The 122,130-nt window shown below is 28.0% G+C and overlaps 9 protein-coding genes and 1 non-coding gene across 10 annotated transcripts; 5 read left to right on the top strand and 5 right to left on the bottom strand.

Annotated features, from left to right (window-relative positions):
• Positions 1–8,445: 8,445 nt before the first annotated feature.
• LOC113553260 (protein CWC15 homolog) lies at positions 8,446–10,394 on the bottom strand. Its single transcript, XM_026956490.1, has 4 exons — positions 10,097–10,394; positions 9,905–10,015; positions 9,676–9,838; positions 8,446–8,791 (listed from the first exon to the last, which is right to left on the bottom strand). The coding sequence occupies exons 1-4, from the start codon at positions 10,225–10,227 to the stop codon at positions 8,546–8,548; spliced, it is 651 nt and encodes a 216-aa protein (XP_026812291.1). The 5' UTR covers positions 10,228–10,394; the 3' UTR covers positions 8,446–8,545.
• Positions 10,395–12,458: 2,064 nt separating this feature from the next.
• On the top strand, positions 12,459–12,598 carry LOC113555334. Its single transcript, XR_003405358.1, has one exon. It is a non-coding gene; the product is annotated as a U4 spliceosomal RNA (small nuclear RNA).
• A 1,374-nt stretch (positions 12,599–13,972) lies between these two features.
• Positions 13,973–18,050, bottom strand: LOC113555074 (26S proteasome regulatory subunit 4). Its single transcript, XM_026959393.1, has 8 exons — positions 17,889–18,050; positions 17,630–17,780; positions 17,443–17,567; positions 16,772–16,957; positions 16,400–16,714; positions 16,118–16,315; positions 15,136–15,345; positions 13,973–14,309 (listed from the first exon to the last, which is right to left on the bottom strand). Exons 1-8 carry the CDS (start codon positions 17,889–17,891, stop codon positions 14,175–14,177), a joined length of 1,323 nt encoding a protein of 440 aa, XP_026815194.1. The 5' UTR covers positions 17,892–18,050; the 3' UTR covers positions 13,973–14,174.
• Positions 18,051–21,004: 2,954 nt separating this feature from the next.
• On the bottom strand, positions 21,005–25,163 carry LOC113553511 (cytosolic non-specific dipeptidase-like). The gene is made up of 9 exons (XM_026956877.1): positions 24,853–25,163; positions 24,579–24,753; positions 24,228–24,500; positions 23,933–24,162; positions 23,651–23,846; positions 23,370–23,591; positions 21,987–22,139; positions 21,660–21,761; positions 21,005–21,348 (listed from the first exon to the last, which is right to left on the bottom strand). Exons 1-9 carry the CDS (start codon positions 24,909–24,911, stop codon positions 21,292–21,294), a joined length of 1,467 nt encoding a protein of 488 aa, XP_026812678.1. The 5' UTR covers positions 24,912–25,163; the 3' UTR covers positions 21,005–21,291.
• Positions 25,164–25,418: 255 nt separating this feature from the next.
• LOC113553512 (cytosolic non-specific dipeptidase-like) lies at positions 25,419–32,088 on the top strand. Its single transcript, XM_026956878.1, has 10 exons — positions 25,419–25,556; positions 26,548–26,686; positions 27,040–27,214; positions 27,581–27,853; positions 27,942–28,171; positions 28,503–28,698; positions 28,765–28,986; positions 30,296–30,445; positions 31,730–31,831; positions 31,985–32,088. Exons 2-10 carry the CDS (start codon positions 26,652–26,654, stop codon positions 32,033–32,035), a joined length of 1,434 nt encoding a protein of 477 aa, XP_026812679.1. The 5' UTR covers positions 25,419–25,556; positions 26,548–26,651; the 3' UTR covers positions 32,036–32,088.
• A 4,167-nt stretch (positions 32,089–36,255) lies between these two features.
• Positions 36,256–38,211, top strand: LOC113553515 (gustatory receptor for sugar taste 64f-like). The gene is made up of 2 exons (XM_026956883.1): positions 36,256–36,438; positions 37,993–38,211. Exons 1-2 carry the CDS (start codon positions 36,256–36,258, stop codon positions 38,149–38,151), a joined length of 342 nt encoding a protein of 113 aa, XP_026812684.1. The 3' UTR covers positions 38,152–38,211.
• Positions 38,212–38,582: 371 nt separating this feature from the next.
• Positions 38,583–44,083, bottom strand: LOC113553513 (alpha-L-fucosidase). The gene is made up of 9 exons (XM_026956879.1): positions 43,513–44,083; positions 41,789–41,930; positions 41,281–41,387; positions 41,023–41,183; positions 40,655–40,856; positions 40,094–40,234; positions 39,751–39,916; positions 39,538–39,676; positions 38,583–39,395 (listed from the first exon to the last, which is right to left on the bottom strand). The coding sequence occupies exons 1-9, from the start codon at positions 43,754–43,756 to the stop codon at positions 39,294–39,296; spliced, it is 1,404 nt and encodes a 467-aa protein (XP_026812680.1). The 5' UTR covers positions 43,757–44,083; the 3' UTR covers positions 38,583–39,293.
• A 6,181-nt stretch (positions 44,084–50,264) lies between these two features.
• Positions 50,265–52,812, top strand: LOC113553514. The gene is made up of 7 exons (XM_026956882.1): positions 50,265–50,400; positions 50,463–50,708; positions 50,780–50,901; positions 51,103–51,214; positions 51,506–51,618; positions 52,406–52,597; positions 52,662–52,812. Exons 2-7 carry the CDS (start codon positions 50,582–50,584, stop codon positions 52,782–52,784), a joined length of 789 nt encoding a protein of 262 aa, XP_026812683.1. The 5' UTR covers positions 50,265–50,400; positions 50,463–50,581; the 3' UTR covers positions 52,785–52,812.
• Positions 52,813–64,041: 11,229 nt separating this feature from the next.
• Positions 64,042–100,265, bottom strand: LOC113551717 (protein yippee-like 1). Its single transcript, XM_026954131.1, has 5 exons — positions 99,993–100,265; positions 80,212–80,377; positions 66,133–66,176; positions 65,797–65,905; positions 64,042–64,847 (listed from the first exon to the last, which is right to left on the bottom strand). The coding sequence occupies exons 2-5, from the start codon at positions 80,311–80,313 to the stop codon at positions 64,743–64,745; spliced, it is 360 nt and encodes a 119-aa protein (XP_026809932.1). The 5' UTR covers positions 80,314–80,377; positions 99,993–100,265; the 3' UTR covers positions 64,042–64,742.
• A 5,599-nt stretch (positions 100,266–105,864) lies between these two features.
• Positions 105,865–106,514, top strand: LOC113552592 (protein GVQW3-like). The gene is made up of 2 exons (XM_026955445.1): positions 105,865–106,296; positions 106,357–106,514. The coding sequence occupies exons 1-2, from the start codon at positions 106,050–106,052 to the stop codon at positions 106,512–106,514; spliced, it is 405 nt and encodes a 134-aa protein (XP_026811246.1). The 5' UTR covers positions 105,865–106,049.
• Positions 106,515–122,130: the final 15,616 nt, after the last annotated feature.

Raw genomic sequence — 122,130 nt, 5'->3', positions numbered from 1 at the left:
TGGTATATTACATTTACAGTAATCTTTCTAGATACATGTTTCCAAATAATATGTACTTTTCTTTAATGTGTTATTCCTTGGATTTTCACTATTTTTGTTTGGAAAAGTACCACAACAAATATGTACAAAAATCTATTTTTAAAAGTACTTATATCTGATAGTCATATTAAGGGCTGCAAAAAAATAACAATGTTATTTCGTGTGAAAAAAAAATATTGTCTAGCTTAATGATGAGGTATTTTATCATTTATCATTATTATCATTATCGTCTATTCATCTATATAGGTGAAAAAGACCCATGAATATTTTTAGCAATAGATATATCACTTCGCATATCGTATATCGCAAGGGTGGGTAATAATACGAATAGCTTCGTGGGCCACAATACCACATGTATAAATACAATGATACTTACTACTTAGAGTCAAAATACTAATTGATACATTTTATATAATTTGATAATTTTTTATAAACGTAAAAATTGTATACCTAAAAAATGCTAATTCATAATAATAAAATAATATAATTATTAATAATAATAATAATATTTAACAATAATCGTCGGTACGTTAATAATGTATTCCATACGCATTTATTCATACAGCTAAGTTTTAAAGTTGCGATTGGTTAAACTTCGTAATATTCTATAATAAACTCTATTTTTTTAAATTTATTCTTCAACTGGATTTAGCATACACCTAAATTTACCGAGAAACTTTTTTTTACGTACTAATTTTGGGTTGAATCCACATGCACCCCATGAAAGTATAGAGATGGGAGCACAGCCAATTTATTTGGTAAATTGTACGGTTAGAAGCTAGTTGACATAAATTGTATTGGGTAAATTTTTTCCGACAAAAGTTTTGGAATCATCGTTTAGTAGATAATTATTATTATTTTAAATCTTAAACTTAAGTATAAAAAATGTATTTACTGTACACTATAGTTACTAAATAAATACAATCTTGTTGATTTCAAATTCATTAGTTGACATCAATAATAGTTTATAAAATGGCGAACCGAGATAAATTATAATTTTAATATGATCAAAATTAAGCCTTGTATTATTTCCTTTCATTAGGTAGTATTATAATTTTTGTATACTGCTAATTATTTATTGTTCATTGTCAAGCTAACTAATAAACTAATCAATGATGTTCCCACAAAATTTGTTGAGAGTATACTCGCGCCTCGGCACAATTTTAACAACGCAATTGAAAACTTTATGAAGGTGATAAAAAAAAAATTTCCATCTACCATAATATGACGTATTTGAGTATTTCCAAAATAATAATTATGAGATTTAAATAAATTTTATCTATTCAGTGTAATGACGTCGTCACCAAAACATTGGATATGCAGTTCTACAATAATTATTATTGCCGAAATTACCAGTGAATTATTTATTATGTTTTCGTCAATTCCATTCCACGTCAAACAATGAACACGGTCATAGTACATAATTTTCACCAACGGGAAATAACAGTTATTCAGTTTTTAATAGATATAATATATATACCTAACCTTACTATAAAAAAATAGTTATTTTTTTTTCGCAAATTCATTAAGAATATATTATATAGAATACCCATGATTTTACAAACATTTTGAGAGTATACTGCTATTGAGTTATGCGGCCATATGGAGTATACTCAATGGAAACACCGCTGAAACTAATAAATTAATCATTAAATCCATATAATATTATAATCTAAGCACAAAAATAAAAATATACGTATATACAATAAGACATATAATAAAATTAACGATTTTCAATTCTGAAATAAAAGTATTTTCTAACATCTGTTCCATAAAAATTGTTCAAACTCAATGTACAAATTATTAATTAGCAAGGCTCGGGACTTATAGCACTTAAAATCTTTAAAGTGAGCGTTTAAAAACATCATTATAAGCACTCAAATAAGTATTTAGAAAACTTAAATTTGAGCAGAAATATTTAATCAAAAAAAAAAAACTTTCTTTTTACATGATAAAGTACTAGACATAATTTGTAACTGCGCTAAAAATAATAAAATTAACGACTATGAAAAATATCGAAACAAAATGATAAGGAAAAGTTTCTAACTAAAAAATCAAAAATAAATCTTTGTATTATAAAAAAATCAAACTTCACTTTCGAGACATTTTGCCTTATTGTTCATAGATTTTCCGAGGGATTTTCTCAAAATCCATAAAAAATAGAAAAACTGGTCAAAAAAGCAAAAACCAGCACTTTCAAATTTCATCGTTGAACGTGTTATATATATGACATACACTTTCATAGCACTCTGCTACATTTTAAGTCAATCCACAAAAATAAGCAAATGCTTTAAGTCCCGAGCCCTGTTAATTAGTAAACAATAATATTTTTAATTTAATAATATGATAATGTTCAAAACAAAATAAATATATAAAAATCATAATTAATGTAATTTTTCGTTCCAGTATCAAAATATTTAAATCAAGTAGGTAATACAAATATAAAAATCATATCTTAAGATAATCAGTTTTTGGAAATTTAAAACAAAATTATTATAATAACGAGTAATTAAATATAAACATTTTATAAAATCAATATGTTATTATTGTTTAAGAACTTAAAACCAGCAAAAATATAACGCAGTAGGTTATACGTATTATTTTTTACTACAACAGTGAATTCACAACGAAAACCCGATATTCCAGCAATTCGTTGCGCTATCTGATGGTAATACTACGTGAAAATTGACTACTAGAAAATTATATTAAGTGATGGCTTTTTTTTGGGGGGGAGGGGGGTGTTTTTGAAAATCGGTTATAGAAAAGTTTTAGTCGTCATGTTAAGAATATAATAATATAGTAAATCTATACACATAAAATATATAAAAATGTATAATAATGTTTTATTATATGTATTGAAAAAATAAATGATATACATATTATGATTAAAAATCAATTAGTGTAGATCGAGTGACGAGTGTTTGGTACACTCAAAACCGTATATCGTTTCGCCCGACGAAATGTATGAGTCAACCTCGTGTGTTATTGGCGGCGCATCGGTTACGTTATGAATACCCGCGGGCTGCGGTCCGTCAAAGTCACTATCACCACCGGACGACGCATCACATCGAAATCGCTGTGCTTATTATCATTGTTATCAATGACGTATTGACGTTAATATCACATATAGTCCGTGACCCGACGTCGGTGATGTCACCGCAGTATTTTGATTCACAATAAATGTACATATCGTCACCATCGCGGCTACAGTCGGCATATTTATGTATATATGGATCTCGTTCGGTGCCGCCGTGTCACTGCAATTACACATTGTCACTACATTCAAAGACACGTTGACTGTTCCCGCAGTCCATGTGTCACACGAGACGTTTTTTTCTCTTTTACTTTTACAATATGTTGTCGAGACGTCTCCGACGCAAAACACCGTTTGCAATTTTGATCGGCTGCTTTATCGGTCGCCGTACTAATTTTATGCGTCTTCGACAGTCAGCCTCCACCGCTTCGTGGCAACCCGCTCGACGTCAGACGCTTTAGTACGTTTTTAATGTTTTCGTCGTTGTTGTCCGGCTTCTTCGCCGGCTGTTCCGTCGCCGCCCGGCAACTTTTATACCGTTTGTCGTTATCACACCTCTGCACGCGCGATGCTGCAGTACATCGTCGCTCTAACACTATACCGTTATCCGTGACGTTTCGTGTCCATCGGCCAGTCGGTCGCATTGTAACGTAACACGGTCAACTGTCGATCTCTCGTAAATCAGTAACGATTGCTATGGCTGGCTACCGATGCCGTCATTAATAAGGCAGCGCCGCTGTCCGCTTACCGGTACAGCCACCGTGTCGCCGTCGGGCCGCGTGATTGCAAAAGGCGGGTGCCGTACACAGGGGGGGGGAATGGGTCTAACGCGTCCATAACCGAGCATACGACACCCGTGAGCTCGTCAGATCGCGGGATGCCGGAAAACGCGCGTTGGTGACTTGTCGCCACACTCCGTGCCCCCTCTTTCTCTCTGTCGTCCTATCCGACGGCTTCAACTAAGAACTGCGATTTTACGTACGCCGTCGGTTCATCGACTGCTGTATCTTTAATGCACGAAATCATTGTATTGCGATGATGACAATATACGATTACCGACGATTTCATTGACGTTGGCTGATTCGTAGACTGCAGCCGTTTACTCTTGTGTGGTGTTTGACGTTTGAACTCTGAATTGCGAATGAACTAAATTCTGGTTTCGTCCGATGCCGTGCCCTCCAGACGACGAGTACGACGTTTTTTGTATTACTGGCCAGCTATAGCGCGGTGTTCATTATTCTTAACGGCCACTAGACACTAGATAATATTAGAAATTAACGCCTTTTCCATTTCCTATAGACGATTCTATAGAATATTATGTTTTAATATCTTAACGAGGATTTGTATGATTTTGTACTCGCTTTATACTTTTAAGAGGGGGTCTTTTTTATATTTAATTTTTCTTCTTTCAACTCAAGTCTACAGACATATTTTTTCAACGAAACTAGGTGATTTGAAAAAAAAATAGTGTTCGATTCAATGACTAGAAATCGTCATCATTTACAATGAACTATAATAATATAATATTATACTAGCAGCAGCAAGCTGCTCGTCTTCTCATTGACCGCGACGGTTGCACCTTGCACGTCTATACGCGATTTAAACACATTTTGTGTTACAACAATAAATACTTATCTATGGTCACAACACTCACAAATACTAAGACTACATCCAAGGTTTATAGATTATACAGGTTGTCTCATTTAGCAATTATGGAATTTTAGGAGTGGGAAAAGCCACACCACGACGTCACCCGAAGTAAAAACTGTTTCGTTATTACCATGTAACACGTGTAAAATGAACACGATGTTTAACTATGCCCAGGCTTCAATATTAATTTTTTAAATTTGAAAATAATTTAGTATAAGATCACAACTTGATACATTTTATGAATTATAATTTTTTTTAAATAATATTAATTGTATTAAATTTTAAAATAAATAATAACATATTGTAGTGCATTTTTTTAATACAAAAATAAATCCACTAAATATCAACAACAACAAATAATTACACACATTATGTATATACATTTCTATTTGACTACTTAATTAAGTAATATTAAGTAATAACTATATAATAGTCAAACATTTAGTTCAGTTCAAATAGTTGAATAATAATTTTGGATCGACAAAAACAATTAAGTACAGGAGTAGCTGCTTATAATTGCATGTAACTATAACTATAGATGTCTAGATACAATTTGTAAAATTTAAAAAAATAGTTAAATATATTATTATATGAGTGTTATTAAAACCTGTCCAAAAAAATAACGATAAATAATGAATAGTTACACGTGTGCTTATTATTAAGTAATAAAATACATTATTCAACAATAATACATCAATATTTAATAATAAGCAGTAAATCAGTAATGTATAATAAAAAATTATAGCGTAAAAAAATAAAAACCATACATTCACATGCATTCTTAATACGCCGTCGTAAATTTTATACTTTGGGTGACGTCAGTAGACAGGGAATGGGCGGGGTGACGAATTATTGAGGGGACTATGAGGCTACCTGTTTAATCCATCTGATCAAAAACACTCCGTGTAAAAACATCGCCACGTAAAAAAAATCACTTAAATTAGAAAAGTTGTGATATCAAAAATTGGCTGAGTGATTTCATAAATTCATTAATATAGAAGTATTTTACTGTTCGTTACACAGGGTGCGTTAAATACGAACAGTAAAATACTTCTAAATTAATGAATTTATGAAATCACTCAGCCAATTTTTGATATCACAACTTTTCTAATTTAAGTGATTTTTTTTTACTTGGCGATGTTTTTACACGGAGTGTTTTTCATGAGGTATCACTCATTTTTTTAATCGCGACTTTGGATATAGTTAATGAGACAAAGGAGAACTTTTCGTTTAAAATTTACACTCGTACATAAAAGACGAAATCGACTTGAGCCCGTTGCGTTGCATGGAGTGGGAAATTCGGGCGGCCAGATATTTTGACGTTGTGCCGAGACGACCGATTACGCAACGAGTGATTGCAACCGACGCGTGGAAGGGGAAAAATGGGCGGCCAGTACATACAAGCACGTACATGGTAGAATTGTTGAAAAAAATAGCGTTTTGCTAAATAATTATGCCAATACTTTGCATATAACTGAAGCCGAAATACTCCGACAAACTTGACATTTTCACGGAATCATCTACACACCGATCCGAGATATTCGTGAAAGTTTCAAGTCGGTTGGTTCATCAGTTTAGGCTACAGGGTAGTCGACACGATTTCCGTAAAATAACTTCGGTTGAATACAAGTTGGGGTTCTCTCACGTGATAATACACCGTCGTCGCGCGCTCGTTTCCCGTTTTTCACTTAGCCCTCCGCGACAGTTGACAGAAAGCTCATTGCCCACGAACACACGGTTGGCCACCGACTGATAAAGGCGCGTGACGTCGCGACGAGTGATCAACGCCGAACGAGTCGGTTAGGTTCGGTGCGTGGGCCGCCGTAAGAACTGACGGCCCGTACTAGAGAAATTAAAAGATCAACGGCCTCGCCATCGCTGGCGGACCGTCATTCAGTTAACCGGTTCGGGTGCGAACGATGTTCATTTGTGATGGACACGGCGACGTGAACCCGACAGAACCCACGTTGATTGAGTCGCATGAATCGACGTGACGCGGTACAGTCGGCGTCCTGGGACACGGATCTGCCACGGGCAGAGTTCCGGCGTCGTGGGACCAGCGGTTGTTCGACGGACAGCCAGCACAGGGATCCGTTCCTACGGCGTCGCGCGCGACCGTCCGACGGGGACCGATGGCCGATCGCCCGACAGCGAGCCGGCGCGGACGTTTCTGTCGGCGTGTGGATCACGCGCACTCCACCAGATGGTACTACCGTCGGCTCCCGCGATAGTCCTGCGAAACTGCGACTCGTGAACCGTCCTAGGCGTCCTCACACCGCACTCGACAATATTAATGATGATCGTGATATTGAATGTCTCGTGCAGCGGCGTGTTGACATTTTGTTGTTGTTTTTAAAATTTTATGTTAATTTTATTGTTAAAATACAATAATTCTTATGAATATTTATTTACCTAATTAAAAAAGGGTACAAATTCTTCGACATTTGTAAATGGTTACCAAATAAATTTAACTTTGATGTTTTGCGTACTTAACTTCTATGAACAGATAGTCATGTAATAAATCTTGGTTTTAAGCTCAGAAGTTCTTTAGAATCCAACATTCATATTGATGTATTATATTGAAAGCATTTAAAAATTAAAATTTCTCAGGTTTATTATACAATTAGTTGAACAATCTAACATGAAAACTGAATTAAAAATTTAAGACTTTGTTGTATGTCTTTAAAACAGTTTAAGAATACAGTTTAATCATTTCAGAGCCATATTATAATGCTAATGGTTCTCTTCAACTTGAGAGACCAACGTACACTAATGTGTATTTGAAATTTGCTAGTTTTATTGTAGATATCCTGTCTTTTTAACAGTTACGCTCCTATTATGATTCATAAATTATCTTACTATAGTCTATTTTTAACAGACCATACAAGGATGTTAGCTATGACATTTCTAAAAGGCCTAAATCTAACAATATACTCACATTGTCTTACATTTCATTAACTATAAACAGTATTTCCCCAATGTTTATCTTATTCATTATGTTCTTTGATGTTCACCATTTTAAAATAAATTATATGCAAAATGAACCAATGATACACTTAAAGTTTATAAGTAATGCAGACAAATTACTCTGCTTTTGTTTAACATTTGTCATTTTTAAGGAACACACAGCATTTAAATTATAAAAACACTACTGATCAGTGTTGTCCCTGCAGTCTTATAAACATACAGCACAGCAAATTGTATCAAGTTATTTATTATTTACTTTAATAGTGAATTTACCTATGATTAAACATAAGACAAAATAATATGTTAATAAACATTATTCATGATCTATTGATCTCTAATTGGTTTTTCACAATATTTTTATTTTTATGCGAGATATGAGTATTTTTATACTTCAATATTGTGAAAAACCAACAAGAAATTATAAATATTCTAACTTTAGGTTTGATTTAAAGTAGATAAAAACAAAATTAATATCACCCGACTCCAATTTACTAAGCTATGTGTTGAAAAACAACATAAGCAGGTATGGAGTTCTCTTAAATATGCAGATTACAGTACTGTGAAAAAAAATGGTAATGAATTTTAAATAATTAAATAATGTTTAGAAAATATGAAATAATTTAAATTAGGTACAAACAACTTATAAAATAAAATCATTTACAATCACTCTAAAAATTTTAGCTAATTAAAATGCTTCCTCAAAATTGTATATAAAAGTATAATTGAAATAATTATGACTTAAAATAACCAATTAATTATTGTACATATTATAATTTTATTTTAACAAAAAACGTATTTGTATATTATAATTAACCTAAATTTTTATTTAATACCAATTAAAAAACATTATCAGAATTATTTTATATATTTATCCATAAACTTTCTATGAAAATCAGAACGAATGCAATCATTTATAAATGTAGTGTTCTTTTCTGGTTCTGTGCGAGCACAATTTTTAAATACCACATCGTCATTCCAACGTCTCTTGACTTTTTGGTTAACTTTGGGTACTGCTGATCCTCCTCCATAGGTTAGTAACGGATTTCCTTGAAGAATATTCTGGATTCTAATCTGTTCCTCAGCTTCACGTTTATCTGCTTCCTATTAAAAAAAATGAAAAAAAAATATAATATTTTATTATTTTACCATATTGCTTAGTTTAGAACTATTTAATTTTCATTACTATTATTTTTATCACATTGTATAGTTTTAAAAAATAATATAATAAAGGGAAAGGGCAATTCAACAGACTTTTTAGATTGTAATATTAAGTCTAAAATAAGAAAACTAAACTCTATTTACTAAAAGTATTGCCCAAAAGAGTCCCTCAATTCTTATATTAATTCCATAGACTACTAACCACCCGGGTGATGAATCTGTTACTAAATGTAGTAATAATGTAAGAAAGAAAGAATTATTTATATATGTGTTAATTAATAATAAAAAAGCATTTATTATGCAATGTTTTAAACTAGAACCTATTGAACATTTTGTAACTTGTAAAATTTTGCATTCATATTGGTATACTTATTGCTTACGTACACTTACTAATTAAACTTAACAATCTATTATTTATTTTTAAAACAATATGTCAATATTGCATAATAATATGGTTTATTGATATAGTGAAACTTAATTATTTACATATTTATAATAAAATTTTAATGAAGTATTAATAGTATTCAATAATTATTCTGTTCATGGGTTTGCCACCATAATATCCTCATAGTTATATATTAGAATGATTTTGTTCTTAAAATTACCAATCAGTTTTATTTTTAAAGTGGAAATGTAAAACTTTTAAATCAATAACCAACATAAACACTAATGATCTAAAAATATATATTTTTGTCTTTAAAATAATGAATATTTTATTTATAAGAAATCGTTCTAGTAGATTCAAAGAGTTATTCAAATTAATTTTTTTTTTTACTATTAAAACATTCAAAATAAATATTAAATACTAATATACTAAGACATGTTACCATACGAGCTTCTTCAGCCATTCTTTCTTTTTTAATTTTTTGTAATTCTAACATTAGTTCTTCAGCATCATCTTCACTATCATCATCATCTGAAGCATCCAAATCTAACGGATCGTCAACATCCAATGTTGCAATTGGAACATGTTCAGGACGTATTTTCTTCCTGAAATAAAATCAATTTAGTCGATAGAAGTTTAAACATTAGTTATATCTTAAATGTTGCACTTACACTGGAGGTTCACCTCCTATCGCTTTAGTAGCAACACTTTTTTCTTTTTCTTCGAGTACTTTGGCAAAATCTTGTTTCTGAAGTTCTTCAGTTGTGCCCTGTCCCGGTTCTCTACACAAAACAACAATATTACACATTATAAAGGGTTGCTTCATTATAGTTACTAACGGTTGAACGCTAAACGCGAAATACCTGTATTTTAATTTTGTATGCGACGGTAAATCCCTGCTGGAATACTGCACAGACAAGGCACTAAGATCGTTTTCTCCACGGCCCTGTCCACCACGGGCTGGTTCAAACGTCGGTCGGGCAGCAGTCGTCATGTTTTATTGTCAATGAACACCAAAAAAAGTCGTAAAAATATGCTACAACGATTTTGTTCGAGTTCGTACGCGAATACACGATTTGGAAACACAATAGTAAAACGGCAGAAACAAAACACTAATTATTACAAATATACTGTACAGTACGAAGCGTATCTCAAAATGTAACAAAATGAGATTAATAATATTGATTATACAAGTGCTTTTAAGGATTTTTTTCTATAACTTTTTTGTCAGTCTCGTGGTTACACTGTAAATCAATAAAATGATAACACCATCCATCTAATACACAGAATAAATGAAAATCTAGATTTCCTTTATTCTATGTTTAAACCATGAACATTGGAGTAATGACATCGATACAGATAAAAGTTCATCCGTCAGAGTACGCTGCCAAACACTAGTCATACTCTTGTAACATTTTAGAAGCATAAGAATTTTTGTGGTGTTTTGTGATCAGTTGGTGTAGGAAGATCCGTTAGCATGCCATGGAAATTTTAGCAAAAAACGCCTTTTTACCGATCAATTAAATTTTCCTTATGCTTTTTTCATCATTTCATCGTTAAATTCACACGTAATTATGTGTATAAATTGTTAAATCATACACATTTCAAAATGTAAATTAATAAAATGCCGTTTGGAAGATAAAATAAAAATATTACTTTCAAAGCAGAATTATTTTTCTCTCATTTACAATATACGCCCCTCGCATAGGCACACTTCGCCATACCATTGCTACGCCACTGTCTAATTTTATCTTAAATTATAAAACGAAATCAAATATAATTTAAAGTGCAGGTTAGTTTTAATAAAAACAATAAAAATGTACATATTAAAAAGGTATTATCATACAATTGTTATTGTATATTGTACGTATATTATTGATTATTTGAAATAATAAGTGTATCTAAAAGATTAGGAACTTAAATTTAATTGCTTCTAATATTTAATTTTACTCTATAATAATATTATTTATTATTTTATTAATTGTATCCCTTTAAATTTTTTAGATTGAATCATCAGCTATTTCAGTTTCAAAATATTTTATTAAACTGGTTTCAGCAAAATGTTTTTCACACAAAATCTATAACTGACCTCAAATTTTGATCTGATCTTAGAATTACCATTGTGCTAAAACTTTAGATCCAGTAATATGTGTAACATATTTTATTATATATTATATATATAACATTATTATTATATTACAATTTACAAGTACGAGATACCTGGTATACATTTATATAGTGTAACTGTGTAAGTCGTAAGTGTAAACAAAACATTAATCGCAAGTGTGTCACAATACAATTTAGATAAAATCATAATGAACCTAATTCTATAGAAGTATAAGTATAACACATTTAATTTATTAAATTGTATAAATTTACAATGTTATGTTGCGAATTCCCATTACCTTGTTAATAGACCTGATCCCTGACGGTACAAAACAATTTCATGGTAGATTTAACGAGACAAATTAAAAAAAATTCAAACATTTATTTTGATAAAATCATGTGCTGTAACTAACGTTTATTAATAATTAATTATAAAAGAGTTTTAGATATATCTAATATTAACTAAAACCACGAAATGTCCTATGCACTTGTGTAAAATGAGTATGTCTAGTGTCTAATACTCTGTAGCGCGCTCTGGTAGAAGCTACAAATCAAATTCGAGACCGTGTTTTTTCGGTCGTCGGCTGTGATCAGTGTCCGTCACTCCTAATCACAGAATAATAATGTTCATGATCTAAACCTTGTATCAACATGACGTATATTTTGATTATCTCGAAAAACAACAATAACTGAGATACTCACTGTTGCAGTATAAGCAACGCTTAAACGTCTTAAATCCTAAAATAGTTGTACAACATAGTATAGACGTGTGTTGTAATCGACGGTCTTGGTTTTGGATCGTCTGGAGAGCCGACGCCAACATCGAAAACGTTCATCGCGGCGTTGCCATTTTTAGACACTAGAGCGCGCTAAACGCACAACCGCATTTCGATCGTCCACCAGCTTCTCGCGAAACGGTATTAGTATGCCCGCATCGAGCTTTCACCGGCCCCCATCTCGAAGGGTTTTTGTCCAAAAGTCGAGGTCGGCTACGCGAACTGCTCGGACGATGACTAGACGCTTAAAAACACGGTCACTGTGAACAGTGCTTACTGAACGTCTACACGTCGGTTACGGCTACGGAACCGCATAAAAAGGTCTCGAACCGAAGGAATCGTCAGCTTTGCGCAGTGGCGATATCGTAACCAATGAGGTTCATCCGAGGTGCGATTATTGCTAGTTGAAAACTTTAACCAATACCCCGCCATGTGGACATGAAACACTGTCCGCGTAGGCAATTTTTGTAGGCCCTGACGGGCTCATATCACTTGAACGATACTTATCTCCAATTAAACCATACCCGTACGTCTTATACGTCTCTAGTCCCCACTTCTTCAACGCCCATTAATGATGTTGGACGTCCCGATAGTGTTCGTCGCTCTGTCACCGTACGTCTTAAGATCTTTGATCTTGTCCATCCATATTAATTATTATATTTAAATTCTCACTTATAATGATGAATTTGCATTGTTTGTTCGTTCATCTACCGACTCGATTTTTAACCGCACTACACTGATTATGAACTCTCTGCATTGGTATTTAGTACGGCGAAGTGTCAAATTGTTATCAATAGAAAGTGGATATAATTTTATTTAAAGTCGTTGTCGTTTTTATTATTTAACATGTTTATATAATTAGCTAAAACTGTTTAAGTGCGAATACGAATTAAGACTATTGAAGACCCGATGTGAAATTTAAATATATATATATATTATATGTACATAATTAGATATTCATTTTCATAGAAAATCGAATATATTTCATCTACAGATCTCTTGTACTTATTGTTTTACAATTTACTATGATAAGGATTAATTATTTTATTTTTTTGAAATATTACATGTTTCTTATATTTATTTTATATGATGAAAGTAGTAGTGTAGTACTCTAAAAAAAAACCTAAGGTTCATAAAGATCCGAGGCCCTCTAATAACGGAGGCTGTAGTTGCCTATCGTACACACTTCTCATTACAGCGATGACAATATTATAACATTGATGACGTAAATGGGGGAAGGTAACATAATAGTTAATAATACTTATGTTTAAATAATATAAACATTAAGGTAAAAGTGTAAAACTTCGAGAAATACTAATTTCAATGAGAAAAATACTATAAAACATAAGTACCTATTTTGAATTGTATTTTTAACTTGAATAAACCCACCTGTGTTTCAACTATTATTTTACAATTCAGAGATTTAGGTTAACACTTATCATTTTTCAACAACTGTATTTTTTTATGTAACTGTTTATGAATTTCAAATTTCGAGTAAGCCTTGAATTTGATTTAAGATATTTAAGATGTCTTATACCGTAGCCTTGAATCATGAAAAGATTATCCTAAAAAATATCATCTATAACTTTTATAATAGGTAATTTTAATCTTAGATTACTCTAAAATCATCAAAAACGTTTTTATGTAAATGTTTTCTATGTATTTAAGGTATGGATCAGAAAAAAAACAAATATTATGCTGACACGTTTTAAACGCAATTATTATTATTCTATTTAATACACATCTCATATTAGTAAATAATTATTAAAATAGACTGCTGTTTACTAATTAGTATGTTTATTAACAATTTATGTTGGAATGTGGACCTATAATAGTATGATGTAAAAAATTAACATGTAGTATTAATTTTGCATTTATTATTTTAATATCTTTTGAAAAATTTAGAAAACACGAAAATATGTATTAATATAATTAGGTAATGAAGTAAGGTTTGATTTTAAGTCTTATAGACATAAAAAAAAAAAATATTTTCAATGTTACAAATATAATCTTATAATATTTTCAGTATAACAAATAAAATCCTTCAATATAAATAGTATTAAAGATATAATCCTTCAGGCGTGCCTTCTTTCTTACGGTATAAGACACTCTCTTTAGACTTCTTGAAATCTTCATTGGTTACTTTCATACGACGTTCACGAAGAGCCATTAAACCAGCTTCAGTACAAATAGCCTAAAATTCAAAATAATGGGATTAATTATAATTGATTAATATAGGGTGAATAGTATATAAAATTAAAAATGTATAAAAAAAAACAAAAAATAAATAACTTAAAATTATAATGATAAAAAATATAATTTATTTTTTAATATTATGAAAAATGTTAATAATTTTTGAAATAAGGAGTGGAGTTCATGATAAAAGAATCACCTTGTATTAAAAACTTATTATTCATAATATACTATAAATACAACTCTAAAAATTGTTTATACTGTTTATCAAATGAGAATAAAAACGCTGTTATTAAATAAATAAATATTAATTATGTAATTTGTTACATAATGACCACAACTTGGAAAAACATTGTTTAACCACCCACCAGGGCTTATATTCTATAACCAATCTGCACTCTACAGAGTACATACTTATTGTTAACAATAAAATTATAAGTGATAAATGACTTGTTTTATACACGTTTTTATTTACTTATGTCTTATTTTATAAATTAACACCCAAAGGTTTATGTGAGTAAATAAATAGTAAATAGTGTTTAAATAATACACATTATGTATTTATATAAGAATATAATAATATTGAATAATTAGATATGATATATAACAAGTGTTATAGATTAAAATTAATATTATAGGTTATTGTTAACACAAAAGAAGATACAGGTATGATTAGAAGAAATAAATATAATCAGGGTCATAGATATAGATCAGTCTTCCTAACTCCTATTATGCATTTGTATGACATTGTATTGCATATTATTTCAAAAAGTATTTGATATCATGCTAACACCAATAATTAAAATGATGAATAAACATATAGTTACTTTGATATCAGCACCAGAAAGATCATCCTTGGCCATAATGAGCTCTTGGAGATTAACGCCTTCAGCCAACGTCATTCTAGACGTGTGTATATTAAATATACGACGTTTTGTTTTTTCATCTGGCAAAGGGAATTCAATCTTACGATCAATACGACCGGGACGAATCAAGGCTGGATCTAAAGTTTCAATACGATTTGTAGCCATAACCACCTTAAACAAAAAATACAAGTTCATAAAGAAATCACAACACTAAAAACAAGTTTGCTTAGATTTAAAGTATGTCATTATTTAAGAAATATGGTGTAGTTCTAGCACTTAAACACTAATTATTCAATGAGATACAGGTATTTGATAATATGCATGTGACGTTATAGAGCCGAAGTCGGAACAGGGCGTATGTATTACGTGCAAAAGTGTCTAGATTAACAACAATTTTAATCGTTAAATATAATATTTTTAAATTTATTTTTATGTAAGCTTAAGTGTTTTTTTTTGTGTTTATGACACTGGTGTGATTATAATTTTGATAAACCTTTTAATTTTTTTAAAGTAAATAAAACTATTATAGTCAATTTTATAAAATTTGGTTTGCACGGCAATACGAGTTGCAAACTCAATAATTTTACTAAATTATAATTCATAATATGTATGGAACAAGATATATTAAATTTTAAATCATACCATCGTCTTAAGCACATAAATATACTCAGGATTTTGAAAAAAAGTATTCTGAAATATTATTTTAAGTTATTAGCATTACTGTGTAAATCAAACTACTTTTACACGTAAAACATAGGCGACTAATTGGTTGTCGGCTATTCATCAACTCTCATTATCTCGTTGAATAATCATTTTTTCAACTTTAGATTTATACCACAACGTTTTTCATTGTGTTGAATACAATAATACACCAATAAACTTAAAATTAAAAAAAAAACTTAGTGTTGTGATGTCCTCTAATAAGTAAAAAACAATTCTTTACCTTAACATCTCCTCTAGAATCAAACCCATCTAATTGATTAAGAAGTTCCAACATAGTACGTTGAATTTCACGTTCACCTCCAGAATTTGAGTCATAACGTTTAGTGCCTACAGCATCTATTTCATCAATGAATACTATAGATGGTGCATGTTCTTCAGCTACACGGAACAATTCTCTTACCAATTTAGGACCATCTCCCTAAAAGGTTATTATAATTCAAAATCAATTAATTTGTATACATGTTGCCATAAGACTATATAAGTAAATTTATGTACAACTTACCAAATACTTCTGGATGAGTTCAGATCCAACAACCCGTAAGAATGTGGCAGAGGTCTGATTGGCAACAGCTTTAACCAAAAGAGTTTTACCTGTTCCCGGAGGCCCATACAGAATAACTCCCTTAGGTGGTTTAATACCCATTTCTTCATAATATTCAGGATGGGTTAAAGGAAGTTCAACAGATTCTTTAATTTCTTGGATCTGTTGATCTAAACCACCAATATCACCATAAGTTTCTTGAGGTGCCTTTTCTAATTTCATTACAGTTACCATAGGGTCTGTATCATCAGATAGTACTCCAACAACTGCATGGACCTGTAATTAAAATACATAATAAAATATAAAATTACTTAATAATTTTAATTTACTTACTTTGTGGTTAAGTAGTACTGAGCATCCGGGTTCCAATTGATCTTTATCAACAAATGATAAAATGCTAACATAATGTTCACTTCCAACAGATGTTGAAACTATTGCATGATTATCATCAATAATTTCTTCCAATGTACCAACAGACATTGGGCTTCCACGTAGATCATCTACTCTTGAACGTTCTTCCTGTTAAAAACATACAAGTTTCAATAAGGGAATAGAGTAATAAATGGCAATTATAATTCTACCATGTCACAAGTATATTCTTATTAAATGTCATAAAATATACTTATGTACCTAGAATCTACAAAAATTATTTTAATATTTAGTATACCTAAATTAAACTAAGAAAACTTGTATTTAAGCCTTATTTTTTAAGGCGGATTTAAATTTAAGTACTTAAATATTAATTTAGTATATTATTCTTTTCCTAAAAATACATTCACCAACAGTACTACTAGAATACAAAACAAATTATAATATTTTATTTTAATATAGTTTGTTGAAAAAAAAAAAGGATGATACCTCAATTGTTGTTTATCCAAAATAAACCTTGGATAAATAATGACTACTACACAAATAATATTTCAAAAAATATACCTACAGTAAATAATTACAGCTATAAATAAGTAGTTTTCATAACAAATAAAGGTGTTTAAATTAATATTTACTTCATTCCTTTCTTCTTGAGGCTTTAGCCTTTCTTGGTTTAGAATGAACTCTTCTTCCATCATTAAATAATCCTTGACACGCTCCAATTTTAACAACTTTAAACGACATCTTGTGTGTGGAGTGACTACAAATGTAATCAAAATTAATTTAACATGAATTAATTTTTGAATGGTAAACAATACATACTTAGTGGTAGTTTTGTAGCAGTGTCTGGACCCTTTGCACGCTTCCTTTTCTTGCCCACTCTTGTTGGGATTGGTGGTTCATACTTCTTCTTTTTATCTTTGTCGTCTTTCTTTTCACCACCAGCACCACCACCAGCTGAATGACTTTGACCCTAAACAATACAAATGGTTATATTGAACATATATAATTAATGATAATCAGTTAGATATATACGTAAGTATTATTTATGAAAAAATTTTGATAACTTTATTATACTTACCATTTTTATGAAATACTCCGAATACTAAAGTGGTGTATTATACAAATGTTTTCTTAATAACTTATTCTAAGCTTTTCACTTTCCAGTTTACACTTCACAGTTCACACTAATCACACTACGTGATATTTAAAATTTATCTAGTCTTTAAATAATAGAATAAATGTCAACAATGATTTTCAATTTTGATTATCATTTCCCTTGTTGCCAAGTCTATCCAAAGATGGTAACTTACTGCCGACTGCCGAGCACGGCCAAATCAGTGTGACCAGCCAAAAGGGTTCTTATCGGGCGGCAAAATTATTGTGATAATTTTTTTTAAACAAAACCATTTTTAAACGTACCATCACTACCATCTCTTTAATTCGATTTTTAATATTTTCGGAAGATTCAAATGACACATTTTTGTATTTAGAATCGAGTATGCTGGCCATTTTAATAATACTTATTTCTCTTTCACAATCGTTGACCGGCGGTTTTTAATAAAGGACGGTATATGTACTTAAATCTAAACATTTTTTTCAGCCAATTATAGTGTATGAGCAGCACAACGATTTGAGTAAATAATGTCTTGATCGTAATCATAAAATAGTTATACAGCATTTGAAATATTTGCAGAATTATCATGACTAATTCCCGTTATTTTACATTTTTACCATTTAAATTCCAAGACTAACATTCATGACAGTATAATATTAATACTGTCTTTTACATTTTCATCCGCGTTCTTGTATTTCTCCAATTGAAAGTTACCTATACTACACAATTTCCAATTATCATCAAAATAACTTGTAGTAAATGTTAAATACCTATGAATCAATTGCTATTGATATTCAATCATCAGATGTCGTTAAAGAGGTATATTTAATGTTTTCGATACTTCTATATTATTCGATTAATCATCTATGTACATTTTCTTAATACGTTAGGTAGTAATACTTTTTCGCAATGGAATAGTATTGATCAGTGATAGTGGCTCAATTGTTGAAATTAATGAACGAAAGCCTTTATTTTTTAGTGTACTAAATAGTAACATATCAAAACATTATAGATATAATTTTACAAATACTTAGCGTAATAATTTCACATTGATTTTTATCTTATTTATTTTGTTAATTTTATGGTAGTGCTTTTTACGTTTAAAAGGGAGGCCGGTTGACAAAGAGGAAGTTGACTGGGAAGAAATGAAAGTTGAAGATGTTGAAGCTGTTTGTTCGTTATTACTATTGTTCTTGTTAATATTAATTTCTCTACGAAAAAATATTTTGTTATTTTTAATATAATATAATAATAATAATTCAATAATTGAAATTAAATAATAATTAATTAAAGCATAACCAATGTAGTATTAATAACATGCTTACCATTACCCTGTATATTCTTTAGCGTGCTGTCCTTAATTTCATTTGCAGTGGGCTTATGCCACCAATTATGTGTTTACAAAATAGACATAGACACCATATTTTTCATAACATCATGTCATATAGAATATAATACCTATAGACAGGAGCGTATACAAAAAAAAATTGTGGGGAGGGGTTGAACCCCAAACCCCCCCTGTATACGTGCCTGTCTATAGAAGTTTTATTTGATTCACCACGCATAAAAAATTTCCAAATTTTTCTTGGAGGCATTAATGCATTATAGTAAAAATCATTAATAATTTGATGCAACATTAAAATAATTTTCATTTAACAATAAGAGAACAATTCCGTATTCCGTGTAAATAATTATATTGATGACATTATTATTGACTATTGTTGTAGTATAAATTTAACTTATCTTTAAAATAACCTTTTTTAATATCACCGGAAAAAATATGGAGCTGATATTATAATAATTCCAACTATATTTTATAGTTATACATAAGACAGCTATAATATTAGTTGATAATACCATATTATTATAGATATCTTTTTATAGCTATAGACCATGGTGACTTTAATGTAGTAGTGATAACTAAAACATTGCAGTAACTTTTTAGTACCTAGTAAATGGTACTAAACGTATTAGTAAATCAATCTAACATAATAATATTTATATAGTTAACCATTCGAAGGTTATGCAGTAAAAATTAGTTAATTGGATAAACGTACCTATTTGAAACGTATACATTTCGAACGATCATTATGATACGAACTTTGGTGTAATATTATAACAATTGAAAAAGTCATATAGATAGGACAGATAGGTATAAAATAAACTCAACAATTTAATATATTTGATAACTAATAACAAATTATAAATAACCATTGAAATTATGATAAATATACTGTAAATCATAAAACTTACAGCAAAATAAAAAAATCCATTTTGTCGAAAACTGATTATGCGTAAAAATTCAAGTTTTCCCGTTACATTTTAGGGTTTTTCCTAATTCTTTTGAAAACTACTGGAAATTTTTTACTTTCCCCAAAATACCAACTAGATGAATTTTTCTTTTCAAAGAGGGGCTGAAGTAAAAAATCAAAGCATTATTATTTATATCTACTCCAAAACGTGATGACAGACACAAAAACTAAAAAAATCATACATTGCTGTAAAATCAATACATTCCTTATTTCGTTCAGAATTTAAAATAATTTATTTCACCATAAATTATAAATAATTGAAAATCACATGAAAGCAAATCCATAAATCCGGATAATTCAGATATTCGGATTTCATGACCATCCCTACTACAATTATACTTTTACAATTGAAATGTAATTTAAAAATATCATAATCATGAAACATCAGGAATAAATTGAAAATAAGTACTAATAAGACTAAGTGTGCACTAAAAAGGTGTATCTGGGTTGCCGAAAACAGTAAAGCCAATCAGTTGTGCAGTTCCTATCATCCAACCTTCAGTAAAGATACGACTTTAAAAAAAAAAAACTGTACCTAAGTTAGTAATCGTGAATCTACAATAAAACTTATTTCTTATTGTGACTTTTGTCTCAAAATAAGTATTTCATTTTGATTAAAAGTCAACTTGTTTCACAGTTAGTGTAAAAATGTTAAATATTTTCATAAAACTCTATAGATCAATTGTTTATTAGTGTATGGCAAATACAAGGAAATTCATAAACTATAAATAAACATATAATAATACATAAATAAAATAAGCAAGTTGGTTTAAAAACCAAATGTTTTTATTAATTTCTGTTTATAATTATAAGTTTGATATATAAATAATAAAAGTTATTATAAAATTGAGTATCACAAAACAATCATTTTGGTATATAAAAATTAAAAATTGTCATGAAAACTATTGTTAATAGTATAAATTTTGTAGAACCATTAATAAAATATGAGCAAAAATGATTCTTGTACTTTAAGTATAACGTATTATAAATTGAAGCATCAAAATAATTGTCGATAATAAAATAATACAATACATTTGATATTTAGTACCAAATTATTAATTGGCATCATTAATTTTGGATACTTCATAAAGATAGGCAGCCATCAATTTAGTCTGAAAAAAAAAATGATTTAATTATCATATTTTCTTGTACCAAAAATGTTATAGTTTAGGTATAGACTAATAAAACAAAATAAAGAATAATATATACAAAAAACATTTGAATATTGAAATATATCCAACATTAAACAGATAAATAATAAATATGATATACAGATTTTCTTTCTATTTAAGATAAACAATACATTCTTAATAACTATTGTTGTTTATATAGCAAATTTCAATGATTTAATATCTAAATTAGTTTTCATTATTTTAGTTTATACAACATTTAAATTAATAAAGTGATAAAAATTAATGCTTACTCCTTCAATGTAATTTCGCAATTCAATTTTTTCGTTTTGTGAATGAGCTCCATCATCTCCAGACCCCATTGGCAAAAGTAAAACATTTTTACCAGTCACTTCCTTTAAATCATTAAAATTAATTTAATATCATAAACATAGTATATTATTATAACACATAATTTTAAAATATGTTTTTCATGCTAAGGTTATGTGAATTAAGTAAAATAATATTATGAAATACAATTCCTATAATAATATACTAATACATAATTGTCATAATTAATGTAAATATAAATTACAAAATATACAATTACAACAACTAGAGAATATTTGTGAGTGACATACCTGTAAAGTCAGTGTGACAGGGATTGATCCACCACCTCTAGTGTAATCTGGTTCAATATTATATACACACTGTGTAGCTTTATGAGCTGCTAAATAATGAGGATTAAATGGATCTGTCATCCAAGGATTACCACCATCCCCTTCAGTGACAATCTATAAAATCAAATCAGTAGACATACTATTTTTTAGTTTGAATGTACCCTATCCTATAACACAAAAGCAGTAATAAAACAAACCCAAAACTCAACAAACAAATAATTATAATTTTTTTTTTTTTTAAACAAAATATATACAATAAAATTTAAGTTAGTTAAAAAATATAATTTATATAAAAAAAAAACCCAACCAAAATGTAGGAAACAGTTTCCTAAATTATTAAAACCTTGTATATAACTAATAGCATCATTATTAATACATTTAATAAATAATTTTAATCGAAACATATAACTTTTACATAATAATATAATATTAAGCAGATTTTTAAAATTAAATATTATATATTTATTCCATACAAAAATAGGCAGTAAAAGAAAATAAATTGGGTAATTTGCAGTTATAATAAATTGGCCTGTATAATTTTAAGTTAAAAAAATAATTTTTAGTATAATGACTAGTTGGTAGTGTAACATATAATATTTTAAATCTATAAGTGTCACTAAAAACATCCTTAAATACTTTAAAATAACATTTAATAAATAGTCCTAAAAGCATTACTTTATTTAAATTTAATGTTTATTAGTCATATAGGTTATTATTTTTAAATATTTTTCTAACTTTCTAATTATTATGTCTTATTATTATTTATATTTAAAATTATGACTACATATTATTAACATTTTAATAATACTCATTTATAATTTAAAAATACTGTTAGATGTCTTCTAATAATTATTATCTGTTAATATAAAAACTTGAGTTGTTAATAATTGTCAAATTGTTCATTTTTATAAAACATTTTCAATATTTAAACAGTATTATACTATTATTTAACATAAACTATGTAAAACAAATTTGTGTATAACAATATTTAATAAAACTTAGTTTTCCAAATGATAATAGCTAAACAATAATTTAAAGAAAATAATATGAAATCTCAAACTAATGAAAATATAGTTAAAAAAAAGTTTAGTACAATCATTGACTATAGTCAATAATAGTCCTAATAAGTCCAATAGTCATTATAATCAGTATAACCAATAGTAAAATATACATTTTCACAATTGTATCAGTCAATACTATAAGTATAAATTTAATAAATTAAAAATAAACTGCTTCAATGTACACTTAGAATCACATAAAATTAAATTTGTTTAGTTGAGTGGCTAAATAAATTATAACTTAAAATTATTTTAAAAGTTAATATAATTTTTTTTAAATAATTACTTTTAATTTATTAGGACTTTGACGCTTTTCCCAAACACTCTGAATATAACTTTTCACTATTTCAGAAATTTTTTGTGGCTCTTGATTTGGTACCAATCGGATAGAAAATTTTCCAATTACTTTACGAGGAATAACAGTTTTAAATCCTGGACCTGAGAATGCTCCTTCAATTCCATGAATTGATAAACTTGGATACCTCCAATTACTCATCAATAATTGTTCCTACGATAATATTTATTAAAATCTATCACAATATGTATTATTTAGAAAATAACACAAACTTTTGTTTCTTTCAATGGCTTAGTCGCACCAATCTCATTAATGTATGTATCAACATCAAATTCTATTTTGTCATATAATTCTTTTTCTTTTTCATTTAATGGTTCAACGTCTTCATTAATATTAGGAATTAAAATATTTCCTTTTATATCAACTAATTGGTTGAGAACATAAATTAAATCCGACATAGCTTCATATCTAAAATTAAAGTGATTAACAGTTTTATTAATACATCAAATAGTTAAATAGTTAATATTATAGTAAATAGTTATTAATATACTAACACAGTTCCACCATACATGCCACTATGTAAATCTTTACTTGAACCTTCAATTTCTATACCAAAACAACACATACCACGAAGCCCATAAGTTATACAAGGTTTTTCTGTACCCAACCAATAACTGTCAGATATACAAACATAGTCTACATCATTAAAAAATGTATTTTTCTTCTTAATAAGTAACTCGTCTAAACCTATACTACCAGATTCTTCCATTCCTTCAAAAACAAACTAAAAGCAAACAAACTGTTTATTCTATTGTAAATTAGATATGTTGTTAATATTATTATTCTAACCTTAAGATTAACAGGCAGGTCAGTCCCAGTATTTTGGAATGCTTCAATAGCATGAAGCCATCCAAGAACTGGACCTTTATCATCGGTAGAACCTCTTCCATACAATTTATTGTTTCTTTCAGTTAAGATAAATGGTTCACTATCCCATCCATCAGATATATCGGCTGGTTGCACATCTAAATGGCCATATAAACAAATAGTGTTCTTTTTGGGATCATTACCTAATGAGCCAAGTAAGACGGGAGGTAGAGGTACAGTTTTTCCACTTAATTCCTAAAAATGAATTACTTAAAATGTATTAAGGGAAAAAAATGTAAATCAGGCCAATTAAAAACGTATTAACTAATTTACCTGTACACCTATGTCACAAAGTTCAGTAGTCGCTCCTAGCGCTTGCAATTTTATGTCAGCCCATTTCATCATCTTAACAACTTCATTTCTTAAATCTGGATCTGCTGATACAGATTTAATTGAAACTACTTGTGATAATGTTTCCACAAATTTCTTTTCATTTTCATCGACATAACTGCAATAATGATTAAAATTATTAATAATTAATAATTAAAAATATATTTACGAGGAATACATGTTCGGAAATTTTCCATGTCTTATACTTTATATTTACCTGAATATTTTTACTAATTGAGTTGGAAGAGCATTTTGTTGTTTCTTACTTTTCGGCATTTTTATGATTTTATTTATTGTTTTTTATTTAAAAAAATTTAATTTAACTTAAAAAAAACACTTCCGAGTGTTCGCGAGCCAGAAAAATGTGAACCACGGACGATCACGCCTCAAACCAGTAACCGCAATGACATAAGTGGTGAACTACTGAACTAGTTCAACGATAATAATCATCAGGTTGAACGCAACGATTAAGTACGTTGTTGGTTGCCGTTATAGTTTGTGTACAAAAAAATACATGTACATATATATATATATATGTTATATAAGATATAACTTTACTGTTATAATGTTGTACAACTGTGTGATGTATACCGATGGTAATATTTGAACTATGAGCACGGCGACTGTAGAACGTAGAGTGAGGAGTGAGGATGTGGAATCGAATGTTTTGTGTAAAACGTAAACGTCGGTAACGCTGTTTCCGTAATACCGAGTAATATTTTTTTATATTTTTATTCTCTATTCATTGGATCTGTTATCAGCCCATCAATCATCGGATTAAACCGAATTTCCGACACTGAAAAATAATATGGTGAATTTCAATAATTTCATGTTATCGCATATTATTATTACGAAACACGTAGGTATCACAGAATAACGTTTTTCGGTGTAAACATTACCAGATGATCCGACTACTATATAGTAAGTAATGGAGGTAGTTGATAGTGCGTGATCATGGTGGGTTGATTATTAAATATTCAGTAAAAATTGTAAGTGTTCTACAATGATAATTGATAAGTGAATAAGTAATTACGCGTATTAGGAAAATAGAAATAATAGGATAATAATAAAAATTATAAAGCCTTGGCCCGGTTGGCCCTTGTATTCCTTGAAGTAGTTGAAGTTGATAGACGATAAACAATTTTTGTAATTACTAATTATTAATTAATAACTAATAAGCTCTTAAACTCTCTAGTCTCTCCAACGCTCGCATCTCAAGTCCTCGACGTTTATCGCATATTGTGAAATACCAATAAAGACTTGAAAGTTTCTAGTAGAGACCACTGATTAATATTGACACTATATTCTATACTTCTAACTATGAGTTCGTGATAGAAATTAATTTATAAATTAATACTAATCAATACAGACGTAGTTCAGACGTATTATTGATACAATGTTGTACGTAGATTGTATTATAATAAACGCTGAATAAATTTAGTCGACTTTCAAGTTCTTTAATACAAATCATGATAGAAATTGAAACGGAGAGTTAGTATATTATATTCTACTGCTTTAAGCTATTATCTACCGCCTTACCGACCATTAACAAGTTCAGCGTACTTATTACCTATAGCTGTTAATTGTGTTTAACCACAGTTTTACTGAAGTATGCAACACAATTATATTTTTAGTCATAAAACATAGTAGTAAGCAATAACTTATTATGTTAATTATTATTTAATAATCACTATTTACTATTTTAGTTATCATAATTTATAACCATTGACGTCTATTACAGTATAACCTATATCATTGATTATTAAATATACCATTCCAAGGTGGATATCCGCCTTGTACTATTCTAGTATTCTATTATCAAATTAATAAGCCTATTGCCTATAACTATTATGTGATTATTTTGTTTTTGTGTTTATCTAATTATTTAGGTACTTTAATTCAACTAGTGCAGTAGTGCACTAGTAATTTTGTTTTTAGTTTCTACCATTGCCTTGCCTAGGACAATATCATCGTTCATTGTTAATACAAAATTAATTTTGAATTTCCAAGATTATAATGGAGTCAGTCCATCCATTAGCTGATGTCTTTCGGTAAATTTTTTTTTTTATTTATAATTTATTATATATTTATATTATTTCATTTTATATTTAAGCATTATATTTGCATGTATTTATCTATACTTATAATATATATGTGTAAATATACACGAATCTATAAATCTATAAATTATGATTTATCCATGAATCTTAAATATATATATATTTGTATTAATAATTACTTTATTATGTGGATAAGTTGAAATATCTAATTATATACAATAAATTGTATTAATTAAGATAATTAAGTAAATTGTTTTTAAACTGTAAACTAACTTCTACTAACTATAATACATAAGGATTATTTTTTGACAGTATTATAGTAAACTTATAATTTATTTTACTAGGTATATTGATGATAATAAAAAAAAATTTGTGGAAACATTATCCCAGGCAGTCGCAATTAAATCTATATCAGCTGATCCTGAATTGAGAAATGAAGTCAATAAAATGATGCAATGGGCTCTAGTGAAATTAAAAGCATTTGGTGCTGAAGTTGAATTATGTGATATTGGCCAACAGGTATTAATAAAATAATTAAAATTTAACACATTAAAAAAAAAACTATATAGTCCCTAACATGAGTATTAAAATATTTATAAATGAGTATTTATTACTAAAAAATGTTGTTTCCTGGTTTTTCCAGGATATATATCTTATACTCTTCTAAATGACTGTGTTACAAAGATAATTTAAAATTTAAATCATTGTTATTTTATATTTTTTTATTAAATTGCAGATATAATACTAACATATATTAAATGTAAACACAATTAGTTTTATTTTGTACCACTAGTATGTTCAAATTAGGTTTACTAGTTTATTAATATTAATATGTTATATTTTGATGATTTGACTATTTTATATAGCATTTTTATTTTGTCTTAGACATTTAAAGATAAGAAAGTTCAACTTCCGCCAGTCTTAATAGGATCATTAGGTAATGACAAATCTAAATTCACAATATGTCTCTATGGACATTTAGATGTGCAACCAGCTGATATTTCTGATGGATGGGATAGTGAACCTTTTGTTTTAACTGAAAAAAATGGAAAATTGTATGGAAGAGGTTCTTCAGATGACAAAGGTCCAGTCCTTGGATGGCTTAACGCTATTGAAGCTTATCAAAGTACTGGAACTGAAATTCCTGTTAATCTAAAGGTTGGAATATATATATATTATAATAATAACATTAATATATATTAATGTATCTAATTAATAAACAGAATAATTATTTATTTGGTTTTAGTTTGTTTTTGAAGGAATGGAAGAATCCGGTAGTGATGGATTAGATGAACTTCTGATAAGAAAGAAAGATTCGTTTTTAAAAAATGTTGATTATGTCTGTATATCAGATAGTTATTGGTTGGGCACAGAGAAACCTTGTCTAACATATGGACTTCGAGGCATGTGCTCTTTCTTTGTTGAAGTCGAAGGTTCCAGTAAGGATTTACATAGTGGAATGTATGGTGGGACTGTGTAAGTAATAATAAATACTAGATTTGTTTTATTTTTTTATGGTTCATTTATACATAATTTAAAAATTATAATAATATTATGCACTGAAAAATATGAAATATTATAAAATCCTCAAGTAAAAATGAAAATGTATATACTATGAACCTAGTTTATATACTTTTTAGGATAAACGTTTTTAACTATATGATAATTAAGTTAAAAATTAATTTTTAATAAAAAAAATAGACTTATATCCTTGAACCGTAAGTATGATCAATAGTATTGCTTTTGATTTTGTAGTTATATTTCAGTTTGAAATTAAATTATAAATAATAATTCAATTTTTTTTTAGGTACGAAGCAATGTCAGATTTACTATACATTCTCAATCAATTGGTTGATGTAAAAGGTAATATTTTAATACCCGGGATTAATGAAGGAGTAGAACCGTTATCTGAAAAAGAAAAAAAATTATATGAAAAAATGGAATTTGATGTAGATGCATACATCAATGAAATTGGTGCATCTAAGTCACAGAAAGAAACTAAAGTTGGTATTTTGATACAATAATGCAATACAAGTATGAAATCATTTTAAGAATATCTTCGATTTTAGGAAGAATTATTAATGAGCAATTGGAGGTATCCAAGTTTATCAGTTCATGGAATTGAAGGAGCCTTCTCAGGCCCTGGATTTAAAACTGTGATACCTCGTAAGGTAATAGGAAAATTTTCCATTCGATTAGTGCCAAATCAAATACCATCAAGAATTTCAGAAATAGTTAAAGACTATGTTCAAAGTGTTTGGGAAAAGCGACAAAGCCCTAACAAATTCAAAGTATTATATTTTTAGTATTATTTAATTAATTTTAATAATGTTAATTTATTTGTATATCAAAATTTATCAATATTGAGAAATAATATATGAGAATAATTTCCACTATGCAATCTATCTAGTAGTTACACTTAGAAAAAATTGCATTACTTAACTAAAGAAATGTTAATCAGTCAAAAAGTTTGGACTTATTTTTACTATCTGATAAAATGTCCGTGTTGAATAAAACATCTAAAACCACATATTATTTAATTAAAAAAATTTAATTAATTTTTTTATTCAGTATTACATAAGGTAATATTTCTTGTATAGTTATACCTATGATTATAAATATTATCGTACCATATATATACAAATTTAAAAAACACAATCAATACAAAAGTATAAATCGAGTTAAAATTTTTTCCTAATATTAAAAATGAGTTTCATAATAATCATTTAAAAACATATCTATTAAAAACAATTTTTGTTTTCTCCTATGATAATTATTACCATAGTCACAAAACATCTTGCAATACATTGACGAAGTAAAAAATTCAGTGTATAATGCATGTCTCTCATTATACTACACTGATGATATAAATATATATCTATGTATAAGTTAGAACTGTATAATTATCATAGTAATAATTTAGATTATAGCTTTTAGATATAATCTTATGATAGATAAATTAGACTTACAGATGTGATAAACATCAGATTATTATAGATACCTGGTGAATTCCCATACTATTTTTGTGTTTTGACTTATTGTACTTAAAAATTGTAATTCTATAAGTATAAAAAATAATAATCAAATTAAATATATATTTAAAATTTTTATTTTATGAATTAAATAATTTGTATTTTTACACTTTTTGTATGACTTAAAAAATGTCCAAGTAAATAATTGAACTGAAAAAAAATGAGTTCAGAATTTTCATCTTAGATTCTATAGAGACATATTTTCTATTAAACTATACTATTTTTTTAAATATTAAATACATATATTAATAAATACAACTTGTAATGTGCATAATATACAAGTTTAACAATTTAAATATATATATTTTTTTGCTAATTGGCAGTTTACATCTGACGTTAATTGTTAGACAATAGCAAATTTTACTTAATTATGTATTGACTACTAAATATCTTGAATTTGATTAATAAATGTCTGATGCAGTTGGTATGAGTATGAACTTAAGAGTAACAGATCATTTAAATAAATGTATTTTTTACAACTTAAAATTGTAATTTTCTTGTAATATATATTTATTATAATTTATAAGTATTTATAATGTATATTTATTTATTTATATTTGTTTTACAGATATATACTGATAGTGAAGGTAATCCCTGGAAGACAGATCCATTTAATGACCATTTTTTAGCAGCTCATGAAGCTACTAAAACTGTATACAATGTTGAACCAGATTATACAAGATGTGGTGGATCTATTCCTGTTACATTAACTTTACAAGTATGTATTTAATTTATACAAAATATAGCTAGGTTCTTGCGTGGAATTATCTTCCACTATAATTGTTTCATTTGATTCCTTTCCATTCGTAACCAGTGCTCGAATTGAAAAAAAATTGAGGACGGATTGAGCTGGGTTTAGTTCAGAAAATACCATTTCATAGCCGATAAATTGTAAAGTAACCCATTGTGGACTCGTCCCCCACACCCCCCACAAGTCCCCCACATATAGTAAGGTATTATAAAGCTTGTATTTTTCCTTGCTTAATTAAATGAAGGAGGATACTGAAATCTATGAAAAAATGAAAGCAGATTCCGTCCGCCTGCGTCCTCCCCCCTCCACAATTCGAACACTATTCATAACCATTTCAACTTCAATTGCATTAAGAATGAGTTCAGTCACGGATTGAATATCTACAGTTGATATAGTAGCTATATGTTCCGTTGGTACAAACTTTTTATGACATTCGTGGTGACATGTACAGTCAGAACACTTATAAACTGCTTTAAAGACGTTTACTTTTTTACTGTAAATGCATCATTTTAAATAAAAACGAAAAACATAATTTATTAATTGTTGTCTATTTCATTGAGGTAAATTGTTCTTGTTATATTAAACTGGTGACTAATGACAATACAATACTAACTAAAACTATCAGTTTTGTAAATATTTATCAGTAATAATATTTAATACTATGGACTATGGTCAATGGAAGTTAGTAAACCGATATCTTATCAAACACAACCATATGGACCAAATGGCAATAAAATTGCTAAATTACAACTGATGGGTTTTTTATGAAAAAAGTTCATTTTTATTCAATAATAGGAGCTGGTAGAACTCAATCTCGATGTTTGTTAAATTTTTACTTTAACTACTTACCTAAATATTCTGAAATAACATGATAATATACTCTTATACTTTAAAGATGAAAAAATAAAAGTAAGAAAATACATATTTAAATCTGATTATAATTGAGACAAACAAAATCTTTTATTTTATTTTATTTGATATATATTCAATGCAATTTAATTTACATAATATGACATAGGTATTTTTACTTAGTAACAGCACAAAAAATTTTGTATCTATTATTTTTATATCTAAAATATTTTGAAATATCTATGATATACTCTGAAAAATTTGTTAACAAATAATTCCTGTACTTAAGTTATATTTATTTTGAATAACTTGAATTTAGAGTTAAAATTGCCTTAAAAAATAATATATTACTTAAATGTGTGTTTATTAATAAAAGTATTGATTAAACATTGGTTATTCTAGGAAGTTACTGGTAAGAGTGTAATGTTATTACCAATGGGTGCTGGAGACGATAGTGCTCATTCACAGAATGAAAAAATTGATGTACGCAATTATATTAAAGGAGTAAGTACCAAATGTGATTTTAAAAACCCACTACTACTATAACCATGTATTTTATTTGCTACCTATTTATATTTTTATTATGTGCATATTGTGTATACTTTAATTAGACAAAAAAAAATTTCAATAAATTATTTTTTTTTATTTTTGTTTCAGACCAAATTGATGGCAGCATATCTTTATGAAGTTTCTAAAATAAAGCATTAATTTGATATAAGTGCTGTATTTTTAAGATTTATTAATAAATCTCCAAAATAATATTCTATTTTATAATATATGAATATCGTTATATAATTAATAATAATAAAAAATATTTAATTGTTCATAATATTTAAAATTGTATTTTAAAATAAAAATAATGCCATTTCTAGACAAAACTCAATCACCAATAAACTACCCTAACCTACCCTATAGCATTACGAGAGCTGAAAGGGTTAACTATTTGTATGAACACTACTTTACTAGTAAATATGTAACTTGGAATAATTATTTCAGTCACTGAATATGCTAATTAAAATGCAACACAATGACATAAATAGATACATAATACTTAAAATATAACCTAAACTATTAAAATTATATGTATAAGTGTATTGTTAACACAACAGGTAGTAAGCATTTTAATGTTTGTCTGAAATCATATGTATAATTTTATTTAATACAATTTTGAATATTAAAAATTAATAATAGGTCACCTGGCAGTATTTTATTTTCCAATTGATTAATTTAACTCAATTACTTTTTTTTAACATGACTAAAAGAATTACCTATTTCAGGAAATTGTAATAAGGCAGTGTTTGATTGTATTGGGTTGAAACAGTGTTACTATTGTTAATTACTAAACCAAGGTGTTCCTTAAGTTATTAAAACCATAATATGATTAAAATATATTATATTAGGTAGGTATAATACTATAATGAGTAGGTACTAATGAGTCAAATATTTGCACTGATAAAATATTATATTAAAATTGATTTCAGTATTATTTGGTACATATTTTTATTTTTTAGATTTACAACTTACAAACTTAAAAAAATATTAATTTTGTTTAATCTTGAGAACAAAATATTACAAATGAATTATAACCATCAATACAGTGTGACTTTGCATCAAGTACCTATTGATTTATTATACTATTCTATAGTAGGTATATTTGTAAATAATAAATAAATGTGGGTATAGTCTTAAATATTATTTTTAAATTTATAAAATGGACAGACAAACTCTGAATAGGAAAAAATCAATTTTTTAAGTATAGATACCTACTGACCCTACACCTTTACTCCTTTAAATATTTAGGTGAATGTTAATATTTTAAATTAATCATTTAATCCCCTTTATTCCTTGGAACAACACGGCAACTATTGAACTAATGACGTATTTGACTATGATCAATACCATTACACGTATGTACCTACTACCTAGATACTTACAGCTTGTATGATATAAATCTCGATTATAAAGGTATGCATTACACAATTAGGTAAATATACTTTTATCAGCTATATCGCTTATATCACTAATTATAGGTAGTTCATTTCAGCTACAAATCGCAATTTATTTGATAAACATCTTGACCATAAAGTGTTTGAATAATTTAGTTATTCAAAAATATCGTTTATTTGTAGGTAGGTATGTGTCAAGATAAAAATAAAAATGCACTTAGTCGTTCACAAAACACACATAAACCAATAATTAAATAAAAGTAGAAAATTCGATTTTGGTTTTTACAACAGCCAGACTACATACCATCTAGTTTTTTGTACCTACGTAACGGTTGTAAACGTGCCTTTATATTCGCAATACAATGTGAAATTGTGTAATATTTTTATTATATACATCATGTTGAAAAACGTCCTCAGAGTGAAACTGTCAAATAATTTCAAACGATTCAAAATAAATCCACACAAGACTGTCGATATCGAGTCGAGTACTTGTTACTTCCTGGATGTGCCCGAAATCCCGTCCGACTCGTTTCGATCCGCTACGAATTTCCCGACGATACTTGGCCAGTATCTGTGTTTGATACCGATATCGCAAGATCGTTTCCGGTTGTTCAGTATAAGGACCGTGCTTTCAGTAGTCGCTCTTGTCTGTCAAATCACCATGACGTTTTTGAGTTTTTGTTGGCTGAAAGAATCCGGCGCCAACATATTCAAAGGAGGTCAAAGAATAAAGAACCTCAACAGATTATTATAACCATACCTATCGAGAATTTTTTTGCAGGTGTAATTTTGTTCTTTGGTGGATCAGCGGTCACCATGGCGTTGCTCATTAACTTATCAACTAAGTGGTGTAATCTTTTAAATAAATGGGAACAGGTTGAGGGATACTTCGGGCACCAAAAGAATTTGAAGTTGAAATTCACTTTCATATCCATTGTGTGTATTATTTTTTCGATGGGTAAGAACTTTACCTTTTAGCTCACTACTCGGCATTTCCTGACTAATTTTTGTAGTACCTAATCTCCTCTATTGTCTATATTTAACATGATATAACTAGGTATTTTATTTGTTTTCATTTAGGTTACAAAAAAATAAAAATAAAATATATTTAGGTATATATAATAAAATGTAAATTGTTATTTATATTTTTTTTGATTGTATGATATAGGTAATATTTTTTTAAGTACGCCAAATTAGAAATTATAATATTGTACATAATATAAACAGTATAATAATGAAATTAATTTAATTTTGAATGCATTGCATTATGAATGACTTTAAATGTTACAGAATATATTTATCAATAAATTGCTCAATTGCAGGGCCGGCGAAAGCTATGGGCGACCTGAGTGACTGCCCAGGACGCCAGCATGAAAGGGGCGCCAAACTAAAAATTATTTTTATTTAATTTATCTTTTAATACGCATTAACAATATATACAATTTGAAATATTCTAATGTCGTTTTAATCGAAAATTCAATTGTCTCATATTTGATATTTGTATAATGTAAGAATATAACAGTGCATCGATAGCGCTGGTTTTGATGTAAAAATAATGCCTACACACCACCGCATTTGTGTGTGTCAATAAAATATATAGATCTGTTCTAATAATTATTTTCGTATAATATTTATCCATCATTTATAAATAAATTCATATACTTAACTAGACGATTACGTCTAGATTCGTTACGCAATGCGATAATTTTATACGCTAATAAAATATTATGTATAACCTTATTACAATATTGTATGATTAGGTCCAGATAATAAAGTTTAAAGTTATATGATATAAACTACATACTAATTTTATTTAATTTTACTACTACTCAAACTAGGGGGGAGGGTATTAATGGCGCCAAAACATGGGTTCGCCCAGGGTGCCAATACTTCTTACGCCGGCCCTGCTCAATTGCATACATATAAATGTATAATATAACTCGGTGATGTACTATTATACATTTATACATAAATATAGGATCAATGCCGAATCTCAATTATTTATCGACATCCTAGTTCGCCGACGTTTCAATTTGTCGATAAATATTAAATTTGCCATATACATATACCGGTTTTATTAACTTTAACTCTATTCTCAATTCTCTGACTGGTGACAAATAGTATTAATAACAACACTATAATATGACAATATGTATGATAATGTTTAAAATATTTTTCCACTTATTTTGAGAAAATACAACTAACCATTATTAGAAGGTTTGGAATGTAGCTTTTTAAAATTTCGCAAAATTAAAGAAAGATTAGCAAATTGTATAAGATAAATAAAATATTATAAAAAAATTATTAATAGATACATATTTAATTTGTATTTTTTCAAATTAAAATCCGAAAGAATAATAAATATCATTAATTGAATATATAGATAAATTAAAATACTAAATGGAATATACATATATAGGACGACTATAGAAGGATAATATTTTTATTATATTGATAAATTGGTTTATGTACCTACCATGTAAATATATATTTTTTCATTAAAATAGTGTACAGTGTACTTATACTATTTAGTATTTATAGTTATGTACGAGTATAGGTATGCTTTATACTGATTTATTATATTTAATAATAATATTCTATTGGACTGCAAGTCTATCGGTAAATTGGGAATATGTGAATTAGTAGTCGGGCTGATCGGCGAATTGGGATTCTACGAATTGTATTCCGGCGACGTGAGAATCACACATCCATGCCATTGATTTGTAGTTACCTACCGGATACCAACTACACTACTAGTTTTGAGTTTGAACAGCTACCCAATAGGTTAGAATAGAATACCGTACCGTCCTTATTTACATAATTACTATAAAATATGTTATTGCTCATTGGTAAAATAATTTCACTAAAGCTCCAGAATTTATGTATTAAATTACAGTGGAACATCTCAGCTACTTGTTGACAGGTATCATAACGACGGAACGGGAAAATTCTCACGAAGTGTTTGAAATTTACGTATTAAAAATGTTCCCACAAGTATTTGCTGTAATTACATACAACACGTGGATAGCAGTGCTGGTTTTGATTGTCAATTCCGTGTCAACTCTCACCCTCTGTTTCTCGGACCAAATAATCATCATGGGAAGTTTAGCACTAGGAAATTACTTTAAGATATTCAACGAGCGCATGAAAACACACAAAGGCAAGGTAAATCGTAAGTGCATACCTATACCTTTCAAAGATATATTATACTATTATATATATATATATATTCGCCAGGGGTGGCGAATCTATGGTATGCGTGCCAAAAGTGGCATGTTAGACAGATTTTCACGACATGCGCAAAATATTTTTCGTTGTTTAATCGTGTTGAATAAAAAAAAAATGAACAAAATGATTTATTATTTAAAAAAAACATATAATCAAATTGCTTTTGGATAATTGCATTTTTATTTCGAAAAAAATGGTTCATTCCGAATAAACTCAATTTTTGCAACATATAATATGACATGTGAAAGTTTATTTTCCACAGTGAATTATTTCAAATCAAAACAGAGAAATAATACATTGTTGGATATTAAACTAAATGTATTACTTGTTTTTCATTAAAACACCACACCTTAGACTAGCGGTTCCTAACTTATGGGCCGTGGAACATATTATAACATTGATATTACTATAACATATATATGTATAAAAATAATGTTATATATTTATATACATATGTGATATGTATGTAAGTGTGTTATTATAGTCATTAGTGAATAGCCTCGAAGATTTTTTTTATAAAATTGGTGTTCCGTACAACTAAAAAGGTTGGGAACCGTCGCCTTAGATTATTAAAATATACAATTGATTTTAAAATTAATTTGTTAAAATTGTTTAAGATTCCCTATCGTCAGAGAAAAACAATTGTTTACGTACCTATGATTCTATGAATATATATTATTGTGAATTATTTTTAAGACTTTGATTACAATAACATTTTGGCATATGACCCGAAAAAGGTTCGTCACTCTTTCTATAAGTTATACATACAAATATACAATACGTATAAGTATAATACGTTTGTCAACCAATGTCCAATGGCATCATTTGAGGAGGAGGGGGGGGTGAAAACTTGTGCAATTGCCTCAGTCTAGTGTTTAGCTAAACTTTTAGTCAGTATATTTAAGACATTGACGTGAATGTCAATACAAAATTAGAAATCTAGAAATTACCAATGTTTGCTAAATTATAAAATATGGTATTATATATAGGTAAGTAGAACGCGGCATGAATGTGTGACATTTTTTAAATTTCGTAGAATACATGTGTTGTAAATCACTATTATAATGTGTTTCACAAAAGGTTTATTTATACATTGTTCATTTGTTTCATAATTTTACTTTTTTTAAAATTCTTTTGAAAAACTTGATATTTAACACTTATAAATTAGTTGGATGACGTTCTTGTATACTTGTATATTATATATACGCCTTCGACATGTGTGCATATAACTAAGTTAAAATAAAACATTTTGAGTCACGAATCATCAGTTAGGCAAAAAATAAAAATAAAGACTCCTCGAACCTACCTTTTTTTTTACAATGATACAACAGAATTGTTATATATTTTATTCTATATGCTTTGTATTTTTAACATTTATCTCACACTTACTCTAGTTTAAGTCTTGAGGTAACTCCCTCAAAAAAACATTTTTTTGACACGCCGCTGTTATACTATATTAAAAATGCGCTTATTGTATCGTGTGCATTGCAGAAATTGACACCGGATCAATGGAAGACATTGCGAGTGGACTACACGCGGTTGTGCAATTTGGCTAGATTGTTGAACGACTGCTTGTGTCATTTGCTGTGCGTGTCTTTGCTAATTCACGTGTACATCATATGCGTAGAAATGCACCAGGGCGTCGTGTAAGGATTTTTATTGTGTGCCTAGTATTAACTATTAAGTCAATGCATATACGTATATATATTAAATGAGTTCTAAATGGACTGTTTTCATTCAAAAATACTATTCGATCTAAATATACTCGATTAGGGATATTCGATAATAGGGTAGATTCCTCGTGTATTTTAAAATCCTGCGAACAATCTTCAACAAAAATTAAGTAATTCAAAGTAATTCACTAGGTATTTTTAATACAAATAAAATAAAAAATAAATTTATTGTTTTTTACACAAAAAAGTTCAAATAGGAAATAATCTATAATATTTATAAAAAAAAATACTAATACTATAAATTACAATGAGTCTTCGGCTCTTTATACCTTATTTCTAAATTAAATTAAATTATCATTATTATATTAACTAAATGGTTAAAATTTAAATCAAACCAACAAACATCGATATTTTATTTAATAGGTTATCATTAAAAAAACTACTGACCCAAATAACATAATTTAATGTAAATACCTTTCTAAATGTACTTCTAAACAAACCAGAATAAAAATAATTTTTTTTTATGTTGTAACATTAACTTAAATTTGAGCCCATGTATTCTTTAGCAATTTATATTGAAATTATTATATTCAGGCGAACAAATGAAAATTACAGTCTAAGTCACTATGTTCATGCCATACTTTCGTTTTTGGTTTCTTCATTGAGAGGATGTTTATTATGTCTATGCTCTGTTACAATATACGAGAACAGCAAATTGCCAAAAAGATCGCTTTATGAAATATCACAGCAATCATTTTGTAACGAGGTGAGTTCAGTTTACTATAATTTCTTAGTTGTTAAAACGTAAACATAGTATAATGATTTAATGGGTAATTTAATGTATTTAATGTAATTTGATTAGGTGGAATTTTTTTTATTACAAATACAAAAAGATCATATCGGACTAACCGGAAGCCACATGTTTTTAATGACCAGAAGATTCTTATTAACTGTGAGTATGGTACCTATACCTAATTTAAATTTATTTATAAATTTTACTCGTTAATTTTAGAGTATAACTGTTAATTATATATTTTTGTTATAGATGTTTGGCACAGTTGTTTCTTATGAAATATTGCTTGTACAAATGAAAGGATACAGTTCTCGAAAAAACACTTATTAAACATTTAAAGTCACCCGTAGAGCCCAGCCCCAATTAGTTTTGGTTTTCGATTTATCTTCTAGCTTAATCATCAAACCGCCTTCTGCTTTTTGAACCCACTATAACAATTTAATATTCAATAGTTAACATGAAAAATAAGTCATAATATAGGTACCTTATTATGTATATACACAAAATATATTATATTATATACGAACGCGAAAAGTTACTTAGGTACCTATATAATATCTATTAAATTACCTTGAGTTTACTTTGTGTGTCCAGCATAACAATAGACTCAATATTTAATTTATCCAGACACGCAGAGTTGAGTAAATTACCATCAGGCCATTGCAAAACTATCGGATAAATTGTCGAAGTATTTTTCCCTTGCGTATACCTTAAAACCAAGTATATAATAAATGTATGAATGTATATATGTATGTATTTCAAGTACTGTTGTTTCAGTTTTACCACAAATGCGGATGTTGTGTATCATTTTGACATGCCAACCAGGGATTGGTATCAAAAATAGATTCCCCATTAACCGACAACCATTGGCCGATTTGTAGCAAACGTTCTTCGTGTAATGGCGGTATCATGCCATCACTAGTAGGACTAATGTTTAGTAACAAATTACCTGTGAATTCATATTTTTCTTTTTAAATACAATATATTATTGTTTATTATTAATAAGTTAAACAAATATATATATATATATATATATACATATAAGTAGTATGTACTCAATAAATATAATAAAGTAAATTTATTTATAAAGTAATCTTATACAGTGTGTCTGTATATAGTTGTTTACCTCCAAAGCTTACTGTTTCAACTAATTGGGTGATTAAATTCTGTATTGAGTATACATCTAATGCTCGAGCATTCCTCCTGTAGCCCCACGAATACTTATCGATTGTCATAGCGTTCTCCCATTTTCGACCAATTACCTTCCCTGAAATATAAATAATATGTATAATCTATAGACATTGTACTAGCACAGTTGCTTATAATATATAACAAAATAATTTCTAAGCGTATAAAAACTAGGTTATTCTTGATTCCTCTATCATTATTACATATAAACTTTGAATTAATAATAATAACAATAACAGTTATAACTAATTAAGTATAGTATTTCCAATTGGATTTTCATACTTATTTAAAAATATTCCTAATAATATAATATGCTGCTTTGGAACATGGAATTAAAAATAACAATTAAAAACTTAAAAAATAGTAAAAATGTTGTTTACTAACGACTTAATAATATGTAAAAACACTGAGTACACGCTGCTTTACATACGCGTATATTCAAAATGTATTTAATCTAATTTTATGATCAAATTTATAGCTATAATATATTATACAATACCTGGTTGATATCTATCTGCACAGGTCATAAATCCACCATGCTTGCATAGTGTATTGCCACCCCATCGATCATTTACCACTATTGTGTCTTTGACAGGACTGTCGTTGTAGAGCCAAGCGAGGAAGTTCAACGAATCCCAGTAAGTGTCCGGCGCTTCCCATTCGCCATCCGACCATATGATTTCCGGTTTATAATGGTTCACCTATATAATATATTATTGTATACGAGTATATGATAGTTACTAAAGTTCCATTATTATAAAGAATGTTTATTATTACTTTATTGGTGCGGTTAATCATATAAGTAATAAGTATATATACATTATACCTATATATTTAAACGTTAATTATAATAATCAATATTTTTACCAATTCGTAAAGTTCTGGGAGAACTTTCTCGGTCACAAAAGTGTTAGTGGTCAAATTAGATTGTTTGTCCTGTAACCAAAGTGGGTTAAACCATTCGTATAACGAATGGTACACCCCAAACCGAGTCTTGTTTAAACTTCTTATGGCTCTACTCAGGTCACCTTCATGCATCAAAAACACACCAATATAATTATGATACCCAATACATACTATACGCACTATACGCCGTAAAAACTCCACAGTTGTATATATACGTACCTACTAAATCTCTATGGGGTCCGACGTCTACAGAGTTCCATCCGAATGATGTTTTCGAAGGCCACAGTGTGTAACCTTCGTGGTGTTTAGTGGTCAATACTACGTATCTAAATAATATTATATAAATAGATATATATTATTGTAACGAATAATATTATAACCGAGTATAATATTATTTTAAATTAATTATTATTGAACATATAATATACGCGGGGTGGGTAGAGTTGTCATTGTGTTTTTATATTGCTCATCTGTTTCATGTTTTAAGCTAATGAAAAAATAAACACGGCGATGATCTTAATTTTATTGTACAGCTGCACTGTATATAAAGTTTTTCAAATTTTGTGCGACAAAAAACTGCGGCCATTACTTCGAGTTTTCTAATGTGTAATGCACTAATAATACCCATACATTTAGTCGTGGAAATTTATCCTATAACTGTCCTATACAGTATATAGTTTGTAAAAAAGAAAAGCTTTACGTAAATAATTACATAATGTATAGTTACTTTGCACCGGAGTCCTTGATGATACTGGCCCATTGCATAGGGTCGAAGAACTCCGCGGTGAACTGGGGACCAAATTCTTGATACGTGAAACCCGGTTTGTAACTTTTTGTCATAAAGTTTACATAGTTTGCGCCCTTCCTACCTGTATAAGTCGAGTAAATATGAAAAATAATTATTAGGTATAATACTCGTAATTATATGATTCAGTGATTATCATAATGGCAAGTGTAATGTAAGTTTCTACTGTTTCTAGTAATTTAGACGTTAACCCTATCTTACAAGATTTTAATTTAACAATCAATCTTAATTTATTTATATGAATAACTTCGTTTAGAATGCTTGTAAATCGTTTTTATATGCACGTCTATTGTATTTTTAACAATAAACAAATATGACACTAAAGAAAAAATTGGTGCTGTGTACTTTCATCTTGTTAAACATACAATAGACAATCATTCATGTAATTGTACGTTTATAATAATTACTCAAACAAACGTATTAATATAAGCATATTAAAATAATAAAAAAATAAACTTAGAATTTAGAGTCAGTAACTACTAACTATACTAAGTCCTAACCCTATAACGACTAAAATGTACTCACGGAAATCGACAGAGTAATCTAAGAAAATATTATTTCATCTGAAACCCGATTATGTTTTAATAACGCGAAATCAACATACATTTTTAAAATTGATAGTTTATTATATCGGTCCTAAAATAATCTCTATGCATTTTGAGTAGATATTATAATTATATAAATATTCAATAATGCAAAATATAAATTCTAATAGATGATTATAAAACTAAATAAAAAATAAAAATACTTTTACTTTTCTCTACTATGAAATTATGTCAAAATGAAACTATAGTTTGGATGTCTGGATTACTTAATTATCACGACAAAAACGATTTTAAATAATAATGTATCGTAGTAATGCATCATGCTGTACAGGAGATTCATCAACCATGCTTGCCTCTATTTTTTTCTTTTAATAAATAATTTAATCACGTTCCGTTTTTTAAATTTTCAAGTATATATAAGTATTATACTATACATAGTTTCAAATACTTATATTTTTATACTTTATGAGGAATATTTTGTGGTGAATGGTACCAACTTCTTTTTTTTTTTTAATGAGAATCACCTTTTTCTCGTGTATTGTTAATCATATATCTGTTTTGAAAATGTTTATGTACCTATTTAATCGACATTTTGTGAATAGTTTTTGAGTTATTTGACTTTGTATTCTAATGATAGGTCTATGAATGGATTTAAAAAATAAGAGGGAAAGGATGGTTTAAAAATGTAAAATGTTAGTACTTAACTAATATTAATCAATCAATATTCCATAATAGTTTTTTTATTCCTAGTATAATAAATATTAGATCCGTTATTACAGATATTTTTTTGAACGATTATCCTTACTATATTAATATTATTATACATTTTAATAACTCATGCTCTACACGTCTAAATTTGATTTAGATGCTTATAATTTTTAAAATTTTCTTGTATCGTAAGATAGTTATTACATAATTAAATGGTATATAAATCTAAATAATTGAAAATATTATGGTCCTTAGGTAAACTTAAAAGTTTCAAAATTCAGAATTTGAATAAATGTATACCTAGTATTGAAAAAAAAAAACAATGGGGATGAGTATATTTATTGGTGAATAACCCAATATACAAACATTACAGATTTACAATTCACTTGTTACCTCTCCAGTTCAACCAAAACCATTCGCTGCCAAACGCTGGCACTGAGTACACGCCCCAGTGGATGAACACGCCGAACTTGGCTTGGTCGTACCACGCAGGCAACGGTCTGGCGTCCAAGCTGGTCCAGTCAGCCTCGTATCTGTGGATGTCAGCTGATACCGCCCCTGTGTATGCTGAGGCGGATATCCACGCAGTGACAACGATGGCAAGGACCACGTCGGTCACGCGTCGGAGGTTCGACATCTATCCTTATTCGCTGGACTTGAGATTAGGTATATTGAAATATTTGTTATGTTACGGGCTCAATATTATTGGTTTACGCTTTCCAGTTGAGCAGACAACGACACGGGATAGACAGTAAAATCGTGGCACGATAAAATATTATGTATAGCACCGGCTGCACGATCGTCGTTGTCGTCGGTTGCCTCGCGAACGACTGACTGCAGCTGCAGGTTACGAGTTGTATATACGTACCTTACAGGGGTCACAGGACGTGGTACAATGTATAACATTCGTGAGGACGGACCTCCGCAATATTTGCATAACGTAACCGTGGTATATATTGTACATAACGTATTAACGTATACATACTTATATAACATACGCGTATACGTTCGTCTATACACGATTATAATTTCTCGTTGAATTTGAAATAAAAACGCACAAAAATTTCGAGGTCGTATTTACATATATTATGTGCGTATATTGATAAATTTTATATTTTTATAATATACGTATATACAGTGAGGTACGCAGATAAGGTCGTGACGGAAAACTGGTCGAGTTGTATGTATACACTATATAGGTACCTACATCCGCGTTAGTTGTGCGTGTGACACGTACAAATTCTTCATACACACCACTTCACCAATTTAATCATTGCGTGAGGACGCACTCGCAAACATATCCATATATTGTACATAAATACATAATGTATACATCGAGAAGATTTGACAATTTCATACAATAAAATTATATTCATATAAGTACACGTTACATCTTTCAGACACCGTGTATTTGGGATGTTCAAGATTTTGAGAACGAATAAGGTATTATAGGTATATGATTGAGAAATACGTAATTTGAAAGACCCTGTACATAATACGTGTATGCAATATCGTAGCGTATATAGTTCGCGCACACCCGTACAATTAACTGTTTATCATTGACCTTTTGTCGTAGACACCGTTTTTTTTACCCATGTGCTTGTTGTTCCGGCTTATTCGTTAAAAACTATTACAATATTGTCAGATAAATTAATTCCAAATTCCAAATTCTTATGTACGAGTATAGGCTATAGCTTACCAATATAATATATTATGTGCAATGTATGTTAAGTGCGTATCTATACATATATGGAAAAAAACTTGGTGTATCAAAAATACGAAAAAATATTAAATATATATAGCAATTGCAATATTGTGGCCATCATTTCTGAAAGTTTCTATAGTTTATGCATGCTAAATGCTAAAATATCTTTTATACAATCGAAATTCTGTACTATTAAAAAATAACAATACTATCAAGTTCAGACATGCATTTTATACGTTATTATTTTATATTTATGTTGTAAATATTTGTAATATTAGGTGTAAAATGATATACTATGTTACTATATATTCTGTATACTTTCATATTCTCATATACTGTTCGAGCTAAATTAGAGGGAGATCCATGATGTTCCAACATTTACTCAGTGCTCACTATAGTTTTTTTTTTTACAAATACTATTTTTATTTAATGCAACATACCTACATTTGCTGCATACTTATTTCTACTGTTTGCTTAATCAATGTAATGCAATAATTTATCTAAAACATCGAGCTTTACTTTTAGTGAATTTGAATTGAAAAAAAGAAACGAAATTACATTTGATTATATATTATAACAGTGCATTTCAATGATGCGGGTTATGAGTTATGACTGATACTATCATCCCAATATATAATACTCACGTTTTATTTAAATTAAAAACATAACAATACGATATACATTAACACGTCATAATGTTATTATTTCAGAATAACGAATACCTGGGTACCTATTCATTAAAATGTATAATATTATTATATAATAATTGCTCCATAATTTATTTCTATGACACATAAAACATAAGTTTGACAAACTCCTTCTATTGAGGTACCTAGGGAACACAAGAAAAAACTTCATAATATATAGGAAAATAACTGTGTGTAGACGTGTGCAGTAATAATTAATATTTAAAGCAAAATAATAAATATGGAAAACCACAATTTTTTAGTATAACTATAACTATAGAACTTAAATTGATATGATTGGTGCGTAACTTGCGTGAAAGTGAAATACTGAAACGATATTCTATAACCTTTATGTTTATATATTCTGATACTCATCATGCTGTCATGTGTTTCAAACGAATACGAAAATGTATTTGCAAAAAACATATCAACAAAAATTGTAAAAAAATTGCTCTGTCGTCGGTATGTTAACAAATAACAGTATTATCAATATTTATTAAATATATCAAAATATAAGCGATTTTTATCATAACGATTTTTGATAGGTACGCATGTGACGTAGATATATGCTGCCAAAAATTACCAGACAAGATCGCATATTATACAAAGATTTTCAGTATTCAACTCTAGCGATTAGGTAATTAATAACAATTATAAGCTCGCCATACACAATCTCAAGACATGAAAAAAATTGTAAATGCAAGTTGAATATGAAACATTTTAAACTTATAATGTAATATAATTACAATAATTGTTTTGTATGTTCAACTAACTCTATTCTAGAATTTTACCATACAAATGAAAGTAGAGATTTTTAGTTTTAACAAACTAATGCGACTATATTATGTGAACCGTAAGCGGTAAGTGCCTACTTTGGTGACGGAAGTCGCTAATTTTTTTTTAAAACAAAGTAGAGTAATAATTGTGTTTTAAAGTTTTTTTTGTATAATAGATGATGTGGACCGTGACTTGTGAAACCAATTCTTGACTCTTGTCCCGGTCTTAAGTACTTATGGGCTATAATGTATATGTACGTATATTACAATAAAAAATAATTAATAAGAAACTTGCTAAAAGAAATTATATTTAAATTTATTTTACACTTGTTCAATAGTTCTAGTTGATATTGTTCACTATAGTATCTAATTCCAATGACTATACGCTAAAAATTTAAATTTATATTATGCAACTTATATATGTATTTCAACAATATACACAAACTTTTGTATACAAAGCCCAAAGGCTAGACAAAGTTGCGTATTTATTTTTTTAATAATCTACAACGAACAGCATAAAGATAGCTTTAAAATGTTTTCATTGTTAATGTTAATATATAAGTAATATTCACATGACAAATGAAATAGTGTCATAGTGGACAAGATGTGTTTCACTTTCACATTAAAATAAACAGTTCTGACATTATAAAAATATATGAATATTATCACGACATTTTAGAAATCAACTTATATACGTTAATATTTTAGTAGCATGGAACAGTAGAAGTAACGGTCTGGCCTACTGAGCTACTATACTATAGCACAGTAGGACACTAAAAACGCTTTTATTTTTAATATTTATAGATTTGTTGTATAAAAAAAATAAAAATTAATGTAATTATTTTTTTTCATTCCCTTATAAGTTATAGTAATATTATATTATCATTAGTGGTATAATATACATTATGTGTTGAAATAAAATAAAATATGCTGAAAATAGTTGCAATCCCATCCAAAAATCAGAAGCCTATACTTAAGCCTTAACTTAACCCAAACTGTACTTTTTTAATTAAATATTGTTTACAATTTGCAAAATTTTTCAATTAATTAATAATTATTTATTTTTTTGTACACACATTAATGGTTTTATTTTTAATATATTAGATAAGGATTGATCTTTATTCTAGGTAATAAATGTCTTATTAAATCGTGACTAACACTATTCATAGAATTTATATCATAATACACATTATATATTAAAATATGGATAAAATTACTTAACAATAATATTTTTGAGCAGTGTCGTAAATTGCGCTAAATTGGTAGGATGTAAAATGGATTTTGGACGAACTGATTGGTGGAGGTAAAAAACCACACATCACTAATCATAGTTTTAAGACCAAATTATAATTATAACTGGAAAAGATTTTTTTGATTTTGAGATCAGCAGACCACAAAGAATTGGGGAAGTTATAGTAGTGATTTAATAGGAGAACTAGATCAGTACGATACTACCTACTTCTTCAAAACGAAAAATAATGGAGGCCGTTTCACTTTTGGTTTTGAACCAAGAACAAAGCTTAGTCTTAAATAAAGTTATTCAAAAAATTGAAAGTAAACAAGTGATTTGTTTTTCTTTGATTCCCCAGGTACTGGAAAAACGTTTATTTTAAATATCTTACAGTAGATTCTCGTTTTGTCGAATCTCAAGGAAACGGAAATAAGTTCGAGATTATTAAAAAATTTGTAAATAATTTGAATACTTTATACTTAAGGTACTAATACTACGTACATATCAATATATACTACAATAATGAATAATTTTTTTATTAAATCTGTCATTTAAGTTTGTTTAATACCTATTACTTTTGTCTTTGTAGAAATGTGAATATTAATTGTGAGAACATTTAATTTACGCTTATTTTCCATTTCATTATATTATATCATGATTGACTACAAATATTGATTACTAACGCGTAAAATCACAATCACTACACTGAATGTACTGCTAAATTGTCTGTTCTTACTGTAATAAAAATATTATTTGTGTACACTCGAGATAACGAAAAACGATTAATTTTATTTCCAGTTATAGAGAGAAAACTCTGTCTAGTGTAATAGTAATTTTAAGGGGCATTTAATGTACCTCAAGATAGCAACGTTTAACACAATAAGAATCTACTGCATTAGCTTTTATCTGGAAAGACATAAAATAATTGACGTTGCTGTAACTTCCTTTGGACTAGCTGCAATACGTTGCTCAGTGGGGGACGAACGGCGCACTCAGTTCTTAAACTTATATTAAATTTAGTTCACGAGGAAATGTCAGTTTGTAATTTTAGTAAAAATAGTGTCCGCGAACGAATATTTGCCGTAGTTGAGTAGTGTAAGCTATTGGTTTGGGATGAATGTACGATGTCCTATAAAAATGCAATCTAAGCACTAGATCACACTAGAAAGACATCAAGAGTAACCAGAGTATCACGGAAGAGATGGTGGTAATTTTAGCTATTCATTTTAAACAGACCCTGCCGGTGATTACTAGGGGCACTGACATATGAAATAAATAAGTTTGAAAATGTCTATAATTAAGGGAACATATAAAAAATATTTGTCTGACTACACATTACAAGTACAACTGTATAATGATGCACAATCAAAACAATTGCCATTGTACTTCTAAAAATCGGAGAAGATTTTATGGCAATAGACAGTAACGGCATGATTACATTGAACCGTGAATTATGTCAAATTGTCAATAACACAAAAAAATGTAAATCCCGATCTGCAATTAAATATGGGCAATCAAGAATGACTATGTGAAACACTAATTTTAGCACTGACAAGTAAGACAGTGGCGCAGATGAATGGAAAAACAAAAAAAGGAATTTATAAAAGTATATTAAAATAAGATAAAATATACAATATATCACAGCAGTTTGCAGTTTATATTAGTATTATTACAAAATTACTAATTAGTATAATAGTATGTAACTAATATAACTATACATAACATGATCACGTAGGATGCTACTGCCCAGTGCCCACTAAGAACTGACGTTGTTGTTTTTAGACCAAGAAAATCGTAAACTAAACGTTGTACTTTATATGTAAAGAGATTTTTCAATTAGGGTAATTGCTTAATATGAAAAGCTAAAAAAAAAACAAAATACAAAGAAATAAATTAAAAAATGAAGACAAAAAAGAACAAAAACAAAATACCTATTAAGTTTAAATTTTTAATTAAAAAATTAATTTAATTAAATAGATTTGGTACAATTTTTTTAAAAAATGTGCAAGGGCGAAATCGGGTAAAAATATATTGTTAATAAAATAACAAAGCAGATGAAATCGTGAGTATCAGCTAATAATAACTATTAATATGTTTATTATAAATTTAAGGACTGCTTTACGCTTTACAAATAAATATACTAAACCTAAGTAATCAATTTTTTGTTTCTAAAGTAAAAGTATGAGTATTTATTTTTTTACTTCGATATTTTTACAAGAAAATCATCTATTTGAATAAGGCTAACGAACACTGTTTTTTTAGCGGAATATAGCAATATTAGTAAACTAATTCCTAATTATGAATCGGGATTCGCGGATAATTATATAAGACATAAATAAAGTTAGCAAAAAATAAATGTATGTATATAGAATAAACCAAATAATAATTTTTAACTTCAAAGCAAGTACATTTTTAGTTTTCTATGCTTCTATATTGCTTCTAAGTTCATAAATGAAGATGATAATATAAAACAATGAATTGTTATTTAATCAGTAAACATGATTTCACTATTTTCACCACAGGGAACAAAATATATTAATATGAAATATTCAAAAATATTATTATATTTTATTCTGTGATCGTAGTGAGGCTCGGATAATTAGTTAGATAATATTTACTGATAAAATACTAGAAAATGGTTAAAAATAAAAATAGATGTTTCGTTAACGGGTATAATAATTATTAATAATCAATTGTCATTATGATAATAAATAATAATTCAAATTTTCAGTACAACAAAACTATGTTAAACATTGTTGGCTTGGTGGCTGGTGCTCAAAGTCAAAATATCAATATTACTAAATTAGTTTGTACTTAATTATTATATTGATATTTTAGTGTGTACCTGTTGTGTAGTTTTGTGTCGACATAGATTAAACATACGTATGTTTGATTTATCGTTGTCCATCGATGTCATGTTAATCTAACCACTATTCGTGTTACAGTTATCCGTCGTCGCAAATAATCCACTACTCGTGTCAAGTTCACTTACAGTTCAATTTCAATCTTAAAGTATCTAAAGTAATATATTTTATTGATTGTCCCAGAAATAAGTTGATCCAAAATGCCACGTACCAAAGGAAGAAAAGTTCAACGTTCGGCTGTTGAAATGAATTTGACTGCTGTGAATGCGACCATGGGCAATCAATCGAAAACTATAAAAGACATTTTATACGAATTTGATTATGAAAGTAATATCCATAATGCATGCCATGTTAAGTTCGAGTATCCAATTTGTGTGTTTGCTTTTTTCGTTTTTTAGAACAAAATATCGAAAATCATTTTTTTGCCATAATTGAAAACTATACAAATTTAATTGAAAATGCATTTTTAATGATAAAAATTAATATTGGTGATTTATTACATAGTAATCTCTATGACATGGTGAGTAGGTATCATAACATTACCTTCGTATCAATTTCAATATCTATTGGATTATAGAACATAATAAACATTGGATATTTATTTATTTATTTATTTTAATCAAATTATATTATACCAACATTAACAATTAACATAGTATTATACTACTAATTATATTACACTATAATTATTATTACAAGTAATCATAATTTATTTTTGCAGATTCTTAAGCAACATCCAATAAAATCTAACTGTGTAACTAAAAATGAACTGGAACAACCTTCAAGCCTAGTTACTCAAAATACAACAAATAGAGTGACCAGACAAAAAAGTGGTAAGAATAAGTAGCTATTTAAAACTATAAATCTTTTTTTATCTGTATAATAATGATTCATAGTCATACAACCTAACGGCTTACATTTCAAACATTAAGATAACTACTAAGTAATTAGTTGGAGTGATTTAAAAAAAAAAATTCTGTGGTAATAGTACAAAGTAGAGTTTTAACAACCGTATTAATTTTTAAATTTGTTTCAGGCATTTGATTTTAATGAAAAAAATGTATTTTTAATTTATTTCAAAAACATTAGTAGTACTATACCATAATTATAAATTGTTCTTTTAGTATTCAAGACCTATGGCTCTACTGTTACTACAACCGAAGTAAAATGCAGCAGTTCCACACACATTGATGATAATCGCCCACTATTAACAGAAATAATAGAATCTAAGTTCAAAGTAAATATACCTAATGTATGAAATATTAATATTCAAAAAATTAACTTAGATAAATACTCATTCATATCGCTTGAGTCTTACTGAAACTTAAAATGTATAATACTCTTAGAAATCATGTATAACATAGTTATTGGTTTTTAATGATTTTTTATTACTTGTGTTAGTCTTTTCTTAATTAATAACAAATTATAAATTGGATGGTATACAAATGTAAAAAGGAATATGTCAAAATTACTATTTTACAGGAAAAAATATAATTCTTTTACCTTAAAACAGAATAAAAATAGCCGAAATAACTTATTTTTTTTACCCCAACAACAACAACACCATAAAATTTTTTCATTACTATAAAAATTATATTATATTTTATAACAATTATAATTAGCATTCTGTTGTATTAAATTTAAATGTGTAAGTAAATAATCAAATTTTAGAAAATAATGTTTTTAACTAAACAATTTTTTTCTTAATACTTTACTCATATCTGGGATGATTACCTTAAATCTCAATATAAAAACTAAAAATGGCTTAGACTCAAAACATTAAACAATTACATATTATTGTTCTAATTCAATTAATTTTAATATCAGAGCACAATAAAATATAATATGCAAATAAGTATATTTCATAATTAACATAGATTTTAATTGCCCAAAAAATACACAATCATCAATTTTTATATGTAGTACAAAATATGTTTTAGTCCTTTTTTGTTGCTATTTTTTAATATTATTTTTAAATATGTAAAAAATTAATTTTATTAAAACATATATTATATATATTTCAGACTCCAATTAATCAACCATCTGTATCTTCAGCAATAATTACACCAAAATTAAATATGAATGAACCAATGTCGATTATGAGGTATCCAAATCAAGGAGAAATTGCACTTTCAATGACAGGAAGTCCACTCATGATTTCATCGGTTTCTAGAGATGACATGGCTTCAGTCAGTGTACCATTAGCCAATGGAAATGTAATTTAAACTTAAAATATAGTAATAGTCATTTTTTATATTTATATGTTGTTGTTTTTTTAAGGTTCTTTCAATATTACCCAGAGTTGGTTCTACTATGGATATATCTTTTGATGAACAGACTAAATGTGAATTACTTCTTCTGAAGAAAAACATTGAAGGGCTATTGAAAACTAATAAAAATTGAACATACAAAAACATTTTTTTTTTTTTTAATTCACAACATAACTTTTAAAATCATTTACTGATAAATATATGTTTATTATTCTTGTTTGATATACTGTGATTATTATTTATAATTATAACTTCTAAATTTATTGTAGAAAAATATTATAGTAATTAAGTGTGTTCATAAAATGTAAAACAAAATTCAGTATAGTTTGAGCATATTATCTAAAATATTAAAATAAAATATATTGTATTACGGTTTATCATATTCGGTTCTTATAATTTCTTAATATTATAATTAATAATACCTGAAATTAAAATTAAAGCTTATAAACATAAATAATCATTTTATTTATGTTTATTCTAATTACATTCTAAAGTGAGAAATTATATATTTTAAACACTAATAAATTGTGATTTATATAATATATGGATAGGTACACTTATATAACAAAAATTAATACTGTCTTTACACTTGAAATACTAAAGATTTATGTAGATCAACAAAGGATATGTCATAGATTTAAAAATGGTACCTACATAACTACATATAATATTATGTAAGTATATATTAATATACTACGATTTATATATACTAGCATTTATTATAAATATAGTATTTATAATCAATGATACTAGTCTAGAAGAAACCATGTTATTTATTATTTCATGGAAAGTTCTTAAAAGTTGAAATGTTTCAAAGCAAGAGATTAGTATTGTGTTCTCTTAAGCCTATTATAAAATAATATTATATGTTGTCAAATAATTCGTGAAAAACCTCCATCTCAATAATAAATTGGTTATAAATGTTATGACAATTTGTTTAATTAATAACGATTAGATTCGCTAAAACAAAATAATCAATAGAATACTGTTTGTTGTTGATTATTTTTGTTCTTAAAATTATAATTTCAAAGTACATTAATACAAAATATTTAAGTCTGGAGACCATAGGTACTCTATAATATTTTGCAGTAATGCTATAATCTAAAAAAATAGCTTTTTTACTTTTAGTATCTTATTCTTGTCTATTTTCTTTTGAGATATAAATCCGTGATAATTATTCTTGGATAATTTATTTTTAGTAATTTGTTAAAATAAAGTTTGTACATCGCTTTACTTTTAATTTAATAAGTAAACAATATAGTTGTATAATTACAATTTTATATAAAAACAGTACATATTAGGTACCTACTTAATAAATAATAAAATTACATATTGCAACTCCTACATGACGTTGAGCCTTTGAGGTTATTTAGTATTATTAAATATTACTAATATTTGAGCGTTAGTCATTACTAAAAATAGTTTTAAATGGATTTTACTTCGCATTCAATATTCATCTGTAAACTGGATTATTAATATTTTTTTAAATACTTTTTAATGTCATACACGACGTATCTAACTGTAGTGAATGTGGTTGATGAATTTTGTAAATTCTAATTTAAGCCTATGTTTATAAATTATAATCATAAAATATAAGATTTATATAATTCACGAACGAAGTAGAATCACGATCATCATTCGTGTTTATAGGTGCTTTATACGCGGCAAAATATTTACATTGTTACATATTATATTGACTACTCTTCCAGAACATGTAGTACTCGCTATTTACGTTTATTGTTGTTGTTTTAATAATTTAATGTTTTGTTTCATTATTAATCCATTATAATGAGAAATGTAATAAAAATTATAAAATACTAAAATAAATATTTAAAATAGTATTAACTAAATTTTGATGGTTATACAATAACCAATTATAAAATTTCAAATTTTCAAAAACACATTTTATACGAGTATAGTTAAGAGTTTCAATGAAAATATAATTCATTGATAGGTGTTAGGAGCTATAGGTGAAATAATCATGGTATATTATAAAATAAACATAAGAAAAAAATAATATTTAATACGCTAAAGTGTTTAATCTAAGACAAAACAGATAGGAATATGATATACTATAATTTAAAATTAATTTAACCCAGCAATACATTTAAAAAGATATCTGTGTACATACGATATGTATACAATTTGATGGTATCTTAAAAATAATAATAAAATAGAAAGGGAGGCATGATCTTAAACGTATAAATAACATAAGTAAATTGGATTATAAAATGACCATGTTCAACACGTTGGTGGCCAGCAAGAAAGCCAGAATAAAAAATAATTAATGTAGATACAGTTGTGTTTATAATAGTATGTATTTACAATTCATTAATACTGTTATTAAAAATACTAGATATTTATTAAAAAGTATCGTTTATGATTAAGCCACAAAAATATTATTGAAATTCATTATTCAAATCTATTAATGTACTAATATTTAAAATGTAAATGTAAAAACTAAAAATGGCCTTTTTTCAAAAAAAAATTCAACATTAAATTATATAATGCATGTATTTATTTTTCAATTTTCAATTTTTTATAATCTATGACATACATGGTCATCATTAATTTATTTATTCTCTTGACTTTTATGGGTCATTTAGGTTCATTGCTGCAATAACCATTTGCCTCCAAGCATACCCATTGTAAGCAAAGTTCTTTTCCATTGTTCACTCCCAAACTCGATGTATTTATGATTTTATCTCGTCATCGCTGCATGGGCCTTTCTCTTGGCCTTTTTGTGTCCTGTGGTCAACTACAAAAAACTCAATAGATAACTTGTCATTGAAATCAAATTTAATCTAAACCGAACACCAATATTGGACATTTCAGCAGTAAAATAATTACGTAAATGTATTAAAATGGTGTTATGTAAGTATGGGTGAATGTTTTTGACACACATTTAGAATACATTTTTACTTAGTAATATGACAAAAAAAATATAACACTCAAAACTATTATGTTAAATAATTAACACAAAAATATTGTATTTCAATGGTTTCCATTTCATAAACTGGATAACTTTTCATGAAATGCACAATTTAATCGAGTGTATTGCGACATGTATAAAAAAATAAAAAATAATAACAGGGACTATGGAGGTATACGGCCACTATAATGACCTTTCATTGCGGCTGCCCTTAAATGTTAATAAAATAAATATATTCGACATTAATGCATTAATGACAAGTGATAAATTATTTGTGTATTTCTATAAATCGAAAGGCAATTCATTTTATGGTCCAAACTTAATCTCGTCTGACGTCAATTCAAACACATAAAACTTGATGGATTGCAAAACAAACCATCGCAACGCTTAACAAAAACTAATTGGTATTTTTAATTAAATATTTGCTACTCTTATATTTTAGTTCATTATAACGCATAATCCTAATCAAATATTTGATATTTTGTTGTTGTTAGAAGGATCGTTGACCACATGCACTTGTGAAACAATTCCTTATATGCATACATAATATTACACTATAAGACAATCGATAAGGTGCGTAAATCGGTGCATACTTATTGATGCATTATCGATGGTTTTACATAATGTTTATCTTGTGAACCAGTGATCCTGTAACAGTGTGACTCAATAAAAACAGTAAAAGTACGCTGTAACAAATTATAAATTTAAAATTAAATTAAGTTCGATTGCCAATCTGTTTAGTGTTTACTTTCGAAAATAATGAGTTGTACTGCTATTATTGTTATTATGGAGAAATATAGGCTAGTAAGTAATAATCTATTTAATTATAAACGTTAATAATTAATAAAATACTTCAAATACACTTTTTTAATAAAACAATTTTGCTTATAGATTATTTTGGTAATTTAATATGATGTTAAACGTTTACGTTTGGAAGGACATGATGTAGCTAACGGATGAGAAAATAACAGCTATACGTCTGGTATAGAATCGTGTACAAAACAAAACTTGACGGAAATTATATCAAACATTGAATGGAAAACATGACGTCGATGAGAGAAAGATCGACAATGCGTAAAACCGTTTTAAAAGTTTCCAATTCTTAATTCTTTTTGGTTGTTGTTGTTGTTTGACATAATGACATTGCGTGCAAAAATAAAGCGAATTCGAGTAATCCTACCAAAAATCAAACCTAATAAAATATATTAACACGCACAGCAAGTAACTACTTTATGTATGCAAATGACATTGACTAACATGAATTTCGTGATGCGTAAAATAGTAATAATAAAAAGGAAGTGAGGTACAGTAGTTTGCTTAGAAAATGAGGTGGGTTTCTTTAAGTTGAAAGTTGTGGTAACTGCTGTAAATAATATTAGATTTGAAAAAACTTAACATCGGGAATGATTTGTTAGAATAATTAGAAACGCACGTGTTCTTGTTTTTGGTTTAGACCATGTTTTCAAAAACATAATCCGAACATGACTTTGTTGAACTATTTTTTATTATTAAGTGGCCGCCCCGCCAACATCTGTTATCTCTGTCCAACTCCCACATAATATAGGAACAAATTTATTCCGTATTTCCACGATTACGATGACTCTCTGGTTTAGTTTAGGACAAAGGTACCCATTATATATTTTATAAAGAAGAATATTTCCTGTGCATTGACCGGATAGATTTTTAATATTTACATTTTCGAATAAGTCATTAATGTTAAAAACAATCAAAATTATTTTAAATTAAAACATGTTTGTATTTATAAAAATGTAAATATTAAAACCTATCCGGTCAATGTACAGGAAATATTCTTCTTTATAAAATATATAATAGCTGCCTTTGTCCTCAACTGAGAGTCGTGATTGTAAAAATATGGAATATTATTGTTCCTATATTATGTAGAAAATATATTAGGGAAAACAAATGTTGGTGTAGCGGCCTTTTAAGTCTACAAACTAATATTATTATCACATATTTTATTCCGATAGGATGCGGGTAACAAATAAAGTCTACAAAGCGTTTCATTGTGTTTTCTTGTTTAAAAATGGCCAGTAATATATTAATATATGTTCAGGGCAAATGTATCAGGAAAAAAAGTTATTTTTTCTCGAAATATTGTAATAAATAGGATTACGAATATCTACGTAATAATTAAATAAGCTTTAAAATATTTATAGGTACTATGGGTAGGTACAAAAAAAATAATTTACGTACGAGTAAATGAACACAAAAAAAATATAGCTCTCTTGAATATTTAACGTATGCGAATATCGGTCTTTAATAATATTATTCTATTACATAATGTATAGACACCATAAAGGTATAAAATAAATAACAAATGATATATTATACTTCAAATAAACGTCATAGAAATATACCTAGTATAAAAAAATTAGTTATACACGAGTACGTATAAAATGTTCGAGGACACGTATTGAAGTGCACGACAAATAATTTGTTAGATGTGTGTCCGTATTACAACAAAGCATTTTGAATTAAAAATATTTTAGACTATCCGTAATACTGCTATTATATAATAATTTTAAACTCCTGGAAAAAGTTTAAAACTACAAAGTGCTTAGAGCGTGGGTGTCGGCTATCAAGCGTTTTTACATTTTTATTAGTACGACTTACCTGGTAAATATAATCTAGTTAATATAAATTAGAGTATAAAAACATATTTTTAATATTTAAGTAGACCGTTTTGATTGTATTCATTATTCAACGTGAATACGAGATGTCCGCCTCCTATAATATACATTAATATATATTTTTAAAAAATATCATGATTAAGTGTGTTTAAAATTATAAAAGAATATGCAGGGTGGTTTGAACATATCTAAAACACGTATATTTAAATCGATTTTTGTAATTTCTTAATATTATAGTGTCCATAGATCCCAGAAGCATTATCAATCATTTCATATTCGTTTATATAACTTATGTTTTAAAATATGAATTTATCTATGTATAATATATATATATATATATATATATATATAAATATATTAGGATTTATATGATATATGATTATGTGCAGTTATAAAATAAATCAATATTGAATACTTTAAATGCTGAAGAATAATGTAAATCAGTAGAGGATATATTATATTTCAAACTTGAACCATTTTAAAACAAAAGGGATTAGGAATAGTGTTTTGTTTTAAGCCTAAAGTAATATTATATAATATTATCGAATAAACTCCAAGGAATCTTTAGTTAAATAATAAAACGGCTTTAAATTATAGGTACGGCTACATTATGTGTATGTATTTATTTATAACAATTCGATTCGTCCAAACAAAGAAACTAATACAGTGTTTCTCAACTTTTTTTATTTTACACCCTATACTTATAGATTTTTTTAAAAATCTAATTTAAAAAATTTGGTGACTTTTTTTGTTATTATCTAAAAAATTAAAATGATTATTTAAGACGCTGTCTTAATATTAACCTTATCTAACGGCCCGCATTCAAACACCTTATCTATCTATTACTTGCGAATAGGACAATATTTTAATCATTATAATAATAATTGTTAGTATTCCATTCGCCATAAAACAATATTTATTTTCTTCAAATTTATTTATTGTTACTATAGAAATTGTATATTATTGTTACAATTTTATCATTGATATATATTACTTCCTCCCCCATGCAGTATCTAAATTCCTATCTAGAAAGAAATATCCCTGATGGAAAACACTGAATTAACAGAACTTTCAATGACTTAAAATGTTATTAGTGTAGTATAATTTATTCGGGAACATAATGTAACACCTGTTACATGTTAACTATAGCCAGAACTAATAAATAACAATATTATTAATATATATCACCTAATCCACCTAATAAAGATAAAAAAGCAGTATTTATAAAAATATTAATTGTACAATATGTATTAATTTTTTTAATCTCCTTATAAAAAATAACTTGCATTGTATTTTATTCTATTTTAAGCTGACAAAACTGATAGAATCCATTAAACACCATATTCTGCAGGTAGTAAGTTTTAAAAAGGATAATTAATCCGACATAAAAACAGACTGGACTGACTGAACATATTATTAATCATTATATGTATATAATAAAAGTCTTATTTCCATTTTTATTTTTACCATATTTTCCATGTATGTTATTTTACTTTTTATTTACAACACGAATACCTCCTATAAATATCAATAATTTCGTTTTATTGCTTAAATAACTTTACAACTCATTTAAAATTAATTTTGTTGCACGTAAACCCAGTAGGGCAGTAGTATTGTACATTTGTATCTATACACTATACATAGTATATAATATATATACAATATAATAGTATTTGGTCAAATTGTATAAGTGTAAGCCACGAAAAAGGTATAATAGTTTATAAGGCTACAAGCTATAAGACGTAAACCCTTTTGGGGTTGCTGTCCTTAGATATATTATGGTCGATAAAAATCGTTAAGGCATGTGTATTGACGATATAAAAAAACATTTGAATAGAAAATATAGTATACCTATGTCATATTATTAGCATGGTTAGGTACACTATTATATTGCCGCATAACTGAACTAAAAATAAACAAGATATCAACCACTATAAGTTATGAAGTGGCAAACATTTTTACTGTAAAATTCATATGGTATAGTTATTTAAGACATGCTTTATTTTAGTTGAATAAAATAATTTCACAATTATATTACTCTACAAAACAGTCAATACCATGAATAATATTAGGTACCATCAGCTATCTAAAATAAATTGACGAGAAAAAGTTTATAAAAAGCAGGTATTATATATCCGTAGTAGGTATATTTGATTATATATAAAAATTTAATACGAGTTGAAAAACAATTTAAACGGTTATCGTTGGACAGATAATCAAATCACAATCGTACAACAATCTATTTTCTCAGTAAATCCAATTTAAAATGTTTTAAACTGCAGGTTGGTGGTAACGAAGAATTGATTTAATTGATAGTATTGAATTGAAGACTTTGAAAATCGTAACCACAAGAATAGATGATGTATCTACTATGTACCTATTTCAATAACTTCTTTTTTTATCTCGATTAATGTTCATTGACAGCGTAACAAATGAACTAGCCTATATGTTCTAGTCATTGAACTGTATACGTATCTAATTCAAAATCAAGCGTAGCATAGCAATAATATTAAATATTGGAGTTGATTTTGCACCGCTGTGGCGCTATATAATATTAGGATTCTTAAAATTATAATCAGAGCTTTGTACATCATTTGTGCGATTCTGCTATAATTTTCTCAATCTCGTAAAAACTAACCACTACTATAAAGTATATATAAATACAGATATATGTAAATTGAGATTAATGTTATGAGTATTTTATGAAGGTTAAATGAAAGAAAAACGAATCATGCCTTTAGCCTTGTTCAATATCCATTCGATTTAAGGGATGCCGAATCAAATTATGGTGCTTTAAAAATACATATTTGTTTAGTATTTTCTGTAGCGCGTCAATTACCAAATTGCTTGTTAGGTTATAGGTTAAGTAACGTTTCAAGGTCTCCGTACGTCAATACTCATTGCTAACTTTAATATAGTAATAAGGTTTATGCATTTATAGCTCTATAGTCTATAAATAAGTAACAATAATAGTAAATATCTTAAAATATAGTTACTATTAGTAGCTTAGAAATATATATATATATATACATATATTATTTTAAGTAGTCTTTGATAATTATTATTTACCCATAATATAATATATTACAAACAATTAGACAATTTGAGATTATGCATATGGTGATATACATGTCAAGTTCTATAGACTTGATATATCCAAACAGTATAATATGATTAGTTAACAATGAAATTAAATAAATACGGCATTCACATATAATGTTTTCTTTTATTTAATTCATACACATTTTGAAAAAAAATCACAACTCAAAATAATAGGTAAACGTTCCTAAATCGAAACTTAATATATAAAACATACTAAACATTAAACATAGATGTTAAGTATAAAATTTTTAAAAAACAATACGTTAAAATAACTTAATAATTATATTATATTATAAAACTTAAACAACAAAAAAAATTGTTTTAGATAGCATCAATACTACCCATTTTCAACATCAGACAAACAGATGTACAACACACACATATTTTGTTAATACACAGGTATATAGGTAGTTGTAGAATAGGTATTGATGTATTTTTAATATTTAATTCAACGTAAATTATTTTCTTATCAAAAATTTAAAATAATCTGAATACTTTTGACGTGTATTACACAAAAATACGAAGTATATTAAATTATTAGTTTTGGAAATTTAGCAACATTAAGTTTTAACGGGATTTTATGTACTTATAATTATAATAATAAAAGCACACAGAACTCTATCTTATACGTTCAAATACTTTTATTACATAATAACTTATAATACCTAGTACGTAATTTGATCCCTAACATAATATATCTCACTATTATTGATTAGTCTAACGATAATGTTAATAGAGTTCTTATAAATGTCCACGTGGGAAACTACTGCAAAACGTATGATAATTATACTATTGAAATATTTTATAGGTACTAGACTAGATTTAAAAATTTATAAAATAATAATAGTAAAAAGTGAAGAGATTGATATATTATAATATATATATATCGGTTAAAACACATTATGTCTACTGATCATGGAAAACAAAGGGATTAAGGTTGGTCATCGATTACTTGAATGGATATAGGTACCTAGTCAATTAAAAAAGAAAGTCAATTAACTAAAAAAAAAAAATAATGAGAAAACAAATTTATATTTGAAAATATGAAGCTGATATAAATATATAATACATGGGTTTATATTATATATACATGTATATTTTTTAAATCTCGTCCGCGATAGATCAATATTTATCGATCGATAATATTTATGGTTTGATAATTAAAATAGGTAATAGGCACTTTATCAGTTTGAAATTATTCTCAGTGAATACAATTTAACTAGGAAAATCACACAATATGTGACTCGGAAATATATTATTAGGACGAGAACATATATTATTATTTCTTACAAACGATTCTCCAGATGATCGTATATTATATAAATAACAGAGTTGTGCTAGTTCCATCTCCATTGGTCCAATACAGAATTTTACATTTCTAGTAAAATATTCATATAACTCACCCATTCTGTTAATTAATAAAAACATAATAAAGCATATTTTATTATATTTTGAGATCAGTTTTGTCAAGGACAAGTGGAAAAGTTTGTTGTTTTCACAGGAACTTTAATGATAAAAATAAAAATAAAAATACAAAATACAAAATAATATAGTTGAAAAAAATCGAGTCGATGACAAAAATAAAATGGAAGTTGTTTTTTAAATTGCTATATAACATGTACCGATGGATTTAGAGTAACTACTCTCTTAATATTTATGTTTTTGGATTTTTTTTTTTTTTGAGACCAGTAGTTTTAAGTACAATAATTTGAAGTAGCATTATTTTAAATATAAAAAAAATAATAACTTATTTTAAATACTACCATTAATATAGCATATTGGATACAGTAATTACGAATTATTATTACAGCTATTTAAATTATTTTGACTTTAAATACAATAACTACTTATACGCTATACGCTAAAGCTAAAGTACAATATTATCTATACCTTTATCTCATTACCAAGGCGATGTATAAACATACACTATTGCATGCTGACATGATGTCTATTAGTACTTAGTTTAGATGAATTTAATAACGGGACTTCTGTAATAAAAACGTCGAGTGACATACGTACTACGCCGCTCCGTCATACAATTAACAACTAACCGTCTAATAAGGGACACTCATCTGTAATCTGTATGTGAAAATAACATTTATATCGATAATTATTGTATTAAAAGTTTAATTATGAAAATACAGTTCCTACCAACCAATCAATACAAAGTTTAATATAATTTTATTACGAATTAAAGCCGACAAATAAAAAATGTGTTAATTGTATATGTAATTATAATATGTTGTAATAGATTGATCTAATAATAGTGATATTATAGTAAAGTGTATATTATAAGAAACGGTAGATTATTGTAAACAGCGCGATTTATTATTTATTTTTTTATCAAGAATTTTAGTTTTTTTTTATTATTGGTTAGTAATTTTTTGATTAGCCTTTGTAGGTATGTCTTAAATGGATTTGAATAACATAAAAATAGAAAATAAAAATATTTTTTCTCAAAATTCATAGGATCGGGAATCAATTTGTCAAAAAAAAAATATTTAAATAAAAATAAAATTGAAATTAATTTTACGAAAACAATTATATTTAAAACGAAACCCTGCGTTAATTTATTGAATATATAATTTATATTTTATAGTGTTTATTGATTTATGATGTATAATACGAATTACGAATATTTCATTATTATAATGAATTTATCAAAATAAAATAAATAAATTTATATTATTTTATCTATATTATTTGTACAACGCAAGAACTTATAGTTATTTTTTTCACTATTTCGAAATATCAATAAACTGATAAATCTATTTTTGTGGCCATAATTATTAAATATAATATGCATCGAGTAAAAAGCTTTGGAAGATGAGTATTCATCTCTAATTTTGTGTTGTTTTTTTTTCAATCGATTCACAGTGCCGAATTTACTTACTATTAGTTATTACTCTTATATACGATCACGTTATCACAAAAATACTTAATATTATAAATAGGTACACCATTAGTTAATTACTACTCCATCAATAATTATAATAAGACCGTAATCTAATCGGCTAGCGTTAACTTCAGTGTATTAATTGAGATTTCCCTCCGTCATTTACCGTTGATCGCTTGCGCATGCATATCCAGCGGAGCTAGGTCGATGGCGATAATATTATGACAAGCGTGAATATAATTTTATTCACCTTCGTTGTGGCCATAACTGTGTGATAACATTTGTCGCGGTCACGGTGAACATTCGTTGGCAATACCAACAACAGATTGTCCGGAAAAACGTCAAACTTTTCGAGATTGGATTAAAAAAAAAGAGAGAGTGAATTTTGGTGTGGTTGGGTAGGTATGCGTTGGTAGAGTAGAGTGGACAGGGAAAAACAAAGAGAATTTGACGAGAGAAACGCATGACGGGAAAGACAAAGAGAGAGATAGATAGAAAGACGATAGGAGTTCATTTTTTCGGCGGACTCTCCCAGCCGTTTTCTTTGATCATGTGTGCCATTTCGATTATGTACTTGCCCTCCTTGTATTTCTGGCTGGATTCGAACGCGTGTTCCTGCAACATACGCACGTACCAAAATAATAATGTATATTCTGTTGTTTAGTAGTATGCATGTATACTGTATGTAGGCGTTACGAATAACCCCATACGTATTACAGTACATTTTTAGAAAAATATAATAATAGTTTAAGCAAGAACAAGAAAAAAAAATAAAACCAGTGAGTTACCAAACCTATTTTTTTTTATTATTGAAAAACCCTCATTAATTCAAAAACTATAAACGTTTTTAAAAATAATTTTATGTCATATAAAATTACGTTTATTCCTAAATGTTTTATCTTATTGTATGGTTATGATTTAAAATAAGTATATTATAATGTATAATTTTATGAAGATTTATTACTTTAAAAAATTATAGTTGAATAGATAATCAATGTTAACAAAATACTACTGCAGAAATACAAAATCAGAACATAATATTATATGGTATATACTTTTAAAAGAAACAGTGAATTAAATCTCAAACTTTACTAATTAGTAAATCCTCTGGGAAAATTTTCCTTATAGCATATTACACCTATAGAATATTATATTATTATTTGTTTGTAGGTATCACGTATTATGAAAAATGAGTAGATTCATGAATTATAATAATTAATAGGATTATTTTTATGGGAAATTGTATTCATAAAATATATCGGTTCAAGTTCAGAGAAATTCATAGAAATGCAAATACCCGTAGTTCGTAGAATAACGACGCAACGGAAAAGATCTTATAACAATAATTTTAAGCTGAGCAATATAATATATATATATATATATATATATGTTAAAAAGTTAAAAACTCTTGAGATAGTATTAAATAATATTATACACCGAATTATTTTTTTAAAACTTCAATTGTATTTTTGGTTTTTAAGCTTATTCTTGTAAATATTACACTATTACGTTATTCACGGGACACGATAATGATTAATAATGAATACAGTAGGTATACACTTACGTATTTCCAACCCAGGGTGGTCTTACAGCATTCACAATATATATCGGCGACTGCATGTAGTCCGGTCAACAAAATCCTTTCTTCTGCTGGACCGCATCCAACGTTTACACTAAGGGAGAACGAACAAGTTAATATTTATGTTACATTAGAATAAGGTAGAAAAAACCTAACGGGCATCGTTAAATAAAACGTAGGAACGTAAACATTATACATTATCTTAAATATATCTACGAAATTACAGATCGACTCGCCGCTAACGAAATAATTGTATACTTCACTTATTATTTCAAGTCCCGAAAAAGGTAACGTTACGAAACTAAAAAATGTATTACTTACACAGAATTGAAAAGGTATGCTCTTCCTTGACTGCCTTGAAAAGACTGAAACAATAAAATAAATTATTACAAAACAATATTATATATAAAAAAAAAATCGACTAAAATGTTAACTAATATTTTATTATATACTGTTTAAAACGCATACAGATACTCTATTTATATAGAATAGGTAAAAGTACCTATTGACTATTGTAGTAGGTTATTCAAAACTCCACGTAATTTATTTTTAAACAATTTCAATATTATTGTTTAGGAACTAAGTCGTTAAAAATCTAAACATATTTGGCTTTTCATATATATGATACTTAGAATTTAATGATATATACACAAAATTTCGGTCAAATTATTTATTAGAATTGTTTCATTGTTGAATCAGGTAATTCAATTATTTTTACATTTTTAACTATAAAATTTAATTTTGCATTATCATACATATAATGACCATATTTAAATCCATACCGAATGTTAAATGTATTGTAGCCTGTAAGTATCGCAAATTTATGAATATTGATTAATGAGCTAGATATAAAAGGGAATTATTTTACATTTTGGCTTTATTTCTTTCGTACACCGCAAAACAAAATTACTAAATATATATAAAGTTTATGCGTCTAAAATATAATATTACCCACATTAGACGATCGTCAAGTATAAATGAGCAATACATATCTGTTATTATTGGGTATTGTACAGATATTAAATCGGTTCCTATAATCGAAGTTTATCGAAATTTTAAATTGAAAATAATGTCCCGTTTTATTTTATAACAAATCAATTTTAAAACCGATCCGACGAGATCGTTAACCTCGCACTCATGATTATGTCGAGAATTTAAAAAAAAACCATTTTATTGCGTTTATATAAATGTTGATAAGAATATGGAAAAAGGTAATTAAAAATAAAAAATACTGATTATTTTTTATTTATTTGCCATTGAATCGTGACATCATACCTGATAACCAGTACAATATTATATTATACACTTCGGTAAGATTAATGTAGGTTATAAAATACTACAATGACATTATATATACATATATACATATATATATATATAGAACTAGTACTTAAAGTACATTGTACATACTTATAGTATGTATAAAGTATAATACACGAACAACTAACGAATAACTATATAAATATAACATGGATCCAAATTTCCCGAGCGCTTTTGATTGGAAATGTAGAGAATTAATGATTTGTGTGATGTGTACGGTTAAAATATTTTTAAAGTGAAAATAAATGGAGCAAGTAAAATAATAATGAAAAAATAAATGACAAAACCTGATACCTACCAAGATAAAATTACTGTACTTACAAGTAACTTAATCAACAATATAAATGGATGTGATTTCATTGATTGATTTGCCATTGTTATTCCCAATGCGCAACAGAAAACATAAGATATTAAAGACTTGAAACTGCCTACTCTACCTATTAGTAATTAGTTTGTAAGACTCATTCATAATTCTACGAAATTATGTTTAATATATTTGCGCACTAAATATAATAAATGCTTCTAATGTATTTATGTATTTGTGGTATGCCTTCCGTTAAAGGTATATTAAGTAGTATTATATGTAAGACGTTAGAGGTTTGTTCACACAATTTCCAGTGATCGTTTTGTAGATTAAAATTAGTGTTATTGCATTTTACTACACTACCATTTTAAAATAAAAAATTAAGAATTCCGCAAACAATTTACGTTTTGTTTAAAGTATTTCAGTCCAAGTGATGTAGGCGATTGTAATATAACAGTAATTGATTAAATTATAGGTAGAAAAAAAGACTATGGCATTTTAAAAGAAAATTATGTATAGACGATAAAGAGGTGAAAAAACCGCTACCAATTTTCCATTAAATATTATATTTAGTGGTCGTGACAATTAATTAATTAAAAAAATATTTATTACTTCTATTTCGTCACAAACCGATCTCAAGACTACGTTTTTAAGTGCCGTGGCCACGTGGGGTTAATTAATATACAGCGTGGTTAACAACGAATGTAAACGAATTGGTTTTTTTCAATCGCATAATATAACATTGTTCTATACGGACCACGATCGTTAACAGCAACTACCGTGGAGTTGTTATATTACATCGATTCTCGGTTTGGAGATAGTTATTTTAGTAAATCGGGTAAAAAATAACTATACATATTACATATACTTCTATTATAATACATATTTTAAGCATCACGAGTTTTGGATCGGTCGCTACGTAGGAAAAAAATAATCAAATTTACGTCGTACTATAATATATAATCTATATTAAAATATTAAGCCCCATTTTACGCCATGTTTAGTAAAGTTCGTTACGTGTTGGTGTATAATAATTATTTACATAATATGACTTCACGACGGAGGCGAACACGGCAAACTGCAGCGGACCTAAAATATTTCTGACGGTTTTGTAATTTTTACGATCTCGCTTAGTGTTTTGTAACGTGGTCGGGGGAACCTTGGCAACAAATGTTATAGCTTATAATAACTAAAGTACTATATAGTATATAAAAACTTTATTTAGAAAAATGGTAAATCATGACTTACAGATATGGACGTGAATCGCTATAAAACGCTACACCCGAGTGCCCGACCATACGAACGAGCGACATCATAATTAATTATTGGACACGTAGATCTATCGTGGCATATACCTACCCTCCACGGCGGTGAACAATTTATAATACGTTTTATTTTATTTTTGTATTTTAATATAATAACTAAAAAGTAATAATACGTAACGATGCGTAACAAAATTGACAACAGGTCGCAGTACACAACCGAGCACGACGAATTACCTAGCGATCGGCTTTTGGGCGCTTCACAATGATATTATTTATAATTTATCATAATATAAAAAATAAAATAACAGTATAACATAATTTAAGCTTTAAATTCAAAACGTTTGCTACGGCGTGGCGGACAACCAACCCTTCTACTGTAAGTTACGTCAGACGCTCAATCATCATTCTCGGCTGTTCCTGTAGGCTCTTTCACATCGAATTCCACAGACAAAAAAAAAAAAATAATAGATTTAATAGGATAACGATTTCAGATAATAGTATTGTTCGGATATACTTACCCGTTCCATACTGATATGATATACTCTATATTTATAATATCATGATAATATTTATCATATTTTATTTAAACACGTGTAGTTTATTAAATTTTAACAATAGGCTTATTATAATTTATAATATTATACGCCTTAGATTTTCGTGAAATTATGATTTCAGAAAAAATAAGTGGACAAACGTGTGTTGAAAAATATGACCAAACAGGTTACACACCTTAATAAATATTATTAGAATACATAATACCAAATTATCATCAGCTGTTATTATAATAATATAATATAGGACCTGCACAAAATCTAAAATAACCTACAATTGCGTACACTGTTTTTAATTTCGATCAGTCTTAAGCGTAGGTAGTAGGTGCGCATAACAAAGGAAAGACAGTCGACTCTCGATATCATGAATAAAAAAATTCCCGTTCTAAGTTAAGACACCACCACATTAAATCATTGAATGTTTCGAAAATTTCAAAATCTCAAATGTTTTTTCTCCTTGAATTTCGAGTTACCAAAAGTTGTTCGTATTACAAATTACAATATATTAAGTTGTAAGCAGATAATAAAACGCACTAGACGCAGTACATTTATCGTTATAACACTATACTCACCGCGTAGCGTTAATATTGTATACGAGTATACGACGCACTACAACAGCTATACTATAAAATATTATATTTTATTATACGACAACAAATAACACAAAAACAGTTTTGTCGCCGGTTATTGTTATAAAACTATGTTATTTTTATATCCTTAAGTGGAAGAATAATATTTTCGATCTGTGCGAACGGAAGATTTAGAGGTCGACGAGTTTAATAAAATGGGGTTAAGTGGTTGTTTGGGGAACAGCTGCAGGTGCATACTCCAGATTACGAGAACGTCGAGTAGGTTAGTATAGTATTATAATATTATAATAATATTATTATGTACTGCCTATCAACCAACACAATTTTGCGTATATTTTGTGAGTGTATGTGTGTGTGTATCTAATCACATAATATAGGCGACAATTGTGTGTCAATATTATGTGTGGAGTATATTGTATACAAGTAGTGCGCGCGCGCAAAAAAAAAAAGATTAATAACGAAGCTAATCGATATCGGTTCAGTAATATAATATTATAATTATAAGCGGTACGTATATCATACACATGCATAATATATATTATTATAATTGAATAATAATTGCGTTTGTTAGATAAACTTTTGGATGAATTTATAATATTTTGTTACCAGCTGGCCGCTGAACGAGGTACCTACGAAGCGAAATGATTTCATTGCGGTCGTATAGAATATTAATCGATATACAAAGGAAATTTCGTAATGTCTAGTATTAAGTACATTATCATTATTAATTAATGTGGTTATTACTTATTACTGTTATCATCATCGTTAGGCATAATCGACGGACAAACGAGTGTGGTATACGAACAAATCGGCCATAATGATTATAAAGTTCAATACTGAGATTAGATAGAACACAATAATAGTATAATACACGTTGAGTTGTTAACATGACACGAATTGAAAACAAATATAACATTATTTGCTGTTGAAAAAAAATAATATTGTATAATTTTTTTTTAAAAAAAATTACGTCGTTAGAAATATTTTAAAATTGAATTGTAGTATACTACAATATATGCATAATATAGCCATGACAAATGTAGCTAAAATTTATCATAATCAATACATACGTTATTATATTTTTAATTTTTAACAATGCTGTTTTAATTAATTAATAATTACATAAATTCATTATATATAATGATGTTTATGCTGTAATTTAAACGTTTCTTATGTTATATCTGTTTTTAAATAATGTTATGCTTGTTTTGAATAATTTATAAAAATTGGAATACTACATTATTTTAGTACATTAATTTTTATGAAACATAAGAGTAATTTCATATTATTAAAAATATATAAATACAAGCATATTGAAGATTGAAAGTACTAATAGATAATAATAAAAATAAATAATATAATATTTTATTCGGTAAAAATACATAATATATCCATAGGATATATCTACTCGTACCTACTCTACAGGTGGACATATGATTAATTTAGAGATCAGAGAAAAAGTGCATTTTATTATAAAAGAATAATATACCTAAATTTGGATATATTATTATGTAATTTATGTCCAACGCTAATGTTTACATACATTTAAAAATAAATATAAGATTTAAGACAATATTATATAAAAATTTGTTAGTTATAGTTCTTCATTACTAAATAGTACATTTTGTTAAATAAGTTTGATATACTCCAATTACGGTATATGTATGTATCTGTAATTTGTATTGTATATTTTGTTAATCCTTCCAATGTTTGTTAATCAAACTGATATAATATAATTGGTGCGTACAACTTTTCATTCGTATATAACACTACATGACATATAAATTATAATATTATGGTTTGTATTATTATTATGATTATTATTTAAACTTATACATATCGCAATTTTTTTTTATTAAAATAATTATTCTATACGTACAAATGGGAAAAAAACATGTCATTTTGTTTTTATACATATGTGAAATATAAATGCTGTGTTTAGGCTTATCTCAATAATGATTGTGGTGTTGCGGTGGTATATATATAAGTATATACTATATATACTATTAATCTACAGCGAAGCTTAATCTCTATAAACAAAATAATAATACGTAAAAATCTACGCAGCGAGAAAACATAATGAACTCGTATAATTTGCATTGTCCACGTGCGCACACTAAAATATACTATTATTATAATATACGCTAATATCTAATGTTATATTATTATAATGATATGCGTATGTGCAGTAATAATATTTACATTGTCATATACATAGTATAGGCGCAACTAGGTAGCGGTTTTGCTCAACACTTTCAAATGAATTGTCTAATTATATACTATAATACAGTAATATTATAATATGTACAGTGGTGTTCCCATTAATTTTTTTGAGAGTATGCTATATCATTAAATATAAACATTTAATACGATAAGAATATTTTTCTTATGATCTATAGGAGTAAAGCCGGTAAAGAACGTGTCAATAATATGGAAAACAATTGAGATTTAGAGCATACACAGTATACCCATAATATTGAAAAAAAATCTTGATAGTATACGGCGTATATGTAATATACCCCCTATGGGAACACCCCTGAATATGTTATGTATTAATTTCTAAATGCGACGAACACAAAATTGACAACAGACTATATGTATAGCGTGTCACAAGAACGATTTTCAAACTTATCATTATCACTGTTAAATATTGAAAACGATTTAATAGATCAATTAAAAACCGAAGATATTACATAAATAAATTTGCAGTTTAAGTCAAGAAAAATATTTTAATAAAGATAGTTATTTATTAATTATTATTTTATATTTTATTTAAGTGATTATTGGTTATTAAAAATATTATGAAAAGAGAATAAAATTATTTGTATCATAAGCTTTGTATAATTTTAGCACTCCCGAAATATAAGGTATAATTATTAATTGCGCACTTGTGCCTTTGATACATAGTAATTTAATAATATATTGTATAAATTATTATTACACCGTATTGTTGTTTCACTAGTCACTACTCCACAATAATTCCCGTCGAAACGCCTTTTACGGGTCTGTACTTAGTGTTCATTGTTAAAAATATTATTGCGTCGAGTTTTATGTCATTATGGCTAATATATACACACACATAAATATAAATAGTATGTACATAATATGTTAAATACTTCGTATACCAATAGAGAGAGGTTGAACAGCGGCAGGCCAGTTGGTAAAAAAATTGCTTTGTTGGTGCAAGTTTTTTGTGTATATTATAACGCTAAACACGCGTGCTGCAGTGCCGGGCTGCACATGCACATTTTTATTTCATTTTTGTTACATTATATTATGTTTAAATAACCATTATAACCGCATTAAAAATGCAATAAACTGCATAACTTATACTTATTGTTACATATTTTGACGTTGGAGAGACAGAAACAATAAGAGACAAAATAGTATTGTGTTGCCTTTAGTTACTTTTATTTAATTTTTATTTATTAGGTATATATTATATCTAAAATGAAAGTTTGTATCTATGCCAAATGTGTTCAATTATATTATAAGAATATTTTGTATACACAACATACTAATTTTTAAAATGAAAACAGAATTGTTTTGGTTACTAGTGTGATATGAAGTATGTAAACACTATAGTATTTACCAATTAAGAGTTATTAATATTTTAAAAACTAGGAAATGTTATTATTTTTAATCAATTTTGAATAATTAAATTCAAAAAAGTCTCCTCAGTTAAACATGAGTCTGGTGGTATAATTAAAGAACCACTTCGAGACGCAGTGTAAATATATATAGTAATTGTGCAACGGTCGCAAAAGTAAGCACATGGTTTTCGTCAACTTAGCAAAAAAATCAAAATACTGTGTACGGATTTTTTTTTTTAAATTTCGTTTCTAAATTCGAAACTTGTCGAACAATAATATTATCACACACACACACACACGACATACATAACATATAAAATACGTCGCGCAATGACCTCTGTCATCGGTAATAGTGGCTCGCGACCGAGCTGCAGTGGGTGGGTAACACGGTGTACCGTACTGGTAACAACTGCGCAGATACAAACAAGCCGCCATCGATAAACCGAACAAAAACATCAACACGGGAAGTTTCGCGTGTTGTGGTGACGTCACGCGTTCGGCTGTTTTTCGCGGGTCTTATGCATGCGACGCTTATACAGGGCGTAATAGAACGCATAGTCGTTTGACCTTTATACGCATATACTTATGTACGATTCATATTATGTATGGGTGTTCAGCCCCTCCCTCCGAAAAATAAAATAATTATTAGTAAAAGTTGTTCATAATATAATATATATGCGGAAAAATATTGACCCCCCTGACGGTTCGGGCCAGGGGGATAGAGGATCCAACTGCACACAGAAGAAAATAAACACACATTTTAATATTGCAAAATCAATAACAGGAAAAGTGCAGAAAAACGGAATCATATTATACATCGCACATGTATAATATTTCATAACTTATAATATTTAAGTATAAATACATAACATAATGCCCAACAGTCCTAGTTTGAATAAATATATATCTCGATTTTGTTTCATAATAACGACACTTAGAATAACGTAAACATCCACTGGCATTATGTAGGGTGTTTCACCAAGCATGCTCATCCCCATTTTTTCATTTAATAATATATTTATTCGAACTGATATTTTCTAATTTTTCAGTTATTACAATTTTTATACTAAGGATTAAATTCCTTAAAAATGGTTTTACAAAAATATAAAATGAATTTCATGTCAAATCTAGTATTTACTATATAAATTTTATCACCACGGAAAACTTTTTAAGTATATCACAAATAATTTCAAAAATTTGTAAATACGGTCTTTAAGGATATTTAAAAATTTTAAAAATCTGAATTTAAATAAATTTATTACTAATGAAAAAATTGGGAGTAAGCATGCTTGATGATTCACTCTGTGTATAACTACACCGTTGTACATGTATGTCGAACGAAATGTGAAATAACTTCCCAAACAAATTCCGTGTGCATTTTCGACGACTATTTTTTGTTTGAACATTAAATATTTTGTTGAGTCTAAACAACATAGATATAGTTAACATTTATCAAGTAATATACTAAAAAACAGTATACAGATACTATTTTATTTTTAAGATAATATTCTTAACAGCCTTCATAGAAACTTTCCAAGTATCTATAGGTGCATCGTGCATGTGATTAAGTTTAAAAAGTTAATTAAAACGTCAAATAATTTTACTATACAAACAAAAAGTGGAATACGCGTATTTAATGAATTTTAGGTAAATGTTTTAAAGGTTTATAATAAATAAAAATAGGTTAACTGAAACCACATATTTTTTAAACACATGGATGATATTATAGAGTACTGATTTTGTTTATCGCACAGTGTGAATACAGTGCCTCCTCCAGTATAAAATCCTCGCGGGGTTTGACCTATTTCTTGAGTTTATTTTTAAAAGACAGCAAGAGCCGTTGTATCAAAATGCCAGTAGTCCTTGACACGTAACTTAATATATTTGTTTATTATACTCTTCGAATAAAATCTTATACCGACATAACAATTAGACCGAAAGTTATTTGTGATTAAAATAATTAAGCAATATAATAATAATTTAGTAATAAAATCCTAGTAAAAGTCTTAGGTTATTAAAAAGAAAATTATATGAGATAGGAGTATAGAAGTTAGTACATGTCTACATTATCCCAAAAATACACAAACAATAGTTATCTTTAGACTACATAATATTAAATGAGAGACATGTACAATAAACAATGTAGCTACGTGCAAATATCACGACGGATCGAATCGTATTAATAGAGAAACTCGAAATGTGTTCAACAGCATAATAATATATTGTTGCAAGATGTAAAAAAGAGACTTTCAAGATTTTTGTTGCTTTTAAATTTGGATCTAAAATAGAAATAATTTAGATAATTATTCATTCATTAACATTTATTAGTATTATATACATATTTTAATATGTCTACTCTGAATTTGGTAGCTAGTTAATTATTATAACTAAAAACGGAAACCAGATTCACAGTATCATATACATGTTATAATATAAATACATTTTTTATATCATCTGCTATACTTATACTGAATCAACTTAAAACCTTATCATTTATTTCTTTTAGTTTGTTAGCTTAAATTATAACGACTAAGTCTATTTATTATTATTTTTTTGAATTTCAAATAGTATATACCTACACGGTTATTATTTCATATACTCAATACACAGTAAAAGATAAAATAAAATGTAATAATGTGCAAGATATTTTATTTTATCTTTTTTTTTTATCAATTATATAATATTATAAGCTTAACTTTCCAACAAAGTATGCAAATAAATACTATAATATCTTCTAATAAATTCATTTATCCAATGTATTTTAAGTATTTAAATCAATATGCACGTAGTTATTATAGTTATGTTTTAGTGATTTTAAGTCATATTGATGTTTAATTTATTAGTACACGTAAACACCATCATGTTCGTTTAACAATGCGTATATCTAGGTATGTATATTGCCATCAAATTTCTGTTTAAAATCAAAATTATAGAGTTATATCATCAGAGTAATGACTAATGGTAATATCATGTCATATAAATATATAATTTTATAATATTATATTATACTATCTACATCATCAGGATTATAATAATCTACTAGTATTTTAAAGGTAAACGCGAATTACTTCTGTACCGAATCCACAAACTAGAAGACTTACGAGTATACTATGCCGTAAATATCGAGATGGTCAAAACCAAGGAATATTTTACAATGATATGAAATGGATACATTTTTAACCCATATTTTTTGTAATAAAAATACATAAAATGAAATAAATATAGATGAGCAAGATGAGAAGTGGTATTGTTTTTTAGACGATAATCGAGTTTTATAAACGGGAATCCATCCTATTGACAAGAAAAAGTGTCGTGTTCGCGCGTGATAAAATTTTATAATGAGGAAATTGTTGATGCTATAAAAAGCGAAAAAAATCCGGTGTCAAAATAAAGTAACTTTTATTATTTATGGTCGAACAAAAACCACAACTATATCTTTCGGATATAGGTCAAACGAAATTGCTATAATAGTATATTTATTTTCAAATAAGTCAAAGTTGAGCTGCTTGTAATATATGATAATCATTTAAACAATTTGTATGTCATACATAATGTTCTATGAAATTTTAATATATATCTTTCGTATAAGTAATAATAAATAGATTTAAATTAATTGTTTTCTATTTTTTTTTTACTATAACCATTGTTATCAAACACTTTTTAAAGTACACACTAAGGTACGAACAAACATGTTAAATAGGTTTTTCAATCGACTAAAATACTGAACTCGAAAACACTCAGTTGACGATTATCTGTAGAAGGATCTTGAGTGCAATACACTGGTGCGCATTCTTTGTTTTAGTAGGTACGCAAAAACGGCTTTTAAAAAATGTAATATACGCTATACCTATATTGTCACACTTTTTGTCTATAATCTATATTATAAATAGTATATAGCTATATAACAGCCCACAGGTTATTTGTTGTGTATACCAACGGTGATAAGAAATCGATTTTTATGAAAAACAAAAAAAAAATGATCGCATCACAATATAATGAAACAAAATGCCATCGCCTTAATTTAAGCTGTGAATTAATATATATACTATTAGTATATACCTAATACTATAATTTCTGTGCGAAACACGATCGAAGGGGTGGAGAACGACTTAGGATATTACACCACGACAAGGACCGGCGCTCCGTTTCCACGGTAACTCTGGTTTTGACCTATTACGCCACCACCGTCACCACCACCACCCTCACTGCCAACCCATATCCAGTACTCCTACAACAGCTGTTGTTGTTATTGTTGTTGTTTTACGTATATACATATAATAACTACATACAGACTACGTGTGGTAGAGTACAAAAGACGTTTTCCTTTGTTTCGTTGTGTGATATACGCGCGCAATTCCATAACAGTGTCGTCAGGGTATTAGCTAATGTTCAGTGAGGGGTTGTGATTGACGAAGTATAACGATTTTAAAACGAAAACACTGCTGACTTATTAGAATTCAATTAACGAAATATATGTTACAACTTGAAATATGTTAAAAAGTATCATCTCTGATATATATATATATATAGGATTTCCAACTAAGAGAATCTTAAAATAATATATTGTACAATTTATTAGAATATAGGATTATACTAAACATTGTGAACTTATATCTTTATCTATCTATTATTATTTATAGGTATGCCATAATGTTCGTCTACTTTTTTCTCTTCAATAACCTTCTGTAACTAATATTTTTGAAATTTTATTTTCGATAATTAATAAATTAAGGTACAATTTTAATAAAATGTGTTGGTTATTTTACTTCGATGCTTAATACGTAGAACAGCAGCCAGCAAGATTTAAAAGTTACGGATAATTTTCAATATTGTATGCTAAATTCACTTTTTCACGTATAGTGCGGTAGTGTTTAGTGTGCTGGAATAAAGATCAATGATGGAGTAGATTATAGCTCATATATATGATATTTAATAATATATGTATATTGTATATGTATACCTATTTATAATATATAGGTAATATTAAATATGCGGTTACAGAATGTTATGCAACTGCCCACGCGATACGCGCGAATAAAACGTTTTCAGCTTTACAATTCTATATAATTATGGAACGTTTAAAAAACACGTGCTGCGCTCCCGCGATATTATAAAATTATACTATTATAACCACAGCATAGATTTAACCTTTTCTAATTATAACGCACACGCGAGCCCACAAAACGATAAGATGAGATAAAACGACACCGATAGACAGCTGCGGAGTGCATACAGTGACGGAGTAAAGACGATCGAGTATATGTAATATAAGTATATAATAGCATAAGACAACGAGGATATTTTACAATACATATAATATAAGATTTAGCGCATGTGCATATTATGTAGAATAGGTGACCCGAGGAACGAGATGAAGAGAGACAGACGGAAGTGAAAGCATTTCTCTCTATTAACGGTCGCACGCGTATACACACCTATATATATTATATATGATGTCTATTATCGAATGTATATGTAATATGTACTAACACATACTACACTACCGCGCGTATATCAACTTGCTTCCGGTCCGTTGGCCGAGTGGCTGTATTGCGAGCTTTAAATAATAACAAATAACAGTAACAACAATAATAATAACAATATATGCACACGCACACACCATGCGCGAATATTAGTATAATAAATATTATTTTTATTGTTATTATTATTATCATCTGGTTGAGAAATGCAAATTTACAATCGAAAAACTATCGCCCTGGCCCTACCGTTTGTTTCGCGTGGCGTAACCGGTTGAAAAACTTTTTTGTAGTGGGGACGGGGAATACAAGAGTTCCATGATTTGCGTGTTCGTATATATATATATATATGTATACAATATGTTTAGTTTTCGTGGCTTTCTAAATAAATGCCAACGGCTCGAGATTATTTTAATGAATTATTACGCTCGAATACAAGATTTAAATACCATTCAGACTATATATTATATTATTATACACGCACATAAGTGCAGAACACTAACAGCATCATATATGTATTCTTTTGCGTAAATAATACGTTGCGCGTGTGTATAATGTGTGTAAAATACGTATTACCGCAGAACAGTTACAGCAAGAGAGTTAATTGACTTCGTAAAATGTATACATAAACCGTACACTTCAGACGTACCTAAAACTTTTTTTAAAAGCTATAAAATACGCATTTTAAAGAAATGTCCTTAATGGATTTTTAAATTTCTATTATGACTACCCAACTTTCATTTCCTCGGTACAGATAGATACTACATTTAGAAGAATCAATATAATGCCTCTAACTATTATATATATATATATATTGGGTACATTATTATATAGTATGCAGTTTATTGATTTTAAAGAGCTTGTATAATTCGTATATATAAGCAATATATACTTACACTCGTGACTATATAAATGCATGGTCTATTGAAATTATCGAGTGTTTAAAATGAACGAATGTAAATATTGTTTGATGACCAAACAACATTAAAAATCATAAGTACTTATGGCACTCTCAATATTACATAATAAACGTAGATGACGTACGGGTAGATAATATTTATGGTTTGGTCTTGAAAATGAAACCTTGATTTTATTTACAACTAACAAATAAAAATATACAATGTTACGAGTAATTATTACTGACGTTATATCACGTTATTGCTGTCGTTTTATATACCGTTGCATCATATACGATTCCTCCTCACAGTTAACGTTTTAAACATACATCTCCTTTTTTGACATACTCCGCTTGTCCCGGCCATTTTCCCTTATTAATCGCTACTTATTACTGGTACTATACCTTGGATATAAGTTCGTCGTGATTTGCCAAGTGTGCTCTGCAATGAATGCAAGAGTATGTCCTGTGGCAGTCCGGCAGATACGCCTGAAACGTCTTGACCATGGTGCTCTAGTCAGCGGTACTCGGTTACGGGTTGAAACATGAAGTTCAAATGCATCCAGTGTAACTAAAATATAACAAAACAAAATCACATAAATTATAAATTTCCTGAGCGTAAATATTCTTGCTTTAATGAGCTGTTTTGCGCAGTTCGTAAATAAAAAAAATAACATGTTTATGTACGTATAATGTAAACAAGCGATGCAATATTATATTTGCGTCATGTCATGTGTGTGTGTGTGTTCTTTTTAAAATTATTATTTTGTGTACTCGGTAGATAAATTTTGGACTCGCATCGAGTCTAGTATCGATTTTAATAATGTATACATTATACACATTTAAATTTATTGCGCTACTCAAGGACAAACCAACTCTTACCCTAGTAAATACACTCGATCAATTTTTTCAGGACTTTGCCAAAATGCGACACGAATAACGTTGCATAAGTAGTAGATAAATAAGTTAATTTTACGTCAGACTGAAACACGTAAAATTAAAATACATTTAGATGAATAACTCAAAACTTTTTTGGTCATTCTATATACATTTTTAAATGAGCAATAAATCGATTCAAATAGACCAGACAATTTAAGTCATATGTCTTTGTTTTTTTTTTGTGTATGCACTATGTATGGACGTACAGTTATTGTAAATTATTTATAATATATTATATGATACGACGTACTTAAGTTGGCACAGTGAAATCTTGTTATACAGTTATAGTCTATTATAGCGACTAGCGGACAATTATATACACCATGAGAAATGCGTGTTACATTATTTGCACAAAACGCATGTGCATAATAATTAATAAATAATAATATAACATTATTCTTTGACTATACAGTTTTATGATATACACTTTTTATTCGTATTCATATAATTGGAATCATATGCAGTATTTACAAATATTTTCCATTATTTTTTTCGTTGAATACAAATTAATACTTAATGTTTACTACGGCGCATTAAATCGACATGGGCACTTGTCTTGCACGTGAGATGGACAATATCGATAGCATTCCCCGACTCGTAGATATTTAACATTCAAATTATAGTACTCTACTCACGATAAAATAAAAACAAAAAGAACATTGTAGAGATTTAAAGCGATTATCTTATGTGTTATAGTCTATAGAAGTCTAAGAACAAAAATAAACGTGATTAAATTACATTTTCTATAAACCATACTGATAAAATTGTTATTCGATACAAACATTTTATTTTTAATACCGATGATAATGCCTTAATGGCTTAACAGGTCACTACTTACTTATAAAATTTGAATAAAATATTTGAGGAAATAAAAATTTTATCAGTATATTATCTGAAATTTATTAATTATAATCGTTTTTCATAATTGTATATGTAATAAAATTAATATTTATAATTATACTTATAAGTAAATATAACTAAACAAAGGTTACATATTATATATTATGATTTATAAAATCAATAAATGTAGAAATGTAGTAACCAGTAGAAACAGAGTTGAAAATACCGATTTGTTTAATTGTAGTTGAATTTCAAATTAGGTATACAGTGTAATAATGATTTACCTCTTGGAAATATTTTAATAAACTAATTTCATAAAATAATCCTAGAAAAATTAATTGATCCAATTAATCAGTTTATTATCAATAATAATATGCATTAATATTTGAACAAAAAATGTTACCTAGATTTGTTTACTCTAATGACTAAAGACATGATGCAACGAATAAATTGAATAAAATAATAAAACTAGGTCAGAATTATAATATTATAAAAATTTAATTTAAACAAGTTTTTTTCTTCTACGAGTTACAGCTGTTTTTTTTACATAATATTTGAAAGAAGACTTACGTTACATTATTATTTGATATTTTCATTTTGAATTCAGTTTCCGTACCACATTTTACCCAGTTTATATACTCTTTATAGTTTTCACATAGTTCCTTGTAATTTACAACGCATGTACTGGCGTATTATGTATCAAAATCCTCTCCATTAATATAAACTGAAAACAATTTTTTCACCCAAAGAACAAAAACACAAGGTAAAATCTGAAACGGGACGAGCATTTTCAATAGAAATATAACTCTATGAAACGATGGGATGAGTTTACAAATTATTATTTGTATACGAAATGAAGAGTTTTAAGAAAGTATAAAATGCATACTGCACAGGCGCAAATAAACCTTATACATTATTGGTCCATTTAATTCGAACTCTTATAGTACTCAATACTCATACATTGTTATTAAATTTAAAACTCTCAGTGGTAACTGGCTATAATAATTATATAACTGTAGCCTGTAGGCACCGGGTTTAAATATTTTAGTTTTATCACGAGCAAAACGTTTGTTACCGATTTTATTTCTTTTTATACGTATTTTAAGCTCTTATAATATGTTTTACTGATTCTTCGAAACGTATAATATTCCCATGCCATTATACATATGAACTACTTATGCTGACATCCCCGTTCTAGACCAGTCATTCTGCGAGCATTTCTTTCAAAGTCTCCCATGGGACTATCTACTTTATGGGGTAATATAGCTATCCGCTTATAAGGTTTTAAACTAACCAAGCCAAGGGGGATTGGAATTTGGAAGTAGTGATCTGCAGTCACCATATATCACACACGAAACGTACAGGCATTTGTATAGTATAGACGTACGCAAACCTTTTTTTTCGTAGTATGACGTTGTCTGAATACGTTATTTTAAGTGTTCGAGTTTAAAATGTTAGCAAAAAATATATACATAGATATTACGAGTGTGTATAATATAATTTATAAGCCAGCTTTTTATTTTACTCTATAAAAATTGAAACCTTGACATACATCTTAATATTATTGTCATTATATAATTACGAATAAACATTTTATAGCTATTAAATATAGTTAATACCTATGACCGTATTAAATCCATAGACCTTATTCTATAGTATAGTAGTATTTATCATTTATATTTCCTGATGAAATTAGACCCTACGTTCAGCTGCAGTATGCTTCTTCTTATACTTTCCCCTTAATCAATTATTTATAGTCCTATTGTATTTATAACGTACCTGACTTCTGATCGATCGGATTATGCTATTAGGATTTTTAAATAAACAATGCTATATTAAATTAGGTGCGTACACATTACAGGAAACTTCGATATCGCTACACACTTATCGTCGATTTAGACGTAGAGGTATCCGCTAACTAATAAAACCGTATATTATACATAAAGGTGTGAACTTGTGAAGCTCCCTCTGAGCGACGAGTTTGTCACAAACTGTGTTTAAACGAATATAAGATAATACATTAATAAACGTGCGCCTATGACTCCAGTCGTGGGAACCACTATAACGTCGCAAGTGCGTCATTGTTCTTCGATAATAATAATATCATTTAGTTATATTATTGAGCACATACCAATATGATGTAAGACCGTAAAGTATAAAAGACAGTAGCGTTACGCGTCGATTTCCTAGTCGTATTATTGTATTATACACACACGACGTATGTGATGTGCATGCGTATAGACGTATACCTGCGTTTTATTAAACTATACCTACTTTATACCTACTGTAACGGGTGCATATAATGTGTCACGATCATTACACCGGCTTCTGAAACAAAACAATACTCGATCTAACGCGCGCCAAACCTACAATGAGGAAAAATTGTGTACGATATATTGGTTGAATACAATTTTTGTTTTTGAAACCGAATCGACGGGACGAAACATAATAATATACATTATAATAAAATACATCGATGTTTAATAACACTGCACTTCGTCCAAGAAGGATAACAATAATGATTTATAAAAACAAAAATTGTAAAATACGATGCCCATCATCACAATACCCACATAGGTATTACTTTAATAACATTATAATATGTCGTATTGTATGATTTCTCGTTGAAAAACACAGTCGGGCCACCTGGTTCTGTGCCCGCAGAGTCCGAGACGTTTCTTTGTTTCAGGGGCGTAATATGCAACAATATGAAATAATAATACCATACGTGTGCAGGTCGTCGCAGTGTCTTTTCGGCATTGTACTCGACGTCGCCGTCGCACACTCATGCCGGTCCAGAGAATACGGCGATCGTGCTTCTATTGATTGAATACATTTTTTGTTTGTTTCCGGAGACAAAATATAATTATACGATATATATTATGGTTTCGTTTACAATAATTTACAAAGTATATGGTCATAAACCCATAACGCATTGTACCCGTAAAATTCAAGGAAAACAATTGTTTTGATACCTACGCCCAAGTATTACGGATCTAATGTTATAATGGTTTATAGATCTGATTTTCTGAGGAACGCAGATCCGTGATGTCGATATTATGTTCGTCGTACAAGGCCGCGTTTCTTCGACCGCTGCGGGTCAACGCGTAGTTGTGATCTGTAATGCGATTCTCGGTTGTACCATTTCATAACAGATGACGATTCGTACGGCGATATTACTTCGCGTGCCAGTCACCGGTCCTTAGAGATTAAGCACGAAAACTGGCGAGGTGTGCTTGTATACTGCTCTCGAAGATTATCTGCACGCGTGAATGTCTGACGCATCTATTCCATTTACTATTCCCTGAAGTTCTTTTTTTAGTCGTCTCTGTATAATCTCTATATTTATTTCTGGAGCATTATTATTCCAAAGCCGCTGCCAAAATGTCTCAACTTCCACGTCTAAATGTTATATCGTGTCACGTGTTGACGTTTTAGCGTATTCGTTAATCGTTAAAATATATTATTTTGCCGAAATTGTGTTTTTATAACCCGCACCACGCCCATCACGAGATACTATTATCGACTAACTTATTTATTTTATATTATTTAAGAACTGTTGTCCACTTGTCCAGATACTTAATTCCCACAGCGGTCAATGGCACACGCGGCCGCGAAAAAACACGTGGTAGATCCGTGCGCGACGACTGCTGCAGGCAGGCAGTCGCCATAATAATAATTATTGTTATATATTCTGGCAATATAAATTATATGATTATGGTCTGATACCATTCGTTAATGACTATTAACATATATTGTCATCATCGTTAATTATAAATATTACCACAAAACAAATATATTATAAGCAAAATCTCTGAAAAAATAATAATACCTAGCGATGGTATACTGTCGGATTGAGAGAATGACTGTTCGATGTGTCAGCCAAAAGGAAATGTTGAGAATGAATTTTTAGACGCATCCTCGTGAGTAAAAACGTAGCCTACCTATAGAAGGGTCATAAACAGATTGGCTTATTTGGAGACAGTCCAACAGTTATAATATCACCACACATCAATGATAAACTAAAGGAAAAGAGAAAGATTTACCTCACGATATTTTTCAATGTTTATAATAAAATAATAGAATAATATTACTTACGTGTTATATAATAATTTATAGTTACAATTGTTTTTAATACATTAAGTATACTTGTTTAGTTTATATTTTAAATTAATAAATTTATCTTAAATATTATCCTTAAATTTATTATCTTCTCATAATGATTAAAGTATATGTTAGAAAAACCAATTAATATTTGATAGTGACCAAGGCCGTAACTGAAAAAAAACTTCGGGGGGGGGGGAGAGGTCCGGACCCCTGGACCCTCCCCAGTTACGGCGTTGATAATAACTGTGTATTATAATGATATATTGTCTCGTTAGTATGTACTATGTAGCCGTACCAACGGGATTACGAAGTGCACCAATATGTAGTATCACAATGTGAGATAATTGTAAAATTACAATGATTCGTAGATAATATTTTATTACATGTTAATCGATGTGTCGCCTACACACGCGGACGAACAATATTTCATATCATTCTCGAAATTCGTTTGCGGAATAGATAACAATAATATTAATATAAGATACGATATTATATATAGGTACCGGCCTACCGCCTCCGTTCGATTTAGTTTCCCGTTACAATTTAACTATTATTATATACTTGTGCGCCTGCCTCTACCAGCTATTGTTCTACGCGATGTAATCTAAACGCACACACATAATAATATATATATATATATATACGGTATTAGTCGTGAAATTTTTTGTATTATAATGCGTCCAAGTATAAAGTCGTGTGTGCATTGTTCTGCAGCACTCGTCTTTTAGTGGTAGTCTTATGATGGCATTCGTATTATGTACTATATTATAATATATAAATATAACCGAAACAAAAAAACTAAGGACGCTCACTTTAAGAGCTTCGTTATTCGGTCACCTAAAATGTAAAACGTGGGCTGCAAAACGAACCGTATAATAGCAAACTCTATGCTTACTTATATTATACGATATTATTCACCCAAAGAGTATACCTAATACAATATAATATTATGTTGATATCATGTTTCAGACATTGTAGATATACATTTATCTTATACCTACACAGTCGAATTTCAAACCAAATCGATTTAAATAAACGACCTATGTGTAAAGACTGGCTGTTTAATTTATATTTCAATATTCGTAGACCGTAGTTTATTTTGTTGTCAAAGCTCTATAAATTTCATTAATAATTAATGAGGTTTTACGCTCCGACCATAAACATGTAACAAATTTGATTTTAAATAATTCAATTTCCTTATTCTACATCTATAAAGGTTATACTCGAATTCTAGTAAAATCTTTTAAAACTAAGTTCAATAGTTTAATTAAATAGTCAACTGCCAACATCTTTAACACAACTTTGAATATAATATTATTTCATTTTTCCTATAGATTTAATGAATATTAAAAAAAAGACGTGAACAATTATAATAAAACTGATTAGAGTAAGTATCTATTTATTATATTATATAACTACTTATAGTTAAATAAAAACCATTGTTGAGGTGTGCTTTTAGATGTGTAGATAATAATTGATTGCGAAATAGATATTTTTTTCGATATAATATTACAGGATGCAGGCTGAAAAAGATCGTGGAAAAAAATACTGATACAACACGAACAATTCATGTATTGTGAAAAAACTTGTCAACTTTGTAATAATTATAACCATAATGGCATTATAGTAATAATACCATAATAATTACTAGTAATATAAAACCTCAATCGAATGTAAAAGTAACGTTTTGACATTCAAAAATCCTAATAATAAGATTGTATAATACTCATATATCAGAAGTACAAATATCATATGTTTTTATGTTTTATAAGTTGATGCCGAGAGAAAAAAAAGACCCATAAGGCCACGTAAGTCCACATGCCTCTTTAAATAGTAAATACTAACATCGGATTATCCGATCATATAGGTATCGTGTGTGATGTGTGAACATGTTGCGGTGGGTGTTAAAAAACGATGTCGATGCCCGGCCAGCCACACTTTATTTTACAACTACGGGTCCGTTGTTGTTTTGCGCTAAAGTCACGGACGAATAACACCAGGCAGCTGCAAATAGTGTGTTATCGCAAAAATAAATATATATATACAAATGAACATTTTACAGTGAGACGAACGACTTGTCATTCATGTACCTATATATTCAAGTCAGGGGGTTGACGGCTAGTCGACTTTCCTTTTACAAACAATATACAATAAAGCTATATCCTCATTTACATATATGTAAATATATATATATATATATATATATATATTACTAGGTAGTTAAATGTTAATCCCACACCAGGTGCAGCACTGCAGCAGATGCCCGTATGTAATAGTACCTACTTAATATATAAGCGCTTAATATTTTGAGTTTTGACACGAACTTGCAGAATATACTATTTATAGATAAGCAACAGACTTTATTATGTAGTCTTCAGACGAAACAGTTCTTGCCACCTGCATTCCGTCGGTCTACGAGTTGATGCAGACGGCGTGTAGCGTTTTGCATACAATTATCGTAGTGGTGACCGGTGGGTACATAAATTATGCAATGTGCGATTTCTTTGTTATAAAGATATCAAGTTATTACTAACACGGAGGTGATGAACGATTACGGGCATCGATTACTGTTTTCACACGATTGGTGGGTTTTCTGTATATTATCGTGCGTCAGTAAGTAAAACGGAATGAGTAGAAATCCACACGTTTTGAAATAATTATACACTATTTACTTAACACTTACAAACGTTGGACCTCGTGAGAAAAATAACTCGACTTTCCTGACTCGCGATTATTTTTAATCGGCCGTGCATGATTACAAGGAAATTACGCCAACACATCTGAAGTTATGTGTACGCACGTGTATAAGTGTATTATATGATATTTTACAGTTAATATTAACAATTCAATAATAGTTTTTATGACTATTTAAAACAAGAATTATATGTTTGAAAATCCTTCATGCGTCATCTCAAAAGAAAATAGTTTTGTGACTCGGTATCTACATAATACAATTGTATGGATTAAAGTGTTACTAATGAGCGATTTCTTTAAAATTAACAAAAAAAAAATGCTTATAGATAAGCGTATAAATCGTAGATGACATGATTAAAAAATTACAATTAAAAAAAAATAATAATACTTATATTATAGGTACATTGTGAGCATTTTCAGTGTTATTGTTTCCTGTCTACAGCCGAGACGGAAAAACTATCAAAGTGACGTACAAATGGACCGCGCACATCATTTGGTACATTTGACAAAGGAAACCATTACGACAACAATAACGAACAAATGTGTCTCTTTGTCGTCGTCGACATAGCCGACACCGTACGCGACGCTTTTAATCCCCTCCGAACCAGTGTTTCCTGTCATAAAATTTTGTTTTCAAATTATTATTATACCCATAAAAATAATGATTTTAGTAAAGCAAGTGGAGCGCCCGATTATGATGCAATACATTGTAACACAACAGTCGAGGAAGGAGGATACGATGATTTACCACCTCTCCCTACGACAATCATCATGCAGCTGTACGATTCGATGTGATGATTTCAGAAACGGTTTCAAACAAATACAAAATCGATAAACCAACAGCAGCCTCGTCACCGTTTTGGATTAATGTTTCACTTCCCGAGGAATACACACAAAACTGCATCGGCCATGTACAATATTACATATTTATAATTTATATAAATATTGTACATGATATACAACGATATATTCTGCGACTTTCCGATAAACAAAATGTACGTAAACAAATAAATTTATTGTCGACATCAATACTAAACAAAAGAAAATACAATATCATACACTTACATACCATATCATATACTATTTTTCGTTACACACATCGATACCAAATAATAAAACGTTAAAATAAATCTCAGTATCATAAAGAAATGTTTTTCGTTTCTATGACAACGGTGCCTCTATATATATTATATAATAATATTATGTATAGTCGCGTGGTCAAAAGCCAAACTTTCGTATGTATGATAGATATTTTTTTCGAAATATTTACAGCGGAAATAATTTAATAAACTGTATAAAACACACACACATATTATATTATATAGTAATATTTATACGTATAAATATATTATAAATTGAGACGGCGGCGTGCAGTAGTGCACCGTAAACTGTCATGTGCCAAAAGGTCATAACTGATAAAAATTATCATTATACATATATATATATTGCATGTACTGATATTTATTCTATACATATGAAATAGTATTACGTATAATATAGTACTATATAATATACAGAGTTAAACCAATATTATTATTTATTACATTGCTTGCCATTGTTTATTAGGGTAAATTTATAAGTATATCCCAGTAGATTCGTCAGAACTTAAGTATAATACATTTACTATGCGTTCCTATAATATTATTATTTATCGGAAAATTTTAAATTGTGACACTCTATGGACAAAAACAGGTAGCTAAAACAACAATAGCCGCGTTAAAACGTTTCGTAATACTCGTAGGTATATCTGAGTCCGGCCGGTTTCGATGCTATTAAAATGCCTTAATTATAGTATAATACTATAATAGATACCTACGCCGATGGCTATTTTCAATATTCTCAGCAAAAACTACGGAAAATGTCAAGGTGTACCTATAGCGGCGATTGTTTATATTGAGTATTTTGTATTTGATTATAACTAGCCGCTATAATAAGGGGTAAAAATTGTTCTTAATTTCCCGAATATGTTAAATTTGTGTTATTAGTCATAACTAAGAATTTTTTAAGTAATAAAAACTGATTTCATGACGTGTTAATAGCGTTATTTTTTCAATCATATTTATTACACTGAAATATTACAATTGCAGTAGATTATAATATTATATTGTTTGAATATTTTTGTTTAATCTTATTAGTTTAATAGTTTAAATACGCGCATCATAGTATCATACAATTGTGATTAAAAATAAATAATATTTGGCAAATATTGTTCTTAAATAAATATATTTATTTGTGTTAGCATATAATGTTTTTGTTATAACTTTGACAATAGTACATTTTATGTTTACAATTTTTTTTAAAAAAAAGATAGTGTGTAATTATTATTTACTATTATAATGTATTAAATATTAATATCTCATTATACTATGTATGAGTCTATATAAATAGCAATTAAACATACTATTATACAACATTAGTTGATACTACTTAGTTCTTGCTGGATTAGAACAACGTAATTAAATACTATTCATATTATGAAATATGAACGAGTAATTGAACGATAAAACAATTTGAAGTAATCGTTTAAATATTAAGTAGGTATATTTATTATAAACTGAGGTAATTGTTCGCTGATAAATGTGTTTTATGACTTTTAAGTTATAACAGTACAGTACTAGAAATTATAAGGTTTTTTTTTTTAACCACGTGAATTGTAGATTATGGGAACAAAAAAACTAGTATGTAAACAAAACACTAGTTAGTAATTAGTGATAAATTAAATTTAAATTCAACCAATTTAAATTTGATATTAAAAGATATTATTTAGGAAGTTTCGAGATATTCATTGGAACTGTGTTGTAAATAATCGTTGTGCTCGAAAGTCCGGACAAAAACACAAAATAATAATATTTTGTATTGCATTGATTTTTACCCGATCACACGATATTGTTGATGATAGTGACGCATCCAACATAATAATATATGTATGTATAATATATAATATGTTATTATAATAACGCCTTTGATTTGAAATTAATTTAATGAGCTATGTAAACATTAATATTGAATTAGTATAGACTATAAAATAAAACAAAGTAATAAGTTCTATATTTTAATTATTATTTTTTATTTATATAAGAGTAACCTTCGGTTGTACGTAATAATAATAAATCTATTGTGCACAACTACGTTATAATATATTTCATACGTGTTTTCAAGTGAATTAACTCGTGGGTTTATATGTATGTAGGAGTGCAAACAAAACCTAAAACGGACAGGAAAACTTCTAAAAAAAATTCTCACTTAAATTATACAACAACAGCATTCAATTATAACGGATAAAAATATTGCGATCCGCATACACAAAATGTATAGCAGGTACTCTGTCTACTTTTTAGGAGTGACTTTTTATTAATGTGGAAGGGAATTAATATATGTTTTTTAAGCTTAAGACGGTCAAAATATTATATAGATTCGACTTTTGGCGAAAAAAACAAAGAAAAATTCTTAAGTCGCAAACGGTTCGAAGAAAATAACCTCACGTGACCTCCCTACCACCGTGACGTGTCCGGCGGTGGCGTCGACCGCTCAAAGCGGTATTGCGCGCCATCGCTGCTCGTTTTATGTTTTTTCGCTGGACTGTGGCGGCGGACGGCGGCTGTCAATGCCCTCTCCAGGTACGTTTGTAACTTGGGCGACGGTAGGGGAAATCGCGTTATATTAATATAATATAATACATAAAATACAGACGCCGCTACCAACAGATTTTCTTGGGCAAACAACGACCGCGACGACAATTACGACTACGACGATGATATATTTTCGTAATAATATCATATATATTATTATGTGCATCGCGGACGGAAACGTAACGACCATTCGTCAGCTTTCGTATTAAGACTTACAAATACATTGGTTGTACTATTGCACTACCAAACAAAATACGATAGATATATTAATATAATAATATGTTAACATAATACGGTGATGAATTTCGTATATAAAACAACGAAACGAGACGGCTGCGGCCTGCGAATATTATGAATTTTAATATAATATTATTGAACAATATTTAGTACAACGACGACGTCCTTCCCGTTTGAAAGCGCCTCTGCCACAGCCGATTATTATTACCCGGAATTCGCAATACAGTTATTATTGGGAATTTTTGATATTATATAGTTTGTTTATAATAATAATAATAATAATAATAATAATACTATGATGTGTTAAAACGCCGAACACGGTTCCCAGTAAAACTCTGAACACCACCATATATTTATTTTTTTTATTTACTGGCACTGAGTATAACATATTTTATTGTGATCTGGTCAACACTCAAAAATGTTGCAAAATCAACACCCCATTAACCTTTATCTTAAACGCAATACATTACTGCGGGACTTCGCCACCCTACATCCTTTTTATAAAAAAATACATTATATTTAAACTTAATACATTTTTGTGTTATATTACGATGCGTACAAACGTAATTTATACAATTTTAATAACTATAACGGTTTATTATTAAAACATGTCATTATTTCACAACATTATATTTATTAGAATAACATTTAAAGTTATAATACGCTAAGATTTTTGTTTGAGTTGGTGATTAACTTGCACAATTGTTAATTATTTTTTTGGTGTTACAATTTCATATGGTATGAACATGAGTTTTCCGAGATAATTTTTTGTCAAATATATTATTGAATCTTATCAGCTATATGCTTTAAAAATTATCTTTAAGTTGTTGAACTCAATATACAAAAAGGGTAACTCCATATAACAAATAGATTTGGAAACACACATACCATTTTAATAACAATTATTTAAACAAAATAATAAAATTATAACCAATAGTGAAATTAGCAATTATTCTTTTAAAATGCACAACTAGTATAATGCTCTAATTTTCAATACCACAAACAACCCCTTGATATTTGGTCTAAATAGTTTATACTAAACCTAAACCCTTGTTCAGTGTCACTATAGGCGTACCACAGTATCACCGTATTACACCGTACATACTTTTCTCCAACAAACTACTATATATACAACAACATACATAACATACCTACAAATAATATAAATACCCCACACGATATATAGGCATATGACATTCGTTTAGCAACGTTGTAACCTGTCGGGCATTTTTAGGTTTAGCGTACGGTCTATTGAAAAAAAAAATATCTAGCAAATGCAATTAAAATGTATATGATATTGAAAAAAAATACTACCGTACAAAAAACAAAACGGATATTATTTCAAATTATAAAACGTAAACTTTTTTCATTTTCCGAAAAATATATTATGAAATTGTTAGAATTTTTTTATCTAACGATAATAACATTCAGCTAAATAATATTTTCATTATAGTTTCGTCCATTAAAAATTTTAATATAAACCGCAAGCATTATTTGTTTATTAGTCCATTTACAGGATTTACATTTTATAGATGATTTATATAGCTTAACGAATATAGTCGATATCTGCAGAGGAATGATTTTTATGGGTAGTCCCACGAAAAATGTCTCCAGATATAATTGGAATTAATATATTTTTATCTCAGTTTATCTTATACAATTATAGTAGATCAGCGGTCCCAGTAGGTCACACTCTAAACAGTCTAAACGAATTACTGGTATTATATTCTTTTTTCATAATTTGTTTTCAAGAGTACCTATACCTAAACATATGATACGATTATTAAAAAAATTTATATTGTTATATTTTGTAAATAAAAATGTATTTTCATTTATTACTAATAACAGTAATAATTAATAACTAATAGTAAAACATAATTATGTTTTGCTTGAATAAATATCATGACTATTATACGAATACATGTAAATATCTAACAGAAATAGTTTTACGATTTAATCGAACGTTTATGCTGTGAATAATATATGCCTTATGATATTGTCTACACACGTTTCCAAACAAAGACTATGTATTAACAACAAGAAAAAAACTTAAAAGAAAAATATGTTTGAGTAAAGGTAGTTTTTTTGCTTTCTGTACATCGAAAATTAAAACGTTAAAAAATCTTTTAATGTATTATATGTGATTGTATATGTGTACACTGCTGTAGTTGAATAGAATTCTTGCATATTATTTTGATGGGACTTTTGTGCGAATAACGATCCCGTCACTGAACTACTTTAACTACTTTTTTCTTTTTAATTATTCTCGAGTTTCAGATTTTACAAGCGTATAGACGCCATACTTTTATGTAATCGTACTACCTATATACAGTTTCATAATTTTAAAATGTGTCAAGTTGATGTTATACAAAGGCTGTATTCAACACACTACCAGAGCTACATAATATATATATATATATATATGTGTGTGTGTATATTTAAAATCGCTTAAAAAGAAAAAAGCTTACGAAAAAATGTATATACGTGTATAAATAAAATATGTAACTGACAGCTGAATATTGGCAAGTATTGAATATGTCGTGTTTAATATAAATGTATGCGCGCGAGTGTGATTGAGTGTGCATACAGTGAGTGCAAATTAAATGTGGACAGTCCATCTTAACGAATGAATGCCCCTCGAAAATAGATTATATCATTAGCTTTTATTCGACACAGTAAAAAAGAAGAATACATAATACTATCGTCTACATGGAAATATAGTACGATGGTCAACAATTTTCTTCATGGTCAAAGTAATGTTCAAATGCAGTATGTATATTATAATTCAATATTTCATTATTTTCATTATCAAGGTTCAATGGTATGTATTAGTGTGACTATACTAACAAAAGGCGAACAACAATGAATATTAAGTATTTCAGTGACTGGTGTGCAATATTTATTTGCAGAACTGCCAATAAAAATACAGCCAACATAATAATATACGAAAGCTTCAAAGAATCAGAAATTATTTACTAGTCAATACTTAAATTAATTTGCTTCCCGGCCGGCCTTTCTTCCAATCATTCTTAGGTTTACAAAATTATTGTATTCATTTGACTAAAAATAAATATGGGTTATTATATAATTATTCATTAATGAAGGGTAACTATGTAATTTACTGTGTAGATGTTTATAATATATAACAATGTTTAGGTACATATAAATTCAATTTCGTTAAGTAATAACACACGTGTCTAACCCACCTATCTGAACATATTTTATTATTTTAATCTTATTAGAATGAACGGAGATAGTTTTTAACAGGGCCTTGCCGTCAACGTGCTGACATTTACAGAAACTTTATAAAGATATCTGTATAGTAATAAAACTTTTAAAGCAAATTATGAAACATATAAAATGACTAAATATTAAAATAGATAAATACGAATACATTTTGAAAACAAATTAAAACGTAATAAAAAAAAAGTGTGATTTAGTAAATTTAAAAAAAAATGGCTGATTAATTAAAAAAGATTACTAACAAATTAAGTTTACAAAATAACTTTTTTTTTGATACAAGATTATAATTTTTAAACAGTATAACCTTAACCAATTTAGTATACAGAATCATTCTTGGAATATTCTATATAGCCACTATAGCTGTGATCAAATATGCATGCGTTTTAAAATTTTAAGCATAGATAGCTTATACTATGTTATTATTACATATAGTACCTACCTATTAATTTATAATAATTATTATTATCCTTGTAATTTGTATTTTATATAAAAATATAATGACACGGATGATTATGATTTATGATTTATGAATTAAAATAAATGTCATAATTGACAACCACTGTTAACATGTTTAATAGGCTGTTCGTAGAACTATCGAATGAAAATTCTACGTATTTCATTTTCGCGGCGACTTCAAGAACCAAATTATCCATATAAATACTTACATTTCTTCGAAACTTCTGTAATAAGGTTTAATATAACTACAGTTTGCCCCTACTTGAATTATTTAGGTACTTATCTTTTGAATATTATAATATTACGATTGTGACATTAATTACACAAAATATTACGTATATGAATAAATACAGCTGGTTGCAAAGTATAGTTGGTTTTTTTAACTTCGTTGAAATAATATCAACTCGAATAGAAGAAACCGAAAATTTTCCATTTAATTAAAAAATAACCTATTAAAATTATTTATAGCTTTATTTTATCATTATCGACAATATGTACCATTATAAATCAATTTAAAAACAAATTTCTTAAAATATATATATTTGATTTCTTGTTTTGTATAAATATTTTATTTTATTATTATAAGATATCTTGTAAGTACCTAACGTTGATATTATTTGACGTAACTACGCATACTACATGATAATATTAATGGGCTTTTAACCGTTTATTTAAAAGTTTACAATAACAAGTTGTAAGCTAGATACATATTGTTTTACTGTTACAACTCTCAAAACACGTACGTACATTATTTGTAGGTACGCAATAAATTGGAAGATTAAAAATAATCTTTTTAACAACTAACAACAAAAAAAGGGCGATTGTCATTTGAAGAAAAAAAGTTTGTTTTATCACTGTATATTTCTTGAATTGCTTAAATTTAAATTAATAACGATTTGACAATAAAGTCCTAAATCTACTTAAAGATTGCGAAAATCTGAGTTCGAATAAATTAATTATTAAATGAAAAAATGTTAGGTAAACATGATTGATGGTATATGCATATTATATATATATATACACACAAAATTGTAGTTACAATTTATTTATTTATAAAACCATGTAAAATCGATATTTCTGTCGTGGGTAAAAAATCACAAATACAACAGATAGGTAAGCAATACAAAAATAATAATGGATACCTACTTTGGAGAATAAAATATAATGTACTTTCGGACTTCGTGATAGGTACGCGCCTACCTATATACTTACTGTAGTTTTAAAGGCATATTATATCACGGTTGATGTAAAAGCACAATATTCAAAGTGAAAATCCTCGTTACTGGCATTTCGTACATAATTTATAGGTCACACGTCACGGAGACCCGGCCGATCTCGTGTGACTCCACATAGGCCGTGTACGACTTATGTGCTTTAAAACGAGTTGTTATCGTGAAACGATCAACGGCCGTTAAATTAAAAAAAAACCTACACATTTTGACATTATATTGTACTAAAAGATATAAGGACATTAATAGTATATTATGTACATTTTACATACGAAGTTCTTCGTCAGGGGTCACGAAACTCTATCAGACGACCTACCTGTAATTTTTGTCATCTTGAAATAACCAACTTTTTATTGTATAAAATAAATATAAGATGAAGGAAAACATAATATTATATAATATTATTGTGTCATAGACTGTAGAGCCGTATAAGGAATAAAAGCAAGTGTAGAAAAATGGTAACAAACACAGTTCAAATATTGGTATCCAAAAAACAACATAATTCTTCAGTTCTTTAGTGTACTCTCATCATTACAATATTTTTAACTTTTGAAAAATATTATTTTTACATTATTTTGTCATTATAACACAACATTTTTGATAAAAATAATATTGTTTTTTAATGACATCAATAAACTATGAAAAAAAAATATTTATTGACAATTGACAAATTTATCTTCTAAAAAAATTATTTAATAAATGTCAAAACTTTTTAAAATAATGATAGTGTATAGAACAATTAAGAAACATAAATGGATCACCTGTAATATATTAATTAATTTTGTCGGGAAACAACAGAAAATGCATTTTAAATACGTCCAGTAAGTTAAGACTATAATATATATATATATATGTATTAATCATATTATTATGTCTACCCCATTTGTACAAAATTTAATCACATGTCCAGCAATTATACGTTCGAGACACACGTAGGTCGTCGAACGCGTAGTGGAAATATATATCTTACTAGTTATAAAACAAGGTATCTACCTAACTGTAGTTTCACTGCAGAATAGGTTGTATACTTATGTTCTTTCGTACACGTATAAGAGGTACAAAATGGGTTGTTGAGTTAAAATGTACCACTGCAGTCTGCAGTAGGCTGGTTCCACCCGGTAATGGGTGCCTATACTTTCATACACATTATGCATAGACAAAATGCATTCGTGTTCAAAGAGAAAGAAATTATTGTTTTATAAACAGTTTTTAACAGTCGTTGTCAAACTACACATCGAGAAAAAGAAGTTCGGTTATTTTCGTGTAATTAGATAATGAAATATAGCATATTATTATATGAAGTTTTTGTAGTAACATAGTAAGCTTTCACTTCGAATACGCGTATAACCATAAATAAAGTTGTAGGAATTATGTCAGAGACTCAAAATGACAAAATGCAGAAAAAATTAAAATCAGACAAATTACAATAATAATAATTATTATTATTATAAGAGCATTTTTATGTTCATACAGCACATTATATATTATGAAATTGATGATTAATATAGGTAATTATAAAGCGTTCGCGTGTATATGATGAATATAGTTGGGCAAAAAAATTAAGCAAACCATAATTTCACTCGTGCAGCAATCTTTTGAAATATAATTTGTAAACGTATGCGATTTCGTTGAAATTAATTTTCATTTATTTGTTAACGATTTTAATACCCTTATTGTGGCCACATAAAATTAAAAATAATAACTGTAGTAGAAGATTTAATTGATTAAACGATTTGTTAACATAAATTCAATTTACATTATGAACGACAAATCAATAACCGCAAACAGTGTTAGGGAAAATGTATTTCAACTGTATGGCTTCTACGAAATACCTAGTACTAAGTAGGTATACAATAAAATGCAATTTTATATAGAAAAAGCATTGTAATATTTTTGATTGTGATTGAGGTCTCAACGTTTGTCGTGATTTGAGAACAACACTAACAATTTATGTTATAACTGTTAATGACTAGTAGTTTGTTAACCCACCAACCGGAAATTTTAAAATATAATATAATATTATAATATTTACGAGCTTGAAACGAGATATTCTACAACCTAACCCGAAAAAAATCACGAATACCGGTCGATGCGTTTTCATGGATTTTCGTATACAGGATGTCGCAGGAAAGTAAAAAAATCATTGTGCGACATTATTCTTCTCCTGCGTGCGCGAATAAATCGCACGTGCGCACGTGCGCACGAAGCGACAGCGGTGGCTAAAAAACATTATTAACTACGCAATACCGCGGAGCCACTACAGCTAGATGTGCAAAAAGGGTGCAAGCGATAATCCTATTTTGGCCGGCGTGCGGGGACTGTTTTCAAAATAAAAATCCTAAATCCAAAATCCAAAAAAAAAAAAAATACCCAAGGTACGCTGGTAGTTAATTTTAATAGTATTATGTATATTAAAAACACTGAACGCTGTTCAACTATTAGTAAGCACCTAAAATAATGATATGGGTAAAAAAGACCGAAGAGAGGGATTATTCGGCCATTACTATCGCTGATATTTTTTAACTGTACGCAATTTAATAGCATGCACAATATGGTATAATTTACGGCTTAAAAAGTATTTCTGGAATAAAAAAGTGATAACAACGATGCAGTAGTATGTTAAAATATAATAATACGCTAATTTGGCTATTGGATTGAGTTCTGCTAGCGTTATCTGATATTGGACATGACTTGATCGTAAAAAAAACGAAAACTGACCGCAGATTTACCTATACGATAATGTGCGAATATATCGATGATAGTTATCGCTTATAGGACGACGTTGCACAAGCATATAGGAGGCGGTTATTACCTGCGCGGACGACGACGGTAGCTGCGGTGTCGTCTGTCGGCAAGTCGCTGTGTCGGCGGCGGCGGTGGAAAGTGTAACGATGTCGGAGGTAGGTGACCACGTCAAGTCGACTCGCTGTCGGTACAGATTCGACGAGGAAACGACAACGCGACAAGAAACGGAAAAACGCTTATTTGTTACCGATACGTGCGTGTGGACAATACAGTGGTGTGCACGCGTCTGGTGCGGCGAACAGCTGACGAATGAACACAAAACAACACGCGCGCCACAATGGGAAATCCTCTCCTAACGACGACGGCGTGTGATACTGGCGCGGGGCGGAGGGGTGGAGCGCAACGCTACAGCACGGCGCGGCGCGGGCGTTCGGCCGGCGCTTGCGCAGTGCTGTCTTGCCTTACGTACGTACACGGGTGTCGCGAAACGTAAACAACCGCCGCCGCCGCCGCGAGAGGAGGATGACCTGCTGCTGCTGTTGCCACTGGCCGCCGCAGCTGAGCAGTGAGCACTCCACCGCCCCGCCATCGATGGCTCCACCGACAATCGATTGTGCGTATGAGTGAGAACTACTTTCCCCTCGCGACCCCACCATCACCGCCTACCTATCGATTATGGCCCCCTCAACCCCCCGCAGGGTCACCGCCGCCCAAGTCGTATTATTGCGCCGTTCGTAAACATACGGCACACGCGCGCAATCGTTATTGCTATTATTATTATTAAATCTGTGTCACGAAGATAATATTATTATAATTATTTATAGGATGAAAAAAAGATCATTCCAACACACCCGCACCACCAGCACCAACACGACGAGAAATCAATTACCTACAAAGTGTAGCGTCACAGGAGTCGCCTACTTTTCGATCAACGTATAAATCGTTGTTCTACATATTATATATCTACGCCTACGATAATTATAATATTACACAATCTCTAAACATTTTACGATTACCTACCACAAATTATCGTCTATATATGTTACACGTGATCCACACGTACAAAACATATGGGTACTAACTAGTAGCTATGTACTATCTATATACACTATCAGATATATTAATATGTCTTCTTTTATGAAATATTACGTATGCGCGACCATCTAGGTCGGGGCCTAGCCGCCCAGGGGGTGGTTACCAAATGGTGGTCCGTTGACAGACTTCATCTGATCTACGCTGCAAGAAATTTATTTTTAGATTTTATCTTAACTTTCTTTGAAGAAACATGTACATAACATTTTGAGGGCCTACCAAAAATTTTCTAAATTCCTAAAGCAGTCCTTTGAAAATATTTGGAGGTGACACGTATATATTATACAATTTAACCGTGTACGCGTAACGTAGTGAATCGACGAGGGCGATAATTTCTTACTCTGTCTGTGATCCTTATGCCTTCTTCGTCCTTCGTGTGTATTGTATTGTTGTATATACATACTATATATAACATACACTGGTCCTGTTTCGGACTGAGTCAATTGGCGTTAAAATACTAAATACTATTTTGTGTTATTTCACATCCATCGTAAATAATAATATATATTTTTTGATATAGAATAGCTTGTGAGCTGTGAACTGTGGTGTATATTGTATTATGTGTTATACAGTGGTAGTGTCGCCGTGAGATGTTATAATGTTATAAATTATTATACGCACTCTACTTCACACTAATTGTGCATGCGTTGTGCACTTGTGCCTTTAAAAATAATGCTTATGTTCGATTATTATTATTGTTAGTATCGAATTTCACAATGATACAATGATGCGGTCTGCAGCGCGCACACACACATCATAAAGATTTACTCGTTCGTGTTATAATATATTATAGGAGGTTTCTACACAACATTGTACATTGTAGCCTGTAGGATCACAATTTCGTTGGTTTGTTTTCCAAACAAAAAAAAAAAACAAGAGTAGATATAGGTACACGCACTACATACAACACACGACTATGTGCACTATATATTATATATTATTATGCGGTATGGTCGAAACAATATAGTATAACCTATAGGCTATAACTATATATTTTGTATACACTATACATATATATGTACGCACACATATATTACAATATTATGTTCATGTATATATTCTACGACTTAAACAGTCACGTCTTCCCCTTGTATATATCTATATAAGTATAATGTATATTTCATATATATGCACCTGAACAACTCACAGTCGTGATGAGTAAATTGTTGAAACGCACTTGTCTAAAAGTCAAGTCATCTGACTACGATGTACAATGCTCTGCGCTATTGCTGATGTGATGTATTTAAATGCATTTCATCGTTGCCGCAGTATAGGTATTATATGGAAACATACTCGAGTGTATCCCTTCAACATTTCGGTTTATTATAACTATTATATAACTAAGAATTCATTACATTATATTAATTAAAATATAGTCAAATAAGTATTTTCATTTTTTAATACACCCAATTTTCTTAAGCTGTTTTTAATTTTATTTTTTTTTATTATTACAATTTATAAATGAACAATTCTAATCTTCTTAATATATATTATTAATACTTACGCTTATAATATTATTTTCACTATAAAATATATTGATATATAGACTCAAATTTTATATTTCACCCCGAATTATTTTGACTTAGTTTCATCATAAGCGAGTAGCGACATAGTTTATTTTTTCGGTCAAAGAAGAGTAAATATATACGAACAAATGTGTTTCTATCTATAGGGAATCTATGAATAATACAGCTAATACAAGTTACTAGTTAGGAGTGCAAATGCTGGATCTGAAAATCTGAATTTTAATGAACGCAAAGATATTTATGTTATTAGCTTGAATGTCATGTGATCGTACTAAATAAATCCCGTCTTTGAAAAAGATGTAGTAGGAATAAGGGCTACGTATTATAGATAGCATTTTTTTATAATACGAACATACTGACGTTCTGAACTTTTTATTCTTATTATAATCTTTTTATTAATTACTACGCACTGATATATAATTAAAATATAACTAAAACAAGTGTGTCCAAGCTATAAACATGTTCTTATTCATAGTAAAATGTTTTTATTTTTTTTTTACTTAATTTTTATTTTTTAACTATACCGATATATATAAACTTATCTTTTTTCATCAAAAATTGATATTTATAAAAATGGGTGGAAAGGTGAATTAAAATTAAAAATGAATTATTATCGGAACATAAAAATAATTAAATACTTGTCTGGGCATATCTCATGTATATATTATAGCAGATACCGATCAACAATCACTGTCGTTACAGTGTATGTTACCCTTTTTTCCCCTTGTGTTATTGCCTCAAGGGGGTGAACCATTTGCACAATACTTACCCCCAGTGTATGTTACTCTGGCACAATAAGGTACTCATTTTTCTTTAAAATGTATACCTTGAATTAGTAACCTTGGTAACTATATATAGATCTGAAATTCGTAAAATCTTTTGGTTTTTCTTGAAAAACCGTTTTTATAATGCGTTAAGTAACATTAATCTAGCACCTTTGCGTAGAAAATATCTACTTAGACATTTCAAAAATTATTCTAAGACTTAGTAGCTAATCATAACCAGGATGATATTAAATGTATAGCAAAATATTCAATTTTTGAAAAAGAGGTTACGCATCTCCTACAAGTAACAAGTATCAGTATTCAGTATAATAATCATTTATTATTATGATTGTTAAAGAAAAACATATTATTATCCATACACTTAGTGTTTTATTTCGTGTTGACAGAGAATACACATTTTGCCTGCAGGCTGCAGGTAGAGAGTAAAATGTCAAAATGGTTAGTAGAAATAGAGATTATCGTATGACAGTAAAGAAAAAAAATATTTATTCCATATCTCGTTCTAAAATTAAAATATTGTGGTTAAACTTCAAACAAGTTATGTGTAAAATAATCTGTATGTTTCAGATTCTTTAATAGCCGTTTATAGTCTTATCTTATAAGTTTAAAACACTAATCATTATGGGAACACAAAGCAGGTTTTTCTTTGATTCTTTTTATATTTTCCGTCATGGAGACAGTAAAATATGTCGGTGTAATGTCCCCTTATTACTATAACAAAGAAGGTCTGAAACACACTCGTAGTTATATTATTACCTATGTGGTTATGCATTATACATTTATACGAGTACATATAATATACAAGCACGTTCACCGGCATAACTTACAAAGGATCATTATATTATAATACGTACAATTGCCACTTGTAGCCTTATTAGTTTTAATATTATTTATATTTTATGATGACATTAGAATTGAAAAAAATAATTTAATGAACGCACAAGTTCAATGAACGTTTTACTGAAAGTCATCAAAATTGTGCATGGATTGTTGAAAAAAACATGTCAATACATTAAAAATAAACTGCTAATCGATATAACTCGATACCGTTATATTGTATAGTTGAGACAACAGTTTTTTTGCTGACCGCAATGATAAGATTTAAATTCAGTTTTTACATGCATTTTACTCTATACTCTTAACTGAAGCTGTTGAGAGAATCCGGGAAATATATTAGTAAGCAATAATCAGGTGTGTAAATTGTGTAATGAATAATGATAATGACTTCTATGACCAGTGGCGTAGACATGATTTCTGAAAGGGGGATCGAAAAAAAAAACTAAATGGGAGGGGGAAATTGAAAAATCCTCCGCCCTCCCAAAACTTTTTACTTTGGTAGTAAATATAAGAACAAATGATGAACAATGAAATTTGAATGAATATAATTTGAATTGATTTAAAATTCACATTAAACACAATATGGTAGATTATTCACTCCAATGCTCCATAAAGTCAAAATTTCTGTATTATAAAATATGCTACATCATTAAATGCATAAATAAAATAAATAATCATAAAATTAACAAATCTAGTTTTCTATTTTTATTTTTTTGCTAGTTAGTCTAAAACTTCTGCTGTAATTAAATATTTCTATAAACTGGCATAAGTGTTAGGCCATTTAGCCGTTCCTGTAACAAATACATTTTCACACGTTTCCAACAATCCCGTGAGTGTCTTTTTTTAGATTTCAGATAAATAAATGGTAGATACGTGGTACGTACTATGTACTAGTGTACTATGTATACGTGGTGAACTAAACCCATAGTGATAATGATCTCATTAGTTATTTCTCATAATATAATAACATCGATAATATCTGATAACATTTTAAACACAGGCTCACAGTGGAAGCATAGTCCTTATAGTCAAGCATACATACATATTATTATATATAAAGTATTGGCTTTATAAATAATAAGATATGCTATAATAAAGTATAAACATAGTCGTTATTGAACATTTCGACTAAATAAACATTACTTTGCTACAAATGAAATAAAATAAAATTATAATGGTATTTAGTATTGAGAAAATTTTCATAATTCAATATAAATTCGATAAATCATAATATCTTAGAATATTGCATTTTAGTGCATACTGTATAATGTAAGCAAAAACAAATAATAATAAAAATCCAATGGGGGGGATATGAACCCCACGTCCCCCCCTTGTATACGTCCCTGTCTATGACAATTATTTTAATAAATTTCTCACAGAGTATTTTTACGGGGTACACAATATAAATGGTAAAATATTATATTGTATATAAGTTAATAGTTATAAAATAGCAAACAATTAAAAATAATACATCAGATAAATTTTAATTAAATTTAGTTTTAATATACTTGGTTGATGTTATGGTAAATCTGTACAAAGTGATTAAAAATATGGGGACAATATGAAGATTTTCAAATGTACATTATATAGTTTAATATTATAATATATGTTAGATTCAATATTGACAATATTAGATCTTACTCATAAATTTTAGTAAAATCATTTATAAGTAGTATTATCCTAAGCATACGAGGTCTAATCAAAAAGTATCGAGACTGATACGATTAATCGTAAACCGGTTTGAGTATGAACTTGCATGTGCTATATTAATCTAACTTTATATGTTGGGAAAATATATTAGACATAGATTAGATTAAAATTGTTTCAGTCGGCTTCTAGGTGCGATTAAGTCAAGTATGTTTTTACGTCCCGTCGGATTTCATAATGAGCGAAAATACAGAACAACGAGTGTGCATTAAATTTTGCCATAAACTGGGAAAAACGGCTACTGAAACCTACCAAATGTTATTGTTAGCTTATGGAGATGAAACCATGTCCCGTGCTCGCGTTTTTGAATGGTTTAAACGATTTAAAGAGGGTAGAACAACTGTTGAAAGTGATGAACGTGAAGGACGCCCATCAACAAGCCGCAATGAGGAAATGATACAAAAAATACGAACAGCAATACGAGGTAACCGTCGTTTGACAATTATGGAAATTAGTAATGAGTTTCAAATTTCATTTGGATCAGTTCAAACCATATTGACGACTGATTTAGACATGAGAAGAGTTGCAGCCAAATTTGTACCAAAACTGCTCTCAGGTGAGCAAAAAGAAAATCGAAAACAGATCGCCACTGATTTGCTAGAGTGTTCCGAATCTGATGATTTTTTTTTAAATCAATTATAACTGGTGATGAGACTTGGGTATATGGCTACGATCCAGAAACAAAGGTACAATCTTCGCAGTGGAAGACACCTGATTCACCACGACCCAAAAAAGCTCGTCAAGTTCGGAGTCAAGTGAAGGTCATGTTGACCGTTTTTTTTGACTACCAAGGTGTTGTTCATCATGAGTATGCTCCTAAAGGACAGACTATAACAAAGGAGTACTACATTGATGTTCTTCGCCGTTTACGAGACGCTGTACGAAGAAAAAGACCCGAGTTTAAAGAGTCTGGTAGTTGGAAATTGCATCACGATAATGCACCAGCCCATTCAGCCCATGTTGTGCAGCAGTTTTTGGCTAAACATGGTATCCCAGTTGTTTCTCAACCCCCCTATTCACCAGACCTAGCTCCATTTGATTTTTTTTTATTCCCAAAAATAAAAATGGCGCTTAAGGGTAAACGTTTTCAAGATGTAGATGAAATAAAACAAAATGCGACGAAGCAGCTACGAGGAGTTTCTAAAAATGACTTCCACAGGTGTTTTCAAAAATGGCAGGAACGTCGGAGAACATGTATGGACTCAGAAGGAGCATACTTTGAAGGAGATTGAATGTAAAAAACTTTATCTAATATATTTTTTTTTTTTTTTAACAGTCTCGATACTTTTTGATTAGACCTCGTATATATCATTTTATATATTATAAAAAAAGAATAAATCTTTTTTATGTTCCAATTTATTTTTCATAGAGATGTTATACTCTTCTGAGTGTCATCACGTCACCCGACTTTTTTTTATCTGATGGGGGGGATTATATTTAAAGATTATGGGTTTTTAACGTATCATTTAATTAATTAAATGATTTTTTTCACAAAGTTATTTCAACTACTCTTACGAGTAAACCACTCTTATTATTTCCAATTTCATATTATTTGTCATTTTAATTTTAAATATCATAAATTAAGTTAAATTATAAAAAATATTATTTATTACATGGTTAGGCTTTAAATAACTTAATTATATATAATTTTATTATAATAAAAACCAATTTATTACGAATTTAACACACGAGCTAGTCCGGGTTATTCAGATATAGTATATTATATACGTTTTAATAACTCAGAAATTATTTTCCGAATTTTTAATTAGTCAACATTTTCAAAACAATCATCGGCTTGATAATTTACAGTATAAAAAGGATTATTCTTGTTTGAAAAAAGAAGTTAGTATTGCCATAGGTCACTTCTTAGCTCTTAGGACTTAGATGGTATAATAAATCTAAATAATTTTAAATATATATGGTCTTTAATATACCTACTTAAAAATTCAAAAAACTATAATTTTAATAAAATCATTATTAAAGAAAAAAATTGGGTATAAACATGTTTGATAAATCACTCCATATACTCGTATGTTGCATGTTTTTCTGGACCCTTATTGTTAAATAATAACAAGTACTTACAATTAATAATTTAAAATAGTACCTATTACTAAATCGATAAAATAATTATGATTATATAGTAATATTATTCTATATTCTACTCATAATAAGGTTTGATTAATACCTATATCATAACTATCATCTATATGTGCGTATTTGTGGTAAATATAATAATAATATGATCTTATAGGCTATGCACATTACGGGTTACACTATATATTGCTACAACTCACAGGGCCATATTATAATTTAACCATCAGACGAAATCGAGTCTTAACAATAAAATTGACCCGTTTAGTTGTTGAAACAGTTTAGATGTGTAGAACACATTGAAAGTTTATAATACGTTTGCAAATTAATAAACTGTGGTTTATTATAGTTAATTACTATATTCTGTCTATTAAAAACAGTATTTTTTAATTTTTTAAATGACATTTATTAACCTAAATCAGACTAATGAAAGTCGTACGCGTAATGACAGAAATTATCAACCAATATATAATATGTATATATATATTAATTGTAATTTACTCTACAGTAGTCAAGTTGCCTGCTATTTGTAAATGATTTCTCGATCCCACTGAAAAACATCAACCCAGATAAAAAGACTGAAAATATGAAAAAATAAATCAATGTTCAAAATATCGTATTACATTAAAAGCCTGCGCCCTGGAGGTTAGGTACTTTGTGTATCGTGGTGATAACAGAGAATACAGAAATAACTTCGTTATTTTATGTTTATATATCCATAAGATATAAATTGAAAATATTAACTGAATTAAAAATAACATAATATACTTATATTATCATAAACTTACTAATGTGTAACTGTACACGCACGAGTAAAAAAAAAATATATTATTATATTACTTTGACATTCGATATAGGTATTCTAGCGTTTACATATCATTAGTTAAAAACTACGAAGTATAAATTATTAATATAGTATTAAAAATAGTATTTTGAACTTTATAGTCTTATGTACCTTTTGAATACTGTAATGGTGTTATTATTTTTTTTAATCTCACAATAAAATATTTAATATGGGTATGAGTATGAATGTGTAAAATGAAAAAAAATGGAAGACTACGAAAATAATAATACCTAACGCATAAAATATTCAATACAGTTTCATTTTGTAGCATAGTGCATGCCGCACGACGAAATTTTTGTACTTGGTATGTTGCCATTTTCCGACAAAAGATATTATAACATTCTATACGCACAAAATAAAGACATGCATAATACGTATATGCATTATGTAACATTAAAATTTGTAAGTGTTTTTTTTTTTTATAATTAAATGAAAATCTAACAGTTAACACCAAAAACACAAAATAAACGATTAACGTTATTTTTACATTTTAATAATAATAATAAAAAGTCATCAAATGGCTTTACCTAAAGACTATAACTATACTTACTGTACCATAACAATTTTTTAATGACTACCTATATTTCTCTACATGCGTATTATATTGAATTTAATAAAAATAAATGTGTGTACCATGTATATGAAAACGATAAATAAAATAAACAACATATTATTGTAATATGTACCTACATATTAAATACTCAAATATTAATAATACTATGATTATTTAGTATTTATACTATAGCTGTTAAGACTGTTCGTATACCTATTACGAGGTTTTAGTTTTTGAATTAATAAGTTATAACCGCATAGTTATTAAACTTTAACATTTTCGAAAAAAACATTTAAGAAACTCAGATACAAGAGGAATGGTAATCATCGCCCAGGAAACTTTCGTTAACTTACGTAATGATATCATAATGGCTCATTTAAATGTTAAATGCTTAGATGTTATAATTAACTTTATAATTTGTTTCAAAATTTGATAAAAATTCTTTTAAAAATATTATTTTACACACTGATGCCATTTAAATTTATAAAACTATAGTTAAAATTGATTAATACATAAGAATCGACTGACAAAATAGTGTTTTCCAACCACCTTGTAACGCTAAATTATAATAGTATGCATTTTCGCATTAGTAAATATAATAATAACAATAATATTATAATATAATTATGTGCATCAGCATTGTTGCTCAAGACGTGTTACGTTTGGCCCGGGCAGTAATAATGCGGTGCCAGGGTCATATACCTGTAGTTGTAGTGTCGTATAGTGAGCATCCGAGAGAGTGACCTTGAAGTAGACGCACGCACACGAATTACATATTTTACAGTTGTTGCCAATGGTGAACGAGACTTGATATTGCAATCGGCGGTCAACTATGTAAAAAAAAATATTAATTAATAAAAACCAAAATCTAAATACCGTTTTATTACTAGTTATCATATTTGTATAGACCTATTGGCTGTCACGCGCAATAACCGTAATATATTTTATTAACTAAGTACATAGTGTATTGTATTATTTAGTGCTCGTCTCAACGAGACGATTAAGGTCTCAAAAAAACGTTCGTAGGTGTAGACAGAATAGTGATTTTTTTAGATTTTATTTTCTTATTAGGAACATAATATAATTTTATACTTGTACAATGTACATCTAATATTTATGAGTAAATGTTTGTGTGGACTATACTTGTGATGATGTGATATTCGTTATATTGCAATAGTACAAATAGTGGATAAGCAATTGTGAAGTAAGAAACTCAAACAAAAAAAAGGTATGTAAGTGGGTACCGCTCCAATGTTACATTAAGTGTCGAGTGGGTCATGTGTTAAATTTGAATTTAATAATATATTATTGTACATGAAAAATACGAGCGGAAACAGTCTATCAGACTATATCACCAAGTAATATGTTTATCTGGTATAACTATAGTTATTTTACTTTTAATATTATAGTAGGTAGGTTGATATATTTTTTTCGAAAATATTGCATTTATTATATTATTAATATTTAATTATTATAATAATATACATTTATACCATATTATATCGACTAATATAACTCAAAATTTAAAACATACTTCTATAATTACCTATAACAGTAAAAATAAATTCATAGTATCTATAAATAAATAATATTTTAATATAAATCAAAAATGTTAATGTGTATAATGAAATTCATAATATATATGTAGTATAAATATAAAATAAATAAAAAATTAAGTACCCACGAGGCTACGAATAATGTTTTTAGAGTTAAAACAATCTTTAATATTATATATTATATAATACAATATTATTTATATATTACAATTAAAATGATAATATAAACATTTGATTAAAATTATAAGTATCTATTATTATACTTATTATTATTTTTTTTTAAATACAAGAAAATATTAAAAATTGTTTGAGGATAAATAATAATTTTACAGGTAAATATCGAATGTCGTACCTAAACATTTAAACTTAAAATACATATAAAATTAATTGCTTTCCAGTAAATTTTTTTATTTATATAAATGTTAAAAAAACTAATAAAGAATCTGTTTTTTGAAAAATTTTATGAATTTCTAACTACAAAATAATTTACTAATTTTTCCGATTTTCCCAAATTTTTCTTAATTCTAACTGTAAATGCTTTTAAAAAAATATTTTGAGCACAAATTTTCGATATTTTTTAATTTAAAAATTAACAATTTAAGAGCTTTATAATAAATTTTCTAATAATAACTAAAACAATTTGAAAATTTCTTAAGCCTATAAATAGCTCAAAAATAGTTGAAATATTTTGAAAACTTTATCGTAAATAAAAATGTAAAATTTGGTAAAAATTTCAAGTACATATCTAGTCATTTGTTTACAGAATAGATAAAATCTATTCACTTTTCGATATAATTCGTAATGAAACCATAATTATATCACAATAATATCAGTCTTCGGTATAATAGTCAGTGGCGTAACCGGAGGGGGGTAAGGGGTTGTAACCCCTCCCGAAATTTTTTTCTAGTTGCGCCACTGATAATAGTATTCTGTTCATAAAATATTAAAATGCACTTTTGGAACAAATTATTTTCAAATTTCTGGTGACACTGAACGTTTTGATTTCTTCATGTTTATTTTTGATTTTTAATATTATATTAATTTATATGTATAAATATAAGCATGGTGTTTTTATTTTGTAACGGTGCCAAATTGTATAATCTTTATAAATATATAAGTATAAAACACGAGTCAAACATGTAGAAGGTTCGATGAAAATAATTTCACGTATGATTAATTTAATTTCACTGAAGTTGCTATTTTTAACCATATTTGAATTGGCACTTATATAATTTATATAATGTTTAACTCAATTACTGTTGTCTGTATTATATATTATAATAATTATAATAATTAATTATATGATATTTAACAGTTAACCAATATAATATTATATACGATACATACCTAATTAATGTTGTTTGTTGCAGCAATAACTGTTACGTCTTATAAAATCAATATTTAATTTTTGTTTAAATCAAAAATAAGACAAATACATATTGAATATTTTTAATCACATTTTTTATTTATCTGTCTCTTTTAAGCATTACCTGTCTTAAAAATAGATAAATATTATAAGTATAAAATAAATTATTGTAAAAAAAAAAATTATTTAGAACTATAATTAAAATAAGACCTTGAACTTTTTTTTAAACATTTATAATTTTTTTATCGTTTTTAAGCAATATATAAACTTTTTTCTGTTTCCTCTTCCTCTACCGATTTAGTTGAAACAAATATATTTATAGGACCAAAATAATCCTAGAATGTTTGATTAAAATAATATTTAGTTTATTTCATGTACAAATTTATATTGTGTATAGCATTATATTCCTCTATATTATATTTTACTTTAGACTATAAATTATTTATGTATTAAAACTAAAAGCAGTTATTTAAGTTTTTAGAATCCATAAAATAGCTAATCTCTTGCGAATTCGTTTAAATAACTGCCCGATGAAAATATACTAAAAGTTTTATACATAAATATACAAATTGAATACTATGTTTTGAAATGATTGAATATAGTTATATATTATTTAAAAAATATAAATATATTTTTCATATAATTGTGTCTAAAAATATAGAGAGAGAGTTGCCACCTTTCTTATCCTCATATAGTTAACCATAATAAGCAGTTTATAATAGTAGTAATAGCGATCCTTGAAGTTTTGTAGAATTGTTAAACTAGTGAAAATACATCAAGTTAATCTTACTATTCAATTAATAAATTATAAATTTACCTATTACAATTTACAATATTAATAATTTAATGATATTAAAAATAATAATAATAATACGCATAAAAAAAAATAATATTCAAGCTCAACTATAACGCTTTAAGAAAAAAATTCAATTTACTCTCTCCTTACCTAGATCACTGCGTGTATGTATAGTATAAAAGTGAGTTATTATAATCCGTGTACCGTATACGTGCGTATGTACGTAGATATAGGTACACAAAAAGGTGATATAAGCATTTACGCGTGCATATTATAAAATAATATAACAATATTGTTTTTCGAAGTATTATGATACGTAAATGACGTACGGTCGTACGTTATATTATAATATAATACAATATATACATTATAATTTATAAGTATGTTATGTACGCATATGTTAAGAGATTAGAGACAATAAAATATTTAGGATAATATAGGTAGGATTGATATGGTCGCTATTCAGCTATATACCGACATAATAGTTAATGCATTTTCATACATATTATTTTATTGAATCAACAGCTATCTTATTATAATATATCTTATTATATTATATTATATAAATAACTGTTTTTATTCAGGTTAAGTCTGACTGTCGTTACTAAACTACTAGTCCTAAAATTTTTTTGTATCAAAATATTCAGAAAATTATTCTGCTTTGGATTATGAAACTAAAGTTGTCATTCAAAAAAGTAAAAAACTTAAAAAAATATACGGATAAAAAATATTTTAAAAATATAATTTTTAATAAAAACGTTGTTTATTAACAACTTGAAACTATGTAAAAAAATGTTTTCAAAAACATGAATACTTTTTGAATCAACGAGTATTTCTACGGCGTAAATATATTATATTGTATTATGTTTTATAATTATTATTATATATATGTAAGCATGTTAAACATTTTATTTTTGTATAATATGATCCAATCATTGAACATAATATATATTAATTCCACATTATATAGCATATATCTATAAGCTATACTGTATTATTGTATATAATATTAAATAAACGTCTCCTGAAAACTTAAGTATCTAATTTTAGAGAGAGAGAGAGCGAGCTGTTTATAACGAGCTAAATGCGCACATTACGGTGTTCTATTCAAATATGCTGTAGTTAATGAATAATGACGAAAAATATCATCATCACTCTTATTGGCGAAATATTTGAATTTCCATATAATATCAAAATGAATGTAATTCGTGTGCTATGCAGATATATAATATTATTACGTCAAAAATGTATATATATATATATAGGTATGGCATACATAATAATATAGTTTTATTACAATAAAATTCAATATATATTATAGTTGTAGCTGTATTATCGTAAGTACCTATATGGCTATATACATTTTGATACGTTTAAATTCGATTTTACTGGTTTTTGTCAATTCGAGATCTCATTTTAAAAATGATTGTAAAATAAATGGCATAACGAACATTGAAAAATCGTCGAATTATGCTAGTTTGTACACCTAACAATTTCAGCCTAATAAACCTTCATTTGAAAATAATTTACACGCTATTATACACAATATAATATGTATTGTGTATGATATTCCATTGGTACCTGCGTAATTTTTTTTCGTTGTGATAACTGCAGATATTGATATATAATGACATATGTCTAGATAATAACTGGTATATAATAATAATATATTACAAAACTCTTCGATGATTAATAAATCATTATATTATACGCGTATTATTAAATCAAATTTGTGACGTGTATTTAAAATTAAATAAAGCGTGTGGTTTTTTTTTATTACTGAGTGCAAAATGAGTTTAATAGATACCGCGTGCTTATTTAAAATAATATTACATTTAGGATACATACACGTATGCCATATATAAAATATAAAATAGTTGGTACTTACGTAGATATTTATCTATTTATTATAACACGTGTGCATCATATTAAACAGTCATTATATAGTTTACGATTATTGTTATTATTTTTATTATTATTATTTAAAAATAATACTACACTAGAAATATCGAGATTATTTGCAAACGTAATACAATCTGTAATAAGTAATAATATTAATTTATGCATTATACGCTGAAGTAATATACAAAATTAATTGCCATTAAATTAAATTACAAAAAACATTATTGATAACACTGATCACTACGTATGTTACAATAGTGTTTACCCAAAAGATATAAAATAGTATTATTATACTGCAGTGAACATACTGAATTATAACAATATACACCTACTGTGGAAATAGGTATAAGTATAATAAGGATGTCTAGGTACTCACTTTTACAGAACAATCTAGAATCACAATTAAATGTAAATATTCTTACATGATTTATATGTTTGATTAAATATCCCATATAAATTATATGCTCGTAATAAATAAAATAACACAATAACAATAATAATTGTTTAAAATATTTTAATCATTTAGATCGATTAATGTGTGATTGTATATGGTGCAGGATGGTGAACTTATGGCCTATAAAAGCATGTTAATTGAATAAAACGATACGCAAAAATATGGTTATTTCATCGTTAAACTTAGCATTTAATAAGAAAAAATATTTAAAAAAAACTCTTTATTACCTATTCTTACTATCTTACATAAGTATGGTTCCTAATTATAAAGTTTTTTAAGTTTGCAGGAACTCGCTTCCCAAAAATATTTTGTACTTTAAAAAAAATGTTTCGTGCAATTCACGTAAATTATTAGTTTTGTTTTAATTGAAACTAACAAAACGTCAAAACATAAGCATTATACACCTATAAATAATATCATTCAATGATAAACAAAAGTAAAAAATCATCTCATTAAAAATATTATACAATTTAGTAGATAAAGAACTTCAGTTCCAACTATAAAAAGAGATAATTATATATACGAAAATGTTCTTAGATGCTTTGTGTATTTTTAGCAAATCTCGCCCTCACAATCTCCAAATATTATGTAAAAAAGTTTTTAGATAAAAACATAAATCAATCATAAAATGTATTTTTTTTATTATTTTATAGGTCTAAATAAAAAATCTAAAATTTTAACACATATTTTGAACTAGATCATACAAATTCTTTAGGAAACCTTCTACAGCTATATACATAATAATATTACTATTCTCAGAAAGTAAAAAAAGACCCAACGCCCCTCACATCGTTGTGTATACACGCCGAAAAATAAATGTGTATTTACTATTTACAAATATAGGATGCGCTTAAAGGATTAAAAATGAATAGTAATAAGTAGGGCTCGGATTTATATGTATTTATGAAACCAAAATATGAATTTACTTTAGCAAAATATGTGTTAAAATATCAAAATATGTATTTTACTAATATGATTTATTCATTAATATTTAATTATATAATGTATCCATAAAATGAGTTTCTAATGAAACAAATTATATTTTAAATAGTAAAATTATTTTAAAAAAAAGGTGTTACAAATTATAAAATATTAATAAAAAAAGCTGAAAAAATTTAAATTACCTTGATTACAATTTATGATAACATTTTGAAATTCAAAAGTTCTTCGATTTGGTCGTAAAATTGCTTTATACCGACTAAATGATCTTTCGGCTTCCACTGATGTTATTGGATAGAGTATAAACGGATAGTATTGCATTTTGACTATGTCTGAAGGAATAAGTTATATCTACCGAAAATTAAGTTCAATAATTGGTATTATTTTGTTACTATTTTTTACTTTTAGAAATATGGGAAATTATCTGTATTGAAAAATACAATCGTAAATAATTAATAATTATTAAAAAAATCGTAAATGAACAAATTGTCAAAATATGTAAGAAAACATATAATTATTGAGAAGTATGTAAAAATATTTACTTATGGCAAAACATGTAAAATTATGTAAAATAAAATATAGTTAATTTCATTGGAAATCCCTTGAAACGAATTTATTACTCACCTAAATTAATTTATCAAGTCACAGTAAAAATATGTATTTACATATAAATCTGAGCCTTAGTAATTAGTTAGTTCTGTGGCGCATACAAAGAAAAAAAGGAAAAAATATTATCATTACCGGTAATGGGGTAAATAATATGGCGTATCGTTTAATATAGGTATTGTATATGTATTATAATATGACGTGTATTGTTCGCTCGACGTATTATGTGGCGCGCAAATGATTACAAACACATTATTAGGGTCTTAAAATAAAATAGAAATTCAAGTAAACAAAAACAGAACCATACACAGAGAATAAACGAAAATACAGATGGGTACAAAAAGAATAGATGAAAAAGAAAAAAATTAAAACAACTATGCAGTACATAAAATTTATATAGTACCTATATATAATACGTATATATAAACAATGTATTATATTATGTACGGACGCTGTAAAATGAAATCGCAAGCAATTATACAGATACGAACAGAGCCGCTGAAGACTACAATAATCTTCAGTGGAAAAAATGTATGTTCGTCCTAGGCAATCGCGAAAAGAATAGGTCGAGAAAAACACAAAGAACAAAAGAGTTGTTTTTGTCTCAACGTTTATAATAATTAAAACCCACTGCGCATTCGCTTTAAACATATATTATATAACGTTTTATCCATTGCAACTACAAAGACATGCGAGGCCGGATTAAGGGAAAAGAAGTCACCGAAATTCATGCTAGTCCTGAACAGCAAGATCCCACAATAATATGCCCAATCGAGTCCAATAATAATTATTCATTTGAGAAGATGATAAAGTTCTGCAACGGGGCTTGATGGACTCAATTTCAGTCTAATGTGAGACGGATAGAAATTCAATTAAAAATGTTGTGTCAGTTGACACTTTGGATAAATGCAACAAGTTACTCAGTGTATAAATCACATAACAAATAATAAAGTAATTTCTTAGTAAAGTCAACACCCAGTAGTTAGTATAGGTATCACAATAGTGTAAAAAATATTGTCTTGAAATACAAAAAAATGAAACTGCTTGAGTAACACAGTGGCTTATTCATCGTTAACCTTAAAAAGTACACAATTCTTAGTTTTTCAGAATGCAAAATTAAGCAAAATCATTTACAGGGTTATACCTTTAAGCGTTAATAACAATAAACATCAATATTATATTAGTATTAATATAGGTACATTAAAAGTTTACCTATTAATATTTTTTAAATATATATATTTTTCATAGTTTGATAATTACAAAAAAAAACATTTTTAATTTCAAAGTTTTTATTTCTTTGAATGGCAGCGTATATTTTAGTTTCTGAGCGGAGCGATGGATGTATTGATTTTGCAATGTGTTTTTTTTAAGTGTGTTTCATTATCTTTAGGGCAATAATGTTTTGATTTTCACCTTAGGGAGAGGGAGTCAAATTAAAAAATGCTTATACTTTTTTAATAATCGTGAGAAAGGGAGGGAGTTAAGAAAAAACGAGAATTTTCACGCCAAACCAGTTTTTGATGAAATCGATTTTTTTATTTTGTTAGGATAATTCAAAAACTAATAACTGTATCGAAACATGACATTTTCAAAGTGTACCTTCATATTATATTATAATTTTATCTTTTTGAGCTATTTATAAACAATTTAATTTAAAAAAATGTATTATTTTTTTTAGAGATGTTGATAAGAAATTAATCACCCGATTAAAAATCTTAGAAATTTGATTAATATCCCACATACATTCTTCTTATGTATGTATATCAATATTAAAAACACAATTTTTATTTATATGCATTTGAAGTTAAAATTTTACAATATTCATCAATCATCAAGATAATAAGCATCCACAAACTACAAGAATTTGAAGGCTTAAAAATATTATTCAATGTTTTAATAACTAATAAGTAATAATCATAATAGAACTAAAAAATTTAAAAAAATATACTAGCACTACAATTATTTATAGATACTTGAAGTTTGGACAAAATTACATATTTAAATTATGAATAACGATATAAATTACCTATTCTGTTTTATTTTAAAATCATTATTCAAGGAGAATTAAAACTTGTACACATACTTGTATTATGAATTTTACTATACTTTTAGTCTCGGAATCGTTTTTTGTATAAAATATATAGGAGAAGTTTATTTTTGAGATTTACGTGTTTAGATGTGAAAATTAAACATAGCGGTCGAGAACGGTTATTTAAGGCGAGACGTTTAGGATAAGTATGGGTTTCCCAAGTTAGTCGAGGTCTAGGTGTGGTCTAGGTCTACAAATTATTTACATTTTTTAATTTATTTATTTAACGTTTAATAAGTTAATAATTTATCTTTGTGCTTCTTTTTTTTTGTTGGTTTAAAATATTATATATTTTAATTTTTATAAGTAAATATATAGTAATATATTATTACATATTATTCAAAATGTATAATGTATCAAAGACATTCATAATATGGTATATTTCAAGTAATTACATTTTACTCAACATAATAACTAATAATAGGTAATTCCATGAAAAATATTATTTTATTTTATTTTAGAAAGATCAGAGCTAAAGTAAAACTAAATATAATTTATTTCATTCTAGAGGAAATAGGAATGTATAGTCTGTATTTGTTGCAGACAACGATCAAAATCATTATTGTGTTCTATCTCTTTTATACCATGGTATTTTTGTTACATTAAACTAAAGACTGATTATAATAAATTATTTTTTCTTAAGTCGGATTGTTTGTTGTGTCTTGTGTTTGTAAGACAATGACCGAGCGTGTTTCAGTAAATCGTAATTTTAGTAATATTATGTAGCCATGTAGGTACATCACACATAATATTATAGTAACGATAACTTGGATAACAACTATGGAATTTTATTTACCTTCAATGTTTATGTGATTTTGCATAAGGCTTTTACTCAACATTTTTTTAGATTCTGAACGGAGTGATGAATGTATTGATTTTACAATGATGTGTTTTTTTTTTTTTTGTGTCTATCATCACTTTTTGAATAGTAATAATGCTTCAATTTTTGACTTCAGCCCCTCTTTGAATTGGAAAATTTAATACTTGTTGGTACTCTGGGGGGGTCAAAAGTAAAAAATTTCCAGTAGTTTTCAAAAGTAACGGGAAAAACCCTGAAAAAATAATAGAAAAACAGGAATTTTTACGCATAACCACTTTTTGACAAAATCGATTTTTTGATTTTGCTGTAACTCAAAAACGAATCATTTTAAATACTTGAAATTATCACCAAATGTATATATTATAGTTATCTATTTACGATTAAATTTTCAAAATATTTTGACCTTTTTTAAGCTATTTATAGACAATTGAAATTTATACTTAAGGTTCAAAAATCCAATACAAGGTTATCCATAAGTTTTCCTTCAAGTAACTGTAAAAAAAATTCCAGCGTCATTATATAAAACATTTTATGAGCGTATGAAATTTAATTTTTTACGAAATCGCGTAAAACAACGATATATTACAATTTAATATAGATAATAACTAATAATATAATATATCCAACTAATTATCATTGACTGACAAATCATCTCCGTTCGGAATCGTTTTTCGTATACAATGATACCCGTCATTGCATTCAAATTTAACACATCCATTATAGTGACCAGTGACCTACTCTCCATCTCTACTATACAGCAGAGCGATACCCAACTTGCCCATTTTTTTTTTTAATTTAAATATGTGGCGTTTGTAAGCCCAACATCCTTTTTTATTAACAAGTTTACTTTAAAAAGATTATTTAAAACCTTGGTACCTATACCTAATAAATCATATTTAAAAAAACAGAATAATATTTATTGGAATTTATACGTGTTCTATTTCAATCGTACCGTGATTTATTGATCTATAGCGTAGTGTTAAGAATATTTTGAACTTGAATTTGAAAACAGATTTGAATTTGACGTCAACAATTTTTTTTTTAAATGTGAGAAAATTGATTTCTATTAGATCTAATGACGAATTCGTTAAACAATTACAAAATCTTTAATATCATTTTTAGTATAGATACTATTAACCAGTCGATTTTTTTTCTGGTATTTGTTCGAGTAATTCAATAAATATTTTCACCAAATTACATAAATATACACAGTTAAGACGCTTTCATCAGATTATAATACATCACTTATAAATATCCCTAATGAACCATTGAAATAAACATGCTAAAGTTTAAAAAATAAAGCACTGTCATTACACACACGAAATCCATGACATTACCAGCTTTTATTCCACGGGATGGTGTGGCACACCATCACAACGCGTCGTTTCATGAGACTTATACTGCAGAACACACGGCAATAATAATTTGAAATAATTGAACCACGGCGCGCGGCATTTCGGAAATCGAACGGAAATTAAGCCGCGTTGGCTTCGGGAATTTTTCATTTCCTCTCAAGCTTAATATACCTACGTTTTTTTTTTATTTGCCAGCCAGTGTATAATATACCATCACACACGGCTATAAATTATTATATTATATTTATGCATACAGTACAATACTCCGTCTTTCAAACTGATAAATTATACCTCTGTCACTGTCACGCCACCGCGGACATCGGAAAACGCATATAAGCATAGTGCATACCTACATGTCGGCTGTCACAACTCACATGTGCATTTTTATAGTAGTGATAGACGGGTTTCCTCTTCTTTTAATGCATTTTTTCGACAGTAATCATAATTTATGATCATCATCAACTATTACAAATCATAAAATAAATATATGTACCTAAATCTTATTTATATTACGTTTAAAATCAGAAAAATATTTTATCATGATTTTGCTCGTATTACTAAAATATATTACATAATTGTCAGAGAAAATAACAAAACGTCATATTAAACTAATTGCATTTGTCATGTTAGGTACCTGGTATATATATAAATAATAAACATGTTTTGTGTTTTTATCATGTCACAGTGAAGAGAGGTCGCATTTCTTTTTTCCCGAAATAGTTTATGCGCGCGAATACAAGAATAAGTAGGTAATAATTAAATCATGCATATAGCAAAAAATTATATTCCATCATAATGCTATTACATTTACCATTTTACATATAATATGTATTGTATACAAACTACAAAGTACCCGTTATACCTCACACGTATTATTATATGACCAA

This window comes from Rhopalosiphum maidis, chromosome 2 (assembly GCF_003676215.2).
Source record: "Rhopalosiphum maidis isolate BTI-1 chromosome 2, ASM367621v3, whole genome shotgun sequence".
NCBI classification, from domain to species: domain Eukaryota; kingdom Metazoa; phylum Arthropoda; class Insecta; order Hemiptera; family Aphididae; genus Rhopalosiphum; species Rhopalosiphum maidis.
The sequence above is the reverse complement of the archived record's forward strand: the minus strand, read 5'-3'. Positions and strand labels throughout refer to the sequence as shown.

Bases quoted from the DNA above. Each gene is read 5' to 3' on its own strand.
- LOC113553514 (XM_026956882.1), top strand. From the start codon at position 50,582: ATGCCACGTACCAAAGGAAGAAAAGTTCAACGTTCGGCTGTTGAAATG. The intron at 50,709-50,779 runs GTAATATCCATA...TTCGTTTTTTAG, and splicing joins ATACGAATTTGATTATGAAA to AACAAAATATCGAAAATCAT. The intron at 51,619-52,405 runs GTAAATATACCT...TATATATTTCAG, and splicing joins TAATAGAATCTAAGTTCAAA to ACTCCAATTAATCAACCATC.
- LOC113553515 (XM_026956883.1), top strand. From the start codon at position 36,256: ATGTTCCCACAAGTATTTGCTGTAATTACATACAACACGTGGATAGCA. The intron at 36,439-37,992 runs GTAAATCGTAAG...TGTGCATTGCAG, and splicing joins TGAAAACACACAAAGGCAAG to AAATTGACACCGGATCAATG.
- LOC113553511 (XM_026956877.1), bottom strand. From the start codon at position 24,911: ATGCCGAAAAGTAAGAAACAACAAAATGCTCTTCCAACTCAATTAGTA. The intron at 23,847-23,932 runs GTTAGTATATTA...CTTTAATTTTAG, and splicing joins GGCATGTATGGTGGAACTGT to ATATGAAGCTATGTCGGATT. The intron at 21,762-21,986 runs GTATGTCACTCA...AATGATTTAAAG, and splicing joins CTGTCACACTGACTTTACAG to GAAGTGACTGGTAAAAATGT.
- LOC113553260 (XM_026956490.1), bottom strand. From the start codon at position 10,227: ATGACGACTGCTGCCCGACCGACGTTTGAACCAGCCCGTGGTGGACAG. The intron at 9,839-9,904 runs GTAAGTGCAACA...ATTTTATTTCAG, and splicing joins ATAGGAGGTGAACCTCCAGT to GAAGAAAATACGTCCTGAAC. The intron at 8,792-9,675 runs GTAACATGTCTT...TTTTTTTAATAG, and splicing joins TGGCTGAAGAAGCTCGTATG to GAAGCAGATAAACGTGAAGC.
- LOC113553513 (XM_026956879.1), bottom strand. From the start codon at position 43,756: ATGTCGAACCTCCGACGCGTGACCGACGTGGTCCTTGCCATCGTTGTC. The intron at 41,388-41,788 runs GTAACTATACAT...AATATTATTTAG, and splicing joins ATCAAGGACTCCGGTGCAAA to ATACGTAGTATTGACCACTA. The intron at 39,677-39,750 runs GTAAAACTGAAA...CTTGGTTTTAAG, and splicing joins ACACAACATCCGCATTTGTG to GTATACGCAAGGGAAAAATA.
- LOC113551717 (XM_026954131.1), bottom strand. From the start codon at position 80,313: ATGGTCAAGACGTTTCAGGCGTATCTGCCGGACTGCCACAGGACATAC. The intron at 66,177-80,211 runs GTATAGTACCAG...TTATTGTTTCAG, and splicing joins ACGACGAACTTATATCCAAG to TCTTTTCAAGGCAGTCAAGG. The intron at 64,848-65,796 runs GTAAGTGTATAC...CGTATGTTGCAG, and splicing joins CCACCCTGGGTTGGAAATAC to GAACACGCGTTCGAATCCAG.
- LOC113552592 (XM_026955445.1), top strand. From the start codon at position 106,050: ATGAGCGAAAATACAGAACAACGAGTGTGCATTAAATTTTGCCATAAA. The intron at 106,297-106,356 runs GTAACCGTCGTT...CATTTGGATCAG, and splicing joins AATACGAACAGCAATACGAG to TTCAAACCATATTGACGACT.
- LOC113553512 (XM_026956878.1), top strand. From the start codon at position 26,652: ATGGAGTCAGTCCATCCATTAGCTGATGTCTTTCG. The intron at 28,699-28,764 runs GTTGGTATTTTG...CTTCGATTTTAG, and splicing joins AGTCACAGAAAGAAACTAAA to GAAGAATTATTAATGAGCAA. The intron at 28,987-30,295 runs GTATTATATTTT...TTTGTTTTACAG, and splicing joins AAAGCCCTAACAAATTCAAA to ATATATACTGATAGTGAAGG.
- LOC113555074 (XM_026959393.1), bottom strand. The intron at 16,715-16,771 runs GTAAGTAAATTA...TTTTAATTACAG, and splicing joins CAGTACTACTTAACCACAAA to GTCCATGCAGTTGTTGGAGT. The intron at 14,310-15,135 runs GTAACTATATGT...TTTGAATTTTAG, and splicing joins TTTCTGGTGCTGATATCAAA to GCTATTTGTACTGAAGCTGG.